Raw genomic sequence first — 128,272 nt, forward strand, 5'->3', positions numbered from 1 at the left:
TATTAATCTTAAAGGACAGGTTGTTCATCATAACAATCTCTTGTGGGCATATCTTCTTTAGTTTTTATGCAAATAAGCTAAACGTCCTTAATGGTCCCATATTATACCTGCAGGTAGGCCTACCCTAGGATTGATATGTTGATTGATTGATTGATTGATTGGTTGATTGATTGATTGATCGGTTGATCGGTTGATTGATTGATTGATTACAAGAATGAAAGATTGCTTGATTCATATAGGCCTACCGTACATTAGGCCTATGTTGATCGATTAATTGATTAATTGCTTCCTTGCTTGACTGATTTGTTGCTTGCCCGGGATTGCTTGCTTGCTTGATTGATGTGTTGATTGTTTGATCGATAGGCCTATATTGATTGATATGTTGATTGCTTGATGATTGGTTGATTGATTGATTGGTTGTTTGATTGATTGATTGATTGATTGATTGATTGCTTGCTTGCTTGCTTGCTTGCTTGCTTGCTTGCTTGCTTGCTTGCTTGCTTGATTGATTGATTGATTGATTGATTGATTAATTGATTGATTGATTGATTGATTGACTGCTTCAAGTTATTTTGCTTGATTGATTGATTGATTGATTTCCTGTCGGTTTCCTGCCTAGGCCTTGTAGCTGAGAGATAAGAAATCGATTTTAGGACGACGACGCCCCTTGGTGTATCGATACATGTCAGATCAAAGGTCAATCGGAAAAGCAAAATGGCGTCAGCAAAACAGAAATTCGACGCAGCTGTAACGCTGATTCAAAGCTTGCCGAAAGATGGTAAGCTTGCATACTTGTATTTACTAAGTGTATTGTTAAGAGACTAAAGGTAATTTTCTTGCTGCTTGCCAAATTTCTGGTTCATTGATTGTAGTTTTCATCCAAAAATAGCTAATGAACATGATGCAATTTAATATTATGTCAGATTTTAAGCTTACAACTTTTTACACACATGTCTGCATGTACAATATGCATGCATGTTTTTTTTTTTTTGTTTATCTTCTTCTTCTTCTTGTGTGCTTCAGCAATTGAATAGTTTCACGCTGCAGTTGTGTGTACCTGCTAAAATGACGAATATGGCAGCAGGTAGAATCGGGTGCAAAATATATGTGCGTCGTGCGATAAAAAATTATAATATTAATTAAAATAACGTTAAAAAGTGAGCTGTTGTAAACTGCTTATCCACAAAAATAGCCTGTTAAGTAAAATTTCAAAGTTTTAGGGGCCTGAGGAGCTATGTGGCATTAAATTTAAGGCCAAACGGCCGTGCTAATGGACGCGTCCGTTAGTGCAAAAAAGGCCAAACGGCCGTAGGGAAATGGCCTAACGGACGCGGTAATGACCGTGGCGCTATAACCCTATTGTGACAACGGCCATCGCAATGGACGCGTCCGTTAATTCGAAAATGGCCAAACAACCGTGCAAAAATGGTCAAACGGCCGGGCAAACGGCCGTGGGGTTGTCAAACGAAAATTCAAAATCCAGTCAATTCCGGCCACACGCCAATTCGGCCCCTGTATAAAACCTCATAGGGTTTCAATGAGAAGATGTTTATATGTTTTATTAAAGGGCGAAATGAAAGAGGATAATATAAAAAGGGGGATATGCCATAATTAAAGAAACAATATAGTCACATGTTTAATGTAATTTAAAGCATAATTTTAAGAAGTATAATAATTTGTAGAATATATTTTTATGTTTTGTTTGTTGTTGTGAAAATCTGATTTGGCATCACCCAGTGATCCACTCTGGCTTTTATGCATGTGCATAATAATAAATGGAGTATAAAAATATAATAATAATAATAATTGATAATAATAATTATTATAGAGCACTATAGGGCCTAGAAATATTTTGGTAGGCCTACTGTCCACTTGATATTAAGGTGAATAGCACATTGCCACTTTATATAAAAGCAGAATGTCGCAGTAGGTTAAATATATATGAAGAGCTTTGTTGCAAACCCCTTACATCCACTTTTTGACTTTTTGAGAAAAACAGCTTTTTTTAATTGTGCAAGTATTACTTGTTCGATTTGATTCAATTTGGGAATGGATAAAGTGTTGATGAATAGAAACTAAAAGAATAGGTTTGGTACAATTTTCAAGCCTTCCTATTTATTTTATTATTTATTTTATATCGCGCCTTCTGTGGATGTAAGGGCTTTTGCAACAAAATAAATTTACCCCTTTTCTAGGAAGCACCTTTGCAATCAAATTTGAGCCCATTTGTTTGCACTACTTTATGTAACTTGACAAATACTTTCAAAATCAAAATCAATTGAAATATCTCATTAACTTTTTTAATTATGAATTTTTCATCAAATCCGGCAAAATGACATTTTTGAGCATTTCTAAAGCTGCAGCTTTCGTTAATTACAATGATATTTTCAAACATAGTGACCCCAAAACAGTTCCTTTTGGTACGCCATGCTATGCCATGCTTTTCTGCCCATTATACATCCCGGCATGCACATTGCACATCATATTTCTTTACTGATTTCTAGCACACACCACACCTATATTATTAGCTTATATTAATGTATTAATCATACGTAATGAAAAAAGGATGTAATCTGGCTATTCTGTTTGTAAATGATTGACATTTATTTGATTTTATGCCGATGAGTATATGCTACATGCTGCAGTGCATTGTACTGCGCTGGTGCTCCTTTGTTGAAAGGGAAATCCTAGATCGGACACAATCAAAGAGCTGACTTGTTTTGGATGATTAATAGCATTTTCATGAATGCAACAGAGCACTAGCCTATGCATAATAACTTTATAATGTAATGACTATTATCATTACCAGTAAAATGAGTAGGGGCCTTAAAATGTGACATGCATATGCATGTCTTCCCAATCTAGGTATATCAAACACCCAGATTTGGAAGTTTTACTGAAGTGGTCCTTTACTGTTACTAAAAATAGGTAAGTGTTGCTTGAATTGGCGAAATTAAAAATACCATTGCTGTCCGTGTCATCATGTCAGTTGTTATTTTAACATGTTTGGATGAAACTGAGTAATGTGTCTTATTTTTCAGAAAATTAATTTAGAGGATGTCGTTTGCATGTATGATCAGGCTGGCCATACACATAATTAACGCTTGTTTAAGTTAATAATTCAATTATTATTATTATTGTTATGTTTCTTTCTTTCATCTATCACGTGTATGACTATACCTTCCTGCACAGTGCACGTCATATTTCTTTACTGATTTCTAAACAAACGTACACCACCGTCAAATACCGAGAAAGAAAACTCAAATTCGGATAAATGCGCGCAAAAGTAACATTTTCCATTTCCGCGCTCGATTCTTCAAGAAGGTGTGTTCGTGAACTTGATCGAGATGTGTGTTGTGTATGGGGGTGGGGGTGGGGTGAGGTGTGGGGTGTGTGTGTGCGGGAGTGGATGTAGAGAGAACAAATAAACAACCCAAGGTCAATGAGAACGATTATAGAACTACAGGGAAAGAAAACAAAACACGCAGCATAAAAGTAACATTTTCCATTTCGGCGCTCAATTCTTCAAAAAGGTGTGTTCGTGAACTTGAGATGTGTGTTGTGTATGGGGGTGGGGTGGGGTGGGTGTGTGTGTGGGGGGGGGGGGGGAGTGTGTGCGGGAGTGGATGTAGAGAGAACAAATAAACAACCCAAGGTCAATGAGAACGATTATAGAACTACAGGGGAAAGAAAACAAAACACCATTTTTGCGAAACAAGATATTGTGATTAGGCTAGACATGTACACGTGAAAATGGATGAAAACCATGATACAATAATAATAATGATAATAGTAACAGGCACGAAAGAAACATAGGCCTAAGTATTCTATGTCAGTTATAATTATACTAGTATTTTAGTGTCAAATAGGGGCCTATGTATAAGCCTATACTGGCCTGAACATGCAAACGACTTATTACGCCGACCCACTTTCTACGCTTCCAAATCTGGGTGTTTGATATACCTAGATATGGAAGACCTGTATAATGTGTGCTCGTTAACAGAAACGTGTTTTCAATAATTTAATTTACGGGGTGCAAATCATTGAGCAGAAACTATAGAGGAAAATAATGAGAGACACAAAGGCACGAAAGAAACATAGGGCTAAGTATTTTATGTCAATCATAATACGTATTTTAGTGTCAATTATGTATAGGCCTAAGCCTATAATTATGGCTAGCCTGAGTTGAACATGTAAACGACATAGAACCGACCCACTTTCTACGCTTCCAAATCTGGGTATTTGATATAGATATGGAAGACCTGTATAATGTGTGCTCGTTAACAGAAACGTGTTTTCAATAATTTAATTTACCGGGCGCAAATCATTGAGCAGAAACTATAGAGGAAAATAATGAGAGACACAAAAGGCACGAAAGAAACATAGGGCTAAGTATTTTATGTCAATCATAATAAGTATTTTAGTGTCAATTATGTATAATAGTCCTAAGCCTATATGGCTAGCCTGAGCTGAACATGCAAACGACATAAAGCCGACCCACTTTCCACGCTTCCAAATCTGGGTGTTTGATATAACTAGATGGAAGACCTGTATGTGTGCTCGTAGGAAAAACAACGAGCATGCACAGAAGAAAAGTGTTTTCAATAACTGAATTTATCATGTTTGGGGGGAGGCACAAATGTGATATCAGCAGAAACTATAGAAGGAAATAATGAGAGACACAAAAATCACGAATGAAAAAAAACCACGTACGGTAATAAAAAATTTTGACAATTAAGTGCCAATTATGTATAGGCCTATAGCCTATATCTAAACATGCAAACGACATAAAGCCGACCTACTTTCTATGCTTCCAAATCTGGGTTAATATACCTAGATATGGAAGACATGTAGGCCTATGTGTGCTCGTGTATATGAAAAATGAAAAAACTAGAAAAGTGTTTTTAATAATTTAATTTATCATGTTTATATGAGGCACAAATGTGATATCACCAGAAACTATAGAAGAAAATAATGAGAGAAACAATAGGCACGAATGGAAAATGCCTATATGAAACAAGTAGTATAGGATTAAGATGACTATAGACTATTATATTGACCCGTTTTTGGTCCAAGAATAGAGAAAATGTACAAAATTAAAACCCGATCTTAAATCAAGGTGTATGAAATAGATTTGGAAAAGCTGCCTACTAGGCCTATACATAATTATTATCATGATTATGTAGCTCACTGGTTTATATGGATGAAAGAAAAACAAAAAATGTGCACGAATTGAGAAAAAAACAAAGCAAAGAATAAATAGTAAGACTGATAGAATGGATGAATGAAATAAATAAATAGGCAAAATTATGGTAAGGCCTATAATAATACGGTAATCGTTAACTTTGCATGTAGTCCTAGCTACGTGAATGAAAGAAAACTAATCAAGAATGTGCACGACTAGCGACTATAAGAAAAAAAACCCAAGAAAGAATACTAAATCATAAGACTGATTGCCCGACTGATTGAATGGGTAAAATATTCCCCGTTACCCATGTGCCTGCGTGCCAGGATAATAATAATTATAGCTAAATTAGGCAAATTCTTCAAAATGGATAACACCGTGCATCATGATATATAATTTTTTTTAATATACCTATCTTTTCTGTGCAGTTGGCACCACTAATCGTTTTTCTGTTACTAGCAAAGTAGAAAATGATGTCTCTCAACTAAACAGACACAATCTTGTCAAATTTCGTTTCAGCCCAAGTCAATATAAAAATGTTAGTATAATAACTAAACTGTAAACGACTGCAAAAAAAGACTAACACGTTATAGCGCCACGGTCATTACGCGTCCGTTAGGCCATTTCCGCACGGGCCGTTTGGCTTTTTTTTTGCACTAACGGACGCGTCCATTACAACGTCCGTTACGGGGTTTTGAGTAACTTAGATACCTGGCCTGAGCTTTCGATCCTAGCAGGATCTTTATCAAAGGCAGAGTGACAAAACAACACACAAACATGCATATATATAGGGACATGGACATAAAGGAAAAGGAAATGAGCAAGACAATAGAAGACATAAGTGTTTATTGGGAAATATCAATAGGGGCAGGAAGTGGGATGTCATGAATGGAAGTAAGAGGGATAAGGATATGAATGAAGACAATGGGCTGAAAGAAATATGAAAATGAATGGCAACTACATGAACATATTACAAAATGATAGATGTAAATAGGAAATAAAAACTAAAATAATAAAGTGGAGGAAAAATATATAAAAAATAATTGAAAAAAAAAAAAAAAAAAAATGAGGGGGGGGCAAAATATTATGAGGAAGAAAAACGAGTTAGTCGTTTCCCTCTTGGATGTTGAGACCGTGTGGCTGGATGGTACGAAGGCGCTTCATCCAGAATTTCTCCCTGCTGGCACGGACGGTGTCGGGGCGGTTACCTAAAGACTCGATGCCCTGTAGGATCATGTCGGAGATGGAGTGGTTGGGGAGGTTAAAGTGATTACCAACAGGGGTGTCAAGCTTCTTGGTTTTGACAGTGGACCTGTGTCCATAAAACCGCTTCTTAAGTGCATTCTTAGTTTCTCCCACATACTGTATACCACAAACTCTGCAAGAAATGAGATATACTACATTAGATGTGGTGCAGGTGATGTTGCCCCTGATCCTGTGGGAGGAATTGTTGGAATTACTGGCAACAGAATCCCCTTCTTGGATATGGTCCCCTTCTTGGATATGGTCCTGGCAGACAACACATTTAATTAAAATAAAAGGAAGGCTGCCAGCTGGTTACGACTCATGTGCCCGGGGGGCCACTCATATATGAAAGTTGTAAGCATCACATGAAAGAAAACACGGATTTAGGGTGGTTTTGAAAAGCAAAACGAGGATCCGCGCGGATCCGTGATTAGGGTCTCGAAACACTCAAGACGGTTTGTTTAGTGACGAAGGAGCACAAATCGGCTGGGACCGAGACTAATCCTCGCTTAGTCTTAGGGTAGTTTTTAAAATTACCCAATTAACAGACATTAGTGGTGACATATTTATCAAATTATTCGAAAAGGGGTATAATCCTTCTTGTCTTCCATGAGCAACCGCGTCACATCGGGTATAATCTTCCTTCCAGGAGCAACCACTGTGCATGATTGACGGGCTATTCCATTGTTCGTAATAGGGTAGTGTATTTTAGCGGGACAATGCTGGATGGTGCACGCGCGCGTGCACGATGTGACTTTCGCCAACGACTTGGCATGTGGTTGTTGGTGTAGGGGTGTGGGGGTGTGTGTATTGGGGGAGGGGGCGTGTTGTCCGAGATGTTAGGAATTATTTAATAATAGTTATTAATATTGGAAGAACGTTTTAAACTTTAATTTAAGATAATCATACGATTTTATACTATTTTAGATTTTCAATTAATAATAAAATAATAAAATAGCATTTAAAAATTATATTAATAGGCCTATTTATTATCGCACGCAATAAAAAAAAATAAAAAAATGGCACACTTTCCAATGAAAATTTGGGAAACAAATTAATTTTAAAAAAATAAATAAATACAAATTTTCATGAAATTGAGGGCCATCAATAAACCAAAATGCACCCCGAATCTGTCGCACATCCCCGTAGTAGGCCTACCCTCCTTTCCACCCCCGTTGCTAAAACTAGACGTGTAATATAACCGCCACAAGTATTTTTTTTTACCTGTAGGCAAGCTCACCCCTATAGTCGCAATAGTTCTAGCCCAGATAGCTTTTAACTCACGCCTACTAATAACGTACTTTCATCAAGTGATGGCGCTATAAGGTTTACCACGGAAGCTGTTTGGTTTACTGTGGAAGAAGATTATACCCTATATGAATTATTCAGCACAAAAGAGTGGTTTCTGAGCAATTTTACCTACTAGATTTTTAAAAAATCGGAGCCGACTTCAACAGCGCCAATTTTAAGCTTACCGATATCACAGTACGGACACACGCAATGTGTGTCCTGTACGCAGTGCAAGGCGCATGTATACTTTCTTCTGTACTGCGCTATATTCGTGTGTGATTATCGCGGAGCCACTAGCGTTCACAGTGTTCCAGTTTGGCCAAGAAATACTTAATTTAATTATAGAGTACTTTACTATGGGTTTTCGGTCGGACAGCAGTGCAATTTTTTACACCGGAGGTTATTTATTCTGTTAATGTTGAAATTTGGATGAAAGTTATTTCAATGAGTCAACTGTATCTTTTGAGCAAGATTTGCGTATTTTGGACAGTCTACAATTTTGCTGAAGTGTAATTTTAGCAACATTTTTGATGCAATCGCCTGTCGTGATCGGCTGTGTTTACTTCTGAACTTCCATTGCTTTACACAATGTCATGCTTCAGCGAATCTGACTAGATTTTGAATGCAATGGAAGTTAAGAAGTAAACACAGCCGATCACGACAGGCGATTGCATCTAAAATTACACTTCAGCAAAATTTTAGACTGTCCAAAATAGGCAAATCTTGCTCAAAAGATACAGTTGATTCATTGATATAACTTTTATCCAAATTTCAACATTAACAGAATAAATAACTTCCAGTGCAAAAAATTGCACAGCTGACCAAAAAGCGGTAGCAAAGCACTCTAGCATCGAATGCGTAACTATCGTGTGCAAATTCGAAGCTAGAGTTCTTGAGTAATTTGAAATATGCGATATACGATTGCAGTTGGATCTAGTACAGCTGTTGACAATACATGTAAAAGCTGTTTCATTGAATTGGAATTCTTACTGTAGTACTGGTCAAGAAGCAAGAAGCAAACGGTCAGGGTGTGGTGCATGTTGTTTTGTTATTCTATGACAGTGTCTGACAGATGTGTAGACTATTTGATTAAAGCTTGTTTGTTTTCTTGTTACTCTATATGAAGCTAAGTTGCTTGAGTCCAGCGTTGGATGCAAGACATTTTTATGCGTAGCATTGATCCATTATCAGCTTGCACTACTTGATTTTTGTTACATTTGCACACTTCACTGTATACTGTATTTGGCCGTGTGTTTTGAACTCGCCACCCTTAGCGTTACATCACAAATATTACGAGTTTTTACACCAATCAAGTTTCAAATTAGAATATCTCCACAACTATCAACCCTAAACTAGCAAAAGTATACATTTTTGGAAAGCTGAAGGCAAAAGCAATTTAAATATATACACATTTCAACTCATTGTACAGGGTGACCTTGAAGTTATACAGGGTGGAATAAAAAAATTCCAAATAAAAAATGGGTCACTTAATGCATTGCTTATTACTAACTTGCTATATAAACTGAAAGTAAACAACATTGATTTGGTTAGAGGTTAGGGGGAGCCTACTGACTTTGGAAGAAAAAACTCACAGCTGTTTGGTAATCTCGGAATACAGGGTGTCCCAAAATATGTTCAATTTTTTTTTCAATTCAACATATTTTGAACTGAAACATTTTACCCCTAACCCATACAGAAAAAGTAAGTCCATATTTAGATTCCTCATCAAATTTCCTCTCAGAAAATGTTACTTTGACTATGATAGGGTAAGTAATAAAAAATTTACAGCAAATTTTAGATTTTGAAGACATCCGCATTGCTTACTACAGTGTTTAATATGAAAACGGGTAGTTTTGTACATAAAGGTTTGTATTTTATAGACTAAACCAATCATAAAGAGTTCAAAATGATTAAAACAATTAGCAGAATTAATAATCTTTCAAAAGAGCTCTTAACCATGTCTGTAGCCCATATGGATGCAAAGATATGATCAGTTGATTCAACACGCACACACAAAATCTTTATTTCCCATAGACTTTGTTCATACCGCCACCGCCTCAACAACCACCTCTGCCATTCTGAACTCAAACAACTGTAACTCCACTATCTTAGCTGATAAACAATTCTCCTTTGCAGGTCTGTTAGGGCACTCATTTAGCTACAAACTGACACCAAACACACTACAATACCTTTTGTTTAAGCAGAGATATAACAATTTGAACGAGTCTCGATTTTGAAAAGCGTAACAAAACCACCATTTTTGGGTGGCGAGTTCAAAACGCGTGGTCATTTCCTCGAATAGTCGCTCCCCCCTCAACTTTACAGGAGTCTGAGGAAGCCCAATATAACCCACATTTTACAATATTTTTATATAGGTGGCTGATTCCAGCTGAAATTGAACACATTGAAGGTGTAAATGACCAGATTTGTGACTGAATCGATTGTTGCCATTTTCCCCTAAGCTGATAGGGATTATAAATCCTTCAGTCCTCAATACTCGCACACAGCCATGATTATCCGCCATGTTTCATTATCTGAGAGAGAGGGCCGTAGGACTTTGGCTAATTGGGTGCCCTAGAAATTACATACGTACATCCATCGTGGTCCTACATGTATTGTGAGGAAGGAACAACTATAATTGAAGACCAAATTAAAGACTTTACTTTGCATCTGACCGACGTCAGGGCAAAGGCGCGACGTGATTGGTTGCTGACCCGTGCAGTACGGCATTTTTGGTCTGGTTGACAGGACGTCATAAGCAAACTAGTCTTTCTAATTCAGTCGTAAATTATAGGGCCATGATGTTTTGGGCTAGGTAATCTGGTTTTGCAATCAGAAACAGGTTCAAATTCAAATGGTCATTTTGGAACCTTTTAATTTTAAATGGGATCTATGTGATTTTATGTTTCAGGTCCATTTCAACCATCTTATGGAATGATGAAGAAGTTTTATGGCCTGTACAAACAAGCTACCTTAGGACCATGTAATGAACCCAAGCCAGCCTTCTGGGAGGCAGTCAGAAGAACAAAATGGTGAGTTAAACCCAAATCTGTCAAGGCTAACTTGGAGAGTACACCATAGAAAATTTTGTTTTTACTATCCTCTACCATGTGATAAACAACAGGCCTGTCCAATATTTTGAGTAGTGGATGCCGGCGCACTATTGATATAAAATATTGGACCTGCCTGTCATCTATCACACAGTAGAGGATAGTAAAAACACAGTTGCTGCCATCTACCATCAGTACCATGTGATACACCATGCAACACAGTTGCTGCCATCTACCATCAGTACCATGTGATACACCATGCAAAATAAAGCCAATGAAGTTCAGCGCTAAATAACAAGCTAAGCCAAAGCCACTGACTAAAGGTCCGTTCATACTAGATACTACGCTGCACTTGGGTTGTGGTGCGTTGCATTCCCAATATATATTCATGACTTTTTATTGCAACTCGTCACATTTCCAAGTTAAAATGTATTTAACGTAATTGTGATGCCGCAATGCAGTATTTTGCAGTACAATATAGTGCTGGAACAGTCAGGAACACACCGCAAAGCAATTGGAGTGTAGTATGAACGGACCTTAAGAATAGGCATTAACAGTGCTGGTGATTTGTTTGCACCAAGATAGCGTTGTACCTCCTACTTGAAGCTGTGCATACCGGTATATCCTAGTTTGACACAATATGTTCAGCAAGGCACATCCATGTACTGGTGGTTTGTTTAAATACATACATGTAAAAATGTATGAATTGGAAACAAAGCATTAAAACAGTGTTTCTAATCAGTTGCATCTGGTGGGATGGTATCTGTGGTTTTAGATGTCAGAACACTCATTTGGTAAGATGAGTGCACACATCCACCCTATTTGTAAAGATCTGCAAATTGTGCACCCTATTTTGCCCAACTGTGGAATCATGACTTATTCCTATCTAACCGATGAACTTGCACGCTTGAAACAAACCGACAAACCCACTTGAGTTTTACGAACCAACTGAGACCCAGCAAACAAGAAATGGCCTTTTATGCATTTTAACATTGTTTGCAATATGGTGGTATTGGGACTGGAAACCATGGTTGATGGGTGTACAATTTGTGTGTATATTAGCTACATGCATGTCCTCTGCAGGTCTTTACAAATGCGCAAAAACGTAGCAAATTTGATACAGTCAACTTGATTCTAATGATTCTTATTAAATGTGACGTGGTATATCGAAAGGAGACACTTTTGGGCAGGATCGTAAATGGAGAAATAGTAAAAAGTCTTGCCAGTGGGTGTTTTTTTCACAATTTGGGTTTGTTGCAAATTTGTGATGTTAATAATGTTTAAAATATTGTCTGATAGTTTCAGACCGGAATATAACTGGCATCTTGTATTTTTTTAGATCTATTTCAAGGGTAGGTCATACTCTCAACATTGTCAATAATATTTTTAAAGGCTGATATCTCAATTTCCAATTTTATAACACCAAAATGTATGAACTCAATATCTTCGCTTAGGAATGTCCGATTTCATTGGGGGAAAATGGCATTCTGGAGCAAAATATCTCTATATTTAAGATATGTAAAACAGTCAAATTGATAACCTGCCCAAAAGTGTCTCTTTTTGATATGACACATCACAAATATGCATTTGAACATTGTAAAGCTTTAGTAAAAAAAGAAGTATTAATATCAGTGCTATATAAGTTATATTTTATATACCACATGTTTTTGCTTTTTTAAAAAAAAAACCAGGGAAGCATGGAATGCATTAGGAAGTATGTCAAAGGAAGTAGCCATGAAGACCTATGTTGATGAAATGCTTAAGGTATGTTACTGTTGTATACTGTGTAGGTATCTACCAGGGATAGAATGTCAGTGAGAATCTGTGAATCTATTTTCACAAAGATTCTTGTGAACAAATTTGTGTGAATCAAACTTGATTCTTGTAAACCTTTAACTTTACACAGCAGAGATTGGATGAGAATCAATTGATTTTTACAAACAACTAAAATAGTGTAAGAATCAAGTTTGATTTTCGTATGGTGTGACTAAATTACCCCTGATCTACAATGTAACTGCCAGACAAGGATCAGTTTCGCATGTAACTTCCTTTGGTTCACACCATTTATAGTTTCAATTAGCGTTTGATAGTAGTTGATGTACAAGCTAATAGTATGTCTTTTTTAAGGCCCATTGTGCATGTTACAATGTATACCCCATTCACAAAGGCACAAAGGCTATAATACTGCCTTGCAGAATACCCCATTCACAAGGACATACTGCTGTCTTGTACAGATACATAGCGAAAGGAAGTTGTATGCCTCCAAAAAGTTATTGGGACAACTACAATTAGATTATTATTATTTTTTTTTCCTGGAAATCAGATGGTTGATTACTTGTTTAGACAAATGCAATTTTAATAATCACAAGTAAATAATTACATTTTTTCTATGCATTTCAATTTTCTGTGCATTTTAAATTAATGAAAGCCACAAGCTTAAATCTGAGCAAATTCTTCTCACTTGCATTTCATCATTCTTGACAATGCTGTCACAGAGTAGATAATAATACAAATTTTCCAGTAAATTCAACATCCAAGCTTTACATGCTTACTGTTCACGCTGCCATGCTTCATTATGGCTTGATAACCTTGCCATTTCAATATAGACATACCATTTTACAGTATTTTTTTCTTTGATTTATGTTCACCCCTAGATTATGATGGCCAATGCTAAAGCCAAAGACCTGCCCCATATGATGCAAGTGAGTTGCTTCTCTTTGTTTTACCAAACTTTAATCCAATCATATCATATGAGTGAAACATTAACATCTAATCATTACCATTTTATCAGAGTAAAATATAGTAAAATATTGAATTAAGGTGGTACTACACCCCTTGATAAATTTGTGAGTATTTTGCATTTTTCTCAAAAAATAATAACAGACTGGTAACAAAAGTTATGTATATTATAGGGGCAAGGAATCCAGTTACTAAACTGGAATTTCAGTGACTCAAGACTAGGGGTGTAAAGGTTGACCCGATTTTTGTTTTCAGATGGTTTAAAAAAGTGAAGAGCAAAAAAAAGAGGATAATTTGTCTGCTTTTTTTTCTTTAACTCTTTTTACCGCCCATGCTTCTTCTGCCGCCCCAGCCTTTTCGCTGCCGCCCTACTTTTACCTTGGATGCCCCTAAAGTCACCCCAAAAATATGCGCATGGGGAAAAGAGGACGCACATTATCTCTGTAATTGCGGATGTTGTTTTTAGCAACACAGTATAAGAACTTACATAGTCAATCCCAACTTAACTGTTCAATAGGATTTATATGTTTAAAGAGTAACAGTGGGTTTGGGCTTACAGTGGGTTAAAGGACTTGCAATGTTTTAGTAAAAATTTGATTTGAATGAACACCCCCTCTTGTAAATGCCGCCAAGTGTGGAGGTGTGTGTATATTCCAACTGGGGAGATTCACACACCCACATTCAAACTGGGGAGATTTTTTTACACAAATCTCACAGCAACCGCCATACTGTGGAGGTTGCTCTAATCAGAAAATGACAGGTGGTATACCCCCCCTCTATGGCTCAAAAACCCCATTTTTGAGCTTATCTTCAACTGTGGAGCTCCACGGTTGTTAGCAGACTCCACAGTGTGAATGTGACAAAACACACACACCTTCACAGTTGGAGGCATTTACAAACGCATAGCTGCCAACAGCATGACATTGTGTACAGTGTGTGATAAACGCCTACTTGTACGTAACATGGAAGTGAAGCAACTCGAACATGATTGGTTAGTATGTGGTTTGTAAGTATGCGTTCGTGTTGTATTATGAAATATGATCGCGGTTGGATCGTGTACAGCTGTTGGCAGCTGTGTTCATTCAATTTTACTACAGCACATAAGACATTCATGTGACCATATAGTATATCATCCCAGGCATACCATGAGCTTGTACCATGTTATTAGGAGATAGGCTTCTGCCATTCTGCTTTTTTCCCAGATTGTCGAGACTATGCCACATACCGATGAAGTAGGGAATTTCAGGCAGGTCATGGGACCATTCTTTGAGGCTATGCAAGAATCACCTAAGAAGCACAAATTAACCAATGGAGATATACCACATGAGAATGGAGAAGGTAACATGATTTGAGTAATGTCGCAAAATAAAAGTAATTAATTATGAATTCACTTCCAATGAAAATTATTTAATCCCACATGATATGTATACCTTTCTTCTTCTTCTTCTTCTTCTTCCAATATAGTAGTCCTTTGTAAACAGTGTGCTATAGTACATGTATGTGGAGTGCACTAGCCATTATCAATACACTCAGCATATTTTTCTTGAACCACTTTTCTGATCTGCCACTCGATCCAAGGAATGTGTTAATAATATGCCTGTTACACTAGAAACAGTAATTTTATGTTATAAGAAGTTTTTGAGTAACAGATTCTTGTTCATATTTTTGTAAGTGCATTCAGTGCTTCATAAAATGGCAACCCTTCAATAATTATTGGAGACCATTCATTTTGATAACAGGTTGTATGGGAATTAATCTACAATCATATATACATGTACTTCAAATGAAAATTTAAACAATACCCCATGCTATCATTGTATTCAGATGGTCTCTCAGAAGACAGTGGAAGAGGTGAAGATGATCAAGAAATGACAAGCCAGAATGTGTCGGAGGCTACACAGTTTGTCACAGTTGATGTGTCAATGGTAGCTAACAAAGAAAGCAAAGCCATTGGTCCAGCGGGAGGTAAGATTAGGATTTTAACAACTTTGATTTTAAAGATAGTCTACATGACATCAGCATTGTCCATGAACCACTTGCCATTATTGTAGCTGTAATCTCATGGATGAGGGACTAAATCTGGTTTACACTTTTATGGCATTTATTCTCCCAAAACAACTCTCATCAAATAGATATTTTCATATCGAAGTTTTCTGAAGTGATGACCCAGTTTTTAAAAACAGATCATCATACGCAGTTCTGGGCACGCACTTACACCAGTTGTGCAGTGCATCAATACACGCAGTTGAGGAACGTTGGTGTGTATTTACCGGCGTGCATGTAAAGACGCTTGCGTCCATGTGATTATTTTGCGAACATTTCTAATGCCCATTCACACAATATGAAAAGGTCTATAGGCTTGACCGGTAATCATATCAGATATCTGATCAGCGCAATATAGATGAGTTGACTTCTGACGTCAATGCCTGTCAGTATGTGCACGCATCATCACAATTTCCATTGTATTTTGCCTGGCAGTATGCGCGCGCATCATATTCTGTTCAGGGCTCGTGTTTTTAAAACTCCCGCCATATCACAATAAGACTATTGAACAGTGTAGCGGTTGCATGGGGTTCACTCAAGCATAAAGATATACCAGTCCCTTGCCTTTGTTGATAAACATTGAGGTAAACTCATCTATATGCATTTTATATAATATTTTGTCATATATGCACTGGGGTAACATAACCCCTGACCTCAAATGGTGTTATATCTTTGCTTTGAATGTGCATTTATAACATAGTATTTGCCTTCTCCTGATAATTCCCTTTGGTACGTACATAACTTACATACTGATAATGCTTATTTATTCTGACAAAAAAGTTGGAACTTGGTTATTAACATTGCATATCTGAGAAAACATTACATCAGTTCACTCTTGAAGTAATGTAATAGTTGGATTAACTACCATAGCAATAGATGAAAACAATTTTTGAATAGATCGCCCTGCACTACAAGCAGGTTGCACTCATCACCTGTGTATGTCTGCAATCATAGATTGAATACATACCGCTCTTTTCAAAGACACTTATCTTACAGAGTGATTAGCATTTCTTTGACATCTATGGTTCAATAGAGGCCGTCAGCCTTTCGCCATCTTGTGGGTACAAATGATCTGTGTGTTCATGCGTCGGACACTACGCGCAGGGCGCAGCTTGCCACGCAGCTGTTATCGCGCATCAACGCGGTGATTTTACTGTTCACGCATGGAGATCGAACGACCATCACAGCGTGTACCCACAAGATGGCGGCATATGACGTCACGCTGACGGCCTCTATACATAGGTATCGTGTGAACATTGTATTGGAAGGGTGATCTATTCAAAAATTGTATTCATCTATTGCTATGGTAATTAATCCTGTTACATCATCACAGCAACTGCGATTTCACCTCTCCACTTCTTTTCAACTTTATACAGATACTACAGATGCTACAGATGAGTCTCATCCCATCTTAATAGAACCTAATGGTACACACGACAGCTCTAGCGGAACATATGACGGCAGTAGAAGTGACAGTGAGGAAAGCGAATCTGGTAGTGAAGTCTTTCAAGATTCCATGGACCAGCCGGATTTAGACAAGGTTAGTTAATCCGTCTCACAGCCACAGAACCAAATGGTACACATAGCAGCTGTAGTGGAACATAATGGTGGCAGTACATTTTGTTACTAAAGTCAGCAAGACAGATGTCTGCATCAATTCATTCCTTGCTTGCTAATGGCATAACCTGTTGTTCATTTGCAATTCAACAACTTTTCCTATACCTTTGTACAGGAGCCAAGTGTTGTTAATCCGGGAGGAATCCACAGTCGAGTAGCGTATACGCAAACACAAGGTTACGTGTTACATGTGAGCGCGTAAAATTCGTCATGCCTGGAACTTATGCGTAAACACTCTCTATTATATTGGAGGCAGCCGCTAAATCATTACCGCTTTATTCTTTAGTTTTATAGAGAAATCACCTATCTTTTTGTAAGGTTGAGTGGCAATGACAAACGGACATTCCGAATGAAAGAATCATGTGTCAACTAGACGATCTTTAGCTTGTTTTCGTTGTTGAAAGGGATTCAATCATGTTTCACCATTGTTCATCACCGATTAACAACTCGCGTCCGGCTCGTCTGCGTGGTTTACTTCCACGCAGACGACGTGGACGCATCGTTGTTAATCGGTGATGAACAGTGGTGAAACATGATTGAATCCCTAAGTCTTGAGCCTTTGAAAGAGTCTTAAATGTGGACCAATAATTTTAAAATCACATTTTCAGTTAGAGTTTGTAAGAATTGATGAGGGCATAAGGGTCAGGCCTTAGGGTCTGACAATCAAGGAAAATGTAGGAAAATGTTGACCTATTTCTAAAACTATGTATACCCATGGTTGAACAGATTCATCAGGACCGGTAGAGTAAACTTAGTAGATAAGGTTCTTTGTGTCTGATCCAGAAATTGCATGCACTTGTGTACGTTTCAGCAACCACTATTGCCTTTATCAACACTAGATATACCCATGTGGTGACAAACAAAATCACAAGCCAGGATTGGATATTCCTGACATAATTTCCTTAAAAGCCTTAACTCATCTCTTAATGCTGCACATTGTTTATGTTTTCCAGCTACCTCCGTTAGTCGTACCATCAGAAAGACTAGGCAATGGGCCAATACTTACCTCAACACCACATAGACAAGAAATCATTACTCAGGCTGAAGTACATGAAGAATCTACTCAGAATATAACTCAACCATATCTAAGCAATGGCATACTATCAGCAGCAGCTGCTACTAAGAGAGGTGGAGGAGAGGTCACACCTGGGGGTAAAGGTCAAGCTGGCAGAGGTCAACAGAAGGATCAAGGGGGGCAGAATGAGGCTGGTGGAAGGAGAAGAGGTGAGGAAGATGTGGCTTAATAGGAAACACATCATATAAAAACAGTAATAATGAGGACACATTGGAAGCTCTTGAAACTACGAAAATTATGAAACCTAATTCAACATAATTAGCAAACATTCCCCTAATAAGCGCCTCCTACAGAATTTTTCAAGTGACAATTGTCTAAGCGCCCCTTTTTCAATTCCACTCAATTCCCTCAAATGTCTAAATCAAATTACCATCTTAACTTTCCAGCTTTGGATTTTGATGATTTGGACTTAAGTTACACATTTTTAATGATTATGCCCATATAAATTCCCAATTTTTGACAATTTTGACATTTTAATAGTTTCATAATTTAAAGATGACACAAATTAGATTTTTGTGGTCAGTCACAGACAATTGCTTTAAAACTGAGATGCTCTATGTGATAAATAAAACACATGCCAAATTGAGTATTTAAGTTTGTAGAAGTTTCCAAATAAATTATTTCTTTTACAATCTTGTATTATTGTCACTAAATCAGGATCAGGTCGTGGAAGCTCAGAGCCAGACGGTAGAGGATCCAGCTCTTCAGGTGGTGCCTCAGGGGGTGGTGGTCCTGGAAAACGTGGGGCTCCAATCGCAGCAGATGTCAGTGAACAAATATCAACAGCATTGGAAAGACTACAGAGAGATATGAATAGTGTGCTAATAAGGCTAAATACACTGGAGGCTTTGGCACTAGCAAGGCAACAGGTAATAGTCAAGAATTAGAATGGAGATGGAGGGGTGGGTGTTACAGGGGGGGTTTGTGTGACTATAGATAGATATGAATAGTGTGCTAATAAGGCTAAATACACTGGAGGCTTTGGCACTAGCAAGGCAACAGGTAAGAGTCAAGAATTAGAATGGAGAAGGAGGGGTGGGGGTTACAGGGGGGGGTTGTGTGACGATAGATAGATATGAATAGTGTGCTAATAAGGCTAAATACACTGGAAGCTTTGGCACTAGCAAGGCAACAGGTAAGAGTCAAGAATTAGAATGAAGAAGGAGGGGTGGGTGTTGCAGGGGGGGTTTGTGTGACTATAGATAGAAAAATAGTGTGCTAATAAGGCTAAATACACTGGAAGCTTTGGCACTAGCAAGGCAACAGGTAAGAGTCAAGAATTAGAATGGAGAAGGAGGGGTGGGTGTTACAGGGGGGGTTTGTGTGACTATAGATAGATAAATAGTGTGCTAATAAGGCTAAATACACTGGAAGCTTTGGCACTTGCCCCTTTATGAGACACCAAATAGCTTTAAAGTGCATAAAGTAAATTTCTTAAATCTTCAGATTTATGTGCTTTGTGTTAAGTGTATACTAGCGTGAACGCAGAAATAATGAGCAATCATACTGATCAGCAATCATTACAGCAAGATGGTTGACCATTTGTTGATGATGGTCATTGAGCATAGAAGTGGTGGAGACTTAGCCTCTTCTACATGCTTGATGATCACCATCGCTTAGCCAGAACTCTGAATTAGGCAATTTACTTTAGGACACATGAAGTATGAAACTGTGTTCAACATGTCCTTTTGCACACAGCTTGTTATGTAAACTGCTTGTCCTCAAACATTATATGCATAATATAATGGAATTAAATTAAGCTTGGATTTTCACTCATTGCGTGATTTCTTGCTGATACATCCTTTTTTGGTGTGTTTTTATCACAAACAGGCTGAACATGAAGATGACTTCCGCAGAGCTCCAGAGGGCGCAACAAGTTTATCGTCGAGACGTCGTGGCCCTTGGTGGTTATTCAAACCTCTGCCTAAAGCCAGTGTTTTCTTCCTTCTATTGTGGCCACTCATTGTGCATTGGTTACTTAAATATCTGTCACGAAGAAGGCGTCATCAGCAGCGCTTTTGATGCGCTTTGGTGCATGAAGATTGAAAGTTTAAAATGATCACATATACGGTCAATATAACGCCACAACTGCACAAATTTTGTAATTAGCCTTTAAGGATGGTGTGTGGATGGAATACACATGCATGTTCCTGGTTAATGGGCATCAACGTTGTAACGAGTCACCAAAGATTCAGTTTTGAGTCAAGTCATTTGGCCTAATTTTTAGCTCGAGTCAAGTCAAGTCAAGTCAAGTCAAGTCACTTGAATCACTGTACAAATCCAACGGGGTTGAGTCACTGAATATCACTGAAGTCAGTTGCCTCTTTCAACCTCAAGTCACAAGTCTGACTCATTACAACTCTGATAGTCTGATATAGGCATTGTATTCACAGAGGAGATATCTTACCCTTCCCAGAATCCTTTGCAGCATGATATATTTCATCATATGATACTCCCATTACTTTGTACAGGTTCCCTTTGTTTTCATTTTGAGATTAGATGAGATAAACATGGATAGTCAAGAAATAAATATATTTTGCAAGATCTTGATGTGCTCTGTTCATGAGGTACATTTTGTCACTATCGACCCATGTTGCACTAGATAGCAAATCAGTGCAAAAAATTGAAATGGGAGAAATGCATTATGGGAAGTGTAAGATATGTTCCCTGTTGTATCCTTTTGCATGTGCAATTCCAAATTGTCAAAAAGTTTTTGGAAGCATAATTGTGCCTAGTACAAGCAAGAAGCAAGTTAACTGATTTGTCAAAAAAAAAATTCATAATAAATAACAGTAAAACATGTGAAACACATTAATTTTGAATTGAGATGAATCAATTTTTTGGGCAATAAAAAGTAAAGAACATTAAATTCATCTAGATCTTGATGCTATTTTTACTCAATCCTGGATCAACATTATTTTTAATATTGTTTGACTTGCTCTGTATTTTGGTATTTTGAATTCCAGAAATATATTTGCATTTATATTGAATATTCAAAAAAGTATTCAAAAAATTAACATTACAACTTTGTCTGTGGCGTGTATATTTACCCATAATGTTGTGATGGGCAAGAATTCATTAAAAAGGCTGAAACATAAATTACTTGCTATCTTATTGGGATTTTTTTTAAACAATGTTCAAAGTTTCTGTTAGGTTTTGTTTACTGGCCAATACTTTAGCCGTAAGTTGAATTTTTAGTCTAAATTTCCTGTAAGTTACATTTGCATTTCTTTTTCAATTAAGAAATTTTTTAGTGATCTTAAACAGGATTTGGAGCTCACAGAGTTCAAATTTGTATCTTTATCAGCCAAATTTTCTTTTAAATTTCATTTTCTAGTTTCTGTAATTTTCAATATTTTAGCCAAGTAATTTTATTCATCAATGATCAAAATAATCATTACAGTTTGAGCTCTTTAAATGAAGGATTACAATAGCTTTCAAGAAACAAATATGCCAAAATTAATTTTTACGGTGCTATGCAATATGTAAATTTATGATAATTTGAATTTTGAATACTACAGAATATAATGTGTGAGATGTCCTGGTTCCTGGGTTGGTGTTCTTTGTTTCACACACACTTGTTCAAGCCAATATAATATATCTGTATGTCCTTTATGGTATTTTGAAGTAGTGCTCAATAAAAGCTGTGATATATTTGTGAATGCGGGCACAATGAGCCATTAAAGAAAGACATACTACTGACTTGTACAGGTGCACTGCAAACAAAGAACATCAACTCAGCAGCCAGGATGTCTCAAAACTACCAACTTGAGACTTTAGGCTTATTTTGTGGTAGCAGGTCACATATATGATGACAGCTGTGATGTAGTGACAAAATTTCACCACAAAGTTGCAGTTTCATTTATTTTATTTTAATTTTGCTTTGAATAAATATAACAGTAATATTGTTGTACAGGCTCTATCAAAATAATTGTTCTCCAGCAATTTTGCTGTTTTTGAATAGCTTCAAATATTAAGTATATAAATTATAAACCCTAGTCATTTTAAGTGCAAATGGTGCATTTGGAGGAAGCAGGCTGTTCAAAAACACTAAAAACAAAAACAAAAAATTGATGGCAAACAACCATTTTGATACAGTCTGTATATTTGAAATGCAAATTATGTGTTAATATTGCAATATATGTTTTGAGGACCCAATATGAGTTTTGGTGCCTTCAACATCTTGGGGACAAAATAATTATGTATTAGGTTAGCATTCTTCAGGCCCTGAGGCCAAAAACCAGTGAAAATCACTGCAGGCTTGTTGATACAGTGAAATTTTGTCACCAAAGCAGCAAGATGAACTCATGTATACATTCAATGTCTTTAAGGTTGGTTCAAAATTTGACAAAATTCATACAGCAAAGTTTTTTATGTTTACAGCATTATAATTTTTATGCGAAGTAAAATGTGTATTGTTTCATAACATTCCAATTTGTACATGTTGTGTATGGCAATTAAAAGTGACTATGTCTTGCCCAAATTGAATATATACATAAAAGATTCAACCAAATTTACAGATGGACAAGATTATAACAACTCTGCTACCAGCATATCCACATAACAACTGCTCAGTGCCAGAAGTGAGTAAGTGTAATCTTCTGGCACTGAGCAATTGAATTAATTACATGTATCTTTATTTCTTAGCAGATGCAATTTATTTTAGTGGATGATTGCTTTCTATGATATATAAAAATTGGACTTATCTATCCTATGTGATACAATAGTGGTTTGTCATGACCAAAAATCCCATCTTTCATTCTCATTATTGTTCACTGAATAAAATATTATACTCCCTTTCCAAAAATCATGATACTTGACTGCTCGATGCAGGCTGATACTGTAAACACTAAGATACCTTTATTCATTCCCAACTGACCCCTACTTGGGCCACAAATTAAACTTCAAATTGGTTATCAAGGCAGTAACAGCAATCATGCTGAACAATTCAAAAGTTCCATGGTCCAAGCTTATTAAATGTATTTTTGATGATTCTGTTACATTTACATTAGCATGCATATTTTTGTATTCTGTATTACCATTTTACGTATTATTATTATTGTGTACTTATTATTTTGTGTTGGCACTCAATGAGAGTATTTCCTACACCCTCAATCAGAATTATTTTTCACTTAATTTGCTGATGTAGCACACCAATGTAATGTGTAAATATAGAGGTGCCTGAGGTTCTGATTATTCTATACTTTGTCCAACTCGTAATTTGTGGGTTTTTTTACTGCCTGTGCTGCGTAAATTCATAAAAGTGTGCTTCATTCATGCAATAAGCTAACTTTTCAGTTGTGCACACAACTACATGTATGCCATTCTATATCAATCCACATTGTTATGAACCTGGCCTATTACAAATTGGACAAAGTATAATTAAATGAAATAGGCACCTTATTCACTGAGTAAGCATGTGAAAGTTCACATCATGCAGTGTGAAAGTCACATCATGCGATGTGAAAGTTACATGTGATGTGAAAGTCACATCATGCAATGTGAAAGTCACATGCGATGAGAAAGTCACATCATGATGTGAAAGTCACATGCGATGTGAAAGTCATCATGATCATGCGATGTAAAAGTCACATCATTCTTCATTCTTTTCCTAGAGCATTGTATCCATGGCATGTGTGTCAGCAAATACAATAGATTTATGCAGAAGCCTGTAAGTGGTAACAAGGCTAGCAAACTTTTTATGATGTGAGGACACATTGACTCTTCATGATAAGTTTTCTACTACATTTATAAGAGGTGTATATCTGAAAATGTTTGCATAAATAGCTGAAATTTAGTAATTTTGTATCAAAATATTAATCATAAGTGCAATATGTATAAAGGTAAAATGTACCATTTGAATTAGTGTGTGGGAATTGGCCTTTCTGACAATAAGATGGTCTTCATATGATTCAAAGAATACAAAGATGTTTCTGAATCTCTGTTCTTAGAATTTTTATGACATCAGTGCAAGATGCAATAGACCTTTTCAAATAGGAAGTTTTCCGCAGACAGCCATTTGTGTATGATGACCCACTATATAATTCTGGGTCATTACACAGCTGTTGGGTGGCAACACTTTCGCTAGTTGCCATGGTTGCACTTTGCATTATGTGTGTCACTGGTGAGCAATTAATATGTGCAGTGGCGTGTTGGGGGCAGGTTGTTCGGTTCTTCAGAATGGAGTCTGGTTAGGAGTGTAAGGTGCGGGCGAAATCGGTCATTTCGGGGGAAATGACTGATTTTCCCCGAATGATTGTGATGTGTACACACCTGGTGTACGTAACCTGGTTTTCCAAATGTTTACCGATGTCTATTTGAAAAGGTCTATACTATGATACATACAGCGAATCAACAAACTTGGCAAGAGAGGAACAACATTCATTGATACACTGAATGTCAAATATTTATGATATGGTCTAATCCATTCAGACCAAAGTTGGTCATTTTGAAACTTGAGTCCCAGATATTGAGTCCCAGACATACTTGGTTGTAAAGTTGTGAGCTTTTTACATGTCCATTTCCCTATGTTTGTACTGTTTTTTGCTCCTTTTTTGGCCTTTATCTCAATTTCGTATTGACGAATTTGGTCCAATTGGATCAGATTGTGTCACATGTTGCAAGTAATTTTTAAAACATTTTGAATTAACACATATTTGCTTAAAATGATGTTAGTAATTGGCAATATTAAATAGAAGATATGCACTCAGTACTACATGCCTAGGCCAAACCCTACAACATTATATTCGACTTGCCAATCACTAATATCTTGATTGTCCTAAAGGACATACATTGTTATTCACATGTCTACTTACTATGTGTTTTTTCTTACTAGTGAATGACTTCGAAATTAAATGAAAATCAACATGAAGCAAGTGTATAAAAACTTCGGTAAATATTTTCAGAAAATCCCGAAAGCTGTTGTGATTGGACCCCTGCTAATGTATCATCAATGGGTATATCTTCACTGCGCATTCCTGCAAATTCAATATATGCAATGAAGATGTGCAAATCGTTATACTTCATCAGGGGTCCTTTCACATAAGGCCGCCTGGGTTTTCTGATTAGGTGAATTGACAGCAAAGTGTATTGTTAGGGCAGTATTGTACATTAACCCCTTCTTAGTGGTTTTAGAGGAAGTGTCCCATGTGTTGCCCCGCCCTACCCCTACTGAAGGAGGGGGGGGGGGGGGCAAGGCTATTGGGATAGTAAATGTTAAATGACATTGTTGTATGATCCCTGTTAGGCTATTACAGTTGAAAACCACACCCCTATCAAAGACATGACCTTAATCTTCCACACAGGGAGTGTGAATTTCAAATGGGTTACCTGAATGGATGACTCCATTTCAAATCCACACCACTAAGTTATATGGGAGATTAAGGTCATATCTTTCACAGTGTATGTGGTTTTTGACTGGAACAGCCCAATTTTGTTCTTAGGGATTGGCTTTGAAATAATTTTGCTTTGTTTAGCATATGGAGCTTTTGGAATATTCCACGGATCTGTATGTGAATTTCTGTAGACCCATATGAAGAAAAGACCTCTTTTTGTGGGGGAAAGCTGAGAGAAACTGTCAGAATATTGCCTGACCCCTGCAGAGTAAATGTAAACCTGCAGCTCTAGATATATATAGGTGTTTCCAGTTTTGTTAGGTATTTGTTCTTTTTTAATTGTTTCTTTGTATTCTGTGTAATAATTTGTTAAACGTACAATAATATATTCATGTAAATTATGTAAATTGTAATTATGATCATCTTGATTTTATAAAAAAAAAGATGTTTGTAAATAAATCTACAAATTACAAATCATGAAAGTTGTTTTGTTTCTTTCTTTTTGACATGACATTTAGTCGGGGTGTGTGTGTAAAATCAGTCGGAACTTGGAAATATTGATTTTGAGATACAGCCAACTTGGAAATATTGATTTTGAGATACAGCCAATTCCTTATGTCTCCTCTTGTTTTGGAAACTCTTCAATAGCTCATATCTTTGGAACTGGTTGTTCAATTTCAATGGAGTTTTCTGCAAAATGCAGCTTTGCAAATGCTATTTACTATCCTATAAGAAACTGAAAATTTAATATTTCCGAGTTCCGACTGATTTTGCTTGATCGCATCACATATGTGCACTTAATCATGTCCAAATGAGAACTGCACTGGTTTCTGTTATTTCATGGGTTTTGAAAGAGGTTACATACCGTTAGAAGTTTGGTAGACTGTCGAATATTGTCTCTTTGTTGAATTCATGTTATACATGAATTGTCTTGAATTAGTGAATACAGGATCAGGTGGCGTGGCACAGCACTGTAACTCATTCATTGGGACCCGCTTAGATTGTTACCATTTAGAAAAAAGATTGATCTCCTGGGAGGTACTCAATAATTTTTTGGTAGGATAGTGCCACCCAAATTTTTAAAATGTGTCTGGACCCAAGTTTGGGGACATAAAATGGGGTCTCCATGGGGTTTTTAGCCAAGCAGTTCTCAGAAATAAGGCTCATTTTAGTGTATTTGGAGGAACATTTAGCCAAAGGCTCTGGGAACTTGGGTCTCCCATTTGGCACTTATATTACCCATAGTACAAGGTATAGACCACTTGGCATGTGACGTCATTGCCCGGCAGTATGCGTGCGCATTATGACAATTTACATTGTTCTTTGCCCTGCAGTGTGCGTACGCATCATAGTCTGCTAAGGGCATGTGCATTTTAAATCGCCCGCCACATTTCATACAGTACAAGAAAGCCATTGATCAGTGTAGTGGCTCGTTCGAGCATATCGATAGACGAGTCCCTCGCCTTTGTTGATAAACAGTGATGTCAAGTGGTCTATACGGAGCTGATCCCTTATTAGCATAGAGTGCAACACATCACAACAAAAATCAACACTCGCACCATAAATATAGCAAGCCTTTTTGATATTTTTTATTCTTCTTTTTGTAAAACCAAACATCTACAAAAAGCACCACTGCTATGATATACACACTACTGAACCTACAGTCAGAATCCTGGAGAGATGTTTCTCATCTCTGTAGAAAAATCATTGCAACCATGGTTACTTGTTACCATGGTAAGCAATTTACTTGGAAATCATGATTGGTAGAAAGTTGTTCTCCATCATTCTGTAACAATTCCATCATGACAATTTTTGTTCAAATTATTTTACATGTTTTTACATTATCTTGGGCTTGTCCTTAGTTTTGAGAAAGCCAATACCGATTCCTTTCCTGTTTCTGATGAATGATATCTGGTGTAGAGATTTACAACGGTCAAGATTTTCAGGTGGTGTGTCTTTTGGTGAAACAGTAACTAGTGCAATGAATATTTATATAATATTGGATGGCATTGAGGGTTGTATTAGAATATACTGCACGCGCCATGAATGATATTCAAGGAGCCGGTATGGCGAGTTGAATTTCATTCATGGCAAGTGCAGTATATTCTCATACAACCCGAAATAGAGCCATCCAAAATTATTATTATTATATAATATGAAGCTTTTTCTTTGGGTTTTGAGAACAAAGTATCAAACTAAACATGCTGGTGCCATTTGGAATCCAGTCGTTTAGTGTAATCATTTTCATCATGTTTGCCGGCGGTACAAAACAACAAACTGCGTAACTCAATCAATTAGGCCTGCTTTGGTCTCTCCACGCGCGAGGTATGCCGCGTAACGCGCTACGAGTTTTTAGCGACAACACACAATGTGCGCGCCCGTTCAGTATCAAAATATCTTGCACTGTATTACCGTGCAGTTTTAAAAATTTGTGGTATAGCTAAAAGCTTTGTATTATATAATAATCAGTGATATTGCACCAGCAACACTGTGTGGCTCAATTCGATAGCATGATGATAGCATTATCATATTATACAGATAATTGAATAGGTACAGATAAAGTGCTGTAAACTATCGTCACAGGCTATCAGTGAAGTTAATGTAATCGTGTGTCATCAAATTTAATTTTGAAGCGTTTTCCGTATCATAGAAATATAATGGCTTTAGCATACACATTTACCAATGTTATTACTTCACATATTCTAAATGATTTGTGGATTTTGTATCCCGAGTGAAGCAGCTAGATACTCAGGGCTGATGACCACATTCCCTAACATATTGTGCCTTGACTTGTGGGACTCTTAGATATAATAAAGTTTCTAATGTCTTGAATATCAATTCTTTTCCTGGGTATGTCAGACACAGACCACCAAAAATATAGACTTATTGCTACACCAAGTTTCAGAATTTACAAATGGTATTCTGGGACAAACTAGTAAGACCATCATGAACATTCTATTTTTGGTTTTCTTCTTTCCAATTTTGGGAATTACTTTGCAATGTTATCCTTTGCCTGGCATATAACAAAATCATCCAGAGGTACATTAAGCAGCCTCCATGAGCGAAAATAGTAATACCAGTATCAATGCTTCAAATTATTTGAATTCAATTCTTACGTACATATCAAAACACAACTATTGTGAGTTAGTTATCAATCATGATGCCAATTAAACCAATAAACAGTTCAATTCATACATGTTTGATAACACTTCATACATGTTTGTGCAGTGATAACAAGTTTTGTGGTTCTACATATATCATCAGATACAAAAATAAAGAAACAAATAGCACAATTTATGAAAACAATGAAAAACAAATTTTAACAAAGTTGAATACATGAAGGCGAATAATTATATGGGGAGTACAAAAAAATTAAGCGATTATTCAAAATCAACAGGATTGCAGTTCTTCTGAAGGATAGTCCAATTTCATTACATGCTATTTCCCCCATGTTTGAATGACATTGATTGCCATTCCCCAACTATTCTTTGGTTCACCTCAAGTTCGGTATTGACATCAATGCTTTTTCACGGTTGTGCTGCAAGCATGCCAACAAACCGCCATTGTATGCATGTGTGTATGCACTGCGAGGTTAACTTTATGTGTGCGATTTGATACTACACCTAGCAAAATATGCACCTACGTCACTACCGAACTTGAGGTGACCCACTGTATATTAAGTTTCACACTGGTATTTCAATCCCTTTTGCTATGAGAGCCAAAACTGTGCACTTGAAGGCTCAATAGAATACTGTGTGAATAAACAAGTGGGTTTTGACATATTTTGGCTTACCAATCAAAATATACAATTTCACAGGATTACTGGGAGAAATAAGGGCTTTCCCATTTTCCACCGATACCAAAATCCCCACTGTGTTAAGAAGTGGGGATGAGGTTGTTAACTGGACCATCATCTTTTAATAATTGACATTCTTGTGAAAGAGTTGGCTTATCTTGACATCCATCTTTATTTGAAATCTCCTAACACTAACAATGATCTTCTCAATTCTCTTAATTATACTAATTTAATCTATGGCTGTCTTACAGCTTTGTGATCAGTGCAACAGATATATCTAACATAGCTGCTCTATGGTATAATCTTGCCACACAATGTGACATTTGCATGGTTTGAAGTTCAAAGTAGCAAGAAGCAGCTATTATGCCATAGGATGTGATATCTATGTATATATGTCCTGCACCTAAATCCCTTTGTTTTGATGTTGAAGAAACGTTAGATTTCAAACTATGTGTATACGCTTTTGACCTACGTTTTCCAACACGAAAGAGATTTAACGAGATCAGTGACTACAAAACAAATTCTGACAGATTTTGATTCTTTTAAGACCCTTAGGGCAGCTATAAAAGATTCATCTCTTTCACTATCACACATCAACATAATCTTGTGGTACTTTTTACCTAGTTTTCACTAGACCTCATAGAGGTTCCATTCTATAACACACAGACTGTACAATAACAATTGACTTGTTAACAACTTCACAAGACGTGGCAAAAATCCATTTTCATATACATTTTACATTTTGTCTTCAATGTACACCAATTTTGGGGTAACATTTATTATTACACAAAAAAATAAATTCAAAAGTTTGCAGTTGTTTAACCTCGGCTGGCACGCACCTGATATGCATGTAATCCAGACTTAATTTTCCTACATATCATGTCAATTTGTCTCATTATTCAAATTGTTTTAATTTTCCTATTTAATTGTACAACATTCTGACAATATTCTTCCTTTTTTGTCAGCACAAACCTGCCTGACATCTATATATTATTACAAACTAACCATTCTGAAACATTCATGTCTTCACTTTTCTTATCAAATACTTCTCCTTCTTTTTAACTATATTACAATACCAATAACATATAAAACTTGTCCAGCTTCAACCTAATCCTAATATCATCTCATTTTATCTCTGCTCATTTTCCAATTTCTCTCATCTCTTTCACCACCTTGCCCCTTTCTTACCTCCTTACCGTCTCTATTGAATACAATTTGTCGAACATTTTACTTTACAAATCCATGAAATACATCTTATACTTCATTGCATCCATTTCTTGTACAGTATGTACATCAAATAGATGAACAATACTGATATTACAACACATTCATATGTATAAATTGCTAACAAAAAAAAAAAAAAAAAAGTAGTGAAAAGTCAGATTTGTGTCCAAAACTGCATCGTGTCTCCCACAAAATTCTACCCTTTTGCAAAACATTGCAATAAAATGTATGGTCATTACTCTCCTTTCCTGAACAAGTGACCCCATGATTATGACTTAAAATGAGTTCAACTTTTCCCTACCTAGAGTACAAAATTGATCTTGCAGACAGTTCTGTCACAATGTACATTAAGTTGTCATGACTGCTGCGTGCTCGAGGAATAGTAATCAAAAACATATAAGAAAAAATCTAATATGACCATTGCTTTTGCAATGTTTCGCCCAGTGATTTTCCTGTATATCCTAGTGTTGAGATATCTGCAGTTCCTTACTTTTGCTACAACATAGAAGATAATTAAAGTGAAGAAGTTGATTTCTGGAAGAATAGACAGCTAATTTATCTATGGAATGTGTATAAAAAATATGCAACAAAGCACCTTTTCTCATCCAATAAAGTGCACAAAATATATCAATATTTCCTCATCCCTTTTGCAAGGCATATCACATGGAAAAAAAGTGCAACTGTGTTAATACAAAAAAAAAAGACCTATATTTAATTGCCAAAAGAAAGTGCATGTAGCAGGTGACACCAAGAATACAAGATTGACTAATAATGTGCAAATGCAATTATCAGCAAAAAAACAGGTTTCTCGGTCGATAAACCTGGTTTTTCAAAAACTGTGACAATCAAATTTGAAAAACCTGGTTTTTCGATTGAAAAACCAGGTTTATCAAAATAAACTATGACAATCAAATTGAAAAACCAAGTTTATTGGCGAAAAACCAGGTTTCTCTGTCGATAAACCTGGTTTATAGTGCCTATTATTCAGTTAATACTTCTATATATAGGTAATATTGAATGGCCAGAGAAGATATCTACCCTTCCCAGAATCCTTTGAAACATGATGCATTACATCGAATGACCCTCCTAATACTTTGTACAGGTTCCCCTTGTTTTCATTTTGAAAATAGACTGGCTGAACATGGGTCGATAGTTAAGAAATTAACAAATTTTGCAAGATCTGGATGTTATCTATTAATGTACTTTTTGTCACTATCGACCCATGCTGCACTAGATAGCAAATCAGAAGAGAAAATTGAAATTGAAGAAATGCATTGTGGGAAGTGTAAGATATCTTCTCTATTGAATGGCTTTGTGGATAAAAATGTATAATAATTATTAATTGCTCAAGTCCGAGACAATTATTGCAATATTTTGTGTATTATATTATCCAAAGTTAAGCCAATCACTATTGCAGTATTAGTGATATTACACTACTAAAAAATGGATCAGAAACTGCCAATTTTGATTTCCTTTCTTTTTTTGTCTGTTCCCACAATATGGTCTCAGGTTCCTATAGTGCTGACAGAAGTGTTTTTCAGTGTCATAGGACTTCAGTAGTTAGTGTAGTATGCACTCATAATACTCATATGATATACAATGTTAATGCTGCTTTTGAAACAAAAAATGAGTAGTGTATATTTACCAGACTGAAATCAAACACGGAAAACTTGATGATTGGACCTAACTTTTGACAACATTGACGCTGCAGTGCATGTGCACCGGTCAGATTCTGTTACTGACTGCTAACATGCATTAATGAAATGCCACTGCTTGAAAATAATGAATCTAAATCTAGCAGAAGTTAGACATCCCTAATGTCAGGTGAATGTTTGACCTTTGACATCAAGCTATTTGAACTACATCTCCATAACGAAAATATGCAAAGGAATAAAATGTTTCAAGAACATGTTGCATGTTAGGGATTATGTTCCACTTGTTTGTTTTTTGTTTGTATGTTTGCATTTATTATTAAACCATAATACACTGGCATAGATCGTCAATTACTCAAATAAATTAAACACATATTATAAATCTCTTAACTATTTTCATAACATATAACACATAGTGTAAGTATAGAATTACTCCCCACATTTGGTATATACTAGCATGATCTGGCATGCCAGAGGGGGCATTGCACATTAATGTCTAGAAACACTGCAGAATTTTTAGACTTGGGCAAATATTCCAAGGTACAAAACATTTGCGGAATTAATCAGTATACAACTTAAGTTGGGGTTTGAGAATAATAACAATTGTATATAAGATGCTCCATATCTTGACAAATTTAAGTTTGCTTATGGAATGAGCAAATTATGGGAGTAAATAACCAAAATACAAAAATCAGCACAGGCAAGGACAAAGCAAAACATATTCTGTTGTTGCAAGAACTTGACTTATACAAGCAAAAATTAGTATCAAAACTAGAGACTAGAAATGCTGTCCTATTTTTCTTTTTTCATAATTTTTTTTTTTGCTTGCAAATATTTTACCACAAAAATTACATTTACAGACACTGTATAACTAATAAATATTCATAAGGTTGTGACCTTGTCATAGATAAGATCTCAACACTTTCTTTGAGTTTGATGAAATAGACATATAAGAATAAATTAATTTTCATATTTTCTATTTTATGCATGTGCAAAACGACATCCCCAAATTGTACACTTTCTTCCAGTTTTGATGCACCACTCTACCTCACACATGGGTTTGGAAACTTTATATTCTATACAATTCTATGCTATACTGCAACCAAACGCTATTTTCGATCCTCCACTATCAACGTGTGCAACTAGAACCTGCTGTGATGCATCCAATTCTCAAGTTAAATTTGCACTACATAGGCACCGACTAAAAATAGCCTCTTATGATAAAAGCTTTGATGGTTACATATTGCAAACAGTTTTGGTCTAATATTGATAAGTTCTTGGACCATGTTATTTGGTGATACACATATACTGCCTATCTAGTCCCGATGAAACTATAACATGATAATAGTACAACACATAGATCACTATACTATGTTGCAACCAAGTAGCCATATTCTTTAAGCACTTCTGGCCAACGCTTCTCAAAGAATGCACGCATGGCATGACCCGCCTGGCCAACTTCCGATTCGTCTTCATTGTACGTCTCGCAGTTGTCGAACATTAGACGGACGTCGGCGGCAAACTCTTCATGTGTTCTACATCTGTATATGAAATGAAAAAGATGAAATGTTACTGTTGTTCTGTAATTACCTTTTTACAATTGTATTGCCTTTCTTTCTCTCAACTTTTCCCTCTCCCATATTTTCAGTTTCTTGACAAAAGAATGTTAATTGCCCCGCCTTGGCATGTTACCCCGCCTCCCAGGGTCTTAGCTAGCCACCCGTCTGGCCGTCATTTTAGACGGCCAGTTTGCTCCTGGGACGGGCAAAATTAATGCCTTTGACAGATGCTATATTATAAATTGTATGTTTTGAGAAGCTAATTGCCCTTTTTAGTAGACCCAATTTGTAGAACAAGGCCATATCAGTACATATTTGAACTCTTTGAACCCCCAATGGGCTATAGATGTCTGGTAAATGTTTTTAATGGTCAAATTAGGACAGGCAATTTTATTCAAATGACGGGCAACCCTCAATTTCTAGCTAAGCCCTGCCGCCTCCTTCTTCTTCATCTCATTCCCTTTCTACCTAGCATTTTCCTTCCCCCTTACCTCTTTTCTCTAGTATTTGCATTCCCCTATGCATGTTATTCCCCAGGTCCATAGATTTATTGAATATGTTGCAATTCATTTACACATTACCCCCATCTTTTTACCCTCCACTCTCCATCCGTATCTTTCTTCCTCCCTCCTTCCATCTGTCCCTTTTATACAATACCTCCCTCTCTCTTTACTCCTCACTCTCCATCCCTCTCTTCCCTTTCTTTCTTCCTCCCTACTTGCATCTTCCTTAAACTATGGTACTTATGATCCATTGTACATCTTATTCCGGAGTGTACTAAGGCCCATAGGTTTGTTAATTATCTTATAAATACAAAATGAATTACTCTATATTTACACGTTATCTCGCCTATATTACTTACGATCCATTGTGCATCTTATTCCTGAGTGTACTGAGGTCCATAGGTTTCTTGATTATCTTACGATATGAAGTGAATTGCTTTGTGTTCACAGGCAGGAGGAAAGGCCAGGAGTTCTCTTCTTTATCCAATTCAGAGACCATTTGTCTGGAAAACAGAAAATGAAATTACAATCACGATTATTTAAATGGGAAAATTCAAAATACAAAGGAGTATAAACTGTTAGTTTGAGTATAGACATAGACACCAATACTGTGACTCCATAATAAAATTTGTAGTATTACGTGTATGTGTGTGTGTGGAGAGGATTGAGGGCTGCGTGTGAGGGAGGGGAGGGGGGGATGTGTGTAGGGGAGGGATGTGTGGGGGGAAGGTTGTGTAGGGGTGAGGGGTTTAGGGGAGGGGCTGTGTGGGGGGAAGGGCTGTGTAGGGGTGAGGGGCTGTACAGTTAACATTTCAATGTTACTTACTTGCAAGGTGCCATATTATCTTTGTGCTTCTTGCTGACATGCTTTGTCTCCGATTTGGGTGTATCAGCTGGACTGCCTGGTATGCTGGCTGGAGTACTACGTCCTGATTCGCCTTTTTCCTTCTCCTTATGCTTTGATTTCTTGTGCTTCTTTTTCTTCTTCTCTGCTTTTCTTTTGATTTTCTCACAAGGTGGACACATCCATTTGCCTCTTGGCATTCTGAAACAAGAAAGCATGTAAGTATATTGCATATGAATGCATGGAAATAAAACATGTGTTAACTTATTAAACAAACCAAGCCAAACTCATAAATATTGGATTGTCACTGATAGGGTACCACCAGCAGGGGCATAACCAGAGGAGTGATAAGAGAAGAACGCCCCTCAGTGTGAAAAGGGATGGAAAGAATTAATTTTTGATCGGTCAATCCTATTCTTAATCATGTTTCCCTCCAGCTGGGGCAGTGGTCTCAACAACCAGATTTTTTACTACTACTGAGTATTATTTGGTGAATGATAATCATCATCTTGAAGTATGAGCATATAAGATGCTTTGTGGTATGATGGTACTCACTTGCTAAGTTGGGGATTAAGGCAGTTGAGATGGTACGATCTTGGACACTGATTGCACTTAAGAAGTTTTCCTGTCTTCTGACATTCAATACATGTCCCTGGTTCACCAGTTGCCTGAAAAAGAAAACGTATTAAGTCAGTGATGGAATTTATATTGAATAATATGCATCCAGTAGAAGTATTTCAACATCTCAAACCCAAGGATACTTAAATCTAGCCAATTAAGGTGGATGACGGAATGTCATTTAATCAAAATGATCGAATTATTAGTGAAATAGGTACAAGACATGAAGATGCCCAAACCAATGTATATATACACAGCATGAGGGAAGATGATAACACATCAAAAGGACCAAAGAGACCCACATTCAACAGAGTGACATGCACTGGCATCATATGTGCTGGTATTACATAGTGATTTTCTAAATTTTGAAATCTGTTGAAGTCAAAATTAAAAGGGGACATATCTGACAGTCAAAACTAACAATTTGTGGAAAAGAAATACAAATCTATTTTTCATGGAAATGCTACAACATGACTTTAAATCTGTTAAAAATCACACTATTTTAAGGTATTTTTCCTTATAACTCATCTTTGATTGTCTATCCCTTATACTCTGATCAGCATATAATAGACTGGACTCGTAACATCGTGGATTGATATAGAATGGACTACACACAGCTGGGCGCAACTGCACTTTGTGTGCTACATGACCAATGTGCGCTTTGGTGGACTTGCGCAAGCGTAGGTTTGGACTTTATTGACTTGTGCAGTAAAAAAGTGAATAAATCTCACCTATTACAAGCTGATCATAGTATAGTTTCATTTATATACATATGTTTATTTGATTGAAAACTTCTAAAACCAGCTTTATAACCTACGACCTCATGACTTTTGACCTCTTACCTTTGACACACAAACTGAGCAATACCAATCTCCTTCTGGTATTTTCTCCATCTTGGGCTTAAAGCAGTAGGTATGGAAGCCCTTATCACACCCGTCACACAGTAATAGCAATGCCTCGTTGTCTCCCTTGCGACACAGTTGGCAGAACTGAAATGAATATGTAATATTGAGATGAGTACAGCTAATCAAATTAGGTCATCTATTTTTGGATGCTATTTTCCCATGCAACCGATCATAAAAATATTTGAATCATACAGCAAAGCACCATACACAAAATATATAAGGTCACATCAATAGCCTACCCACAATTCCTTGTGGATATACAAATCAACTACAGATTCATACATATGGATTACATTATAACCCACATGATTAGTTAAGAGATGATCCTAAGCAGCAATAATGTCCTACCTTCTTAGCGTGGCGATCATAATATGCAAAAAAATCTATAAAATCATGTTTTTATTGAATTTTTTGGTGTTATTTTGATGAATAGATGATTCAGCATCTGCATGTAAATTGGGTATGTACGAACATGGTACATTCATCATTTTTCATAACCAAGTAGTAAAAAGAACTTAAGAATATGGTAAGCCAGGCAGCAATTGCACTTACTCACTTCTGGCACTGAGCAGCCTATGTATGAATGAACCCCTTATTTACGATTACAAATTGGGGTAAAAACACAGAAAACCTACCACTTTCATAATGGATTTATCCCAAGCTATACAGTTCTCCAGCATACCCAAACACAGGCATAATTGTGATGCTGATGTAGCCGCTGCCACCGCATTCCTCCATCGTACAAGTCCGGGGGCGATATCGTCTTCTCCTCTTGGGGTACTGTTAATAGATAACAAGCTTATTGTTAATGATAATCCTCATGAAATCAAACCTTCACTATTTATTGATTTGATACTTTCATCTACATGTATACTGCGCACAGAAAGTATACTTACACTTAAAACAAAAGCAGTTTCCTACAAACACTAAAACTAAATTATCCATCTATTAACCACTTCATTTGGTTATGCTTGTGAGTCTGTAAGAAATTGCTTTTATTTTAAGTATAAGGATACTTTTTGCATACAGTATATAAGATTTTGCTTGTTTTAGGATCTGTTTAGGTGCAACATGTTTAACATAGTTCTTGCTTTGTCATCATCACTATTTATAATATTAATTTTATCCTAAATATTCATTTCTATGAATAACTGTACTTTCTTTCAAAAGTGATGTGTTTGGAGCTCGAGCAAACTGACATATTTTCTTTAAAAAGTTCCACTTTTGTCATCTTACATTATATTTGCGGTAACTTTGTCAGAGATGATTTACCTTATCAGCCAAAAGGTGTGTGGATATCATAACTTCTTTTACACTAGTTAAAATGCAATGCAAATATACAAATCCTTAACAAAGTATACTAATTCACACTTGACAATATGGTTGCCATGATGACCCATCTATTCTAAAACATTAGTTCAAATCAATCCATTTTAGTGCTTTCTTTCAAAATGGCACATGACATTAATTAACCAACAAATCAAATCAAACGACTGTAGTGTGATTTTTTTTAGATGGTGCAAGCATGCATATAATTATAACAAACACTATAAGCTTTAACATATCTCATCTCTAGAGAACAATTATAACAGTTTGGTAAATTACAAACAAATTAAATGAACTTTCCCTTCACGGTGTGATAATCCCAATGGTCAGGGTACTTTTGCTCTGGTTTGCATAGCTGCAAAATATTGTGGTTAAATATTTTATCATAAATTTTGGCAAATATAGTATAAGCTTTTTAATAGCGAATTGGAATGAAATTTGACTCATTTTCCCAAAAGCAATCATTTTTGCATTCATTTATTTACAATCCCTAGAGATGGAATGCATAAGCTTATAGTGAATTTTAAGGGAAGTGATATCTGGGATATAATATTAAGTAGGTCATTTGCTATTTGATATTGAAACATGGAGCCAACTTGAATTTTAATTTCAATCCTTTTGAAACGTTAAAACAAAGATGTTGGTACAACTACCAACAGCAAATCTTTCAAGAATCATCCGTTGTCTCAACCATAATTCAAAGTTAATCGCTGAAACTTTCATATCATATATAATGTTGGTAATCACATAAATGTTGGTTTATCCCACAGGACAAGGATGCAAAACTGTTATGTTGCGTGGGATAACCAGTAGGCCTAAAAGTTTCATTTAGAATTTTTTTTCAAGAAGGTTTCAGGACACTTAAGTATTTGTTTCTTTTTCTATAAATTTGCTCATTTTGTGACCTTTCCCCCATCACTTTGCACATCCGCCAGTCTTAATGCTTCCTTTTGTGACTGATTAACTAAAATTCCATGGAGTGGATATTATAGTTTTATGATTTGCCTAGCATTGGCTCCAGTAAGCTGCAATTAAATGAGTTAGCATGCAAGAATTAAATAATATTTCAAAATAAATATGACAGAATATATGATGGAATATGGAGTAAAATGAGTATGGGTTAATTAGCTAATTGATCATGTGAGTGTACACCCTGTTTCCATTTTCCTCAAACATTCATTTATATATATTCCCTGTTAATTTGAGCTATGTAAAGTCATTAATAGCATAAATGTCACTCTCACAGACGGATAGGCAATGGACTAAATATTGAGAGGTTGGATTCCATAGTTATACTGTTATTGCCAAAGGGCATCACATACAAAATAAATTCTTAACAATTTCTGAAAGACGGAGCCCCATCACCATCTAAAAAGAGGTAGGAATAATTTCTTTGTGTTTGGATCAAAAGTTTTAAATCGTAAACATAATTTCTGGTACATTGCAAAGTTGCTTGTCTAAATTAGCATGCATGTAAGCATCTGAATGTGACCTTTAACAAGTCCTCAATGGTAGTTAAGATTGAATTAACAATTGCCTTTCTCTTGATCCAAAGAATGACAGTAAAATTGTTCATGGGATTTGTTGGAAACTGTCCCATTCCTTGATCTTTATCTTGTGTTTCCAACTTTTCTTTCTGTACACATCAACATGCATAAAGCTTGTTTAAGCCTGGCTTTAACTATTTGCTTGAGTCTGGTCTCATCATGACCCAAGTGTCTGCGCACGGAGACAGTTTTAACAGGAAATAGGCTTCATTCATTCATTGATCTTTTTAAGCTTTTTTACATGCATTTATATGAAACCCAATATCCTGTTGTTTATTACTATGATGGATGCACTATTGCTGGCACACAAAGAGAGTGCCACCAACATATCAATTTTTCCAAGGCTATGATAAATGTATGTATGCAAGGTAATGAGTGGTTACAGTAAATATGCAGTACACCTTTCACAGGGCTAGCATTCACACAGAATTGTGATGCAATAACAGTGAGAAACTTGAAATATGTGATACATAGACACACTGATGAGTAACAGAACAAGAGTGACAACAACTTGAACATAAATCCAGCAACGCCTGCCCAACCCTCAATGACCAACCCAACTCTAAGACACAACCTTGCAGTGGCATTGGCTTCAAGCAGAGTCTTAGCTACTAATTATAAGTCCCTTCATTTTAAATCAACCTTGAAAACATAAACCCCATTTCTGAAATGTAAGGTTTCACCAAGTTCAAAAATATGTATTGCTATAGCCTGAAATTAGACCTAATTTAGTTCATAGTTTCAAAATCTAATACTCTACCATTATGGATTAAAAAGATGTTAATTTTGGCCATCCCATTTGCAAACGAACTGTCATAAATACCAAGTGAAGAGATGGCTAGCTAAGACACTGGCTTACAGACTATCAGGTTGCATGGCAAATACCACTGCTCCATAATATCTTCACATAAAACCCCAATTGTTCACTTTCATGAAAAAATTTCTTTTCTTCCCCTCTGTTCTCTGCCATGGCCCTCCTTCCTATCCCCTCTCCCACTCCTTGACACAAAATATCTGTTTCTATAGCTTATGTGAAGATTGGAATGTTTACAGAGGAAATTCTTCTCCTGGATAAAGATGCTTTCAACTGGCATCAAATTATCTCTCACCAGGATTCATGCAAATGATCTAAAAGCTGTTATTCAATTTTAAGTCTTATAATCATATCAAATCATCAAAGACAATGAAGTAGTCACAGTTTTCAGGAGAAAATGGACGATGGATAAGATTGATGATGGGGTTGTATAGTCAGTTGAAATAATAATGAAACATGCATGAACACTGAAAACATGTTAGTCTTCCTAAAGACAAAAATAACATTTCTCAACTTGCTGTTTGCAACCAGAGAAAAGAAAGAATAAATGGAACAGCAACACACAAAGTGTCAATAATGTCAACTTTCCAGCACACAGTGTGCATCAAACAGTGCAAGATTTGTGCAGACTAGCCATGAATTATTTGCACAATTTAAAAACACCTCTACATATTTCTAGATTTTCTTCTGATTCACACAATTTTTTAAATATCAAATCATAACAAACAACCCAAACCAAAAACAAACAAAAATAATAAGGTGCACCACAAAACTGAAAATCCAGCAAAAAATGCTCTACTGGGTATCAAGAGTATAAAGCAACCGCTCAACCAATTAAATAAAACAAAGCAAAAAAATATGAATTAAGCAGCCAATTAACACAACATGGAAGAACAATTAAGTCAAAAACAGAATATACATAGTAAGAAAAGAAGCTGCAGTCGCACATCCATACTACCCAAGTTTCAACCTTTCCCTCAAAGGCTCCTATCAAATCTCATCATATCCAGAGCAATGACCCAATTTGTAATTTGCATTCCTGAAATAAATACTTCTCAAATGATAACTTTTTGGGGGAACAGTTCAACAAATGTACACATGATTTCAAATTTAGAAAATTGGTAAATTTGGTCAGATCTGTGCACATCCCAGGAATGGATTAAGGCTTTCATCATTTATTAGTGTGTTGTAATGGACGATCCCACCCACCCAACTAGAAATAATAAATTCAAAACCATTATTTCTCTTTTAGATAACATAGTTTCCAGGGAAAATGTTGGATATGAGTATGAATTTGGAGACTTGTTTCTTATGGAATGAAATCTTCAAGACTATATTAGTAATGGTTGGGAGACCTATAATAGTGAGTCTTTATATTTCTTGTGCAGCTAGGGGTAATGAAAAATGGGATGATTAAAAGGGTTCAGGTTTATTTCAAGATTAAATGTCTCATACATACCAAATTAAGAGACATTGGAAAATAGCAGTGGTGTAGCATCAACTGAAATACCCTTTGGAAGTATATTTGCTCAAAAAAAATTTTGAATTGTGAAAATCCATTAAATTGCCACCCACATATTACAAACCATTACCCAGTTATTACTTTTGAAATCCTATTTTAAGTCAACATCAGATAAAATTAAGATCCAAAATTTTGACCCAAATTCAATTAATGCTATATATCAGCTAATTGATTATGCTATACCACTGCATCAGTATAAATCATGCATAAGTGAGACTGCAGCTTGTTTTAATTCCCTACTAAATAATATAATATATATATATAAATTTGATATAAATTTCTGCCATTTTTTCATCATCGGTGTCATTTTTTAGACCCACCTCACTTGCGAGCTGGTATCAACTCCAGTGGTCTGTACAGCCATAAGGAGTGACTGTCTGTATGTAGTAATACAGAACATAATACAAGTCACATAATCATATCAGAAATGAGAGAGAGTTGCCAAAGCATATAGAAACAAGAAAAACAGTTTGTCAAAAGAAATATATTGATTGATTTTTATCATAACTATGAGCGTCATTGAGGCCCGCAGTAAAGCATGTACTTTCTACTTTAAAACCCAAGGCACACAAATGCACACCCATCCACAGGCGATCATCTCTCTTACACTAACACATACACACCTCACACATGCACACCCCCACTTGCATTCTGTTGGTCGGCATGACATCACTCACACTAGATTGTTCATCTCATTGCTTGTTTTTATCGAGATTTGGCTGTTCCATCTTGCGCTCTCGGACATGAAGGGGACACATATCGTTGTACTCAATGGAGGGAGTCATAAAATAAATACCTCTTGGTGAAATAATTCAAAAAGTTCGATTTCTTATCAGGGGAATAAACTCCCAATAATTACAAAAGGAAAAGTTTTTTACGTGGAGAAAATTGACTTGAACTAGAAGGCCCTGTACAAACCAATAGGGATTTCACAAGGTTGTCCCCTTTGATAGACAGAGAAATGGGTTGTGTGCACTGGATGGAACAATCCGACCGAGAGATTTCACAACACATTGACAATACACACACCCACTTACATGCATCCCCACAACCTAACACATGCATCCCCACCCCCACACATAACATTATTTTTCATTCTTAACCAGTTTCTTTACATTTCCAAAGCACAATTTTGACATATCTGCCTATATATTCCAGCTTAAGCTTTTAAATTTAAATGAAATGTATGCAATTTATGGTGGACTGTGCATTTTTGTGTGGACATATATTACAAAGTTTATTTATTATGTTCTTGCATACATGCAATGTGTGAGGTGCAATGGATGCTTTAAGTATGCAAGTAAATTTCTTAACAAATGTACCTGGCTGATTTATCTAAAACCTAAATCATATATAGTATCACAACGTTAATATCAAGATTAATCTCCTCTCATGTCTCATCATAAACTCTGTCCCTAGCACATAAATGGTTGCTTCGCAGTGATGAACAAATTCTTATTCTTTGGTTTTGATAACTTTCACATTCTTCTTGTGCTAAGGACAGAGCTTTGCTGTTACTGTCCCCAAATTATAGAAACACTCTCATGATTTTGAATGCAAAAGCTCCCACATGTAATGTTGATAACTTTAAATTGACCACAAAAAACATATTTGTTTTATACTTGTTTTACTTGTAATCTGTTTGATGTTCATGTTTACTATGGAATTATTCAATATCTATAAATGGTAATCAATGTAATCAAAAGGGAAATTGTGTGTTTCCTAGATTGAGTACTTTAATATTGATTGGCTCCATTACCCCACACCACAGATAATATCAAATATATAATCTTTTCCAGGGGTGTAGCTAGAGTTTGTGGCACCCTCGACCTAGGATACGGAATCGGGAATAGCGCTCCCCTCTTCATGGGGGAAACAGCTTGTTCTGCTCCTAAAATGACACTTCCTGGATAAACTATGTATGAAATTTGCATAACTATTACTAATTTGGTCATATTGTAAATTTTGGTCTTAAACAGTATCTTGTAATGCCTATTATTGTTGCAATGCATGTGGAACGTGCACAAATTTTAGCTTTTGCTGTTTGGATGGAGCACTGCATTATCAATTTTTGTATGGCCATACATAGATAGGTCAATTCAGAACCTCTAACACAGCACCCAGGTCTCCTAGCTACAAGCCCCTAATCTTTTCACCTCTGCTTCACAAATTCACCCCCTGGAATTACACAATGTAAAATTAAAAAGTTTGGACCATTTGTCTCCATAACAAAATATGCATGAAATGCTTAATACATCCAGAAAGTGTTTGGAAAGAAAAACCCACATCAGCCCATAGTTATGATAAATCATCAATTGAAAAACCATGTAGACAACTAAATAATAAACACAGACACACAAATGGGACGATATGTTGGAAACAATTGGAAGAAATGAAAATACATAATAATGACGCACAAATAAAATTGAAATGATACGATCACACACAAATATTACAATGGCTAAATGCTGTGATAGTTTTAGAGCCATTGTGTCTTGCTATTTTCATACACATACAATTGATATTGTAACATGTTATAGGTATACCAATCCAACATTGTCAGTGTAACAGCTGAGCTGGCTTTCATTTACTCCTTACATTTTACAATAAAGAAATATTAAAATTGAGATTTCATTAGAATATTATTTAAATTCCTAAAAATCTAAACACATACCGTAGAGAATCACCTAATGGCTCACACAGACTCCTTTGCCTTTAGGTAAATTTGACGACAAACAGAGAGCCCCTCCTCTGAAAATCCTAAGAAGAATGAAGGGTCTGTTTAAGGCTCTGTGCCCATTATTTGCTGCTGGGAATTTTTTTAGAGCAAACTTTTAAATTGCCTCTCTATTACTTGTACATCTAAAACAGTGGTGTGAATCTACAGATACCACACTGATCTTGTTACCTTCGTGTGAGCGGCGGCTTGAGGTATCTTCTCTCCACAGCTTTCTCCAATGCTTCCAGTCTCCTGATGGAGATGTTAAGAAGGTTGCTGCCAGAAGTTTCGGCTGCTTCATAGGATTCAAAGAAAGGTTCACATGACACTTTGTCTGGTAATGTCCATCCCTGGGAGATAGACGAAAGGAATCAGCATTAACAAACATTGGAGTGATGGTTTTCAATTTGAATAGCAAGAAAGAAACTTGGAATAAGATATTGAAAATTAATTTTTTGGGTGACAAATAATTCACCTTGACTTTGTGCTATGTGACAAAACTAATGGGCAATTCCATTTACAATCCACACCACCCCTGTGGAAGATTTTGGAAATAGCTTCCACAGGGGAGTATGTTTTTCAAATGTAATTGGTCAGAGTTAATCATTTTGAAACCCATACTCCCACTTGCAGCTTTACCTACATCTGTCACAACTGAAGTGAGTATTTCAAATGGAAGTTACCCAATTGTCTATTCAATCTGAAACTTGTACTCCATCTGTGGCAGATTTTAGCTAAATCTTCCACAGGGGTAGCATGGAGTTTAAATGGAATAGCCCGATTTCTTGGCCTTACCTTGACTTGCATGCTAGCACAGTAGACTTTCTCTTCCATTTCTTCAATGGATTCAACCATCTTCCTATTACAGGTGAACACGACGTCTTTCACCATGTCTTCACTTTTCACCTCTTTCTTCTTGCTGCTTGACGATGCATCTGCAGCATCCTCATCATCCTCCTTATCCTCAATCTGGACATCTGTAACATTCATAACATATTTTTAATTAGGCAATTAAAATATGTACCGGTCATAAGCAAGATCAGACCTACCAATTCTATTATGTACCCACCAGTGATCTTTGATTTAAATTTTTTTTTTTTTATAGGCAGGATGGTCTACATGAGGTCTGAACTGTGCCCGAAACAAATTCACTTTGAACATATTAATGTGACATTAAAAAAAAAGACTTAAATCACCATGCAAATTTCTTTGCCCCTCCCTCTCCTCTCATTTTCTGTCCCTCCCTCCCACTCAGTTCAGCCAATTTATCTTAATTCTATTCGATGTTGTATTTTCAGCCACTAAAATTAAAATAAACTGAATATAAAATGGGGTCTTTTGGTGACAGAAATGCTGTTGGGAGCTTCGGCCTATTCCTCCCTCCTCAACTCGCAGGTTCCTCTCCACTCCTCTCCTCTCTTCTCTTCTCCTCTCTCCTCCACCTGCTCCTCTCCTCTCATCCCCCACACTCTCCTCTCCTCTCACTGAGTCTCAGCCAAGTTATTAACTGAAAAATAATATACATTTAAAATAGATTCGAGTCTGGGAATCTTGCCTAAAGCAATTATCAGATTACCAATTCCAATTGTTTATCAGATTACCAATTCTAATTGTTACGGCAATGAATAAAATCAATTAGCTTTGCTTGAATTTGAAATTGATAAAGTACAAAAAACCCTCACAATCAGTCATTCACACCAATCTATACTTACAGTCACTAATGCCCTTCTTCATGGATTTCTCACAGAAGTCTACATATTTCTGTAATGTCTTCTGTAGGACCCTTTCTCTGATGCCTCTTGGCTGAAGGTTCCTCATCAGTAGTCTCAGCTGCTCAATGCTGGTTATCTGCCACCAACCATCTCGCAGATCTACACAAATAGGAATTTGACAAAAAAGCATTTATAAAACCCTGTATATTGTCATTGTTGTTGCTGTGGTAGTTGTTGTTGATAAACCATTTAGTATAATTTCAGACACTGAATATTAGTTACATGCATTATCAGTCTGCATCTAGATAAAATATAAACCCAATCTGTCTCATAAATATGTGTATTTAAAACTAATGAACCACTAAATATTACTGACCTAATATTTTTGATCCAAATATTTACAGTAATGTCTACTACCAACATGTACCTCTTCATTTGCAACCAATATTATAAACATAATTATTGTATTGCCAAGAAATTTCAAGCCTAGTAAACTTTTATTTGCAATCAATGAGATACAACTAAAGAGTACCAACTTGTCTACGTATTGCTCATGGAGGGCAAAATAATATACCTCCATGTTATTTTGCTACGCACCCAGCAAACTTGGTGTGGTTGTTTGCATTCTGCATTTACTGTGTTGCTACAAAACAAGCGCCAGTACAGTATGAGTAAACCATGATAACGCTCAAGCTTAAATATGCCAATTATCGTTCCAATTCGAGATTTAGCCAATATTCGTCAGAGGTACACTATTTGCCCTCCATGTGCAACAAATTAATATGGCGGATTATACCATAGCGCTGTACACACAGGCCAAATTTTAGTTGGTACTCTTTGAGTCTAATATCTGTGTTTGCAAGAAACCAGCTTTCGGAATCCCAGCCTTTGGGTCTAATCTTTGTTTACAAGAAATCTCTCTTTTATAAAAATCAAGTATGACAGATACTTACCCTCTGGAATGAGTTGTTCCGCTGCACTTTCTATTTTATCTAACATAGATTTCATTTGTGCTATTGCTATGCTTTCTCTCTCATCCTCATCATCCTCATCTTCCTCTTTCTTAATCTCCATCTTGATATCAGGCTTCACATCCTGCTGTGGTTGGGGTGATGATGATGATGACACCACTGACATCATAGGATTGCTGAGGTCAAGTGGACCATTCATGCCAGCAACGGCTTGCAATGGGACGGCACCGAATCCTGGGAATGCCGCATATGCCCCGACTAGTGGATTCATTTGGTTCATATGCATAAGAGGGAATGGCATCTGGTAAAGACCATAGGGGGATACATTGAATGGCATTGCCGCTGCATTGTGTTTGAGTTCTGCAGCGATTTGCTGATCGCTACTGCTACTGTCATTACTGGTTTGAGTCCTTGTCAATGATTCATCATCGCATGGCATTCTGGGTAATATACTAAACCAGGTTCCTAATGAACCATTTGGCTTACTATCAACACCTTTCAATAGATGTTCACTGATGACAGGGGAGGCTGCCGATGTTGCCGCCGCATACGGGTTAGCAAGCACATACGGCTGTGGAGTGCCACGGTGCAGAATACTGTCCAAACTCATAAAGCCTGATTTGGTATCGGACAGACTTGGTGATGACACATCACGAGTTGAGCTGCCTGGTGTTGAAATGTGACTGGGGGTGGAGACCTTACTTGGTGTAGGGGTGGAGGATTTGCTAAGGGTAGGAGTCAAAACCTCTCGCTTCGGTTCTAGCGATAAAGGTGTGTCTTGTTCATGACCCTGTTTGTCCTTTTCTGTCTGCTCATAATGAGTTGGGGTAGGAGTTCTCCTTGCACCATGCTTACTAAGATCTGTTGGTCCGTTTTGTACAACAAGTCCATTATGAGTTGCTATTGTTTCAGACTCGGCAACATCCATTTTGGCCTCTTCTTTTCTTTCATCCTCATCTTTCTTCTCCATGCTCTCCTCAAATTCATCAAATTTGGTCCCTTGTTCAGGTTTCTTATTGTCGTCTGTCGACAAACCCATTTCAATAAGACCCTCCAGATCTCTATTAAACTTTCTCTCAATCTCATCCTTATCCATAGTTCTTTCAATGTCATCAGTTCTGAACAGATTGTTTTGAGATTGCAAAGAAACTTCCTGAGATGTGGATGCAGTTTGGTCGCCATTTTGTGTGACATAGGACGAGCCAGCAACATCAGCTTGTGGCTCTTTCTCTACAGAGTCTTTTTTCTCGTCGTCACAATCTTCCTCTTTCTTGCACTCGTCTTTTTCCTTTTTAATCTCCTCTTCCTTCTCCTCCTCCTCCTTGACGTCCTTTTCCAGCTTCACTTCCATCTTGACTTCTGCCTTAATATTTTTCTTGTCCTGTTCTGAAAGATCACCACTCTCCATGCCTTCAACGTAGATACCGCCAGCATGGGGCAACACCCAGAATCGACGCTTGAAACGATCCTGTCCAAATGTTGTGGCTCTTGCAATGTGGTGGGCATCAAAGATCTTGTGTCGAAATTGGCTGTGTTGCTGTGAGTGACAAAACAATATGTATAACAATTGTTAGAATGCTAAGACCCCAAATCAGTTATTTTTTACATATGACTTTCATAGGTGATCCTGTTTAATAACACTATGTTTCAATCTGTAATTGTATTTATTTTAAAGACTCTTTATTGTTGTAAACCTGCCTCTGGGCTGTATGTTGTTAACGATTGTTTTCTTGTATTTGTACAATGTATAAAATTCTGTGCATGAACAAATTTAATCAATTGATCGATCAATCAATCAATCAATCAATCAATCAATCAATCAACCAATCAGAACAAATTTAATCAATTGATCAATCAATTGATCGATCAATCAATCAATCAATCAATCAATCAATCAAAACTTGTTTCACATTTGGCACTTGTATACTTATGAATGTGTCATTATTAAAAAAGGTACAAAAACATGAACTTAACAAGATCATGATCCATTAAAAACATATGCTGACTGCTGACATTTCAAGCTAACAGAGACAGACAGCAAACTTCCCTACATCTACACTCACCTTCTGTAATCTTTCAATCTTCTTTTGTATCTCCTCTACTGTGATACCATCATCTTCTTCCTCCTCCTCCTCTACTGCTCCGCCTTCTTCTCCTCCGCCATCCTCTTCATCGTCATCATCAATGTCTCGGGTCTCGTCATCGTCGTCATCTCCATCCTTTGTTTCGTCGTCATCATCATCCTCTCCTGCTGGTGTTTTGTCCATGTTAGGTTTGGATTGGTCCGATTTGGGAGTACTGGTACCTGGTTCTGAAGAGTTCTTCTTTGGTGTAGATTTGCGGCCGAACTTCTTGGATTGAAGGACGCGTAGTCTGCAATGAAGGAAGTATAACATTTTAAGAAAATGGTTGGAAAATTTCACATTTCCCTGATGAAAATCTGATTTCTCACCCTTCCACTTCCACACATGTATTTGCTAATCCTGTTAAACAAAGTTTTTCTGCAAATGCCAAGATGTCACAGAAATAAGCTTTATGAATTACCCTATGAATGGCAGCCAACAGACAATTATACTGCATGTAAGAATAATGCCTATAAAATTTATCTTACTGTTTTGAAAGCAAATTTTTAGCTTTTCTTTTCCATCACATTCTCCAAAGTCAAAGTTCTTATTTCTAATTCTTCAAATATGTTCTAAAGATTAAATGTACTCACTTTCTAACTTTTCCCTCAACCACCCATTTGTCTCTTCTGAGATCAGCCACTTTGTTCATTTCAATATCAATCTGCTGCATGACCGTTTGATTGCACACCAGTTGGTTAACGAGGAAAGCCAAGATGGACGCCTTCTCGGTAGCAGAAAGAGCTCGGTACGGCATACGAATCAGTGATGATGATAACTGTTGGAACAATGTGAAAACAAACAAATTGGTAAAAACGTCCCGTATATGGATAAACAGAACCAAGTTCTCAAGCTGTTGTGTATGTGGTATACATTGTAGTTAACGGTTCCCCACATACAATGATGACACCCATCTATTCATAAGATAGTAAAACTAGAATTTTTTTGCGCTATCAATTTTTTTGTGCTTTGCCAATTTTTAATGTTTCACTTTTTAATTTGTTTTTATTCTTAGCTTGCTAACATTGATCTATCTATACACAAAGAACACAAAAACAAATGGAAGTGACAGGATGTCCACTTTTAAAGTAACATAGGGCTAACACATGCTGTCATCGGGTCACAAAATGGTTCTCTACATCCAAAATTGATCTTAAACTCCTCTCTTTACATCACAGATGACAGGTGGCTACTGCATCTGTGCTCTACAAGATGCACACCAGTTTGTGCTCATCAGACTTGGAGGCATTGCTCCCCAAGCCTTACGTGATCAGATGAGCCACTTGTACCAAGTCTCTCAATGCCAAGTCATGCACTCAAGGACCTTGTCAACCGGCAGATCTTTTGTCCGTGTTGTAGTCCATATTTGGAATTGACTCCCAGACTGTGTTGTTGGGAGAGATCACTGATTATGGAGCCCAGTCCCTCAAGAGTTGTGTAAACCTTGTGTACACCAATATAATTTAGAAGAGAGTTCTTGCCCAGGGTTGTTGACACTCTCCTAAGCTGTTGTGAACCACTGATTGGCCCATAAGGATTACTAATATAGTGCTCTGTTGCCTATATCTGTGCTTGGCATAGTCATTTCTAATGGGCTATTGTTCACCTTGCATTTTATTAAAAACATGTCAGCCTACCTCATCTTCCTTGCCATTGGTCCGGGTCATAAAGAGACGTAAAATCTCCGACATATTGTTTTCTGTCACAATAACATCATCAAGCTTCTCACCATAAGATGTCTGAAAAAACAAAAACATTCACAAAATCCCTTTTTTTAATGATTAAGATGCAAACAAAAATTACAACACTGCAAGTAATGATGGAAAATTAAAATATGACTATTCATAAATGCATACAATTTCATAACATCATCAGATTAATGGTCAAATGTATCAGTATTATTGTAGGCTTTATGGGTTTTTTTAATTTGTACTTCATTCTCATCTAATAAATAATGACTTTAGTAAAAACAATCCCTCCTATTAGCAGTCAAGTTAGCTCAATCCATAAGTTGCTCGACTATGGTGCGAGAATGTGTAGGTTCAAATTCTGGTGGTGGTTTAGTACGCTTTCGTAGAAAAGTTGAGTTAGCTTGAAAATTCCCCTGGACAAGGAAAGGAACCTACTGCTAATCGTCTTGTTGTAACCCAAACTAAAAGGAGCTGATCCTGGTTGCGAAGGTCTATGGTGGCACATCTAGGCGAGATACCGATGTAGTTGTTAAATGGTTTATGGAATGATATGATATGCCTTAGTGGTCAGCAACAACCTGTAAAGTGTGCTGAGGCTTGTGGATCAACGTCTAGGCATTGTGCCTGTGCATAGCGCACTTGAAATCACTGTGCTTTTTAAAGTCATCTTATACACTGCCAGTTTTGTTTCGATATAATGTTAAGTTAGCTTACCCTGGCCAAAGAACTCCTGATAAAGGTCCCAAATAGGCTAAAAATCATGATTTTTTTTAGTTGATTTTGCTCAGGGAATTTATTCAAAGGATATGAACTTCTCCAACACCCTTTCCCACCATTTGAACTGGAAATATTTATCTTGATGTACTTACAGTGTTAAGTTCTCCTGGCAAGCCTGGATCATCCACAGCCATACTTAGTAATTGCACAGTTAGAGTGATCACTTCATCAATGTGTTCCTGGTCATTGAATAGCCCAGCTTGTAGGATGCCCATGGTAGGAATGTCATCATCATCTGACATAAAAAATGGTGAGAATAATAAGCAAAGTTATCATGTGAAAGGTAAGAGCCTCAATTTCAGAATTAAATCTTAACTTGCTTCCAAATTCTTCATAATGTTTTGTAAAAAATGTTTAAATTTTTGACAATTGGGCCGCATTTACCATAATTTTGAACAGAAACAATCAAATATAAGTATATGTTTTCGGAATCCTAGGCACACATACCTTCCCATCCAAAATCTCTACACAAGGAGAGAACACTGGAATGTGTCACTTATGACTAATGTATGACTAGCTCTTGGCATATCACTTCCCAAATCAAAACAGCGCCATTACAATGGGGAGTAGTAATTGCTTCCACTTACCTAGACCTAAGGTCTCTCCAAAATTATGCAAGAATTCTATGACCATGAGACAGTCTGCATACGCTGATCCTGTCAACCGCACATTCTTCATTTGCGTAAGTTCTGGTAGAGGCTATGGGGTAAATAAAAGGATTCTCATCAGTCATGACAGGAAAATATACGTACACACAGATCACATACGCAGAAACTATCTGTACTGGTTCAACTGACTTTAAAGCTTACAGACGTCATTGAGTGTCTGAGATGTAATGCCAACAAGTGTTAAAAACAGCTATATTACTATGTGGACCCATGCAATAGGCGAATTAGAATGGCATTCATTACTCTGTTTCATCTTTTATGCGGTGCCTTAGTGCCATTTTACCACACAATATAGACAAATTATTTTGGCGTCTGATAACACATACCCTGTCTTCATCATATAGTTTCATGTCTTCTACTGGTTTCTTGAGTTCCCTAGCCAGGGTGAGTTCCATCTGTTCCTGTTGAAACCTCTTTTCTTTCAGTGCTCTCTTGTCTTGCTTCTTATGTTGCTTGGCTCTCTCTTTCTCCTGGAAATAGGATATATATCAAAGATTACAGCCATACTACAGATACAGCTAGTGTAAGTTGTTTGAATTAGGATTCAATCATGTTTCACCGTTGTTCATCACCGTTTAACAACGATGTGACGCGTCGTCTGCGTGGTTTACTTGGCGAGGGCAGCTTTAGCTACCCGAGTAAGTAAACCACGCAGACGCGCCGGACGCGAAGTTGTTAAACGGTGATGAACAACGGTGAAACATGATTGAATCCTTTCAACAACGAAAAGAAGCTAAAGATCGTATAATTCACAATTATTTTACGAGGAAATGTCAGTTAATCATTGTCACTAAGTCTTACAAAAACTTCGATGATTTCTCTGTTAATATCAGCAATAAAACTACAGAATAAAACGGCCAAGTTTAGCCGCTAATTCAACTTGTAAGCTTGCATACGCACAAAGGTTCCAGGCATGACGAATTTTACCCGCTCTCGCGCAGAACGCCGTAGTCTCGCTCGCGTTAGCAGTATACGCTACAGTAAAAGTGTGGATTCATCACGGTTTAACAACGGTTGGCTCCTGTACAAAGGTATAGGAGGAGTTGTTGAATTCAGGATTTAGAGATAAAACATGGAAGTTGCAAGACACTACCAGGTGCCCCAAACGTCATCAAAAATCTCACATTTCCCCATCACTTTCCCCCATTACCCCATTCTCTTGGTCGGGCTGACGTCACAAAGGGGAAATAGCCTTGTAAAACCAGTGTGCGCATGTGCAGTTCCCCTTTCTCGAGCTGGTTGCTATGCGCGCGCTTGTGCAAAGGGGACGAAGGGGACAATATTCCCGGATGTCCGACCGAGTGAATCCTCATTTTCACTTTTCACCCCATTTACTCCTCCCCATTTTGAGTTCATGTTTTATATTATGTGGAATTGATGAAAGATACATTGCTGCATAACACACAAATATAGCCTATATTATCAGCCTACTGTTTTTACAAGTGAAAAATTGTCTTTCTGTGACAGTCAAATACAGTGTAGTTCCACCAAGCCATTCTCTCAATGAGACTCTACAACTAATTCTAATTCAATTGAAAAATTTTGACACGTTTTTGTTAAACTTCGGATGGCAACTTCTTATCATGATTTGAAACCATTCAGCTTACCTCTGCTTTCTTGCGGGCTTCCAGGGCTCGTACTAGCATCATGTGCTGCTTACGCCTCTCTCGCTCCTGTAAATTTGTATCAAATTTTAAAAATGTTGTTGATCTTCTTTTTTTTAGGGGGTGGGGAGAAGTCAGTTGGAGACATGTTTACTGACCATTAGAAATTTGTTTTTGTTTCATTTTGTTTAAAGTAATACCACTTATGTAATAAAAACTTATCCAACCGTGAGACAAAATGGGGTTTCATCAATATACTCTTTATATTATTGAGCTCACAATAACAAGTTGTGTGAAACTGTTAACAGTTGAATTCATCCTCAAGGATTCATGCATGTAAGGAAGGAATTTCAATCCATAAAACAATATCTATTTTGAGCAAATGTATTGAAAGGATTGAAATGGGAGAAAATACAAAGTGTAGTTGAAAACAAAAGCATAACATTCCCACACATTAGCAGTTCTCAAACCATGGCTACAGACTTTATTTGCATCAATGGCTATCTGCAATAGGCTAGTCCATTGGAATCCACACCCCCTCTGGAAGATGACACTGCTAACTCAATATCAGTTGAAATACATGGGCAATCCAAGTGGATATTGTGTGTGGTTTTTGTCCAAATCCAGCAGCAAACGGTGCAAAATATCGCAGGCAAGTACGATTTCAACCAATTTGGACCCATATGTGCCCATCCACCACAAACTGGTCGTAAAGTTGGCATTTTCCATTTTGAGATACAATCAAAAACAGTATATGGATTTATATGTAAAATATATTAGGAATTTGACCTTTGATGAACCATAACTTCACTTTCAGATGTCCGATGAAGCTGGTTGAGGTGTCATTTTAAAGCTGCATGTGCACTCGCTCAAAATCTGCAATAAACAGAAAATGACCTAGGGTCGACTTTACTACCACTTCGTGGTGGACGGTCACATATAGGAAATACTGTTTGGAATTCCAATATCGTGCACACTTTGCCACTGTTTTTGAATGATGCTTGATCTGGAATTGCTGAAACTGTTGAATTTGGTTGGAATTCCAAAATCTTCCTTCGGTATAAGGGGGTCAAATGGAATAGCCCAATTGGGGTCATGAACTTTAACCTTTAAGGTGTTCCAATAATATTAATATTTAACAAAGAATTACATTCTTGTTGGATCTACTTGTGGGTGCCAAGTTCAAAAATTATACATGAGATCATTAAGTCTTACGGTTCAAATAATATCGCACTGACTTCAGTGCAATCTCCATGTTTAGACTGTTAGACACTAGATAATGACAATGTTACTTTTCTTGAATGCAATATTTGGTAAAATAGGTTACACCATATTATTAGCAACAATAGAAAGTTGAGTTCCAAGCATAAACAGAATTATTAAAGGTTCGTGACCCGATCGACAGCCTCATCCCCCCCTTTTATTCATCAAAACTGAGATTTTGGTATCAGAAGAAAGCTCATATTATTCTCATTTTTAACGCCCGAGATATGTTTCCTTTAAAAAGTGTAAACAAAAATGTATTGTTCCACACCAGATGTGTGTGTACTATCCTATGGGGTATTGTTATACACGTTTCTGCTTCTCATATCAAAACCGCTGCAGCAATGCAACTCAAAATTTGAAAATGTGTTGTTTTAATGGTACGCCTCAGGACAGAACATGAAAAATCGGACCATGCCTCTTTAAGAACTGCTAACATGTATGTAGCCATATAACAAGGATGCAGTTGTTAGAAGTGACATACCTTTCTACAAAAAGTGGGTGTGATATAATCAAATAATCAGAACAAATGTGGTCTAACAATAGCGTAAATCAATGTTAAGACATACTATACTTTGTATCACTTTGAGTTTGGTAGTAATGCATCTTTGTATGTTAGAGATCATTCCACTTACATTGCCTTTACACAAGTGTCTATTATGCTGTGATTCCAAGAACAAGTGGCGCCGACCAAAATTATGAATATTTCCATTTTTTTGCAGCAATTTTGTGCAAAATTTGTAGATTTTGCCCTGAAATTCACTTTCCCCCATGCCCCTCCCCCCAAAAAAAATTCCTGGTGCCGCTTACTGACAACAAGCATGTTTCAAGGCTAGGCAACCTAAAACATGCAGTGATGTCACTATCAAACTCGAAGGGACACAAGGTATAAGACTGAACAGAGCCAAGCATAAAATCATTTGTTTGGCTATGTATGTCACAGCTAGCCACTACATCCTGACATGGCGTATGACCAACACATATTTCCCCCAGACCCTTACCAAAATAAGAAGGTGCTTGCGTCGTTCACGTTCCTGGTTTAGTGTGGAGCAGCAGGCAGGCAGGTAGGTAGCAAAATTAGTGCAGGGAAAAAACAAATAAAAAATGTGCGTGATAAAAAGCAAGTGCTTCAAAATCATTGGAAACAAAATGCTGTCGAAAATAACGTAAAGCGAATGTCTGTATTAGGAAAAGGAGCTTCAAAAAAGTCATGTTTTCATTGATTTGGTTTCTATTTTAGTATTAGCAAGCCAGCAAGCCCAAATTTCCAGTTTCTTCGAAGCCATATAGCGTTTCAGATACTTGGAAAAGATGTTCAAATCAAAATGAAAAAGATATACTTAACCGGAATATGCATCCAGGATATATATATATGCAGAGATGTAAATACACATTATACACATATGTGATGCGATGAAGCAAAATCAGTTGGAACTTGGAAATAATCAATTTTCAGTTTCTTATATGTGAGTAAAAAAAAATTACAAAGCTGTATTTTGCAGAAAACCCTATTTAAATTGAACAACCAGTTCCAAAGACATGAGTACTGAGTTTCCAAAACAATAGGAAATAAAAGGAAATAATTCCTTTGTTTGGCTATATCTCAAATCAATATTTCTGAGTTCCGACTGATTTTGCTTGATCGCATCACATATAAGAAAATGTTCTTTCTTTGTCTCTCTCCCCCTCTTTCACTCTCTCTCTCCATCCCTCTTTCTCTCTGTCTGTCAGTTTGTCACTCACTCTTTGAAACAGACTTTTGATAGAATAAGGAAACCAAAAGGTGATAAAAACCCCCTTGCTGGTTTCTCTCTCATTGAATCTCATTCTTATTCCAGTGGTACACAACCAGGAGTACCCAAATAGGTTGTGAGCTCAAAATGTGATGTTGCAAAGATTCTCAGGGATAAAGTGGGACATGTGATAACATTTTGTTTGACATGAGGTCACGAGTGGTCTGACATTGCAGAAATGGACAAGATAGTGTGTGCACATACAACCATGCAATCATAAAAGGCATGCAACAAATTCACAAGAGTGATCTGGGATAGACTTTAATTTGTTAGACTTGCAACCAAAGAGGTTCAATCACAGAGTATGGATTCCAAATAACCCGGTGTGTAATGCTATGTTAAATCTGCCCCAATTCGATTGTCCCTCTAGCATTACCAACCAAGGCTTGCAATATCTGATCACTTTTTACAGTGGGAGTGAGTAAATCAAGCCTACTCACCTGGTGTTTCATTAGAACAGCCTGCTGTCTTCTGATTTCTCTTTCCTGTAGAATAGAAAGAAAATAAACTAACAATTAAAACTTCACTTCTCACATGACACCTATGAACCCACTCAACTCAACATCTTCTGCAACAAAATAAAAGTAAATAATTTGTTAAGAAACAGCATAAAACACTCAAATCAAAAATTATTTGTTATAGGTTAGAAAGAAAACAAACAGCTTACTTTTAAATTCATTTTGGAGGGATCTAATTCCCTTACTTTAGTATGAAGATGTTAGATGCTACATATCGGCTGGTGTACCATAATGAGGGACTGGGTTACACAAGGAGTTAACTAAATTACAGGGGACCATGTAAAGGGGGGATCTTCCCAATAACATAAGGTCTGACAATTTTATTCAATGAAAGAATTGATTGTGATTGCTTGTTGAATGCCATGTAGTGAATGACTTTATTATCTGATGCACTTTGACATTTTGATGTTTTGTCAAATGTCATGAATTGAGATAAATAGAGTCTGTCTTTCTCATGCCAATGCTAACTTCTAGATGCGTATACCAGTTAAATCAATTCAATATCATTCTACTGTGACTGGTTTTCAATTGATGTAACTGGTGTTGCCATAGAAGTAAGCATTGACATATGAAATTCCCATCTCTGAAATTAATAGTAATGAGCAGCTCACCCCTTGATCAGGGTTGCGACGACTTTTGAAGATTTTCCCCGTGAATTTCCGGTCTCACAGAAGCCAATGGTTAAGAAAAAATTGGGTGACTTTTCAATATTGGCTCCCGGGACTTCCAGTAGTTCCTATCTCATAGAAACAAATGATTATAACAAATTTGGGCCCCTCTTCGATTATTTGACCCGCGATTCGGGATGAAATATTTTGGCAACCTTGCCCTTGGTCAGAAATTGCAGATTACCGATCACAGGCTGAACAAATCAGAACGATCTGATTCCAATCGCAATAATCTGTATCCGACGACCTAAAAACTATGCCTCGTGCAACTTGATGTATAAATAGTTAGCCCTCAATCTTATCTGGCTTATAACTTTTTATTAAATTACATCATCTGAAGGTATTTTAACTACCAGTATCTCTGATCTATGTGTCATGAATATGATGCCTAAATATACAAGATTTTCCACTGAAAATGTAAGCAGTTCACAATTTAGCAAATGGAAATTTCCATCAATTCCAATTCAGATCAGAAAAAGCGAAAATTTACGGGATCTGCTCATCACTGATGGTTAGATAATATTTTCAAATATTTATACTTTATTCAAATTCAACATTCATTTTTTTGTTAATGAATTCAATGAATGAAAAGCACCTATGGTATGGATACCCAAATTATCTTTGACATCTTTAAAAACAATGTTGATTATATGATTATGAATTCTTGCAACTAAGGATTGAAAATGGCATTATACTGCTATATAGTTATATTTGTGTGATATATCACCCCAAATTGAAAATTGAATTGAACCAATTTACAAGCCAACAAAAACAACATCTTTCACTGAGGTATTATCACAGAGATGGCAGCAATAGTGTTTACCGTCAACATGGATAACATAATAGTAAATATGATAAATGGCTGTGGTTTATTTGCACCAATCAAATAATAATCAAAATCTATGCACATATAAGTAATTTTAGTAATACTACATTTTGTCAATAGCCATATGCAATGTATCACTCAAAATCAAATCAAATACAATGCTTATGCCATCAGTTATAAAATGAGGCAGCATCTTTAGAATCGGGATATGCCACTCCTGTTGTATAGCTTATGATTATTTAAAGAATGGGAATAAAGTACAGCTTGTAGGTGGTGTTTTTTTATTGTAAAACCTATCCAAAATTAATGAAATAATATAATATGTGCTATTTCAACTTTATGACCTGTTGATGGTGATTATAGTGGTGGTGGTACAAAGTCACTGCATTAATTTTAGCTTAGACCATGTGGTAAAACCCTATAAGAATCAATAACAAATATGTCTGAAATAATTCAGGGGAGCTAGGAAAGAAAGGGAACCATCAAGAAAAGACTAACAGCAAATCAACAGCAAAACAATGTTACTAAGATGTCAAAAAAGCTCATCTATAAGTACACAGTTCTTTAACCTTTAACCCTCAAATTATTTTACATTCAAAGAATGACCTTTAATAGGTTGAGTACAAAAAATGCACAAATGGAGGCTAAATTGTGGGCCATAATGATAGAATGGCAGTTAATGAATGATGTCACTGGGAGGAGATATGTTGACCCAAAGTGATTGAATGCCTTGTTAATGTTGCAACTAATTTGCTCATGTGCAGCAAACTGCAGAAAATGACTCGCTGCAGGAATTTTCACAATCCTTTGGATATTTTGGATGCACTGGTTACCACTTGATTGTGACTTGAGAATGTGTATGCAATAGAAGTCCCCTATATGTAGGCAAATGGTCAACAAAATCTTGATTTTGTTAACGCTGCCCATTCAATCAGTGCTAATAAACAACATGAATGCGTACACAGTGCTATCAATGCATCGTAAATAATTCAAAGGATTTGAAAATGCCTGTAAAACACTCAATTCCACAAGAGTGGATGTTTCAGCTACCCATTATAAAGTACAAAATCACTTTACATGGCAAAAACTGCTTAAAACAGCTCATATTGTAAATTGCAATAATAAATTAGTTGAAATCAATACACAAACTGAAAAGAAGATCAAAAGCAGCAGTTGGCTAAATCTGAACAATATAAAGGTTAGTATAAAATAGTAACTAATATCTCCAAAGGGCTATTCCAGTTTAAATCCATACACCCCATGGAAGATATTACCTAAATCTCTCACACAGGGGGTGTAACTTTAAAATGGAGTCACCCATTCAGGTAACCTCATTAAAAAGTCACACTCCTGTGTGGAAGATTATGGTCATGTTTTCCACAGGGGGTGTATGGATCTCAACTGGAATAGCACAAAATCAACGCAACGGCAACGCAAAGCAGCTCACCACTCTATCTATGTTCATGAAGAATGGTGTATGCATGAAATGACATACAGCAACACTATGGGACAAACCTTTGCTTTTTCCATTGCTTCCGCTGCCTTCTGATGTTCTGCTGCCATTTTCTTTTTCCTACGCTCCTGTGCATGCAAAACAGGATGCTTGTATCTTAAGTAGGTCTAACATTGCCTCTGATTGGTCAATGACATGATATTGTCACTTTAATCACCAATCAGAATGGAGCTTTGAAATAATTCACCCCAATTTTTTTTGTGTGGTAAAATTATTCTAACAATGTTGCCGATTGATATAATGAAAACTTTTTTTTGGCCAATCGGCAGGTTGTTCTCATAGGGTTGTAAGTAGGTAACTATCATATTTGAAAAGGTGAAGTCATGCTGGACAATGCTCACATGCTAATGTGGCCCATCTCTATCTCCTCATATATAACATGCTGCAATGGGATTACCATGCACTCCTTCCACAAGGGTATGTTTTTATCTTCCTCAAAACAAACAAAATGTTATGTTTTACTTATGCACATGTACATTTGGCTGGAGGGAGGCAACAGAGATGAAGAGCCTCCCTAAAGTGCACTACACAGTGGCAATGCTGGGCCCTGAACCCACAACCCTGTGATCATGAGCCTAAGCTGAACCTGATATGCCTTTGTGAATTCAGTGATTATTCAAGTTGGTAAATGTATGCAAAAAGGAGCATGGTTCATCTTGCGATGCGTAATTAAATGCAGGTTCCATTTTGTAACTTGTTGATTGATTTTTCTATTTCTGTCAATTTATGAGAAACTTTCAAAGAACCAATAATATTTTTCAGCTATATGGATTAAAACTACCTTTTTTTTGGGCATAAGCGGATATATTTTGACTGAAATTTTTTGAACAAAATTCAGAAAATTTTCAAAATATGTTTGCAAAAAAATGTCAGATTTTTGAACCCTTGTAAGTAAACTATAGCAAAATCATTCCTATCACATTCTGATTAATTCTCTACCACCCTGCCAAATTTGGTGCTTTTATAAAGAAGTACAAAATTGTTGTCACTATCTGCTTCACTACACATCTTGATTCTTTTACCTCAATGATTTGATGATTCCTCATTTCTCGCTCCAATCTCAACTGCTGCATCCTGGCCATCTTTTCCTGTTCTTTGAGAATACGACGATGATCCTTCTCACGCTTCTTCGCCTCCGCCATTTGGAGAGCTGAAAAGAAGAAAACAAACACGATAAAGGGACAGGATTTAGTACTGGGGCATGAACATTGAACTAGAACTACTAACAATTAATGTTGATTAATATTATATTTGAAAATAGTGACTTTACTGCAGGGTTTTGTAAATTAATAGAGGGATTGGATTAGTTCATGAAAATTTGCTAACATTCTGTTTTCCCTTCAAGTTGGCATCTGTTCTGTTGATTGAAAGTGTGCTATATGCCAAACTCAGGCCACTTGTAAAATTGACTGATTTTGCTTCAATGGATGCAAAATTAACAGTATCCATAGAGGAGTAATAAACGTTGTAATACATGTTTCTATTCCTATGTGTGTCAACTTTCTATACACAAAGTTTGACCAGTGCTTTATCTATAACTTGTGCTGTATTTCACTTTCTTGACAAAAATGAAGATTTCCAAGTTTTCAATACACAAGATGCCATGCTCCAAGACTCCCAAGTTTGCGCTACCATCAGATTGAGTCCACCAAAACAATTACCAAAAATCTGCCCAACCATAAACAGAGCAACAAAAAAAAGCGCAGTGATTTATAGTGCGCTACACACAGGCACGATCCACAAGCCTCAGCACACTTTACAGGTTGTCGCTGACCACAACGGCCCCACATCATTCCATAAACCATTTAACAACAAATCAGGGGATTTGCTGTTGCAAGAGCGCACACCCTAGACATTCCACAAATAACCATCGCAACCAGGATCAGCTCCTTGAAGTTTCGTACGGGTTACAACAAGACAACTAGCAGCAAGTTCCTTGTCCAGGGGAATTTCAAGCTAACTCAATTTTTCACGAGAGCACACTAGGCACCGCCAGGATTTGAACCCGCAACCTCTCGCACCATAGTCTGTGCAATGCACCTGTACGGATTTCAAGCTTCCTAATGATTGATTGACAGATAAGCTGTAACGGCTGGTGCAGGATTGCAGATTTACCGCTGTAAACTACATTGATTTTTCCCAACTTTATTTTCCAAAATTGCTCTTGTCACATGCATAAAATTTGTTGGGGGCACAACATGTGTTTTAAAGAGGTTTGATCACATTATCACCACAGGAAACCAATGGGCACAAACACCTTAGTGTTTCCAATAGTAGATGTGGATTGGAAAACAAATACATTTAGAATTGTTTCATTTTGAAACAAAATATTTAATATACAAACTAGTTATTTTTAAGCTGTTTGAGAAACAAGATTCGTTTAATATAGACATGGCAGTGTTGCTACACATGATGCCATGCTTCAAATCAACATCATATTTTCAAGTGCATTGCAATTAGCTGGCATTTGAACAAGAACTCAGCGCAAACATCAGCAACAACTTCACCATAATGAGATCCACATCTCTTTACGTACAGGATTCAACTTTCATCAACAAACATTATCTCCCTCCAATTTGAAAGTCATTAACACACCAGCATTTCTTGAGACTAACACCAACATTTTTTCGCATTAATCTGATCTTCTCATTGGGACCTCTTTGTATTAGAGGCTATACCACAAAGTCCTCCATAGTGAAATAACCAAAGGAATATCATCAAATAAATTTTGTTGGTTGTGTCCATCAAAATCAGCAACAAAGACATGCAAGCTGGCTGCTTTTTATACAGCTTTAATGTGCAATATGTATATACAAACCTTATGAAATTTGGTTTCTTTCATACTAGAGTCCATTTGACTTCCTCAAGATACCATCAGTGTGTGCTCCAGTGTGCATACAGTTTAATTAGCTCATAATCAGCCTGTCTTATAACATCGTGGATTAATATCAATATATTTCATTTTGAGAATTGTCTTGTGACACCTCATCAGACGCATCACAAGTTATTAATTAAAGTCCTATACTTTGTCTACTTTCTTTAACACGCAAAATATAGACCATACAGATCAACTATATCACTTGTAATGTCGATCTATTTTTCGTCGTAGAGTGCAAATGCCTAACAATTCCCGCCGATTACGAGCATATCAAAGTATAGTACAAGTCACGCGCATTGACTTAAAGAACTTATGTGTTCACACTGGCGATCAAAGCGGTGCATGTGAGAAGTACTTGTGACAAAGCAGTGACAACACTATCCTGAGGAAGCCAAATGGACTATGTCAATTTTAGTGTTGTGCCACAATAATAAACCAAATTTCAGAACTTTTTACTTTAAATATCCATGCAATAAATCTCATCAATCACAATTTAGGCCAAAAAACACCTAGATATGTCTCTCAAACCCTTACACATGAGTATGTGAAAGCCATCTTTTTTTACAGGCTACTGTTTGATTTCTTTCTTATAAAAGAATGGCCGCATAGTAGTAAAACACATGATAAAGTGGGATAAAAACACAATAAAAAATGTATAAACAAATCCCACATAGCACTAAGCTTGTTTATCATTTAAAAAAGACACATAGCACATAGCTTTTTTGCACAATGTTTGAGAGAGAATTTTTTTTGCCTTATTCTGCAATTAATTACCAAATTTTAGTCAAAATTTGCTTGCATTATTTGACTGCCATTTTGTTTCTTGCAACTGACACTTTTGCATGGACAATGATTTTTCAAGTTCATATCCCCTCTTACAATACCACCATAAAAGAACCAGTACATGCAATCCGTTTCCAATATGACAATATAATCCAAATATGTTGTTCACTTGTGATATTTCTTTGTCTCCTCGTTTCACATCACAATTTTAGTGGTGAACGTTTTATACCAATTGCAGCTGAACATAAAACTACACCAACATCCCACAGAACCTACCAAAACACCAAAGAAACCTGGGCAACGACAAGCATTTTGTGCATTTTGTTCAAGATTCAACATTAAGCCTAGCTGCTCAAGAGCTCTCAAGGCAACCAAAAAACAAATTTTCACAAGTGCATTACTTTATTCACACATAAGAATAAAATTTAGTTTTCTACCTTGAATCTGAACAGATTGGGCTTCGGATGGTGAAACAAAGAAGTGATAACCTAGTTATATAATGACATAGAAGATATAGAGGCGGCACATACAAATGTATGTATAGCGGTAGTGAGAAGAAATTAGTGCATATAGATACAATTACATGTCAAAATTACAACTTTTCGTCACTTGGCCCTGGAAATGTTGGAGGGAGTGCAAATCTTGTATTATCCAATGCATCTAAAAACAAATATTAAGTGATATAATATTTGCATGGAGGCTGAGTTGCTGCATATATGCTTTATACTTCAGATTTGTATAAGTGCTTGTATAGGTGCTTGACCAGACTGACAGCATCATTCCACACACTTTACAACATTAAAATGCAGATTTTGGTATCAGTTAAAAGCTCATACTTTTCCTTAAACCCCAGTGAGTTTGGAATATGTTTAGATTACGTGGAATGAACAAAAAATTGGTAGTTTTGGTAGTTACCACCACCCTGGAAGTCATGTTACTGTTTGTTCTGAACCACTAGATACACATTTTGCTTTTAGAATCCAAATTGCTGCACAAAAACTAATGTTTTGGTGATGGGCCTCAATGTGAGGCATAGAAAACATGCTGTGTTACAATTGGACCACAATCTGGTCATGCACCTTTAATGGGTTATCTTATTCCATAGATCCAGGGCATAATCTTTTGACTATTGACCACATACCCACAAAGATTACAGTTTATAACTAAACCTACTGTGGATATTCTAATATGTGATATGAGTGTGGTGAGAATCCAACTTTAATAAGTCTCTATAAGTACTATCTGCTGTAAATTTTTAAGTATACTAATAACACGAGAAAAGTGACAAAGTTATGAATACAAAACAAAAAACAAAAGGAACACAAAACAATGCGGAAAAAAAACTTGAGTTGCATAAACACAGACAAGAGTGCAGTTTGGTTTCAATATGTTTGTAAACAAACTCAAATCCTGGTGGGATGTACGAGTACATCATTTCAAGAATCTTAAAAGATCATAATGTTTTCTCTCATTTCTCAGGTAATAATATGCTATTCCAGTTGAAATCCATACACCTCCTGTTGAAAACATGACCTTAACCTGTCACACAGGGAGTGTAGATTTCAAATGGAGTCACACATTTAGGTAACCCTATTTGAAATTCACACTCCCTGTGTTTGAGATTAAGGACATGTTTTCAATAGTGGTGTATGGATTTCAACTGCCAGCAATGATTTTACTTATTTCAAAGCTGCTATGATAAGATATATAGAATTGTTTTGTTTTAGATTATAATCATAATTATTTATAATATCTTATAATTATACTGTGATAATATCAAATCGAATATATTTTTGTGATGCAGACACATTTTGAGGGTTGCAGCCCATTAGTCCGAAGGTGTCATAGTCAGAATACAGTAATTTCCTATATCCAGGGGTTTGTTATTCCAAACTTGAAATACGCTTTGATAGTCCTCATATATGTTTGTACAGAAAGTCACTGTATTCGGACTATCAAGCCTTCGGAATAACGCCCCTTCGGACAATTGAGCCAATGGACTAATGAGCAGTCCCCATTTTGGGTACCTCATCAACCAAGAACAATAATGCACTATTCCATCCTTTTATTGTGTAAGACACTGTATATAGCAACATGACAACATCTTAACACATGGTTCATGTTATTGTCTCATCAGCTAACTCATGTCTGCTATATAGGGTCCCACACTAATTGTTGATGGGCTAGTCCATTATTGTTCATGGGGGTGTGGTACATTTCCCTACCTTGAAGTTGGACTGCATTGAGTTGTAAACACAAACGCACAAGATGATCAACATGTATAATATGGGAAGAGAAACGGGTGCATATACAATTAAAAATATCAAACAAGTGGAAGGAATTTGGTCTGTAACTTATATAACCAGAAAAAAAGTTAATACCAATTTAACAATTAAAGAATTTATCTTTAGGAAGTGTGTTCCTTCACAAATTATTTGTATGTTAATTTACTACTTTTGAGAATATGACATTTGTGGTGCTTTAAAACTGATGTACCATATTTTTTCCATTAATGCCTGTACCCCTAAGAGCAAACCAAATATTTTTCATTTTGTAAAATATGATAATTATGCACCTACCCGATATGTGGATCCTGGGTTTGTCCTCCGTAAGTTAATTTGACCAAAATTCCTTCCTACAATACAATATATGTATTGCAATAACAAAGGAGATGGATATTGTGATGCAATTTGCCCTTGCAGGAAGGAATTTTGGTACAAACTGATTTCCGGTAGACAAACCCAGGATACACATATTAATTCCATCAAGGCGACTTTCGGAGACATCATAGAATCAATACGGTCGATTCAATAACAGTTGTCTCATTGTTTTCCCTAAAAAGTCCCAACTTATTGAAGAATATATGCTATCGAAAACATAGTAACACAAAATACAACACATAAACACATAAAAACTAACATGATTAGGACAAATTAAATATGAGAACTGATAGCATTAACAAAATTTCTAATAAAAACGACAAATCTTAGAATTTTTTTTATCTCAGTAGTTTGGTTCTTTATCTGGTCAAGTTAGTGCTGCAATTTACACCCCTAAAATAACAATGGATTGCCCCAATTTAAATGGTTCAATGATCATTACCAGGGTTGTCAAACTTTTTGCCGAATTCAAAAGTTTTTGAGTGAATTCTATTACAAAACTTTTTTTGAAGATTATTTTTTGATCAAGTTTACAGAAATTAATACAATTTTAGACCAATTTTGCCTCAAAATGCCCTCTGAAATTGGTTTCTGACATATATTTTGGATGGATTGTTGTCGATTTGTGCAACATCTCAAGTGTCCAGCCACAAAATGAGTTGATATTTGTTGACAACACTGACTATAATCTCTTGTGTTGGAGCAATCCATCGACATTTTACCGGGATAAAGTTGGTTTTTTTTCCTACCTTGTAATTGAGCTTCAGAGTCAAATGTAGTAGAACAAACACAAACACACACATAATAGTGGAAGGAAGAAAAATGAAGGCAAATATTGAAATGTCAACAGCAAATAAAACAACAGATGATCAAATAACACAACCCTTAGGCAATATTGTAACATTTACAGAAGAAATAGATGTGCAATTCTTTTCCCAAAAATGTTAGTTTTCACTGTCAGATATGTCCCCTTTTAATTTTTGAGTCAAACAATTCAGGCAAAACAAAGAAAATTGCTATTTAATTCCATCCAGTGCCTCACTCTGTCGGTTGTGACTGATGTCTGTCTTTTCTGATGAGTTATGACCATCACATGCCAAGTATATACCTGTACATAGTGGTCTTGTTCGACATGTATTCAGATCATATGAATTAATGGCTTTCAGAGATGCCACTTGGTGTTGTCAAAATTTCCTGAAAAACATGGAAAAATTCTGAAAAGGCACTTTTCCCATCCTTTTGCACAGGAAGGGTAATTCCTGAAATTCTACCAAAGTTCCTGAAATCAGAAAATTTCCTGTAAAGTGCCATCTCTGGGCTTTACTCCATCTTGTTATTAAAATAAAAATCAGATTTTATCACAAATATAGTACCCAAAGACTTGATTTTTGAATGGTATGTTTAGTTTATCAAATTACATTATAATCAATAAAAAAATAAGTCCAATTAAAAAAAATATTGAGGGCAAAATATTGAGGGCGTCCTCTGCAAATATTACAATATTGTTTTAGCGTGACATAACCAGATTCCTTGTTCAATGCCCAGGAGGAATCTTGTTGTGCCACCTAGAACACAAAGGGAAACCTCTAGTGTCTAGTACTAAAACACACAACTTAACAGAACACTATTCATTATATTATGTATGAGTACATCATAATACAAAAACAAAAATTCAATGTTATTTTGCAATAGAACATTTAACTAAACATTTGAACAAAAATTTGAATTAATCCTAACTCTAGCTTGGAATTAACATTAAATTAGCACAATTATCTAATTACTAACAAAACTTGATTTCAAGTGGTCTTTATTTTGTATTAATCATTTTAGCTTAGCAAACCCCAATACCCCCATGAATAGCGAGCAAAACGAGCTAGTCCGTTCACCTGTGCTAAGTAAATCTAAACAAATTTAGGGAACATTTCCAAAATAACTTTATGGGAACCCGTTCATTCTAAGTTAGTGCAGCTAAAACGTCAATGGAATAAAATTTGAAATAAGTTGAAAAATTTGACAAGCTAAGCTCACCTTGCTGTCTTCTTGCTTCTCGCTGGGCCTGCTGATGAGCTTGTCTCTCCATCTTACGTCGCATTTTGGCCTCAGCTATGCGTCTTGCCATTTCTGAAGTTGATAACAGATACACGTTGAAAATATATTCAGTATACGAGATATGTTTGTATCATCAACAAATGATAAAAGACTAACAAAGGACAGAATTGTATTCTAAATATTGAACATGATAAGAAAATGCAAAGGTGTCTACATGTATGAACATTACATTCATAACATTTGGTTGATTCACAATATGATGCGCCTCCAGCGGTTGCTAAGGAGAGGCCAAAATATGTAGTGAATCATGGGAATTCCCAATCTTTTTCAAGCCTAAACTCAAAACCCCATTTTGAATTTTGTTTGTTATTATTCCTATTCCTGGGCATTAGTCAACATCTCAGCACACATGCATTGACTCCCCGCTACTCTCTCTATCTCAAAGCGCAATATGCAACTTTTAAATCTACACCTAATATATATCCCAACTAATGTCAATGCCATAATCCACAATACCTTGTTGTTCAAGCTTCTTCTGATGTTTCACCATGGCAGATCTACGTGCCAACTCCTGAGTGATGCGCTTCCTCTCAGCTGCTTTCACCTGTCGCACGTTGCGTGGTTTGCGGTTGCACAAGATGTCAATGCGGTTCTGGAGTTCTTCTTCGGACAGCTTTTCAAATACGATACCCTGTAAATATTTCAAGATTTTAAAATATATTTATGAGTTTGATAATGGGCAATGAGACCCTACCTGTATTCAAATCTTTGACACAAATATTGATCCAGAACAAACAAATATTGAAAGATATCACAAATGAGTAACCATTTATCCAGCTACACAAGGGGGTAAGATATCAATATTGTCTGATGTTTTTTGCCATTTCAAATTCAAGAATGCTTATAATTACACTCCCTATGAATTTTATTAATTTAATTTTCAGTTAAAATGGTTCATTTCACACGCAGAATTTTTTCATAAGTATTTTAATATGAAAGGTTCAAATTGCTCTGATTTTCCCGTAGGTAAGCTATGACTTACGTTTTCCCCAGGTTTCGGATTCAGGAATTCACCGACTCGTATTTTAGCACTGAAGCTAAAGTGTTCCCTAGCAACCGTTGTGATGCCTCTCCTTTCAATATATCTCATGACTTCAGGATATGTGCGTAGTTTCTTGCCGCATGGTGCATAGTATATCACATCACCCTTGACCCGATCACCGGGGCCGAGTTGCCGGATTACGATTTGACGTCGCCATCCGTGATCTAGTGGGTGACGGACTGCCTCATCATCAGTTACACGCATCCGTTTTCGTGGATTTGTGTCTGGGACTTCAATCATGGATTCTATCAGCTGTCTTTTAGTCAGAAGCGGAACTCTGCCGGGGACGGGACTGCTCTCTGAGTCTCTTGCCGAGTCACCATCTGTCTCAGCTTTACTTCCTGGTTCTTCATCAGAATCACTTTCTTCTTCCTCCTCCTCTTCTTCTCCTTCATCCCCATCAGAGTCTGAAGACACTGTCAAACAAAATATTCAAAAACTGTAAACATCAAGGCAGGCTAGGTGTAGTAAGGATTTTTTCTTTACAATTTGGACCTTTTAGGATATAACTTTACATTTTTTCTGTTGTATTTTTGTCAATTTTATTTTTGGGAATGAGTTACACCTCAATACACACCAAGCTACGCCCCTGCATCAAGGACAAAGTCAAAATTGCACAAATGCCACTCATTTTGTTTGCTTTTTGTTATAAAAAGTTAAGAGAGCCTAGAATATCCTTTCTTATATGCTTCTTGAGCATATTGAAAAAAGCGAGATATGCAAAAATAACTGATATCAGTAAACATTGAAAATTGACATTTCTACAAGTGCTACGTGCTTTACAAGGCATGTGGGATATCCACAGGCTATTCACCTTCTTGACTATCATCACTGTCCTCACTCTCTTCTTCATCACTCTCCGCTGCTTTCTCATTGGTCGCTTTCTCCGAGTCTGCTTCGGAGTCAACATCTCTGAATCGGGCAACAGCAGGCGTATCTGTGGCATTTGATTTAGATGACGGTGTGGGAGAAGCTGCAGCAGAAGAGAACGCTGATACAGTTTCTGGTTTGCCGTTAACCTGTAAGAAAATGCATGGATATAATAAGCACATACTGTCACATAATCAAGCAAGATTTCATGTATGTCACTCAAATTTATTCCCTATTGAAACCAAAATATTTCTGTCCCATCAAAATTATGTACAAGTTTCGAAAATCGCAAAACCTTCATGCATGCCAGAACTTCCAAGTGTTTCAGTTTCACAAGTCAACTATAATGCCTATCTCTGATGGAAAAGAACATCCAGAATATGTTCAGAAATTCTTCCATACAGTTTAAAAACAACCACGAATTAGAGACTTATGATTTGAACAAAAGTAACTTGGCTTTATCATATTACTTTACCTGTGCATGGGAAAACTCTGGTTTAAAAAGTTTCTTATTAACTTTCAAGTTCAAAGCCAGAGGCTGCTCATCCTCATCCATTGCCTTCCTGGGTTTCTTGCTCATGTCCAATGCAATGGGTGTGTTGTCCTGACTTGTCTTCTCCATCTGTCTCTCTTCTTTCCTGCTGTATCTTGCGCTACTGCTCTTTCTCTTCTCGCCACTCTCACTTGTCTCCCCTTCTGTTTTCTCTTTGTCAGCCTGTGCCTTTTTTCTGCAGGCGCAGTTGTTGCTGCTGTTGTTTGATTTGTTGCTCAAAGTGGAGCGTCAACTCCGCTGCGCGCCTCTTCTGCTCCTGCTCACGTAACTCTTGCTCATGTGCGATGTGCTTTTGTTTTAGTAGTTCCAGAGGGAGGATGATTCACCTTGGATTTCTACAAAAGGCATAACACAAAATCATGATTTGTTAGTTTCACCTAGGAGTATAATAGGATTGGTTTTGACACTGGCCAAATTTTCACACAGGAGTTTCCGAGTTCAAAGGTCAAATGCACAAAGGAAGTTTTTGACCTGCCCAGCAATGGACACTCTTGAAGAACATAACTTTCATTTTATGTATAGAACACTAGCTGTAACAAAAGGATTGGTTTTCTGTGATTATGGACATGACTGCCACATCAAAATGCAACATAGGATCTGCATATTTTTTAAGATTGATGTTATAAATAGTCATATCGCAATAACTTATGGTAATCCAAAAGGATCCAATGTTGCATTTGGAAGAAGCAGGCTTTTCATTAACCATCAAAACTGATGGGTACCAATCATTTTAATACAAATTGTAATAACACTATAGAGAGTTTTGTCTCAAGTTGAGAGCGATGCCATGATGGATTTCGCACAGGGATGTACTTTAACACCCACCCGAACACCAAGGGCGTGTGACTTTGCTGTCAGGTAAGTAAATTTTCAAAGTACTGCCTCTCCTGGCGGGTAATAAATCGAGAATGGCAAGTTATATTTTTGTGTAAATTGTGCTTTTTTAATGGTACTCTGACTCTGGCAAATGTTGGGCTGGCAACATTTCTGTCGGGCTGGTAACTTTTATGAGTTACCTCCCAGACTAGCTAGTGGCCAAAAAAGTTAGAGTAAACCCCTGATTCCGAAGTGGCAGATTTGAATCGCTCGTGCTAAATTAATCCCGTAGGGCGTATACACATGCGTGGAAAGATTTGTAAGTATGCTGGTGACGCAACCACATAAACGCACCGATTCAAAACTGCCACTGCGAAATCCAACAAGGTGTTATTTTCAACTTGAGACAAGAAACACTGTAACAACAATTTGGGTTGAGTGGAATTACATCAAATATCAACCTTTTATTTTTAGTGAGGCACATATGACATGGGTTAGTAAACTACACATGTGAAATGAACTGATCTGTGCTTGAATGATATTTTGACATACGATCCAACTAGGCCAAATAAGGCAATTTTGTCAATTGAGTTATTATCATCATCAATTTACACAGTAACCAACCATACTATAGCTAAAATCCTTTTAAAAATCCCTAGCATACTTGATTTCGAAGATGTGAGCCTTTATAAAAAAAATGTTTTTTGTTGTTTTTGCTCCCAATTTTTGGCTGTATCTCAATTTCACAGTTGCCACCGTTACCATGGTTAGATCAGGTTACATCACAAATGCACAGAATTTGACTGGGAGACTGACCCATATAGCCCTCATGAGTGACAAACAAACATAGCAGGTCAAAACTTTTCCAAGTGAAATTCTGCATATGGAAGAATTGAATCAAAGTCAATGCCTTTTTATTCCCGACTTGATGGGTGGTCGGTTGGTAAAAACCACCACAGGAATTTTAAGTTGTTATAGTTAAGTATGCACAATAAAAAAGTTGGTGAAATCATGCCCTGAAAAAAAAAAGATTAGTAATCTATAACTAATGATAATGTTAATCAATGAATCAATCACCTCGGATAAATCAAACTCTGCAGAATCAGTAGGAGATGTGTTAGCAACTAGGCTAGTAGATGGGTTAGTAGAATCAGTATCAACACCACCAGTAGCAGCCGCAGCAGCAGCCGCCGCAGCTGCAGCAGCGGCGGCAGCAGCAGCTGCGATTTCTTTACGCCGTTTCTTGCTGCTTTTATGACTTTTCTTATGAGATGAGTCATGCTCTCGTTTATGTTTATGATGACGGTTATGGGTGGATGTTGATGAGGTGGAAGTAGTACTGGGTAACAGGCCAACCTTTTGTTTGTCCGATGACGAGTGGCCGAATTGTTTCTTGCGAAGCATCTCTAACGCTTTCTGATGTAGGATTTCACGTTGTTGAGCTTCCAGCTGCTTTTTGGTCTGCAATGAAATTGTGTATTGTAAAAGTTAGACTTTAAACCAAATTTCATATACTGGTATAAATCTTTGTTTATTTAGAGTGTTTGGTAGCAAATTTGGTATCAAATTGGAGCTAACAAGATTCTGCATATGACCGTATCAATCAAATTGTCATAACAAGACAAGGTTTTGGTGTAGGACGGGTTACATGACTGCTGACTTTCTTTTTGTGTTGTGTTTATATCATAATGCTTTCAAAAATGCCATTTCAATATTATTTTGTATATAGCATAAGACATACAATTAATTTGTAAATGTTCAGGCTATTTGGTTAACTGAAGACACATATACCATTTCATACACACTCATCTTGTATGACCCTTCCTAGTATTGAGTTTGATAATCCAACTATGGAGTTTTACACACAAACACACAAACCCTACACCTTTCCACGGACAACAGTGGACCTGTATTGTGTGTGTGGTTGTTAACAGTGAAATCGTGGACCCACACACGCAAACATGGACTTCTGTAACCGTGGACCTGGTATTAAACCTACGATAGAGGACCCTACTCCATATGCAAAGTTATGCCGTATAGCACCCTCTGTCCGTCTTATGACTGTGGACATCCACGGTTCGCTATGTGTGGTTTTTCACTACATAAGTATGGACTCAAAGTCCACGTTTGTAGGTGAAACAAACGCACCCCCACAACAAACTCGTACAGGCACAGACACCCCGCAACACAGATATGCACACACACTACTCTTACCGCTATTAGATTTGCTAATTCTTTGTCATCACTATCAGGATCACTATCACTTCCAGAGTCATCACCACTGCTCACATCCGATTGATTACTATCAGACTCTGCTATGTCATCATCATCATCATCGTCTGAATTACTCTCACTACTCGCTGCTGGTCGCTGTTCTGTTTTCTTTCTAGAGGAGGATAACGATGTTGTCGGAGTTGCGATTGTCTTGGTGGAGATGGAAGATGTGGAAATGGATGTTGAAGACCTTGGTAGATGACTGGAGCTTGGTGATGATGTGGAGGGGTCCTCCTTTAATGTTGATGTAGATATTGTGGAAGGAGGTTGTTTTAGTTGAATGATCTTCTGCAATAGATCAACACAATGCAAGTAGAAACCAAACGCATTCAGTTCCACTGCTATTGCACTGCTGCAGACATACTAGCGCTAACAATTATTAGTAGAATTTAGCAATTATTTATAAGTTATTCTAACTTTTCTGTCTAAAGTTGCTATCCCCATTCTTACATATAACTTTCTGTCACAGCATTGATATTAGGTTCAGTATCATACACGTCACATTAACTTGGAAAAAGCATACACCACAAAAGGACATTATTATCACAAACAATTTAAATTACCACAAATTGAGAGCATCAAGGGGTTCTCCGTCGGACAAGTATAAAAATCAAGCTTTCTTCAGGATTAGCTCCGACTTCTTCAAGACAAAACTATTATATAGGGAGTTCAGCATGTAGACTGCCCCTTGTTTACAAAGTATCATTGTGTGCTGCCCCTTGCACAATGATATACATGTAGTAAAATGCCCCTACTTCAGAGATGGCAGCTTGTCGATAAGGGCAGTCAGTAGGCACAGGCAGCCCAAAATGTGACAACTATAAATACTTGTATGTGTAAACAATTCTGAAATACATGCCTGAATTTCTAAATCTACCAAAAATAAAAGCATAATAAAAAACTACCAACTCACTGGAACTTCTCTTATAACAGAGACGCCCTCTTTTTTGGGTGACGACAGACTGCTTGGCGGTGGAGATTGGGGGATACTTGTTGATGTGGCGGGAGGAGATAAACTCGAGGGGCGATAATCTGGCTTGCGTTGACGACCTCGACGACTTGTACTTGTACTGGCTTTGGACCCTGATGAACCTGTCGGACTTGGCTTGGCTACTATAGTGTAAATAAATAAATAAGTTACAATTCTTTACAATTTTTTTCCTTCCATTTTTTTTATTTAATTGCTAAATTACTTATCTCTGTGAAATGCATCATAAGTTAAGCAAAACAAAACAAATAAAAATTTAATTATTAAGTTTCTGGAGATGGTGACAAGTGAAAGGGGACACTTAATCAAATGTGAGTTTTAAATGTTCTAGGGGGTGCCACATACGGAAGAGCACTAATTTGGCCAACACATGAACTTTCTGCAAATTGTAAGAAGATATATTACACTACAAACTTTTCAAAGAATCATAAAACTACATTATCACCATCAAAAGCTTATCATTTCCATACATTACCTTTAGGACTCTTTATCTGTCCCAAAAGAGATTCGAACCCGGGTGATGAGCTGGTTTCTTCTTTGCCTGCTGCGGCTGCTGCAGCTGCGGCAGCAGCCAATCCAAATGTTGGGGATGCTGCGGCAGCTCCTAGCTGGCTTGCATAAAATTCATGGCCTAGGCCTGCCATGCTGTGTGCAGCGGCAGCATGTTGCCACCATGGGTTTGCACCTGGGTCGTTTGGGTCAAAAAACATAGGAATTGATGTTAGCATCCAGATGATCGAAAGCCATTCGAGTTTACAAGTGATGGTTGGATTTCGCAGTGGCAGATTCAAATCAGTGCATTTAGGCAGTATGTTACATTGCCAGCATACGGACAAGTCACCTATGTCCTGCGGGATTTGGTTTGCGACCGTGATATCCAACATGGCATTACCCTTAACTTGAGACGAAACAGACTATAAAAATGTTTTTGGTCACTGCCATGACTGAACATAGAAAAACTATGTAATGGTAGAGTATCAAATCATTACATTACATGTAACATAACTGCAGATTTTATGGGCAATCAATCACCCATCTTAATTAATTGCTAACATGTGAAACACATTGGTTTATATATTTACACCAGAATGTACACGATCTTGAAGGTTGGTTATTTTACTCTCATTTTGTCACTCAGCAGTCAACTGTGTAAAATAATTTGCCAATAAAATCTGTAATTTGCCTTTTAGAAACAAAATGTATAATACAGGCTATTAATGATAGCTACCAATGAACACAGCTACTTTTCATACAACAAAAACTTTTTTCAAGATTGAGCAAGACAATCAGAGCAAAATTCAGGCATATTTAAACATACATTGTAAGAAAGTAAAAAGTAGAAATGCAACTTAAAATCAACTGAAAAGAAAGCATTATATAATCACATAAATAAACATAAATAAATCACATAAATAAACACATAGGTTGACGAAGATCGTTCTTCGTGCTAGGTAATATATGTAAATAGAAAATAGAAAAAAGGTTTCACAAATGGATGGATTTGCTTTAAATGCAGTCAAATTTCTATGCCCAAATCAAACATTATATGTGCATATTAAGAAACCCCAAACCAAGAAGGGCAAAGAAGCGGCAAGAAAAAAGTTTTTTAAGTTTGCTGACCACAAAAGACATGTTATGCCACTTGATTAGGGGCACTTATGCCACTTGATTACATGTTACTCTGAAAGCCACTCTTGTCACTCAGCACCGCTCCAAAATGTGATCGATATATCGGCAAGCGACTGCGCAGTGAAGTAAAATCATCTTCAGAGCTGCAAAGTGGCAGGAAAGTATGAAACCAGCATAATATGCTGGTTTCCCTCTTTGAAATTTAGGTTGTCCAATACAAAATAAATTGATAAATTTACAACGTATGTGGGGCACAAAAGCTACCTCTAACACACCCAAATCATGCACAATTGCTTTCCAACACACCAAAAGCAGCAGCATTAACAGCAAGAGAATAGGTGTTTGTCTACCGGTTACAGCCCGCTATATCTAAAGTTCACTAAGACGAAGGTTCACAATGTAAAAATAAGGTTCGCTATGTCGATATTGTCGATTGCGAAATAAGATTTGCTATCTAACCATGACCGTAACCCTAGTCCTACTCTTAACACTAAACCTAGTGCTAACCCAGCTAACCTTATTTCATATGCAACATAATTTGGACATAGCAAACCTTCGCCATAGTGGGAACAGACCTGCTAATTAACCTAAAAAAGCAATACATTCAGCTATAGACAAGGCAACATTTACAACTAAAAAAGAAAAGAGCTAGGTAGGCTACTTGCATCAAGTTCAACTATACCTTATGATTGTATAAGGCTATCTTGTCATAAAGGATTAATATCAGGCCATGTTAAGATGGGGGATACGGATAAAAGTATAGGCAAGAAACATGACCGAGTATAAAATTCCCATTGGTGTTATAGTATAAGAGTGCCTTATGGTAAAGCTTATGGGGATGGTTCTTAACCATGTATGGGTAATGGCTACGGCATGGACTAGGGTTGGTAGTAGTGTACAGTAAGTGAATGAAGTTGTAAAGTATGGATGAATGCGAGTTGGGATATGGAACGATACAGTAAGGTAAAGGTAAGACTGGGTACAGAGTAAAGTTTAAGGTTAAATTTTCAGCAAGAATAAGTTTAGGGACCCTCCCTGGTTAGAGTTTGGGTTAAAGAAAAGCTAAAGGTTAAAGTTATCATGGTTATGATTATAGTCAGTCTACTCTGAACACACACATTGTGCCGACTTTGAAGGCACATATAACTGCACCAGAGACGCAGCACTGCGCACTGTTAACGCGCTGTATACGCGCGCGTTGTCACTTTGTACTTCAGAGTGGACAAACTGTAGGTGAATAATTGAGGTCTGACAGAAAGTTCGATAAAGCTGGTACCAGAATCAAATTAGTTTAAGTTAACTTGAATTGAAGAATTGAAGAATGGATGTTTGAGTTGGCAAGGTCAGAATTATATTTTCATAATTTTATTTTGGTTGGAGTTGGGGTCTGATTTAGAAAATAAGATAACTGGGCACAATATGAGGGGATAGAAGGAGTACCTGCACCAATATAGTGCAAAGGAGAGTAGCATCAAATAAGTTGAACTTGAGTACAAGCGCCTTAGCGAGCAAGCGGGCAAGTTGAGAGGTGGATTCACAACACTTGACTACAAGAGAGTTGTGGGTAATCACCTAATGAAGCCAAGCTAAACAACTGAGCGCTGGCCTCAAAAGACCATCCTAGCAGGAATGAAATAAATCAAAAGAGGAGAGAGAATCAATCACAATCACAAAATGTTAGTAATACTCTTATTTCTGTATAAATAATAATAATTAACCATTTATTTGAGTCAATTGGCATGACCATCACAACACTATCAGATTCCTATTACTGCCACCTCAGAGTACACTGCCGCCCAGGTACTCTGTGGCTACTCTGAGAGTACCAGTGCAGCACCAGTCCAGTATAAGTGTGTGTGTATACTCATATACTGCACTTGTGATTTTGATGTGTGTACCCACACAGGTACTCCAGAGTGCCAATGAAGTCGCTGCACAGCAGTGTACCTCTGGGGTAGCAGCAATAGGAATGTGGTAGTGAAGTCCTTAGTACCATGGTAATAATTATGAAAGGTATACCAGATGTCCTGTCAGAGTCATGGTTCATGATTTGGGAAGAGCCATTGTCACCTAAAGCTGAATTTATACTCCTTCGCTGAGCAATAGCGATTAGTATTTAACAAATGAGGTAGAGCGATTTTTGTTGCGTAGGGAAGAGCGTGCTACATCATTTGCCAAATAGCAATCGCTCGTCGCTCATCGATGTAGTATAAATTCAGCTTAAGAGCTAAAGAGCAATAATTGTCCTTAAAGAGCAAGTATTGCCATAGACAAGCAATTGTTACCTTCAATGGGCAAGGGCAATTGTTGCCCGCAAAAAAATAAAATTATTGGTCTTAAAAAAGAGTAATTAGTGCCCTCTAATAGTAAACAAAGTGCAACAACTCCCAGGAGCAAAATTTAGCCAAAATAGTTATATTGCAGAGAACATAAATGTATGACTAAGTTCTATTTATCCTAGTCAAATGTAATGCCCAAGATTTTGTTAAGATGGTGTGAACACAATTGTGGTGAATTGTGGTAACCACAACTGGAAATACTAAATATGAGACATTGGTATACACATTCTTGTTTCTCATAATACCACTGGAGACATACAAGTCAAAATTTGAAAACATATTGTTTTATTGGTACTCCTCAACATAAGATAGAAAACGGACCATAATAAAATCAGACCATGATAACGTCCATATTTTCCTTATCACTGAAACTATTTCATTGCATTTAGAATTTAAAAGTCAAACTTTCACATTTTGTCAAACACATACAAACACAAACCTTCAGGTTTCAATGAAATATTAATAATGGTGAATATTTATGTATGTCAAAATGAGACAAAATGTTTCCAATTTCCTCAAAAACTCTAAATATAACAAGTAGAGAAACTTGTTAAAAAGAAGCATTTATGGAAATCAACTTTTGAGTCAGAGATCCGAAATAGGGTCAATTGAAAAAATGGAAACAAGATTTAAGATTAATTTGATTATTTCCATAATCCATAAGGAGACTGGAAGACCATTTTGTCCATGGGGAGTCTGAAGATTTAAACTATGTGGCAGTATGTATCTCCAAATAGGAGATAGTGCCTATGCATGTACATGCAGGGATAGGCAAATAGAAGGTTTGCCATATATTCAAATGCACTATTCCAGGTCACATATACATTGTATGTTATTGTACATCTTACTCTGATCCCTACACAAACTCAAGTTTGAAACTGTGCCTGAAAAAGTTCCAAAATACTGCATTCTGGGATATATGGAAAAGTTCTATGCCATTTTCCACCCTGATGTGGCAGTGACGTCAGCGCACATTTCATTGGGCACAGCTTTAGATCGCTAGCATTCGCTCATAGCTAGTATTCTCTACTGCGACCAGTGCAATATGCACCTAAATCACTACCAAACTTGAGGTGAAAAGAAGTATGGGGATGTATAAAATATCCACATGTCAGTATGATGTCACTTTGATATCATTCAAGAACAATGATTGGTCAAACAGAACATGTCAAATTTATTTAAGACATGTAACAATTATCATTTTTTATGCATATAATTTCAAAATTGCTACCAACCTGTCGATGGGCTGAGGGGGTTGTGCCCAGCCATAGGGAGTCCCAACGCCTGCAGTCGGGCTGCTTCTGTCAAACTGTGCAGGGAACCAAGTCCACCAAATTCTGTGCCTGTGGGACGGAGTAATGAGTAACCGGGAGGACCAAACATGGAAAAGGCACTCGGGACATGGGGCACTGCGCTGAAGTGTTCGTGGCCTGCTGACGGGTGCCCTGTGAACATAGCCTGGCCTGTGATGACAAATAATAAGATAGTATTTCATGATATTAGTATGAAAATGAAATGATACATTATATTTAAGCACTATTTTGTCTCCTCTCAATCTGATTGCGATGTCAATGCCGCTTTTTTAAAGTTTGAAGATATAAACTATATGTATATGTTTAAGCAGAGGAAATGAGACAAAAGGAGCTATAAATGTCAGATAAGATCAAACGAAATTGCTCAATGAGCTTAAGTTGGTCAAGATTTTGATTTGGTAAACATTTTTTTCATGCAAAATGACATCACCATCAGTTCAAGAAAAGACGACTTGGGTCTGTATAGCATCCAATGTTTGCGTGCATTTTGCAATGGCCCATTGAAAAATGTATGATTGCACATGGTTTGCATTGGCCGGTGGCAAAATGCAAGCAAAACATTGTACTATAATACTAGCTCTTGGCCTTACATTGACATTAAAACACTCGTCACCAATGCTCACTATTTGAAGTCATGAAATTAAAACAGAGACTAAAGTAGTGAACCTCCTCACATTTACGATTCTCTATAGCAATAACATATACTCAGGGTTGTCACTACACTGGTCGGTGCCGGTCGGTAGTAACCAGCTCTCAGGCAGACCAACCGGCACTCAAGGGAATATGAGGACTTGCCAACCGGCACTAAAGTAGAGAAATTGTACTTTTTACCCTAAAAAACAGCTGGAAAGTGACGCATAAGAGTATTTTGGACAAATTTCATGGAAATTTAGCCGGCACTAAATTCAGTCTAGTGACAACCCTGCATATACTGTAAGGCAATATCCAGTGTTTCAAAGAATTGCCATCTGCATGTGTGCAAGCTGAGAGCAATGTCATAAATAAGTATCTTTCATTTGAGCTAGTGGTTCTTAAGATTGGAGCAACTCAATAACCTTATAAATCATCTCAAACTCAGGCAATTGACTCTTAGCTTCAACAAGTTTTTTGGGTACTCAAGGATGTCATATATTCAATCTCAAAAACTTCAAAATAAGATGAGCATCACTGACCATAAAATAAACCTTTTGCAAGAAATATGATAATATGACAATTTATAACTACCAACAACAATAGCTAATACACTCGCAATGCTGGAAAAAGAAATGAGTAAGGTATAACACAAATAATGCAACAAGAACTGCAAAGTTAAGAAAAGCAGAAAACTCCAAGCACCTAGAGTCACCTAGAACCTTAAAATTAATCAGATCAAATGAAACAGAGATGAAATTTGTTTGTATTTGAAAATATCTTCATCTTGATTAAGCACATACTTCCAATTTTATCGAAAATCATTTTGTCTATTTTTGCATTTTGCATCACCCATTTTACATGCTAATGTGGAATCCCATTAAAATTGGACTAACTCATTCTTGAGATGTGTTGTGTCATGATGCTAAAACAAAGAAAACAAAATTTAAACTTGTTTTCGCAAATCTCAAAATCTCGAACTGTTAAGGTTGGTCTGAACCCTGGAATTATGAAAACTTTCGGGCCTCATAACTGCTAAATTATTAGTCTAAAGAATATAAAAGTATACATTTTTAGAATGGAAATGACTTGATGAATTCATCTGTGAGGTCCAATTTGGGCCAAAATGCTCATTTTGGAGAAAATCCCAAAAAGCGGGTTTTTGGCCCAAATTTTTCGCAGTACAACGTAACAAAAAATTGTGTGGCCAAAAATTTTTTTTTATTAATTTTTAAAAACTAGATAAAAATATCTAGGGAGCGTTTTTTCATTTTTTTGAATTTTGACCAACTTCACCAAAAATATTTGAAATTTGAAGCTGAAAATCAGGCTTTTTTATGATTTTTTTTGAAAATTTTGCATTTTTTGACCATTTTTTGTGCAAATTTCTAAAAGTTGGTAAAAATTCAAAAAAATAAAAAACGCTCCCTAGATATTTTTATCTAGTTTTTAAAATTAATAAAAAAATTTTTGGCCAAACAATTTTTTTTTGTTACGTTGCTACGAAAAATTTGGGCCAAAAACCCATTTTTTGGGATTTTCTCCAAAATGAGCATTTTGGCCCAAATTAGACCTCACAGATGAATTCAGCAAGTCATTTCCAGTCTAAAATGTATACTTTTATATTCTTTAGACTAATAATTTAGCAGTTATGAAGCCCGAAAGTTTCCATAATTCCAGGGTTAAGACCACCCTTAAGTGGTTGACAGTGGAGTGATTTCAATAATTACAGATCTACTAGTTTCTACTCGTTTCTAAACTTGCCACAGCTTTTTCCCCATAATTCTTCTAAAATCGAATTTGGTGGATATTATTAGAACAAAATCAAAAAGTGTTTTGCAGCTCAAATTCCTTTTAGTTCACATGAATCACAACCTACTGTCTATTAGTCTTGTGAAAGTTCCTAGGCCCCTCCCTCCCTTACATGAATTAATGTTTTAATTTAAAATCCACTTTGCTGTAAAAGACCATACTACAATGTACATGGAACCAGTTCTCTAATTTTGAAAAAAAAACAGAAGCATAACATTTATTATTCCAAAATAAAATGTAATGCATAATAGACAAGTGAATTTAAGTACCAAAATGGGCGCACTTGGGCGCACCCTGTGCCCTTTTTGGATATGTTGTTCAGGAGGGTATTTAGAGTCACTAGCAAGCAAAAACATTGGTGTTCCATTTTTGTCTAGCTCATACATAAATTAACTAGTCTATAACCACTGAAATAAAGTAAAAGTGGGATTTTTCACATGATTATTTTGTTGACTTTGTTAATTTTGAGCTGTTTCACTTTGTTCATTTTGAGCTGTTTCACTTGCAGCATGATGTTCTTGCATTATGTTTTTTTTTTTGGAATCTTTGAGCTTTTTACTTTATATTGCTTGTTTCAAGTTGTTGCTCACATTTGATTTTGTTGAGTATCCCCTGTACACACAGTTTCAACAATTCATGCAGGCCAGTTGTCAATCTACTTAATTTTATATTTATTTTTGTGTTTTCGTATATGAATCATGTTATGTTACAGGAAAAGAAAGCACTCTGTGTTTGGTCTTACAAGTCTATTTTTCTTTCATGAATTACTATTTTCTTACTTGTATGTTGTATTATTACTATTATATTGTTTGTATTTTGGTAATTCAAATGAATATTATTATTATTATTATTAAATTCCTGATTTGCAGCTTCCTTACATTTGTACCCTGACATGTACACGGTAGCTGCTTGGAAAGGGAAAAGTGAAAAAACATATGTGGCATGAAAATCTCCACTTTTACAGTAAAATGTTTATAAACTGCATGAGAAAATACCATGAAAGAGTAAAGCCAGTGAAATGTTGTTAGCTTTGTATGCCCTTTCCTTCAGGCTGAAAACGACATGATTGTATACCACATATAAATGATAAATGGTGTTGCATTGTTAAATCACTAAACCTATTCAATCCATACTTGGCCATTTGATGACCTTTTGATGGAATTAGGAATATTGCATAAAAAGCCAATTTATACTAAAACTAAAAAAGACAAGCATATCAGGATTGATGTGTAATGTCTCAATTTGTCCTCATTTCTTTTGATCTGATCTTAATTTGATGGCACGTGCAAAATAAGTCGTATTTGTTGATGAATTTGATTAGATATATCAAACATTTATGTTCTCTTTATGTTGTATTTGTCATATTCTTCAAGAATATATTTCTGAAATGAAAATAATTTGATATGAATAAAATACTTTTAATGAACAAAGACGTTTCAAATCCATTTGATGTAATGAACAAGCACAAACTCTGTGCATTTCTTTAGAAATCTCTTCCACCATGAATTTTTTTTTTGTATTACAAACAAATTGTATAAAAAATGTCAAACAAACCAGTATTAGAATGACTTATTTTGCCAGACCATAGTACATCACGCATATGAATATTCAGAAGATAATAATTAACATGCAGTTATATAACAGTAAAAAAATGAAATTCGTCAGTTGAAGCAATAACATGCAACTGTGCTTTTTTTGCATAAATTAAAAATATCACACACAAAAAAAGATTGTTAAAAATAAGTGATTAGTGAGTCAATACCAGGAGCCTTCACCCAGATTTGTCACACATGGAAGACATGATCAAAGCAAGAAATTATGCCAAACAGTGGCAATTTGAATAACTTGATACTGCAAAAATGACACGAAAAATTTACAGAAGGTCAGACATGCAGAAAATGAAATCAAACAACAAGAGAGCGACAACAATCAGCTATGTGATCTTCTACATGTTTACTACTAAATAGCTACATCTATAATCACAAAGAATCACTCGACGGAAGAAAACATGACAATTATGAGAATTGGTGACAGTGTTCTTAAGAGTCAGCATGCAATAAAGAAAAATGATCAACAACCACCCACACACGTACATGCCATCTTTATATTACAATTTCTACATCTATAATACACACACTTCATTTTTTCTGTGAGTATTTATTTCAGGAAACGCTAAATTCTACAACAAACAATATCCCATGGCACACTGGTTGAGTTTAAAATAGTCAATTTGATGAGAAAACTAACAACAGTGATACTGATGTGGGTGCTTAAAATTGTCTTTTGATAAATGTCGATATATTATGTGAAACAAGCAATGGGCTGCATTTCAAAGAAAGTTTGACTTAATTCTGCGAAAAAAGCAGTGAAAGAGACACCGAAATGCAACATAAACATGCTAACACCAAAATGAAAATCTTTTATAATTATTTTTCAGCCTCTTCCAACACTTCAACTCTGCTAAATGTACCATGCAAATCAATCACAGAGGCAAAAAATTTCACATCAAGAAAACAAAATGTATGTAATAAAGGATTTGTCAAACTTCTACACGCTATATCAAGAGCACAACACTATATCAACACATCCTACATGTACATCAAACAAGCATGACCAAACTATGATACTACACTTTCCCAATAACTCTCTCCTAACTTCTCTACAAATCCCTCATTCACTCTTTCCTTTGCTCCATCTCTCTACTTCTCTCACTCTTCCCTTCCTTTGCCTACTATTCACTCTCCCTCCCTATCTGTTTGTCCGCTATTGGTTTGCCACTATTCTCTCCTCTATATCTCTTCCCTCTCTGTCTGTCTCATCTTTTCCCTTTCCACCGATCTCTCTCCCTCTCTCCCAATCTCTCGATCAAGGGTAAAAATGATTTTTATGTGTCTGTTTGGTTGTCTTTCTCCCACTCTGTCTGTCTATCTCACCTTCTCCCTCTATACCAATTTCTCTCTCACACACACTATCTACCGATCAAGGGTAAAAATATCAGGATTCAAACCAGGCTTTACTTTTGTGAAATGTAGAGCCCAGTTGAGGTGTGAGTCAGGAGGTACTTGCAATCAACCAAAAGTTTTACTTCTACATGTATTCTGTCATAAAAATATTAGATCTTAAAGACTTTCTACCAACAGAGAGTTTCATCTTACTTCAAAGTAGCTCCCACTCCCAGTCATTATTTTAAATCAATCTAATACTGGAACTAAACTTTGTAACTCACTTTGCTACCTTGCGTCCGATACCATCGGACTTCATTAGTCATCTGATTGATGACGGTATGACATCAAAGCAAGTTCCAAGTTTTAGTTCCAGTGTTAAGATTAATTTTAAAATAATGTTTTAAAGTACTGGAGGAATAATCTACACCAAGATGGCTGCCAGTCATGTTATACAAAAGGCTGGGAGACCAGTAGTAGTAAAGAGTAGAGCCTGCTTTTTACCCTTCCTCCCCCTCTCTTACTTTGTCTGTCTATCTGTCTCTCTCTGCATTTCTTCCTCTCTCAAACACACCCCACACAAACACACATTCACTCTCTCTCTCTTTCTCTCCCTCCATTATCTCATTCCATCTCCCTCCCTCTTGCTCATCCCTCCCTATCTCTCTGTGCCTCTCTTCCTGTCGGTCTCTCACTCCATCTCACTGTCCTCTCCCTCTCTTCATTCCTCCGCCCCTCCCACTATTTGACCATCCCCATCCCCACGTACCAAAGAGCCGATTGGCATCAAAGAGTCCTGGCGTACTGGAGCCAAGAGGACTCTTCTGCCGGGAGCCGGCACCGTCCCCTAGGTCCATCCTATATGGACACCAGAAAACAAAACAAGGAGGAAGCAAAGAGAAGAGGAAAATGTCAGTATCGTTAGACAAGTAAACATCAACAAAACAAAAGCAAACAATAATAATGATGTAGGGGTACTAAATTACAGCCAGATATGGTATAAGATATCAAAAACAAAATTATGACTATACATATTTGTTGGTACAAAAACTTTACAATAACAGAACAACGATACATGATGTACTGGAGATTAAATCAAACAAATCAGGTGAATCCTGGCCAAGGATGAGTTTTTTTCTTCCTTGGTCTACTTAAAGGAAACAAAGTATACCTGGAGTACTAAGCAACTCTTTATCACCAAATCAGATGAATGATTTGAATTTATTTAACATTCTTTATCCATTCTTTCCATGCCTTACTTACATGATGGCATGACCGAGAGACCTGGGCTCACACTTATCTGTGTGATCAACTTGCCTCTTGGCCCAGATTGGGATTAACACTTGGCATGCCAGTATTTCAACTGGGGGTGTTTCAATTTTAGTTTGGGTCAGGTAGGATGTATGGCTGGGATTTAGAAACCATACCCCAAAAATATACCATATTTGATGAAAAAGAGACCCAAAATATACTAATTTTCAATTATTTCTGTTCAAATTTTGCCCAATTCTAGATTATTTTAGCAAATGTTGTTATAATTTGTCAATAATTTTGCTGAAGAATCAATACATTTTCCAGATTTTGGGGGGATTTGTTGAAAAATATTTTTTTATTTTAAAAACCTGTTTTTCTAAAATTTGCACCCCAAAGGCTGAAAATGCACCCTAATTCTGTCTATTTCTAAGTAGTATTGCTAAGTGCAAGAGCAATCAAATTTTATTTATTGAGTGACTAGAGGTGAGATTAACATATAGGGCTCAAATTAACAACTGCACTTTGTTTCACCTTATGTTTGGTAGTGACATTGTGCGTACATTTCGCTGGTCGCAGTATTGAATCGCACAAGCTTACCTAATCCAGTAGAGCATGAACTCATGATGAGGGCAAAGGGAGGTTCGTTGGCACGCTTGCGCATCACAACCACGTACAAGCATTGCCATCACTACCAAACTTGAAATGAAGGGTGGACAGTTGTCCAAGTAGCAGCTATTTTATAACTTGCCTTGAAATTCTTCACCCCTTACATACCTTGTAATGCACCATCACCTGCAGTGGCATATTTGAGGGTTTGGGGGTTCTTTGACCCTACTGCTTAGAAATGTCATATTTCACCTTCCATAGATAGAGTAAATGGTCACTTAACTCCCAGATTATCAATTTCATCCCCTGAAGTCATTATTACCTAGCTCCGACTTAAAACACTTGAGTTCAGGAATTGTTTCTACCATCTCCTGATTCAAACCTCCACCTTACTTACCTTTTGTTTTTAAAAATCAAGAAATATGTACTTTTACAAACATCAAGAAAGATCACTAACGTTTTTCGCTAATTACGAACGGCCATCTTTGACTCGACTGGAACGGGAAAGGTGAGAACAACTTCGCTGGTTCCAAGATTTGCGGATACTAGTTCTTGCAGAATATCGACTACCAGGAAGCAACTATCAGGCAGGTGTTTATGTGCATAAGCAAAGATCTGTATAAATTTGTCAAAATAAAGAAAACAAGAAGAAATGGTTTGATTAGTTGAGAACTTCACAAGAAAAGATTCAATTGATATTGTAAAAACTCTAGCAATTTGACCTGCGGGTCACGATTTGAGTTTGAAATAAAACCTTCCTTTTTACCTTCCTTCAAATGGACTACATAAGGGACAAACATAAACAGGCAAGAAAATAAGTTTCCTGTTTGTTTGCCTCATTTTTCTTTTCTCTTCATTATACATGTATAAGACAATAATAATGTTTTTATTCATTTGTTTTAATGGTCTTCATACTTTTACCGACAAGTACATGAATAAAATTTTGAGTATCCTCACAAACACCTCCGGGGCTATGTGACGGGGCAGAATTTTTACAGTTTCCTTTCTTTTTATAACAAGAAATTAGACATTGCACACACAGGAAGATAGTGGCCAGTAAGATGGCAGATAGTTACTCCACACATACATTTCTATCAAATACTTTGGGAATTTAGTCTTGGGATATCAGTTAAGCTCAATTTTGAAACAGGATTTGATGGAAAATGTACATATGCAGGAAACTGAAAAGTGTATACATAGTTCATATGCGAATATATAGACCTATATGATACACAATGTGATTGAAATGAACTCAATGATTTAGCTGCTTCCTTGTTTGTTTGTTACCTTCAATCATTTACAATAATTTGTGAAACAAAAATTCTTGTAGACAACATGTTTTGGTTGCATGAAGGTATAAAATTGAGAAACATGTATATTTAGTAAATTGTTGTAAACCTTTAATGAGAGCACACGGTGTTAACTACTGTGTTAAACGCATTTGTCTCTAATTGGCAGTTGACGCGATCTGCTGTTGTGGAGTCACTGAACTACGTATCATACGCATTGTGTTCCAATAATTTCCACTTTGTCAATATCGTGGATTGATGTGGAAATAAGCTCTCGTAAAAAGTTAACAGTAATTTACTATAGAAGTAGTTTAATAATTCTAGCAAAAGATGCTGTCAGATGTGAATGTGAATCCTTGATTGGTAACAAAATTGCTGTATACATATTAACAATGAGAATCTTGAATCCTAATTAAGAGATACATGCATCGATCTTCATGAACATTAATACTGTAATATTCACACAGTATTTAATACAATCCTCTCCTAGCTCTAAATCATATAGCTACATCACATTCCTTTCATCTGGTTTGTGAAGAAAAAATCTATTGCAATATCATTTTGTATGAGTATACATGTATATGCAGTACCCCACTTTCTTATTAATCTTTTCCTTTTGCTATAGCTGGAGGCTAACCTGCTTTATATCATTGTCAAAATACACTCTATAAATCAAGAAAAGTAGAAATATTACACAGCGCTTCTTCTTCCTTCTCGCTTGCATATTTGTCATGCATAAAGCAAAGCAACCTATCATACACACAAAACCACTCAAAACATTTGGCTTCCTAATCAGTGAGCTCACAATTATAATACACTTTACTTCCCCCGACATTTCTAATGCTAGTAGATATATGAACTTTACACATGATACTGTTTTTGCATAGCATGGCTGTATGCATATCAATATTAATGACCTGGCTTTTTCCTGATATGATGACATACTGACAATTGAACACATGCAAATGAGCTGGAAAAACAGTTGGAGATCTTAGAACCTGGTTGGCCGTGCTGTAAAAAATGGCAGTTCATCTACGGGGCACTAAAAGTGAATGCTGTTAATGTGCTGCGGTGATAGTTAAGATTTGTGCAAATCCGTAAAATACTGGAGATACCTACACACGCTATATTGATTTGATTTATAATAACATGCTGGTCACATTTCAACTTGCTTTTAAAGAATATGTTTCAAATCTTTGCTAGCTTGTGTATTTTGATTGCAGATTTGTAATGAAATGATTTTGAGTCTGCCATATTTGCATTGACGTTACTGATTGTTTTGTAAGGTTTCTGAAACTTATGATTGTCTTAAATTTTATTTTATGTAAAAGAACAAAAGATAAAAATAATGAAAAGAAAATCATCGTAATTATAATAAGGTAAAAGTATAAACAACGTTACCGGGAAGCCACACAATATAAGGTTAAAATCTTAAACAACAAAAATGTGATATTTCATGCTCATTAAAATTGGAAATTGTTAAAAACATTTAAATTTAGAAAATAATTTGGGTTGTCAAAATCATTAGATTCAGGGGCATAATCTGGGGACATTATTGTTCGTCCATTGTTTTCTGATGCAACATAGCAAAGTAAGTTGTAAATTTTAGTTTAAGTATTAGATTTAATTTACAAAATAAAGTTACTCACTTTAGTTCGAACTAATGATGCCTCATATTGATTGCATTTGGGTTGCCAAAACCTTTTTCATTATGTTGATAACAATGTTATTAATTTAGAATATTAAATGCTATCATAAGTCACTAAAACTGAATTTGCTGTCACAATGTCATATTTAGTATGTTACCCATAGGTTACAGATTTACGGTTTGCTGAACCAACATTACAAGCAACATATGTGGTGTTCTCCTGATGAGGATGTCTCTTCACATGAAAATATTGAAGTAAATCTTAATCTCATTTTAACTGTTTCATCTATCCAGGCCTGTACTTCACAACCCCCTATTAAAATCCTGCATACAGGCCTGTATCTATCTACCAACATTAAACAAAACAAATGGCAATGTTCAAGTAGTCAACAATCAGCGACAATGAAATCAATGAAGAGAAAAAAGGTCAAATCAAATCCACAACTCCTACTCCAAATTTTTGCTGAACAAAGCTACCATGTTTGTTTGTCAAGTTCCTTCTACAAAACTATATAGTCGCCAACAGTCCAACACAATGTTCCAGGACCATGAGATTCTAATCTATTCCCTTCCTGTCCAGTCCCCGTCCTATCCCCATTTACCTATCAATAAAATTCCACCATGTTGCAAGAAAAATCATATCATAATTCACAAATTACTATAGACAATGAATTGCAAAGTTATACTTCTAGACTATGCATGGGAAATTATCACTGCGATATCAAACATGCACTGCCATCAAGACACAGTTCTCACACTTCCATACTTATTTTATGTACAGAATGACCATATGAACACATTAGGTATAAAACTCATGCACCCAAACATGGGGTCAACTTCTAAGCTGTACTTCTTGAAGGAGGTTATTAAACTCAGGCCATTGGATGAGAGCATGTTGGCTTATAGTGACCAGCCATGGACTGGGGCAGGAAGTCCACTCAAACATATACATGATGAACTTCTCTTGACCCCAAACTTTCTCCAAACTATAATCTTTGTTTACCACAATTTTTATACTAATGCTACTAATAGCCGCAGCCGTTTCTCTTTCTTTTATTCATCCACTAAAGTAATACTTTACCTGGACACAAAGGTGAAAAAAATCTCAGTCAATTGAAATGTTAATTGTTCCATTGCATTTTCTAAAAATCTGAGGGTGAACTTGTAAGAGAGCTCAGATAAAATCCTATTGCATATTGGATTCTATGCACTCTTTAAATAACTGTTTCTTCACTTATCACAAGTAAAATATGACTCATAATCCTGAAGTGGAAAAAGCTCACCTTTATAAATAAAAACAAAAATATATTTTTGAAATTCTTACTCATGTCTTGTGATCAAACTTGTACTAGTTTTTCTCAAAAGTGTGCATAAAATAACACTTTTTCAACCACTGAACATGATGAATGGGTAATAAAAATGTTAATACTTAATTTTGATGAATACACAACATAAAGAAATGTTCATCACCTGTATGGGGAGGCTGTACATGAATCTTATGACACCGTACACATCGATATAAGATACAAAACTTAAGTTTCCAAGCTTATAAACGTCACAAATGGCATCCTCATAAAGCCCTCAAAGCAAGACGAGACAATAATTTCTTGATGATTCCCACATATCAAAATTGCTTACTAATCCAGATCTGTTTATGAATTCTATGACACCTAAAACACATTACTGGTACATATTCATATATAAAACACCCTAATCAATCAAGCAATAGTCTCCTCGCTCGCTACATAGTACATAACACATCATCATCAAATAAATTCATCAAACACAACACTATCCTCAACGGCATAGCCCTTGCTGAGCAAAAACTCATTAGAAATGCCACATCATAACTGTGGATTACAAAATGATATCATTATATATGCACTTCTTGAACAAACAAATACTGTGGCTGCCGGCCGAGTAGGAGCTGGCTATCAAGCTTCGCATCAAGACCTTGCATAAATGGTCACCATAATTACTTGCCAATCAGGTGTTATTGCAACAACTAGGAATAGTCCAATATTTTCAACTGATTTAATTAAAATAAACAAGAGGATGGGATATTGATCTGATGAAGTTGGTATTGTTTCACAGGAAGCCATGTTGGATTTGTAGCAACTACAAAATGTTGTAGATCTTGATTGGGGTACAATGTCATTGGTCATTCATCCCATTTCACTTTTGCTGGGCAAATTCAACAAAATTGTCAAATTAAAAATATCCTGATTCCCTGGACTTACATTATAAGTTAACAGACCCTATGAAAAGAAAGTGTTTTTGCTATATCTCTGCTATATTGTGAAGATGCCCATACTGTCTCCAAATTCCATTCTTTTCCAACATTTATTTAGACCCTCTAGTTCAGTATCCTCCAGTTCTTTAAACTTCAGGTTGAAGCATGTTCAAGACTAGGTATATTTAACCTTAACTTGTGTAAGCTTTCACTCCTAATTAGTTCCTACAGACCTGTCATTTAATCAATACAAAGTGATTTCCTCATAAAAGACCCCTTCATTAATTAATAAATCATTCAAATTAAGAACAATTATGTATTCAGTGCTGTGTACTCCAATAGAAGATGGATATTTAGGACTACCCAGCTCCCTCAGAGTCCCTCCCCCACATTCCTCCCCATTCCTCTGGTATCAAACACGTTAAAGTTGGGCCATTTTATTCCCTTGAACCGAAAGCTTTCCAGGTGACCTGATTCCCCTTCACTATAAATGATGACCCTCTCAACTTTGCCACTCATCCGGCCACTCACTTACAAGTGTTAATATCACATTTGCATCAAGCAAATCCCTTCTTCTAATTTAACTAATGAAATTGGACATATTGTCTTTCACTTGCCAACGCATAATTGAAACCTATTTTAGGTAATACATTTGTACAACTCACTAATAATATAAACATGCAAATTTCTGAGCTTTAATTAGTCACATCTGTTATAAATGAAATCACTTTAAATACATATTGGATGAAAGCCATTCATTTTACATTATCTTTACTGGCTATCAATGTGAAAATGATGACCTTCAAATAAACACATATCATTTTTAAAATAATCCATTTTCCTAACAATGCATATTTTCTGCACATCATCAACACAATACTTCGCTCATTCCGTTCACTTTCAATTATTTTTTCTCCATAAAATTATTGATTTGGCATTGTTTATACAAAAACCCTCCTGACAGTGCTGAACTTGCTCTCCGCAAATAACCATTGACATGCAACCGTGTGTATGTGTAAAAGCAAAATAATATTATATTTGTAGACAGCTTAAGAGAGCAATATTATGTATGCAAGGAATGGCTTTTAATTTCCCGCACGGATAGGTCAGAAATGCTTTGTGCACTAAAGCACCGGCTAGCTTGCTTTGCTTCCTCATACAACACTTACTAATCATGTCATAAATTTATTTGTATCTCTATAGGATTATGTGTAGCACATTACGTCACTGAATCAGTTTCTTATAAAATATTGTATGTTAAATAGCCCTGACAACTTAATTATGTGCATTTCTAAGATGCAAAAAAATAGCACTAGCACTGCTATGATTACCGTTGACTACTAGCTCTGTTAAACGGAGGAATGCATTTCTGTTCAAGTCAAATACACTTGCTGGGTTTTATTATTACCAAATGAAATTAAATTGACTGTTCCAAGCCCGGGTTCCAAGAAACTTAGGGCATTCACATCCAAAGAATAAATTCAATAACACAACATTTGGATTTTTCTGTTTAAACATAGGATTCATATTCAGACTCAAAATGAGTTACATGTAATTCATGAAAGACAGATTTTGTTTCATAGAGATATACACAATATTTAAAGAGTCATTGCTCAAATTGAACTCAAGCAACGATTTCAGTCAATTGATACAAATAGCAGAAAAATCTTAAAATGAATCTTTGGGATGAAAACATCATTATACAATATATCCTGAAAGATATTGATTGAGTAAATGTAATGATATTGGTATGCTCTCTTTTAAACCTTTTCATGATTGGACTCAGTTTGATTTTTGAATCCAGACTCGTCTTGACTCGAGTCTCAGTAGCTCATTGACTATACTTGAGACTCAAAACCACTTGACTCAACCTGACTATAGATTTGTTTAAAAGTTTTGCAATTCATCCAAACTACAAGAATCTCTCTAAACTGAATACTGCCCTCAAAGTTATCCATCAACTCAAAACATTCTCCAACATAACTTTCAAAATATTCATCCAAAATGTGTTGGTTACTTTTCATCTTGGGTTAACATCATTTGCCAGGTGACTTGTTGTCTTATTCAAAGAAAATATAATATGGAAGAGCATTTTTGAATGAAACTCATCGATACTGTTCAGGTCTTCTCCTATAAATAGTGTTCACTGTTCAGGTAACAGATTGTGGTGTCCACAATTATTTACAAGTTCATTTGATTCTGAAATGTTTTCTTCTTCCCCAACAAAATTATCAATGAGAGTCAATCTCTAGTGACTAAATGTATAGTTGTATACCTACCATATAATACCAAATCTTGTTGCAAAGCTATTTGAGTAGAATTAGCCTTCATGCCCTACTTAAACCAAGACCATCTCTTAGTCTTAGGCATGCAAATCTAACCCTAATCCTAACCTCAATGTCATAGCACAAAACAAGCCTTTACATAATTAATCCAAACACAAGTCATAGAATGTTGCCATCTTTTTTAAAACATAAATATAATCTGCTTCTTAAGTATAAATTTACAACTGACCTAAATATTCCACCAAAGTTAATTTATTCGAACAATTAGTTTTCAATTTGAATTTTAAATGTCAACAAGAGAGTGCACAACAAAAGATTTCAACTAGGCTCTTAGCTCATTATGAAACCAAACCACCTCCTTCAATTTGACCCTAATACACGACACTTACTCGCATTTTTAAATGGCTAATTAATTCAACATCTTATATCACGCTCAAAATCTTTCTTAAATGGATTAAAAGAAGCAACCACTTGCCAGGACCAAGTCAAACGTAAAGACAACTGTCTAGTGCTACAGTTGATCACACTTTATTTCTTAATGACTCACTACTAATATTTCATTTTATCTGTTGGCCGCCCGTCTGACCCAGCATGCCGGCCGTTGTGGCCATTAAGAACCCACGCCATGTAGAAATGAGAATGTTCAATGCAAATTAATATTTATCATAAGCCATGAGTGAACAAAAGCTAGTGCTATGTCACATTCAACAAATATATGTACAAGTAGAGCACATTGAAGCACAACTACAATAGAGCTATTTGTACCAAGTTCATAGCAGCAAGTCAATCCTTTGTTAGGGTTTTATACATGTACTTTTCAGTTTCACTTCTTACTACAAATCTGCTATTCAATAAAACAACATTGAAATTTATTCATTTTTATGAACAGAATACCAAACATTTACACCAAATATTTACACATATTTCTCAGACTGAGAAATCAATCTACAGTAAATATGCTTCAGATTCAGAATATTTAAAATATTGGGGGACTCAATGGACGGGGGAGCTGTTGCCACTGCAGGGACTTAAGTCTTGTATGAAACAAATCATTTGAATACTGGTATTTTATATGAAGTTGCAAACAAATTGTTGCATTTTAACAAGTTCAATATTTAATTGATAAATTATTGTCTCGATCACCAGACGAAATTGATGCTTGGCATCCTGATGATAAATTAATGAATGCAAAAACTGTTATATATCCATTTTTCTGAATTTGAGAAATATAGGCAAATATTGAATATAAACTGCATTGACATTTAATGTACAAAACAAACATGCACACAAATATAATATTGAGGATTAAGAAAATTTAAGGCAAATATAGCTGGATAAATAAAGAGAAAAGAAAAAGAAAACATATGTGCAATATTTGATCATAGATTGAAAAATATACCTTGGAATTTTAAAGTATGGTGTCAATTTGAAGCTAGCATTATCGGGCAGATGTTGGTGGTCTTTTAACACACAAAAAAGAAGTTGGCGTTTATCAACTTTTGCTTCTGAACTCTGCTAACAAAATCATCAATTCTTAATCATCATTTCATCAACTTCAGCATTTTTTCCTACCTGTATCATATGCAGTATATCCCTTTATGTTGTTATATATAATTTTCTTCCAAATAAAGAATGTTGATTAAAGCTCATGTACAATTTATGCATGTTAGTCATACTACAGGAAATGTTAACCTTCAATCAAAATGAATTCACTCACTTTTCTGAATTCCTTGTAAAGGCATTACTTATCAAATCCATGAAAATATGATCTTAACAAAATGGACATATTTGCCTTGCAGGGCAAACCAGTACATATCTACCTGTCAGTACAAAAGTAAGCCAACTCAAATCTTAGATTGAGATCAAAGTGAACAATGCCTGGTTCTAGGAAACTTTTAAGCCTGCTGTTTCATTCCAGCAACTTCAAACTAGAATTGTGTGTTCTTACACAAACACTCACTAAAAAGAACACAAAAATTCAAATATACCAGCATAAGAAACATAAAAGTGTGTCATATTCGTCTCAGCTTAACCCTAACCCGCCTGAATACTACAAAATACTACTTGATATATGCGCTGTTAGTGCATGCATCCCACGTGGTGTGATGACTTAATCGCCCTAAGTGATATATAGGCACGGTTTAAGCTGGCCAGCGAAGCCCAAGACCGTAATTCCTACGCCTGCGATCGGAAGAGCGGCGTGCAGGGGAAGAGGGTAGTTCTCGGTGGACGCCGAGTCATTAAAAAAAAACTTCTTTTTCTTTTCTCTCTTTATTCTTTCCCTTCCCGTCGCCAAAAAGCCCTTAGGGCGTTAGGGTTAGGTTACCACTATCGAAACTCAGTATAGGCTTCCTTAACCCTAACCCGCCTGAATACTACAAAATACTACTTGATATATGCGCTGTTCGTGCATGCATCCCACGTGGTGTGATGACGCAATCGCCCTAAGTGATATATAGGCACCGTTTCGCTGGCCAGCGAAGCCCAAGACCCGTGGCAAAGTGTCGCCGACCGAGTGCTTGGCATGCGAGGGTCTCGGGTTCGAATCCCACCCAGAGCAAACAACTTCTTTCCTTCTTTTCTCTCTTTATTCTTTCCTTCTTTCCCTTCCCGTCGTAAAAAGCCCTTAGGGCGTTAGGGTTAGGCCATGGAATTGCAAGCAAATACAAGTACATGGTATTAATTCCAGCCAGTAAACTCTAGCTAATAATTACTCCATCTAAGAATTGAGATATTTACTGGATTGTGTTTGGTCATGCATTCAAATAAGAATGTGGATTGTAAAATACACTCGTTAATATTAAGACTACATTTATTGCCTTATTTCACCAAAATAAGATTTACATTTACAACATGGACACTTTCTTTTGTGGATCAATAAATTCAGTTTATCAACAAGATATTTCCACCAAATCCCAGTGTTTCCCCTGCCTCTATTGGGGCTACATTTTATTTGTAAAATCAACCAATTAACTCTGAGGGGGCTCGCCCAGAATTTTTCTTGATTGGGCCCCCACTTTCAAAAATATGGATCCGTCGAGATCAAAAATAATTTCGAAGAGGAAAAAAATCTAGATTTTCGAAGCAAAAAAAGTAGTAGTACGCTTATGAACAATCAGGATTTTCCAAATTCCCTAGATGTGCTGGTATACCTGATTTAATATCTTTCTAAATACTCTCAATTAATTGAGAAAAAGCTTTTTATGAAACTAACAGAACCAAAAGACCTTAAAGAACTTTTAAGCGACTAAATACACCTGTTCTACAGGTGGACAGACTTTCTGATATTTTTTTTGTAAGAGGCTAAATAACCCCAATCACAGACAGATTGATGAATCTGAAAAAATCTGAGCAATTTTTGCAGTAATAATTGTGAAAATTGTCCAATTGTTTAAAAAAAAATTAAAGCTTTGAAATATTTTTTAGTCAAAATCAATCCACTTCAGACAAAAAACAACTTTTTTTACTTGCACACAGTTAAAAAAACAAATCCCCAAAATGCAAAATCTGGGCCATGGGGGCCTGTAGAACGTTTTTGTTGTTGTTGCCTTATTCCAACTCTTTGAGTATCATCACAATGTACACCAATCAGGTTTTACTCAAATATTTCTTTGTTTTAGAAAATTTATAATTTTGCTCTTCAAAAACTGGTTCAACCTGTTATCGTCATGAAACTACCTTTCATATCATGTAAATAATATTTATGAAACAAGATGGTTTATTTTAGGAAAACATATTGAAGAGTACCCTTTGAACTAGTTTCAATCTCACCAATGATCAATTATGACTTACAAAATGGGGAGAAGTAGTTGTGCACACAACGACAGAACGAACATTACATTACAGCGGGCCAAGATTTGTTTTTGATTCTAACATGCTACATATAATGCGTCACAATTTCTTTGAAAGAAAAATGCTGCAACATATCAGGTGATATAGAGGAACGATTTGCATAGAGCACAGGGAAAACAAGAATTGAATACGCTAGTCATATTTTGTTCATCATCTTAAAATGCTATTAACATGTTCCAAACTGATACTGGTTGGAAATGAAACAAGGCGGTCCGTAAGTTCCGTAATAATCTTTAGGGCACTGTTAAAAGCTATCCTTTGTTGTTGCTTATATGGAGAGTAAAAATGGAGGACCGGCAATGGTTTAAATAAATGAATGGTTCATTAAACTCACAGCATTCAAGGTATAGATGTAGGATGAAATAAGATAGCAGTCTGCCATTACAAACTGATGGTCCAGTCAAATTTAATTTGAAATGAAAATGGACATAACTAGAAGGTAGGCATGCTGGCAATATGGAGGGAAAAAAGCCACAACTACAAGGATGTTCTTGTAAGAGTGATTTTAATGTGATGCGATCAAGCAAAATGTGTCATTTGTGTAGTGAAATAAATTTTCATTTTAAATTTATTCTTCTTACAAAATGTATTGCTTCACTTTACTGGAAGTACCATAGATATTGGTCTACGGATTGTCATAAAAATAATATTTGAGCTGTCTAAATATTAAACACATCAGAATTGTGAACATTTTGATTATGTCCTCTCAATTTCAGCAGCAGAAACTAACTTTTCCTAAACCCATAACAACACCATACACTACAGAATACTACAGCCTGGATGCCTTTAATGTTGGGGAGGGGGGAATCAACAATTTGAGGCAAATTGCTACAAAAAAAAATCAAAATTTTCATAAATTTGGGGGTTTACAAGGGAAGAGTCCTGACTGGGGCATTTGCTCCCCCCCCGGCCGACCTCAAAATTGGTTGCAGAAACTTCCTGCCACCGGTGCGCAGGCTACATAAAATCAAGCATTGATATCATAACTTATAAAAGTAAGTAAAGTAAAGTCACTGCCCTCAGATCCTATCTGAAGTTGCCCATCCTCGAACATCGTTCATGATGCATCATCCTTGGTACAACTATGAAGAAGCTCTTTTTTATTACCAGTCAACGGACATAATGTATTGGTAATTTCTGAAGTAAAGGGAAAACCTGATGACCAATATTGGTCAGACTCACACACACCTTAAGCAATTCACTTGTCTTACTCCAGGACAATCATTTTCTTTCCAGCTGGCTTGTGATTTTCCTCATGACTGCCCTCCCCTACTTCAGATAGATCTATCTCACTCATTCTGACTCAATGAATTGGTAATCCACCTTACTCTAGGTGTTTCTCATTTCTTTGTCATTGTTCTAGTCCACACCATGTACCAGGGTCCACACCAACTTTAAGGGATAAATCTTGTGAAATATTCCTGCAAAAATCTGCTGTTTCGCTGCAAGTGTGAACAGTTTTAATCTAAAGTCACCCCTAATATTGCATTGCTAATGCCCCCTTTTCAGCATCCCTGACACGGTGACACCCAAAGACCCCCTTTTCAAACCCATGCTTGTGTCACCAAAAGAACCCTTATTTCTCCTAGGAAATATAACTTCAATTGTCTTTCTTTTTTTTTTTTTTTAATTGAAAGGCAAATTTCATTCAGCAAATGCTATTTAAATAACAATGCCATTTGAAGCCATTTAGAGCTGGCAATTGATACAATTATACTTCTGTGGGCTGTTTTTGTACTATTCTCTTAAAGACCTTGGGTTTTTGTTAAAATGATGTTCTTATCCCATTGATGATATGATAATCAGTTTAGGTCTATAAGTCCACCTAAAGCCACCATTTGTTTTACATTTGCCTCACTGAATGCTTTTTGGAAAGTCTTAAATCTGTATTGATTTTATATTGAAGTGCCCCTCTCCCCTTTGGAATTTCAATTTTGGAGTTTTCAGTGTTGTAAGATGTTGTTTCATTTGATATAATTTGTTCCAACTCTTGCCTAAATAACAGTGGCTCATCAGTGTGATCCACAAACCAAACCAATTGTCTCACAACTAAAATGCATAGGCTTAGGAACTGGGAGGGGGGGGGGCTGGGGGCTCAGCCCCCTCAATAATTTTGGTGCGGGGCTGGAATACCTTTCAGCCCCCCAAGTTGAAAAATTATGATAAAAAAAATTTTGGTGGCCCACCTAAAATTTAGCCCACCCCCATGTTGAAAATCTTCCTAAGCCAATGAAATGTACCTGCCCCATGAAAAGTTACACTGCAAATTTATGGTATTGAATTAGTTGAAACTAAATGGTATTGAATTACTAGTAGTTGACTAAACTAAAAAAATCATATGAATATTGAATGTTCAACCAACCAGCAAGTCAATAACAACTTTTGTGTGACTGTTTTCAGTTTGTTTGAATGCTGTACGGGTCATATAAATAATTTGGTGGAGGGGAGTCAAACAATGCTGTATGTGTTTAATGCTTGAATGTCAAATATCATACAATATTAATTCAAAATACTCAACAGATAGACCTATATTTCTTTCCAAAAGGAACCAATAATCTCCTTCTATTCAATAAATATCACCTTCACCCGCCATCTTTAATTGATGATTCAACACAGCCATCTTGGAATTAATGCAAACAGGTTATGTTCTTATGAAATTATTCTCCTCTGCTTATGCAATTATTTCCACTGATGGATGGATAATACAGAAATTTACCAACAACAAACCATTAAGATATTTTTTTAGCCAGCCATAGTGCAAGACATGACATAGCTGGATCAACTACTGAACTTTTCACACCGATATTAGATGATAGTTCCTACATTAACTTCCTGTTGTAAGGCCACTTACTATTAGCATTATGAATTCAACTAGTAATGCAAGCATTGTACAACATATCTATATGATGTATGCATGTATGGTTGGCTACGATGATTTTATTGACTGTTTAACTTGCAAACAAAATGGCTTCCTTTTCAATTATACATGCACAGATACAGAAGAGGTCAAATTACAGCAGTGTTGTCTATTAAAAGCAAACAGCCATTAATATAGCTTTACAGTTGTCTTTCTTTAAAAAAAACTTTAAAATATCTTACTCTGGATAAAATCTAGATGAGAATCTTTTTACAACTGGTGAACTTAAAATGTTTTTTTCTGGATAAAATCTAGATGAAATCTTTGTTCTATTTAACTGACTTTTCTTCTTTGTTATTTTCATTTATGAAGCCTTTTGATATAAAGACTTAAATTTCCATATCTAGTTTTGCTAGTTTATTCATATCACTCATCTTGTTGCAGAACATGAATGTGCTACTGTAAAAATCAAGAAATATGAATACTGTTATTTTAAAATAGAAATTATAATCAAGATGTTTAAAAATGTCTTGATATAAATACAATAATATCTTGATATAAATACATTTCATTTCTCTGGTATAAACTGATGTTATTTTAACCCTAACTCTCTGAGGATGGTTTAGTCGGAGGTGACCTGTTGTTGCCCCCCCCCCTTTCTGCCACATAACAGCATGGTTTCATGGCTGTAACAAAGATATTGTTAATTGGGATCGCCATCCATCATATGGCTGGATAGCTCAGATGGTACGGCACTGGTCTCGCAAACCAAAAGTTGCCGGTTCAAATCCTGCTTCCACCAAATTTTGCTCCCCTTTGGTATTTCCTTATTTAATCCCTTTGATTTTGTGATGACTAAACGTTGAATAATTTTACTTTCTAACAAAAGGCAATATAGAAACATGGCGATTTCAGTTACCATGGTTACGCCAAGCTACAAATTACAAATATTAGAAATATAAAAATATGGAATTTGATTTGAGTTAACATCAGACTAATTTTGCTTGATCGATATGTACAATTTAGGAAAAATCACATCAAAACTCAGTTTGAAGCCAGTGTACAATTTTTTCTCAAACCATGACAATACCGCATTCTACACGAATGATACTTTTATAATGTTATTTATGGACCTCCATGTACAGAAAATATTGTAAAACTTGACAGAAGAAGCCCTCAGATTTTACCATTTCTCAAGCAACAGACACCACCAAGAAAGATGTACTACCCGTAATTATCAACCCTAGGGTACATTGACTCTAGGAGTCAGGATGGTAACACAGTAAGATGATTAGACCTCTGGTGGCTGTGATGATGCTCCTAATGTTCTCTTCTATGTCATACTCTCATCAATTCCATGAAATAGGCAGCTCTTATTCTCATCCCCAGAGTTTGCCATACTGACCTTATCTGAAGTTGATAACTCGATATAACAAACTTGGTCCACTGACAGTTGTGAAAGCCCACAAATGTAGAGCTCCTTGACACCTTCCCGATTGCCTCGCAGCAGGACGCTGTAATACTACACGCTATTCACAGTTATAGTTTTCACTTTGCTGTAGACTACGCAATGGAGAGTCCAATAGCATCTGTCTATTATATAGAGCTGCGATTCTAACCCTATGGCCTGGTATGTAACCATCAAAATGCTTGCATGCCTTAAAGACAACAATTTTTGTAACTAAGCTGCATCATAGCTTACCTTAGTCTTGTTTTCTTGGCATTTGTTAGTATTCATGAATAAAGTTTAGTCAAAATTGGTTAACCTTTCTGACACAACACATCTCTTCCACCAATCCACTGTATGTACTGGAAAATGTGATACAAAGGTGAAATTACTTCAGGTTTTAAATCAACACAGTTTCTAGTAATTTCAATGTAAAATAATTTTTCCCAACTTTTCTAGCTTTACTGAAAACAAACAGGCTGATTGCACCCTGCACTTGGGTTGAAAAACTTGCAGAAATATAGATTTTTTGAGTACAAAAAGCAAAAATCAACACATATTTGGACCCAAATCTCAAAATAGTTGTTGGTTGTTTTAATTTGTTTGATTCCTTCTATTGTTTTGTGACTGAAAATTACCACCCTGGCCCCAATCCATAAAGATCTAAACTATAGAAACATTTCACAGCATCCCACTTACATTGTAACACTATAAAATCATTACTTGCCTGTATGTTTTCAATTTAGCACTGGAATGTTTCACACCGCTCAGTATGCTACCCACTTTCGTACACACAAATAGATCTTGGTGTACACAGACTAGCTTCACTTTTCATGATTTGAGTTGACAAAGTTTACAAGTAAGTTCATGAAGTTAGCAACTCTCAGGTTTCCCACAATGAGAGGTTATATATTCATAAGAGAGGTTATTCAGAGTATTCACAACAAAACATTAATAATGTGACATTATGACACAGTTCCGACAGTTTTGACACAATTTTACTGCACAAACAGAAATCAACATCACAAAATATATTTTGCACTACTTGTACACACCTTCTCAATATACATTTTTACCTTTTCTTGACATATTATATGCTCCTTATAATATTCGAGACAAAACCGAGGTGATTCAAATGAAATATTTACTTGGAGCTAATTTGTTTTGAAACATTCCCACAAATTAAAATGTTTGAAATAAATAAAAAGACAATCAGTTTTAGAAATAACATTTGAAAGATATTGAAAGAACAGCTCAAGAACTTGCCACCACCACCACTAATCCTAATCCTGATATGATGTAATGCTACAATTTTATGTCTCCAATCTCTTCATTTTGGCCCCTAATTCTACTAATCCTAATTCCAGCCATTAAGGTGGAACTACACCCCCCTGATAAATGTTGTCACTAATTTTGCATTTTTCTCAAAAAATAACTAAACACTGGTAACAAAAGTTATGTATATTATAGGGGCAAGGAATCCAATTACTTTGACACTGAAATTTCAGTGATTCAAGACAAGTGGTTCATTTATAAATACGGTACATTCTAGAGGTACAGGTACCTCTTTTCTTTATATCATAAGTAACGTACAGCTTGTCTTGAGTCACTGAAATTAATTCCAGTGTAGTTACTGGATTCCTTGCCCCTATACAGTAGGCTAATAATATACATAACCTTTGTTACCAGTGTGTTATTATTTTTTGAGAAAAATGCAAAAATAGTCACAAATTTATCAAGGGGTGTAATACCACCTTAAAACTATCCCTAGTCCTATTTCTTGGGGTGGCAAATATTCTAGATTCTTGCTCTTCTCTTGTCATCAATTATGTTTACAACATTCAATTATTTTGCTTAAAAAGTTACCTTTTCAGTATCTTTGTTGAGCAGTACTGTAGCTTGTGATGCTTCTTGATTCAAATCACTTCATCCACCTGTTTCATGCAGTGTTGTACTTTGCCACATCAAAATGGCACAACTTGGCAGATGTTGGCATTATATGCAATGAACATAAAATACATATATACCGCTTTACATTGTACACCTATGCTTAGAATAATTATCATTTTTTCCAACACCCACCTAGTATTATGAGTCAAATATATCATTTTGTACATATCCTGTAGCAACTGAATTATTTAATATTTCTTTGCATCACTAGTAATAATGACAAAAACTAAATTAGATTTCAAACAACAACATCTCAAAATGTTCAAGCAACCAAAGCAGAAATCAAGGAAACCATCCACGAGAGATGTAGAGAGGAGAAAAATGCTAATTGGGTCAGCTGCAGCAGCAATCAGAGATAAACCATCCATCTTTGGCTATGCATAGCTTGCTTCACCTACTCATAAATGGACAAATCTATAAAAGAACCCTTAATGACATCATAGCATCACAGAAAATGATATGTGTGAGTCAATTCCAAGAGAAAGCAAAAATGGAAAGAGAGATAGAGAGAGCGAGAGAGCAAGCCAGTTGCACTGGGCACGAAATGCTAATATTCATACACTGCTAGCCCCAAGCTTATCAAATTTTGAGGACAACACTGTAACATCAAAATAAGCTTAGTAGCAAGCAAGCGAGACCTTTCAACCTGGTTTTTTCAAAAGATTTTTCAAGTCACAATGGTGCGGATTCAAAAGACCATTTCTGTAGGGGTTGTACATTCATTGATGGAACTCAATGTGTACATGTATGATAAACATTTTGCTTGATTTGACATAATTGTTACATTCTATCAATTGTATATGGCCGTGTGTCTTGACTTGGGAGCCTGGAAAAGTGGGAGGTGTGACACTTTGACTGAAAATTTCAACTTTTCTCTTTAATTAAACTATGAAGACAGCATCATAATCCTTCAAGTTTACATTCATTTGAAAGCTAATTTATTCTGCTTGAACATGATACCAAAAGATAAGTAATACGACATTGCTAATTAATTTTATGGACCAATAAGTTAACGAAGTGCAAAGTGGGAGGATCACGGACACGGATCTTCGGACACGGTACAATGTAATCTCTATGGGAAAAATGACTTTTTATAGGTACCAACTATGATCCACTTGAAATTTTTAGTAATTTAATATTGTGTGGTTAATAGATGTATTTGAATGGACTTATTAATAGTTCTGCTGTAATATTTTATGAATTTTACTTTAATTATACAGATTAATGACACTTAACGAGCTGCTAATTAAGAGTAAAACGATGATGCGACAAAAGCTCTGACATTCAGAAATTGTGTTGGGAGTTTGAACCACTGTGATAGAAGTCAAATATCCACCCCTCATTAATGCTGTATTTTAGAAGCAAGTAATTAATAAAGAATTAAACAAATTGTTGGCCTGTAATGTTCTAAATTATTAGATTAATGACACTTAACGAGTTGTTAATTAGCAAAGGCTAAAATAATTTTGCCATCAAAAACGAGTCTGATCATTAGAAATTTTATGAACTACTTTGAAAAACTACATTGTCCTACAGGTCAAACATAATGTTTGACATACTCCCTCTCATTAATGCTGTTATTGTTAAGCAATTAATAATATTAAAAATAAAATGCAACATTGTTTAATGTAACTGATAATTTAATTATCATAATCTAAGTCCAGGAACAGAGTTGACACAGTGACAAGAACTAAAAGTTATGGCCCATAACAGTTCCAAACACTCGGAAGCTCCACTCTGTAGCATTTGTTAACTGTGGTGGATAACTGAATGTCAGAGAGCTGTCATGTTATTGTATGGCATTTTAAAAAACTGATTTTCATGCTTGTAAGGTTCGCAGAATCAGACACCAGCAAAGATCTAAAGCACCAACAAAAAAGTGTCATTGAAACTGAAGAAATGGCAAACATTATTGCCAAGGATCAGTAATTGCCATTGAACCATCAAGTGATTCATATGATTACCACTTGTTTAAAAGTTGCATCAGAAGGCATTATTACAGTCAATGAAGTAGCTTTTGTTCATTCTGACTATAATCAAACATGTACATTAAAAATGTCGATGGCAGATCAAGCCAGGAAGCAGCAACTCCATGGCTATGGAATTTCACTCATAATTATCAAGTGACTGCAAGAGAAGGGTGTTTGAAAGTAGATGAAAGACCAGCCATTGTACCAAAGCAAAATATTGTACATGTACAATATTATGTTGGTATTGACCTTTTCACAGAGCAAGAAAAAAGCAAATTTTTGTGTTCTTCAAAATGCAGACCATGAAGACATTTTGTGTTCATTATCGTGACTGCGCTTTGATTCAGCTAGGATAAACAAGATGGGTAAAAACTGAGGATTAAAGCATGTTAGACAGGCTCATAGTTATACCTTGCATTTTTGATGTTTAGAGAGCATGTGTGTATAACCAGAAAACACTCTGGACATGATTTTCCTAGACATGTTATGCTGAAATAACAATGTGACGATTGTAATTTTCATCCTCATGTAGTCATGTATCACGATTACCTTTATAGGGATCCCTGTAAAACTATACATATTTAGAATGCTCTTACCTTGAATAATCCAATTCTGGCATAGATTTTACTCTAGGATGTATCTCATCAGTGGACCAAATTTTTTGAGTCATACACTCTTTTATGGAAAAATCACTGATATTTGTACTTGTAACTTCTTAACCCTTACCCCTATCAAGAAAATAATGTCATTTTTGAATTCCTTGGAGCAAAAGCTTCAAAAATATGTATACTTTTAATAGGGTGAGATGTTTAGTTCTTTATGAAGCAAACGTTTGAATCAAAAAAGGCGTAAATTTCTTGAATTTTGTCAGTGTCACGCAAAAGGTTCCCAACTTAAGACACGCGGCCATATACAGCAAATTTTCAATGACCATGAATGATGATAATTCAAGTCAGATATTACGATACAAACAAGGAATTGTTCCAAAATACTGGTTCAATACCAGCAAAACAAGGCCGTCTATTAAACCTCTACCCATATCAGTACAGTGAGCTGTCCACAAAAGAGGAAAATTTAACTTGGATACTAGAAATCTGTATACCAGTATGTAGGGGGGACCTATCCATGATATGAACTCAACTGTAGAACATCTTTGCTTGTTGAATAGCTTTTCTTGACAACTAACTGAAAAAGCACAAGAATTCGGCCTTAAAAGGCCCAAAACAGGCTGAAAATAAATTAAAACATGTGCCATAAATTTGGACAACAAAACTGCCTGAATTCAGGCAAAAGCCTGAAAATTCTCATGCCTGTAAATAGCATTCAACCCATCGTGGGACGTTTTTCACACAAATTCAGGCAACCGAGCAATCATGCATCACGCTAAAGATGTTTGACCGGCAGCCTAGATTTGTTGGAAAAACGTCCCACGATGGGCTGAATCTGCTCTAAACAAGTTTCAACTCTACTTCTAAATTTTGATATCAAATTCTTACTCACAAATCTCACAATTGCAAAATGTATCAAACTTTACAAAATACATAATTTCTTTATTTCCATTGTACCTAATCACTCGTAATCAAAGCTTTAATATGCTAATTAATGAATCCAATTCAACCCTATAGAAACCCGCAAAATAATACGGTATAAACAGAACCCTGGTGATCAGTATTACAAATACTGAAAAGTTGTGTCTAGACTCTGATGAATACAAAAACCTTGAGACTTGGAAAGAAAACAAAGATGGTGGATGGATATCATGGCCAAAACAACGAAAACTGACCAACCAAATAAAACCTGCCTCTTTGTACTTGCTGAGTCAAAAGCTAATTGTTGCATGCAAATTAGCATTGGATGTATTGGAACTTGAAGGACATCAGCATGCATGAATGCACAGGGCTTACATCCTACATAGGAAAAAACATTAAAAAGATATAAATTTCAAATGCATATCAACATTTTAAACTTTTTCATATTTAGAATTTTTAAGAAAATACTAGTTGATCACCCCTGCCCGCTTCCTTTTTAGTAATTCTGAAATTGCCTTTTTCTTTTCTTTATTTCAGGCATAGTGGGCTAAACTGTTTTGTAATTTCAGAAGTTAAAAGCCATGATGACTTTTAATGTACGATTTTAAAATGAGTTTGGTCAATGTTTTTCCAAACCTGATTTTTTGGCATATATTTGTAATATTTATATGTGTCCCAATTCATTGTGTTTTTAGGACAACAGAGCAAGTTTGAAAACTGACTTTAACACCCCATAGAACATCACAGTTCAGCACCAAATAAAGTGTTTGAGTTTTCTTTCATTGTACCCTACATAGTATACTTTGGCTTTCCTGACAGTGAATATTTGGGAAAGATCAAAAACATGACCGAAATCATCTATTTGAGCTTTAATGGTACTACACCCCCTGATAAATTGTGTGACTAATTTTGCATTTTACTCAAAAAATGACTACATACTGGTAACAAAAGTTATAATGTATATTATAGGGGCAAGGAATCCAATTACTTCACTGAAATTTCAGTGATTCAAGACAAGTGGTTCATTATACACGTATGTTAAGAAATGAGGTACATTCTAGCGGTACCTCTTTACGTACCACTTGTCTTGAGTCACTGAAATTCCAGTGTAGTAACTGCCTAGGCGAAATGTCAACCGTGCTAGCATGGTCAACCATGGTCAACCATGGTCAAAACATGGTTGACCATGGTTAACTATGGTCAGCGATGATCAGCCATGGTGGCTTGACCATGGTCAACCATGGTTGCCATGGTCACCATGGTATACCATGGTCGACCATGCTTTAGCATGGCCGAGCATGGTCAGCCATGGTCTTCACCTCACTTGACCATGGTTGACCATGGTCACTTTTAAGTATACCATGGTCAACCATGCTTTATCATGGGTGAGCATGGTCAGCCATGTTCATCACCTCACTTGACCATGGTTGACCATGGTCACTTCAAGTATACCATGGTCAATCATGCTTTAGCATGGGTGAGCATGGTCAGCCATGGTCATCACCTCACCTGACCATGGTCACTTCAAGTATACCATGGTCAACCATGCTTTAGCATGTGTGAGCATGGTCAGCCATGGTCATCACCTCACCTGACCATGGTTGACCATGGCTACTTCAAGTATACCATGGTCAACCATGCTTTAGCATGGCTGAGCATGGTCAGCCATGGTCATCACCTCACCTGACCATGGTTGACCATGGTCACTTTTAAGTATACCATGGTCGACCATGCTTTAGCATGGCTGAGCATTGTCAGCCATGGTCATCACCTCACCTGACCATGGTTGACTCTGGGTAGTGAATGAGAAAAAGCGCCCTCTGTTGTTATTAATCGTATTTAATGCATATTTACAACATTGTGAATAAATATTTGACACCATAAAATATAAAAACTAGTAATTTGATAAGTTAAAATAAGATTTTTAACGGAATAAATCTAAATAATATGATTATGCAGTTTATTCCGTTAAATATTTACCACATAATTTTTGACCATGGTTGACCATGGTCACTTTAGATAGACCATGGTTGACCATGGTCTCTGGCCGTGGTGCCATTTTTCAAAAACATGGTTGACCATGGTTGACCATGGTCAAAAACATGGTTGACCATGGTCAAAACATGGTTGACCATGGTCAAAAACATGGTTGACCATGGTCAAAAACATGGTTGACCATGGTCAAAAACATGGTTGACCATGGTCAAAACCCTGGTTGTTGAACTATGGTTGACAATGGTTCAACCATGGTCAAACATGCTAAGTTTTAACCATGGTTGACCATGGTCACTTTAGATAGACCATGGTCAAAAGGTTAACCATGGTTGACCATGGTCTCTGGCCGTGGTGCCATTTTTCAAAGCATGGTTGACCATGGTTTGACCATGGTCAAAACCCATGGTTGAACCATGGTTGACCATGGTTAACCATAGTTCAACCATGCCTTTTTCGCATAGGTGGTTTCCTTGCCCCTAACATATGCATAACTTTTGTTACCAGTCCAGTGTGTTATTATTTTTGAGAAAAATGCAAAAATAGTCACAAATTTATCAAGGGGTGTAGTACTGTAGTACCACCTTTATGCTTCTGCCCATTTTAAAGCAGGTTTTGTTTTTAAATCAACCCCTCAGAAGTTCAGAACCCAAGAACCATCAAATAACAAGATTTTACAAGAGCCTCCTCCTCTTCAATCTGCAGACATAAATGGTTGAGTAACTTGAGTTTACATAATTTGTATAAAAAAAGCTCCTCCCCTCCTCCTCCTCTTTTTGAAAACATCTAGACAATCAAAAGGCTTTTTAATTACTTATTTGCTCATCAAAAATTGGAAATGGATCTTCAATTTCAACATAGTTTCTAGTCAAATTGATCTAAAAATTGTAACTTTAGATCAAGTTTTCCTTTTAAAACATACATATGCAGGCATGGACTTTGGAGTACATGGAAACAGAGAATATAATTCTTGATATCATTCAAGGTTCATTGGACAAAGTCCACAAATATTATGGAATTACTGACCCTGCTAATTTTGCAGGTCACCCATTTTATATAAAAAAATAAAATACAATGTAACATACTTTTTTCTCAAAGTTCAATCCATATGCATGTACTGTAAATATAATCTTTTTTTTTTCAGTTAGACAAAAGGAGTGGAAAGTTCTAACCATTCATCCAAAACCAACTTTTTATTTAATTGGTAGCAATTGGTAAGTTGTTAGTGAATTGCATTTTGTGACCTGCTTTCAAAATGTGCATGAAGTTTATTAACTAGGGGGGGGGGGAAGTCATACCTTCTTGGTATCTAGATATTCTATATGAAAAGGACCCAAAATAGGAATATTATTGTACTGAGGAAGAGGAGTGTCACCCTGGTGGGGAAATTATTTTTATTATATTGTAACATTTTTTCTCTTTCATTCAACATCACTCAGAGGGGGGGGGGAGGGTCATACCTTCTTGGTATTTCAAGATATGAAAAGGACCCGCACTACAAATATTTACCAGGTCTAATGAGAGGAGTGTCCCTCCTTGGCTACGCCTCTGCTAAGAACCCCCCGGAGAGGCTGACAGTAGCCATGGTAGCAGATTTGGGGTATGGTAATAGCATTTGAACTGAACCGTGCGAACATACGGGGAGGGGGGGGGTCTTTAGTGCATGTCGCAAAACTTTTACTGTAAGCATTACTGATAATATCTTTGTTCTTTCAAATCCTCAAGAGTTAATTACTGCTTTCTATATCTAAATATGAATATCACCTGATGGCTTTCAAATAAACCACGTAGCAACATCAGCTAGCAAACACAATCTAATTATATAAATGATGTACATAATATTATCCACCTTGTAATAATGCCTGCTGCACAATTATGTCAGATATGCTATATTGTATAAACCAATCAATAAAAGGTCTGATTATAATAAATATATAACATGTACACAGTGATCACTCTGCGCTAATGCCACTGCCTCCTAACAATTTTTTCTCCCCACAATCGTTTTTTCGTCACAGGCAAATGCAATTCAAATTTGGTAATCGTCAGGGAATTGGGCAAAGGCAGTTATATATAAAAACGTATGCACAGTAACATGTTATCGAGCTTCATTATTGGCTGGCACCTGATTGAGTCGTATCCACAGTGCCACAAAACAACTAATAGTTTACTCCGAAGCATCTCACACAAAAATTACCGCCAAACCACGCGTGCATAAATATGTTGCAAACTGGCAACTGTAAGACTCTGTAAAAGAATCGCCAACCAGTCTAGCGATTTTAAACGACGAGCACACTTTAGCGCAATTTGAGCCCATCTATAAATGACAAGTATCCCTGGTTTTGAGGCGGTGCAGATATTGCAATCAACGAGGCTCTGATTATAATATATTAAGGTGTCCGATTATCATGTACTGTGACAAAATATAGAGAGAGCAAGTGCTCACAGAAGCTTGCTACTACTAGATTCAAAATTACAATGCATACATGTATTCATTCTTTGTGTGTTATTTAGCCAGTAAGTAATAAAACTTACGTTGGCTTTCGTTAAACAACCCAAGCTTGGTAAGATTTAACGAGATTTATTAATTTGTTTGCTTCGTATGTAATCGTAAACCTGTGTAAATGATTAGTAGTTGAAATTTACACCAACACAATCAATGATGCAAATCTTTACATCTTATAAATACCCAATTTGGTGTATTTTTTCACAACTTCAGAAAATCCTTAATATCTGTAACAGTATTCTAATTCAGAAAATCGTGGATTTAAGGTTTGTAGTAAAAAATGTCTCACAATTAAAAAAAACTAGGTCTCACAAGTGCTATTAATTGCAATAAATTGCCTGAAAAATGTTAACAAATCCAGCAATTGATGGAGCAAAAATGTTGTAAAAGGAGGTCACAAATACTTTCAGTAAAATTTACATAATCAGTGTAGTCATGGTAGCCAAATGTGTTTTTCTGATTTTAAAAATTCTACAAAACTTTCCCCCACATTTAGTATGTATGTAACATGGATAAATTGAGAAAATCAAAATCTACAATTATCAAAAAGCTCATTGTTTTCCTTCATATAAATACAATCATTTTGTTGTCTTCTTGGTGCTGTGAGATTTACTGTGTACGTATTTAACGAAAATGAAGACTATTAAAAAACAAATTTCAATCACATTCAATTAGCAAACTGGCACATCACATCGCTATGCAAAATCACAGGAATGTTTCAATATTTCCTCCATTTGAAATTTCACTCCGGTATTTTCTCCCAACTTCCAATTTCCCCTGTGCAGTGTAGAGGCCATTGCACCCTATTCAAGATATGCATCTCTGGTGGAATGAAATGATAGGATGTCATGTAAGGGTCACACTGATTGGCAATTATCATTGAATGTGTGTGTAGATTTCAAGTTCAAAACTTGGAACTATTTGCTATGCTCTTGAAAAGTTTAATAAAATCACAGGAAATATCTCCATTATATTATACTTTGTCTTTTGTGTGGGTGTTTGTTTGTGTCAAAACATAGCAACTGAATAATTTCTAATTATTTTGGATTTGGAAAATGGTTGCCACATCTTGAAGCAGCTAATACACTTTTAAAACAATTAAACAATTATTGCTAAAAACTTATTTTGGACATGCTCTTACTAAGTTTGAGAAAGTGGCTACCTTGAGTCAATGGATACATTTTAATCAATCTGTGTTTTTAATTTCACCAACTTTTAGGTTCATTAATATACCAAAGATACTCATGGGAATACTGTCCTCAACACGGTCCATCAACTTTTATGCATTTTGTATTCCCATTGGATAATTCAATCACACACCACTTTTACCACACAAAAATTACACTTCCTTTAAGTTCCTCATGAACAAAACTAAAAATCCACCTCTAGTCAATTAAATTGAATTCTACTATTTGAATATCATAGCCCTGCCCTATACCAAAATAAGTTCTGTCTGTTTTAGAATAACCCAATTATGACCCACACTTGACTATTTTAATCGGCTCGCTATAAAGCACACCTAATTAATTACTCAGGTCAACATGAACAAAAATCTACCATTGTCTCCTCCCACAAGTCATGTAAAACCATGCAGCCCTGCATGTCAAAAATTCTATAATGCTAACATGAACTTCGAACTCCACACTTCATGTTTATGCAGCAAGCAGACAGTCACAACTCCAATAAATTATTATATCTGTTTCCAGTTTTAATTACAAAGCGCACATTGACGACACTGCACTAATAATAGATCATAACAACATCCCTGCCGCACGATTTATGCAAGCAAGCAAGCCCAAGCTGTAAAACCGGCACTATTTTTCTATACTCATTCCACTTGTGCAATTATTATAATTTAGCTTGGCAGGTTTTAAGCATGTGATAAGGTAGTCTACACTTTGTATGTTTATTGCCGTGCCCTTTGTTAGCCTTGCCAATATGGCTTTGTACAAAGCACTGTGATACTGAGAGCAAGGAGTCGCTCAGAAATTTGACACCGTTTTGCAAATTTCTTCTTTTTTTTCTATCCAGTTCCTGCAGTGCGTGTACATGTATAGAATTAACATGGTGATCTATGATGACTAGTACAGACCCCAAAGGATCCTCATTCTTTGATATAAAAAAATGCACATAATCATCCGTAGCAAATGGATAGATAGCACAGTTATAGTTGAATCAAGAAAATATCAATTGCTAGGTCATCCTACATGTACATGTAGAAAAAAAATCAACTGAATTTATTGCAGATGTACCGAATTTACTAAAACTAATCAATCGTAAAGGCCAATTGTATAATGGCATCAAGTATATATTGTATTGTATGCCAAGTGTTTCATAATGTGTAAACCAACTAAATGATATGTTGTCCACGATTCAAAAATATTCATTCAGATTCCTTTTCAAAACAAAATTGCTACATCTGATCAATCTGAAAGATACATTCTTATATTCTGATATCTGATCAAAATGAACCACTATCTTCCAAAACTGTCTGATGTCCAAATCTGTTCCCACTCGTTTACAAAATAACCAAAATATCTTATCCCTGGCACAAACTATGCCCATACTAGCCTCTGAAACTCCTATAATAATGCAGTTGAAATAGGCCTCTCATGATTGGTTGAAAGTTTCAACTCATTATCATATATCTGCATGGCAATTCTCTTTATAAACAGCAGCCATTTAGCTTTTCACTCTAGTGCTATAGCCAACCTGTGCTATCCACCTCTCACCATAACAGGCTGCCCTCAGCAAAACTATTCTCCCTGACTCTATGGCAATGTGCAACGTTGAATTTACTAGTGCTGGTTTGTACTGTAGGGACTTCACTTCTAGGAATACTACACACATTTTCCCTGGGTTCCTTTGGAAGAATTGTTTCCCGAGCTATGATTTAAATGCGAATAATTTATAACCATCCTTTTTCCAACTGGACTAGCTGTTTGACCTTAGACTCGGAAGAGTCTATGATTTGACAAAAATTCCTAGCCACCATATGAACTACAAATTTAACATGAGAACTATGGGTATTCTGTTTTGTTACCACACTGGTTTTAATTAAATAGTTTTAATTACCTTTTCCTTTTCCACATTTCCAAGTGGTAGAAAATGCTAAACTCTTCAGTGTTTCAAAAGGTACATGGATAAAAATATCTGAAATTGGTGATATTATATTAAAATGTAATGAATTAGTAATTGCAATCCAAAATGATCTTTGCTCAGCTTATCATTATAACAACTAATGACATGATAACTAAATGCATTTAACCGAATTCAATTATAAAAACTTAAAATATGAACATAATAATTAATATAGTGCAGTTCATATTCACTTTGAGTCATATTATTATAATTATTCACGGTATACATACATGTGACATGACAACACCCTAAAAATGCCAACCTGTCATTATATTATGATCAATAGTTTATCAAGTTTCCAGATCAACCTGTAACCCGTGTGTGTCCAGCATTTAAGGAGTCTAAGAAGCAAGGAAGCTTCCTTCCTGCCAAATTAAAAATCTTCATAACAACTTCAATATAAAGCTGTACATGCATACAAGCTTGCAGTGTACTCACATTGCAAGCACACAATATATTATAGCTCATCAAATCTAATTATTCTTCCTCAGGTACAGCTACATTTCGTCATGACCTTTTTGTCGTAATGAATTCGCTCTGGCTAAATACTGTACTCACTCATAAACACACACCATATTATAACACTTTACAAGAAGAAGTAAAAGAGATAGAGAGAGAGACACAGTGGAGTAATAAATGCAAGCATGCATGTAGTGCGTTGACAGCCAGGCGATGGAATCGAGAGTTTTGTGTGTTGAGAAGATGTTACTGTGGGGCATTATGGAAATAAAATATTACCGCGGTGCATAGCATCCATAGGAGAATTGAGAAAAAGGTTTTTTTTATATATGTGTGGACGGCAGGACGGCTTAGATTCAATCATGTCACGTAATATCAACGGAGCAAGCCGAATCACACCTGTAGTAGTAATTATTACTAAAGGGGTAGGAAATATAGTGCAGGCTAGCCACCAAAAGTGAGCTAGGCAGCGGAGTCAAGGCAAAGTCTGATGTTAAGACAATGAAGGGTCCTGTCATTAACTATTGATTGTGAGGAGAGATTTGGGAAAGAAAATGGCTGCAGGAAATCTGTTCAACATCTTGTATACAACATTCCATATCAAAGTAAATATATAGGGTATGCCATGCTCATGCCTCCCACTCGCTATCTCTCAATGTTTGCTGAAAGTGAAAAAGATTCCAACTTTTGAGAATTATAGCTCTCACAAAGTTTACAAATACTCCTACCATGAAACTTGGCTGGTGAATTTAAATTTGCAAAGTTTTGGAATTGCAAATTCTGCTCAAATATATTCCCACATGCGGTTCCCCAAAAATTGAAATATATATATATAATGTGAATTTGCATTGTTGTTCTTTTGTTTTGCCTTACATTATTGTACATACCCACCCAAAACAAAATTCTTTGGAAGAGTAAACCCAATTTAATTCTTCCAGTTCCAAGCACTTTGGAGGGATATTGGCATGAATCATGATGTCTGTCTTAAAAATAAAATCTGATCTTGTCCTCATAAAGAATGGAATGAAAATTTCAAGAGATTGCCCTGCCTTAATCTAAAATGATCCTACCACTATCCATTCCATTGTAGGCATATACCTGTTCAGTTCATTAGCTACATATTTTAATACAACAGCATAATTTACATTTTTCAAATTGAATCGAACCGCTTTTGAACCTACATTTTACACTTTTAAACAAAGGATGCCTTAAATACCCAAATTCCTGTAATTAGCTCTGCAAACCTTATAAATGTCTGGATATCAAGTTCATCAATTAACCACAACCCTTAGACTTTATAAAAGAATGATTCATAATTTGCCTAATCCTGTAACAGGGATTTTGCTGAAATTTTAAGAATCTGAACTCTGTATAAACTAAGTGTCTTAGACTACATATAATTTCACCTAAAATTGGTTTGAGTCATTGAAACAGACAAGACACTTCAAGTTGGTGATTATATGTGACATGGTGGAATATTGTAACAAAAAATGTATGACCATTAGTCATCAAGCTGCATGTACATTGATTGCAAGTAATGCAAATTACAGACTTGATTTTCTACAAACACAAGTTGTCCTAATGAGATTATAAAATGCATTATAATATCTACAAGAATACTGACCAGTTGGTTTTCAGGTTTCTATGTAAAACATAGTTCTTATGGGAGTCTACATGACGTTTTTGTTGACGTTTGAAAATTTCAAATTTTTCTAAACAATGATGAAGTTTTGAGTAGAAATATAAAAGCAAAAATATAATGGTACCGTTACAATACCCCTGCCAAAAATATTTTTTATTTCTGGCAAAATTATATAAAAAAAAAAGCAGGATGTATACACAACTATACATGTACTGGACCAATTCATCAAGTACATTACGTATATATCCAGCTTATAGTTATACCTGGACAAAATGTCTCTAGTTTCACCACAATATAGGCCTACATTGCTGGATGTGGTTTCACATAAATTTTATTAATATTTTAGGTTTCAATAGAAGGGCCTACATTTTCACACTGCAACAAACAGGGGTGCGGGGTTGCATAGATTTTCGAAAAAGGGAGCAGCATTTGGGGCAGTGGTTGGAATCCCTGATTGAGGACCAAGTCAGATGGCAGATAGAGCAACAATTTGCATAGCAGTGCAGCCAAATATATTGACAAATTGTTTTTAAAAGCATAAAACAAAACTTTTCACCCAAAATTTAATATTTTAAATTATCAATTTGGAGACAAATTTTGGATGAACGGATAAATTTCATGACAGGGATTCGCCCAATTTTTGCCGGATAGGGGACCCTGAGCCCACCACCCCCACCCACCCACACACACACTTGCATTGTATATCAAACTAAGGCCTACAATCTGAGTTTGGCCTACTACCAGCAGAACATGCAATGGTTATCTAGGCACCACCAAGCCACTGACATACCATCACATCACTACAGCTGCGCAATAACACAGTACTATGGCAAATTGAGAATCCTTATAATTTCTTATAAAAGGCAAAAATGTAATTTTCTTTTTAATTAAAACCAAAAATCACTGTTCAATTACATTATCTCGGATAACCCCGCACCATATGGAAAACGGTAGGACTCGGGCACCACTAAAAAAATCAGTGGGCTCCACAGCACCATTCATGACCACTATGCAGTATACTTGCATTGCCATACACACAACAATAATCACATGCCATCGTAGCCGAAATATTCTGACAATCCATGTTCTGTTGCGAATAACCAAAATAACGTACCTCCATCAATTTTATGCGATTTGGCACGTGCATCACTTCAGTAGACCCTACTACTTCCAAAACAGTACTGGGGCATATAGGCATTGGCACCACTGCACTACCAAGTACCAACACCACTAGTACACAACACAGGCTACACACAGTATACATGGGCACCATGCACAACCAATGCACCAACCACACACCCAGCCAAAACTAAACTAAAACTAACCCAAATATGTGTTGGAAAAACAACACCAATGCTACACCAAGGACAAAGAATAACATGTAATGACTATGATATCATACAGGGTCATTAATGAATTTACTAAAGACAAAGGAATCTGCTAAAATGTTTAAGAAATCACCAAAGTGACCAATGGATAAAATAGTAAACAAAACAAGCCATAGTGAAAGTTTGATAGATCTAGGATATTTATTTGAGAAAAGAATCACAAATTTACCCCATGTAAGTGTTACAGTAAATGTTAGCCATTGGGCAATGATATACTCCACGCCCTAATGTAAAACGACCTTTCATATTTAACAAGTCGGACGGTAATATATTAAGACGATTCGATCCATGATTGTAAGAAAATAAGTAAGAAATTGCACCCAAAACTCGAACCAAAATATCCGCTAGAGTTTCGTGGATTGCAACACGTGTGTCCCCATAACATGAACGACCGAAATAGGGTTGATATCAACCCTCAAAACTACCCCTACCCGGCGAAAGAAAAATCTTAGTAAACCGAGTGATATGGATAATGGAGTCCGGGTGGTTGTTTTCCAATAAAAAGGAATGAGATATTATTTCCACCAGTGCGACATGTTGGAAGGTCATAAAGAAGCGACGGGAAAATGTGACGAATTACCCCGTTGATTAGAGCTACACATTACAAAACAAACCGGCAGAGTCTCTGCGGGACTTACCTCGATAAGTTAGCACGGGTACTGATCAAAAACTAGCAAGATTTACACTCCAAGAATGATCAAAAATGTTGCGATGATGCTGGATGAGAAACGACCACCATTTTTGTTTGCCCTTGTTGTTTCGTATAAATAGGTAAAAGGATAAATGAGGAGACTGTCAATTTATGCATGGGTCGGGCAACAGCAGCTGTGCGTAACATGATGGCTTAGCCCGCGGCACGCTGGGCACAATCAAACCTAAATATCACCGCTAATCACTGTTCAATTTCTACTCTCTTCACCCTAAATCTCAACCTACCAACACCAAAACAATATTCCTACAAGTTTTATCTACCCCTATGTCAACTTATTTGGGATAATTCCATGAAATTATTGGGATACGAGTCGGCTAAAAAAAATGTCACTCGCACGACTTGTCAACGGTCATTCGTAAACATAACATGGGAGATAATAAAGTAGTATTTCTTTCACCTGATATGCACAAATAAATCGCTCAAATTAGCACCGAAAATGGGGGCAAACGGGGTCATAACTGGCCCAACTGGTCCTCAGAATGTTCCTAAAAATCATGGTAATAATATCATGTACCACTCTGATTTTAAAAGGGTGACAATCGGACGAGACAAAGCGGGGAGATGTATGTAGAGCGGATGCGATCCATTTGGGGGCATTTTGGAACAAAGTAAAAATCCACACGCTACACTCATACAACATAACAAAAAAACTCATATGGGTTGTACAAATTGGACTCAAAATAGACACATTTAAAAGGGTGATAAACCCAAGTTACTTACCCCACTATATATCCCAAGTCCCCAGTTAGCCCAGCTATGCTTTATGAGCAAAATATTCGCCAAAACACCACGGTTAAAATCCAGGTAATTCACGGAGTATCAAGAATGGTGAAGATTTCAGGATTTGGGGAAGGTGAATTAAAGGCTGAGCGCATGTGGTTTGTTAGCACTGACGTCACGCCTTCGCCTTGTAAAACAATACCAAATGCTGGGCGATCAAAAGATACAAGGTTTATGATCTCGGGTCAGAATTGCACTCTCTTCACTTTTTAGCATTTTTATACTCTTTACAGGCAATTATCATAGGCATGTTTCATATGAAATTAATCCTGAGATTCTAACGGTTAAAAAAAAAAAAAAATGAACGCATTTGGTGCTTTCGTTAGAAAAGTATGGCGATGTAAAAACTGGGTTTGGGGCAAGTCAAGTCGTAAGTGAGCGTGTGTTTTTCTGTGTGTGTATTTTAATCAATAGGGCAGATGATTGATGGCTGAGTTGTCAAATTAGGGCGAATAAAAACTGTTATCTTCTTCATTATACAATTTTTATTTTCCATAACAATTTTTACTATTTTATCATCCATATATTTCCAAAAAAAATTTCAAAGATCCGTGAGTATTATAACGATACATAACAGGTATGCGTCACATGAAATGTAGGGTATATGAAATGTGTGTATTTATATGACAGAGTTCAGAGCGGTCAGTCGGATCATTTTGGGCACGGGGGCGATTTAGGGACCAATAGCTTTTCATGTCAGTTGTATGCAAATTGATTATTGAAAAAGTCTGGGTTTCCTTTGTCTGTCTATAACATTGACATAGTTGAAGGGGGACAAAGAAAAAGTTAGAGCTTCATAGAATCAATGAAAATTTTGTATCTTAGTCGTGCAGTGCAGTGAGTGGGGAAATTGAGGAAAATTTAAATCACCAAGCTTTTACTTTTTTCACTGAGAATAGAATCGCGCTGGATAGAGCCCCGGGGGGGCACTCACATGTTAAGGTGGTACGGGTATGTGCGGCGGTCAAGGGTCCCTTTTTCAGGCTCTCCGGCAGTTCCTTAAGCCCCACATTTGGATCTGCTCCAGTTCTTTGAGCCTCAAAGTCTGACAATTGGAGCTCTTTAAGCTCAAATTTGGAAAAAATTGAGAATTTTTAGCTCAACAGCCTATAATTTGGCCCTAATTTCAGTTCTTCAAGCCCCTATTTTGCCCGAAAATCAGTTCTTAGTTCCCAAAATTCGGCGCTCCGCGCCGCACACCCCTACCAAAATTTAAGTTGAGTGCCCCCCCCCCCGGGGATAGAGCAAGAGGAGAAATCAAGATGGGTAGCTTGGAAGCCGCTCGCTTCCAGCTCAGTGCAATTATCAAAATGAATATTAATGTTATCAAGCCGCGCTAGCTAGCGTGATAAATCGCTTGTATTTTAATATTCAAATTTACTAAATACAGGAAAAGACAAACAATTGTGCAGTTCTGTTCTGGTGCACAGATATTTTATGTCGATATTCAATTTCCCTATTTGATATGATGTTGGTAATGGTATGGAAAATATGGTGTTCTTGTTGCGATTTTGCATTTATTCCAGTATTTTCATATTTCCAAATTATTTTTGTTGCTTTCATTTTTCTTCATATTCTGGAATGTGCTGAAAAACTAAAGTGTAGTATACGGCCACCGCAAAAAATAATTACATTATCAATAGTAGGCCTAGGCCTATTCTACAAAAAAAAAAAAAAAAATACTGAAATATTTTAAACAACATGCATGGGTAACCTGTTTTTACAATTGTCTGGCTCTTTGGTTCACAATTTGAATTTTCAATGTTGTTTTAGCTCATATCCTTTGATGTTTATGTCGAAATAACACAAAATTTGCTAAGATCTGTGAATTTCCCTTTAAACAACTTGTCATTATATGTTCCGGTAAGTGACAATTTTTCAAGTTCCCTTATAATTTAATTAAATGATTAATTAATTGATCAATAATCGACTGGTTTCATTCATTCATTCATTCATTCATCATTTCATTCATTCATTCATCCGCCCCTCCTTTCAGTTCATTTATTCATTCATTAATTCAACAATTCATTCATTCATTTATTATAATTATTAGTAATTGCAAACATAATAAAGCTATTATCATAAATAAGGGGCTGGCATTTTCTTCGGGGGGGTCCCAAATACACTGGGGTTATCAGGGTCGGATCCAGGAATTTTTGATAAAGGGGGCGCCTTTTGGTCGACGACGAAAAAATGTGTTAAAGGGGGTTACCCCCTCGAAAACTCAACGGTTTTGGCCCATTGTTTGCTGTTCATGGCCGAATTTGTTCTCTTTTTTTTAAATTTCTTACAATTTTTGTATTTTTAAGTTACCGGCGCCCTTTGCTAGTCAAAAAATAGAGGGGGCGCGCGCCGGCTGCGCCCCCCCCCCCTAAATCCGCCCCTGGTTATAAAGTTTTGGAAAGAAAAATAGGGGGTCATAAAATTTTTGATGACCAAAATGTAGGGAGTTACAAGATGACCACAGATAGTGTGTTTATTTTATTCAAAAACACAGCAAAAAGACCAACCAATACAATTTTAGCCTGTTAACACTCTAAATTACAAGGATTTAAAAATAAATCCGTAAGGATTGTAATTAGGGACCAGTCAATTTTAGATTTAAAATTAATCTTTAATTTCAAAGATCTAATTTTAAATCTGTAAGATTTAATTTTAAATCTAATACTTGATTGGTCCCTAATCTCAATCCTTTATGATTTATTTTAAATCCTTGAAATTTAGAGTGTAGGAGGTACACTTTTTGTTGCCGAAATAGGGGAGGGGTCGCAATTTTATTGACGCCAACTTTTTGTAAATTTGGGGCCCTTCCGAAGCAAAAAAAGCACAGGTTTTGAAGGGGGGGGGGGGGCTATTACGGCTTGTTTCACTCGCCCAACTTTTGCAGCAATTAAAATGTGTTTCTTTTTTCTTTTATTTTGTTTGTTTGTTTGTTTTGTGTTTTTTAGTAGGGTCACTGCATGGCACTAAATGACTGAGCGCCAGAAATAGCATTTTGACGCCTCTGAATATTGCGGAATATAATAACGAAACATACTAAAAAAACGTTAAAACACAAGACCCCCCCACCAAAAAAACCCCAAAACAACACAACATAATCCAAAATATCACAAAATAACGAGAAATAACACAACATTTCATAAAACATTTTAAAATAACCCAAAATTTTAGGAAATAGGCCTATTCTAAAATATTATGCAATTACTTGATTCTTTTTTTTTTAAATAATGCAACTTGATAATTTTTTTAATTACTTTGCATTATTGATCAAGTGACATGGAGCCTCCCATAGTGCCCAGGACCACTATAGTGTCACCCATTGGCGGATTTTGAATGGGGAGAGGGGGAAGGAAAATTTTACAGGGGGGAAAACGCCCATCTCGTGCCATTTTTGTGCTTTGTGAACATTGGACATTATCTGGGGGCGACATCATGTGTGAAAACCAATATCGGAACCAATATACCTGAGTATACCTGAATGTTTGTAGGCCCAGTCCAAGTCGCGAAATCCCAAAAAGGATACTTTTTTTTAATTGAAACATTTTCGAAATACTAAAAAGGGGTATTTTTTTAATCCTGCTCTGTTCATTAGAAGAACTCGTAATTTAAATCTTGGTTTTAAATAGGGGTAAGCATGACATTGAAGTCAATTTTTAATTTCTTACAGATCAGAACGTCTAAACCTTTTTTGTTTTAAAAGGGGATAAGCCCCGCCTCCCAAATGCGCGATTTTTCAGCCATCACAATATCGGTTTCATCAGTCCGAAGGTCTTGCAAGTTGCAATTCGTGGATGGATACTTTTATTCCAATTTTTCTCAAATGGACGAATAGTACAATTATTTTTATAGCATCATGTGATATAATTATTCTAAGGCATCGCCCCCCCATATGTAATGCATGCATGTGACGTGAGGATGAATATTGTTTGGCCGAAAAATCGCGGATTTGGGCGGGTGGGCTTTTTTTTTGTAAGATCACTGTGAGATCACAATTTAACCCCTTTTTAAACAAAAATTGACTTCAGTATTCAAAATATACCCCCTTTTTAATAGTATCCTTTGTAAAACTGCAATAGGCTTAACTTTATGACATTTTATTTGCACAGCACATAGGCCTACCTAATATCACTTCTTGGAATCGTATCAGTCCTTTAACATTTTCTCAGTTCATAAAAGGTCTATAGTTTGATCAGTAGAGGATATCTCTGTAGCTCTGTTGTCAGTCTCAGGGGTGTGAGAGGCCACAGACGAAAAACGAGGAAAATCACTAAAAACAGCGTAAAATCAGGGTAAAAACGCCAAATATGGGCTGAAAATAAAAGAAAAACACGTAAATTTTGGCAACAAAAAAAGAGGAAATCAGCTGAAAAGAGGAATTCTCACATGAGACTAGTGAACCAACTAGTTGGTTTACTTGTTCAAGTTGAATAATGAGCGAATCAATGAAAAGAAACCCTTTATGAACTGAGAAAATGTTAAAGGACTGTTAGTTACAATTCCAAGAAGTGCTACTTAGTACTTAGGTAGGCCTAGGGCCCAGCAAACACAAAACGTTTTACAGAAAACGTAAACTAAAAACTTTTTTTTTAACCCGGTGTTATTAAAAGGTATAAAAACGTTTTAATAACATTAAAAAAATGTTTTAAAAACTTGAATTGATGCAAAACATTCTAAACAGAGTGTAATTTAAGTGTGTACAAAATATTTTGCAATAATGTTAGCCCAAAATATTTTACAATAACGTTTTAAAAACGTTTTCATGAATCATGACCTTTATATAACTATTCAGTAAAATGCTTTTGATCCATGCTTTTGATCGTAGGGGAAAGGGTTACCGCCCCCATTTTTAGAGTACGAGTATTCTGAAGGGAGGGCGCTATGGCACATTTTCTTTAACTAGTAACAAACGCAGGGCGCATGCGCGAGCCGGGAAGTTCAAGCTTGCTGTAGGCTCGGTCCCTACATTATGTACACACATACTCACCGTATATGACACGTTTGCAACGCCCCGACTCAGGTGTCAATTTGTGGATTAAAAAATTAAATTAAATATCTTTTTTTCTATATGTCCGTTTCTCCGTCTCCCGGGGAATTGACTTGAAAACACTATGAGGCTTACTCAGTTAATTTTTGAGGACAAAAATTGTGAAATTGGTGGTGTACGGGAATTTTGTTATGGCTAAGTTTTAGGCCAAAAAATATGATTTTTTCTAAATTTTTTTGACCGAAAATTCGACCCTTTCTCGCTTATCTAATGAATTTTCAACTTTTTTTTGACATATGTGGTAGATATGACTTTGGTGTTTATATTTCCTGAAGTAATTGTTGTAATTTTGCTTAGTTTTATAAAAAGAAGTGATTTTCTGCATGGAGTTGTTTTGATATTCGGCTTTGTTTACGTTTCAAAACCAAAACTGAATTTCCTGGCTCGCGCATGCGCTGTGCGTTTGTTACTAGTTAACATTTTCTTGCTTACTTATTATATTAGCAGGGCACATAATTTGAAGGATTTTGGGTAACATTCAGCTTCGGAGTTGGACATGGATGATGGACGTACATTTCTTAAATTTAATCTACCGGTATATAAATTTTCATTTCACTCAACTGATAGCTCTTAAAAGTGAACCAAGGGGCGACAAAGAAAATGGCTAGAAAATAGCTAGAACAGGACCCATTTGACCAACCAAATAAGGGGTGGTGCAATAATTGTGTGCAGGGTGGTACTAAAGGGCTAGGGGAGGGAAAAAGATTTTTGGCAGCCCAAAAAGGGAAGAGGGAGAAATTTTGGCAGGTTAAAAGGGAGGGGACAAGGGATTTTTGACAAGTTTTAAAAGGCGGGGGAAGCGATTTTTGGCATAGATGTTATGGGCACCGTTTTTATAATATGCCCCATGTTTAAAAGGTGGAGGAAAACATGAAGCCAAAACGTGCGCGTGCAAAATGTGCTGCTCGCTGCACTCGCATTAAGGTCTATAATAGAGGCCTTGCATTCTTTTATCGATTGGCTCCAAACAAAGGATTTGAACCGGTGTCCTTCACCGTAGTTATGGCGGAGTGCAGTCCATTCAATCAAATGTTGTCATCAACCTATTCGATCGTAGTGCAGGGTTATATGAGCGAGACGAACTGTCACGGTAGATTGCAATCATGCTTTTGTTGAATGCATTTGAGTAGTCCGCCATATTTACGGGATGATACGTCACATGCAAGGCCTCTATAAATAAGGCAATTCAATTTTCAAGGTTTTAAATTTGGGTTCCCAAAAATCTTGCATGTGTATAGGGCAAATATATTTGGAGGGGGGTGGAGGGAGGAGGTGGTGGCAGACCATTTTGAGCGGCGAGGGTACACATAATTAAT

At 36.3% G+C, this 128,272-nt stretch overlaps 3 protein-coding genes across 6 annotated transcripts; 1 reads left to right on the plus strand and 2 right to left on the minus strand.

Annotated features, from left to right (window-relative positions):
- The first annotated feature begins 705 nt into the window (after positions 1-705).
- LOC140141978 (acyl-CoA-binding domain-containing protein 5-like) lies at positions 706-23,039 on the plus strand. Of its 3 annotated transcripts, none has more exons than XM_072163873.1 (10): positions 706-778; positions 10,632-10,752; positions 12,462-12,534; positions 13,425-13,472; positions 14,685-14,847; positions 15,334-15,474; positions 16,929-17,092; positions 18,123-18,393; positions 18,902-19,113; positions 20,075-23,039. In XM_072163873.1, the coding sequence occupies exons 1-10, from the start codon at positions 715-717 to the stop codon at positions 20,264-20,266; spliced, it is 1,449 nt and encodes a 482-aa protein (XP_072019974.1). In that variant the 5' UTR covers positions 706-714; the 3' UTR covers positions 20,267-23,039. The 3 variants fall into 3 exon arrangements, with proteins under 3 accessions (XP_072019974.1, XP_072019975.1, XP_072019976.1); XM_072163874.1 differs by having other exon boundaries at positions 14,712-14,847; XM_072163875.1 differs by lacking the exon at positions 13,425-13,472 and having other exon boundaries at positions 14,712-14,847.
- A 4,104-nt stretch (positions 23,040-27,143) lies between these two features.
- Positions 27,144-76,471, minus strand: LOC140141981 (bromodomain adjacent to zinc finger domain protein 2B-like). The gene is given in 32 exon segments (XM_072163878.1): positions 27,144-33,791; positions 34,672-34,815; positions 35,139-35,357; positions 35,712-35,824; positions 36,617-36,763; positions 37,315-37,459; positions 42,209-42,265; positions 44,797-44,957; positions 45,403-45,584; positions 46,320-46,478; positions 47,273-48,827; positions 49,354-49,663; positions 50,007-50,191; positions 51,051-51,152; positions 51,974-52,116; positions 52,469-52,580; positions 52,876-53,019; positions 54,157-54,222; positions 57,650-57,694; positions 60,737-60,802; positions 61,757-61,884; positions 69,084-69,176; positions 69,621-69,795; positions 70,147-70,622; positions 71,021-71,225; positions 71,552-71,803; positions 71,805-71,935; positions 73,672-73,703; positions 73,821-73,906; positions 74,660-74,953; positions 75,633-75,832; positions 76,183-76,471. Coding segments are annotated over 32 exon segments (6,552 nt in total). The 5' UTR covers positions 76,436-76,471; the 3' UTR covers positions 27,144-33,619.
- Positions 76,472-78,714: 2,243 nt separating this feature from the next.
- On the minus strand, positions 78,715-122,133 carry LOC140141979 (uncharacterized). Of its 2 annotated transcripts, XM_072163877.1 has the most exons (6): positions 121,853-122,133; positions 121,059-121,170; positions 88,690-88,847; positions 87,142-87,230; positions 80,911-81,138; positions 78,715-78,956 (listed from the first exon to the last, which is right to left on the minus strand). In XM_072163877.1, the coding sequence occupies exons 4-6, from the start codon at positions 87,227-87,229 to the stop codon at positions 78,871-78,873; spliced, it is 402 nt and encodes a 133-aa protein (XP_072019978.1). In that variant the 5' UTR covers position 87,230; positions 88,690-88,847; positions 121,059-121,170; positions 121,853-122,133; the 3' UTR covers positions 78,715-78,870. The 2 variants fall into 2 exon arrangements, with proteins under 2 accessions (XP_072019978.1, XP_072019977.1); XM_072163876.1 differs by lacking the exon at positions 121,059-121,170.
- Between the last annotated feature and the right edge of the window lie 6,139 nt (positions 122,134-128,272).

This window comes from Amphiura filiformis, chromosome 20 (assembly GCF_039555335.1).
Source record: "Amphiura filiformis chromosome 20, Afil_fr2py, whole genome shotgun sequence".
NCBI lineage: Eukaryota > Metazoa > Echinodermata > Ophiuroidea > Amphilepidida > Amphiuridae > Amphiura > Amphiura filiformis.

Bases quoted from the DNA above. Each gene is read 5' to 3' on its own strand.
- LOC140141978 (XM_072163873.1), top strand. From the start codon at position 715: ATGGCGTCAGCAAAACAGAAATTCGACGCAGCTGTAACGCTGATTCAA. The intron at 14,848-15,333 runs GTAACATGATTT...CATTGTATTCAG, and splicing joins ACCACATGAGAATGGAGAAG to ATGGTCTCTCAGAAGACAGT. The intron at 19,114-20,074 runs GTAATAGTCAAG...TATCACAAACAG, and splicing joins TGGCACTAGCAAGGCAACAG to GCTGAACATGAAGATGACTT.
- LOC140141979 (XM_072163876.1), bottom strand. From the start codon at position 87,229: ATGGACCTAGGGGACGGTGCCGGCTCCCGGCAGAAGAGTCCTCTTGGC. The intron at 81,139-87,141 runs GTACGTGGGGAT...TTGTCATCACAG, and splicing joins TGATGCCAATCGGCTCTTTG to GCCAGGCTATGTTCACAGGG. The intron at 78,957-80,910 runs GTTGGTAGCAAT...CATTCCTGCTAG, and splicing joins CCCCCTCAGCCCATCGACAG to GATGGTCTTTTGAGGCCAGC.